Source organism: Callospermophilus lateralis, chromosome 5 (genome assembly GCF_048772815.1).
Source record: "Callospermophilus lateralis isolate mCalLat2 chromosome 5, mCalLat2.hap1, whole genome shotgun sequence".
Lineage (NCBI taxonomy): Eukaryota > Metazoa > Chordata > Mammalia > Rodentia > Sciuridae > Callospermophilus > Callospermophilus lateralis.
In genome coordinates this window covers 88,562,411-88,698,890 of record NC_135309.1, presented here as the reverse complement: position 1 = coordinate 88,698,890, position 136,480 = coordinate 88,562,411, and the positions used below count along the sequence as shown (strand labels likewise).

Sequence of the window (136,480 nt, the reverse complement as noted above, 5' to 3'; positions counted from 1 at the left end):
TGAAATGTGACTCTGAGGAATGCAAACAGGAAGTGGTGGGAAAGGTGCCTCCAAATACTGAAGTGTCTTTGAGACACATTAGTCTGACAAACATGCCCTTCAGGGTTCTCTTGCTGATGGGGCTTTGCTGACATTACACACAACCTCTCTTTGCCCCAAACGTTGAACTAATCAGGCCTGTTTTTTTCTTTTTTCTTTTTTTTTTTTTTGTGTGTGAATTTCAAAATCAAAGAAAAGAAATATAAAAAAGAAAATGAAAAAAGAAGAAGAAAAGCTGCTAGTATGTTATTTTTCTTTGTGTTTAATTTTTACCTCTCTTGCTATGTTTTTTTTTTTCAGTTGGGTGAATTGAGGATGCATAAAATTGCATACAACTATGTTAAAAAGCGAAAAACACATTTTTTTCCCCTTGAGAAAAACAGGCCAGACAGTGTGCCACTTGAATTCTAAAATAAGATCAATGTTTTAAAACAATGTTCAGAACTGTTTATTAATTTAAATAATAGATACATTACCAAGTCCTGGCTTCAACTGAGTATGGAGAACTAGTTTGAATGTGTCTTTTAATGAAAAACACTATTTTCAGGAATACCAAACACCTACTAAATTGTGCTAGTTAGCAAAAGATGACAGATGACTGGCATGGCAGTGACTATAATGATGTATGTTGGGGTTGGTAGGGCAGAAACGGAAATGATGGAGTTTCACTTACAATCCCACTTTGGACAGGAAAGGACCACCTTTAAGAAAAAAGAAAAGAAGAAAAGGGAGAATGTGTTTTTCATTTTTGTCAATGGCTTCTTTCAAGTTTTCCCCCATTAAATGTGTAAACCGTGGGGTACATTATACCATGGTTATTATTTATTTATCAAAACAGGACAGTTAATATTCTCTAAAGACACATTAAACATAAGTTAGGCTGTACCCTTTCCACGGTGACCTTATTTGGAATCAGACTCTTTGTTTTTCAGTGCTATGTGCTTTTCCTATACTCCCAGCCCATGGAACTTCAGAGAACATGAGCCAGGCATTTCCTCTATCTCAGGCACCCTTCTCCTGAACAAAACAGCACTTGAATCTTTTATTCTCTTAGATTTCCAGAATGAATTTTGAAGTAGAAGCAATGAAACATAACAGCCTTGAAAAATTTAGTTCATTTGCTCTAATTGTCCCTGACTGAAAGCAAGCAGACTAATTTCCTAACCTATGTTCCTTCTTTGAACTCATTAAATAATCTAATTTGAAAAGCCTTGAAAGCTGAACAGAATTCCCAGGTAACCATCCTTTCCTTTAAGCTTAGTAAATGCTTGCTTCCCCCCCCCCCCCCCCCCCGCTTCCCTTGGAGTGGTTTTTCAAGGGGCTAATGGTTTTAATTCTGTGTGCAATATATTTTATCCCATGTTTTGTTTTGTGGAATTATTTCTGTGGCAGAGAGAGGTGCATAATTAGAGAGGAATGGGCCTTACGGTAGACTGAGGGAGGATTGTAAAGTCAAAAAAAAAGAAACGATCAACCAACGGTGTTTCCTTGTACTGAGATCTGTACAGTCACATTTTTCTGGCTTTGTTCTCTGCTACTCAGAACAACCAAGACTCACGTGAAGGGACAAATGAATTAAAACGGAAAAGAAGCAGATATGTGAGTCTGACAGTTGGTTTTGACTCCCACCCACTGAGAGAGTGAAGGAGTTTATTGTTTCAGTTGATACCTGGTTTTTGGTGATATATTGTTTGTTGCTGTTATTTTTAAAGCTATTCAGTTACTTTATTTTGAAAGGTGGGTGTGAGAAAAGCCTTTCTTCTCCCTTGGAACCAGTCCACATTTTAGCCTACAAGCCACAGAAACTGTTCTGTGTCAGTCATTTTCCGGGCCCTGCTTGTGAATGAAATCTCAGGAGACTTTCCCAGTAACCCCTGGGTACGGGAACTCATTTACACACCAGACATGCCTGCTCCTTTCTTTACACGCCAGTGGGCTTGTCATTGAAATCCACAATGGGGAACCATATTCTGGGATTCTGAGGAGACAGTGTTGTTAAAATATGTGACAGACTTCTAGGAGTTATAGGTATAATTGGGATTTCTGAAAAGAGATAATCTCTTTGACCTTATTTTGAGTTAAAATTATTGAAAAAAAAAAGAATATTTTGCCAGGCACAGTGGTGCATGACTGTAATCCCAGTGGCTCAGGAGACTGAGGCAGAGGATCTTAAGTTCAAGGCCAGCCTCAGCAACTTAGTGAGGCTCTAAGCAACTTAGTGAAACCCTGTCTCAAAATAAAAAATAAATAAATAAATAAATAAATAAAAAGGGCTGGGGATGTGGCTCAGTGGTTAAGCACTGGGATTCAATCCCCAGCATATATATGTATATATATGCATGTATGTGTGTGTGTATGTTTCTTTATAGTCTCAGTTTAGGTAATCTTCAGGCTCCTTTTGATGTCACCATGTAGGACATACAGTTGTTATAACTGGGATGACAAGAAATAAAATGTGGCAGAAGATACCACTGGAAGACTCATGATCAAACACTGTAGGACCCATGCCCTATTTCCACTTATAATAACAACACAATCTCTTGGGATACTCTTTGGCCAGCAAGGTTTATGTAAGTTGACCTAGGATAGTGCTAGCATTGTTGTTAACCTTGACCCATTCTGACTAATCCAAACTCCACAAATGATTGTTTTCCTTATTCGGGTTCCCTGTTATCACCCACCTAAGGCCTTATCTCCAAACATATGATTATCATGTGGGGCACAGCAAAGTCTGTGTCTGAGTTATGTCAGGAATGGGGAGCTGTTGATATTTTTTAACTTCTTCTAAATTCCCCACCCGAACTTAGAGCTAAGGCTATGCCGATGGGAAAAGTGTGGTGACAACATTTTATAATGATTAAAGGCATTCTTTTTCTAGTACATGGAAACAATAAGACTTCATAGTCTTGATGTTAAATGAGTATATTCAGGGGATATCAACTTTCAGAAATCTCTCTTCAATGTAAGTGCAATATCAGACATAAAATATATTTTATTTTACTTGGATAACAGCTATTGACCTTAGAAATAACTAATTCTCTCTTCTGCTGTATCTGATTGTTTTATAAAATTATCTACAAAGTTCTTAGTTAAAATGTTGTATTTTTCAGTTCTAGAATTTCAACTCAACTCTTTTTATAGTCATAAATTTCAATTCTGGTTTAATTTAGCATCTTTCTCTCTGTTTTCTTGAACACAGTAATTAAAATCCTTACCTGCTAATGCCAATATTTGAGTCAATATGAAGTCTATTTATACAGATTTTTTTTTCTTAGTTTTAAATCTAAAAGTCCTGTCTTTTTTTTGGTGGGGGGGGGAAGGGAGGTGTACACTGAGGATTGACCTCAGGGGCACTCGACCACTAAGCCACATCCCCAACCCTATTTTGTATTATGTAGAGACAGAGTGTCACTGAGATGCTTAGCACCTTGCTTTTGCTGAGGCTGGCTTTGAACTCCTGCTTCAGCCTCCTGAGGTGCTGAGATTACATGTGTGCACCACTGTGCCCACTAAAAGCCCTGTCTTTTGAAATTCCTAGTGATTTTTATAGATTAAAATCAGTACACTGCATAAAAAGTCATAGATGCTTCAGCCAATCTTTTTCTAAAAGGATACTTGTCCCTCACTAAGTGGACAAAATGAGAGATAATCAGTCAGATCATACTTTATACCAATTAAATAAAAAGTTCTGGGGATGAGAGCTAGGTGTCAGTACTTTTTAAGATTCTTAGGTGATTTTTTTGAGGGGGGGAACCCAGGGACACTCTATCACTGAGCCACATTCCAAGCCCTTTATATATTTTATTTTGAAAGAAGGTCTGGCTAAGTTTCCCAGCCTGACCTTGCATTTGCCATCCCCCTGCCTCTTGTAATCCCTGAGTTGCTGGGATTACAGATAAGCACCACTACACCTGGCTTCAGATGATTCTAATATGCAACAAAATTCAGGAACTGCCATTATAACCTAGTGTGTGCATCAAGGGCTCTTCTTAGTCCGTGTGGCTCAGCACCCTGACCCTAATGGTTCCTCAGCCTAACAAGTCTACCAAAACTCCATTGAACTTTCTCAGACATTCTTCTCCATTTCTTAATCATATTTGATTCAAGTATTTTCAGAATTCAGCAAATGCTTTGGGGGGAAAGCAGGACAAGTTTCTGTCTCCATTCTAAACCCATTCTCTTTTACCAGGATTATGGCCTCCATGTCCCCTGTATTGCCTCATAAGCCCCATGAGCCTGGTAGAGTTCTGCTGGTTTCTTTAATTCCAGAAGCTTCCCCCTGCCTAAGTGAAGTCCATATTTTCAGCTTCTTATCTATTTCCCACATTAGCATGTGTCCCCAGGAGAAAAGCAATGGGATATCAGTTTATCTCTCCATGATCTTCCATCTCCCACCCCAGCCCCACTAAATCATGGCTTCTCTAGCATCAACAATTCTCCAATACCTCTAAAACACATGGGCACATATTTTTTAAAATCTGATTTTCCTGTTGTTTTCAATGAGCATTGTCTTCTCTTAATAACTCTATTATATCCAGAAGTAGAAGTTTAACAATAGACTTTAAAATATTTTAGCTAATTATGTTCAAGATTAACAGTAATAGCTTGCATCCCAAGCCTTATTCAGATAATTATTTATTTTTAATTTTTTTATCAAGCACCTACTATACATAGGGCATTAAGATAAGCAAACAAATAAATTTTTTGCTCTTGCGGACCTAACATTAAAGTGCAAGACACAATAATCAAACAATATGATGCCAAGGAGTAGTTCAAGGCTATGAGGAACATAAAATAGGGCAAAGGAACAGAGAGTTGGGAGGGATCTCTTGTTATAAAGGGTATAAGAGAAAGGCCACATTGTGGCCTTCTTTAAAAAGCCTGAATGAAGCCAGAGATCAGGCCATGTGAATGATCTGAGATCAGTTTATTCCACAAACTCAGAATAGCAACCGGGAAGGTCCAAGAAAGAGAACATTCCTGGTATGCTAAGCAGCCACCTGATCAGCAAAGCCAGCAACATGAGGGGAAAAGGGTAGAAAATACTAAGGTTTTTGTTTCTCTTATTATTTCTCATGTCCTGTCTTTTTTCTTGTTCAAGGATCTTAATGGGGAAGAGGACACCATTGTCTTTAAGATTCATTTTTCTGTGTATTGAAAGTCTTCACAGTCATTTCTTTGAGATCATGGCCTACTATGATGTCCTAGGGCCTGAGCCCTCCACAGGTGAGATTTATGTGTTTTTTCCAAAGAAAGGCTCTATAATGTCTGTTCACTCTTCCCATGTTTATGGAGGGCTGACACAATAATACACCGAGCCAGGCTTACAGAATCAGGCTTCCTATGGTTTGAAATGCTTGGTATTCTTGAGTCATGTTTTGTTTTTGTTTTTTTTTTTTCCACTTTAGTACATAAACACTACATATCCTTATATTGCCACTTTTCAATTTTAGAAGAATTAGGTATTAACCATTTGTCCAGTATAAGAGTAGAGAAAGGGTACAAAAGGAGTATGGACTTTGCCTTTCATCTCTGAACAGGCATCCCAGTATAAACCTAGATTAAGCCTGCTCCAGGATTCAGTCTCTGATTCAGGTGGGCAAATGAGACTTTTTTTTCTAATACAAAATAAATGCCAGGTGCAGTGGTAAATGCCTGTAGTCCCAATGACTTGGGAGGCTGAACCAGGAGGACTGCAAGTTCAAAACCAGACTCAGCAACTTAGCAAGGCCCTGTCTCCAAAATATATATATATATAAAGCCTAGGGATGGGGCTCAGTGGTTATGCACCCCTGGGTTCAATCCCTGGTAATCCTCCCCAAGCCCAAATAGAAAAGACAAGTTAGGTAAATAGTTTTATCTAAAGCCAACAGACCAGTGATGAAGAGAGAGGTGTTTAACACCTACCCCATGTGAACTACTGTTTCTCCGAGAGAAAGATTTCAAAATGTTGTTTAAAAAAAAGAGCTATTTCCTGTATGTCTTCTAAGACAACCAGAGCTCCAAGCAGGCCAGCTTTGCATCCTGAGGGTCAGAGAGAAGCTCCAGAGTTACTATGAGCAGGAAGGGGACCAAAAAGGCCAGAGAAGCCAGTGGACCAATCGTCTCCTTAACTGAGAAGATACAGGAGCAGGCCTCTTTCTTTATGGTCTTGGTTCTCTTGCACTGGCAGGAGCAGTAATGCCTTTGGGCATGACTGGCACCATTACCTTCTTGGGTGAGACCATTAGTGCTTTTGGTATCAGCAGTCACAGTACAAAATAGGAGAAGAGGATGATGGTAGATACTATGTGGTACAAAAAGAATTAGCCTGTAAGCATGTCCAAGATCCTCCCTGTGGGTGTCTTCACAAGGGGAAATTTGATTGAGTCAGAAGTCCTACCAGAAGTGGGATGTGATAAGGACAGAGCATAACATTCTTGGGTCCCCTGGCCACCATACTAAGGATTGACTCCAGGGGTGCTCTACCACTGAGCTGCATATACATTCCTCTTGAAATTCTGAGTCAGGGTCTTATAAGTTACCCAGTCTGTCTTGAAACTTGTGATCCTCCTGCCTCAGTCTCCCAGATCACTAGGATTACACCGTGGCTGGCAAGAATGATTTTCTTGATGATACTAGGAATTGAACCCAGGGGTGCTTTAACATTGAGCTAAACTGCTAGTCTCTCTTTTTTTTTTTAATTTTAAGAGTAAGTTGCTGAGGCTGACCTCAAACTTGCAATACTCCTTCCTCAACCTCCCAAACTGCTGGATTACAAGTGTGCACCACCATGCCTAGCTAAAAATGACCTTTTTTTTTTTTTTTAGTTATTGTGGATTAAAATTACACATTTTTAATTTTTTTAATTTATACATGACAGCAGAATGCATTACAATTCTATATTACACATATAGAGCACAATTTCTCAAATCTCTGGTTGTATAGAAAGTATATTCACACCATTCATGTCTTCATACATGTACTTTGGATAATAATGTTCATCACATTCCACCATAATTTCTAACCCCACACCCTCTCCCTTCCCCTCCAATCCTTTTGCCCTATGTAGAGTTTGTCTATTCCTTGCATGCTCCCCCTCCTTACCCCACTATGGATCAGCTTCCTTATATCAGAGATAACATTTGGCTTTTGGTTTTTTTGGGATTGGTTAACTTCACGGAACCACCATTTGACCCAGCTATCCCTCTCCTTGGTCTATACCTAAAGGACTTAAAAACAGCATATTACAGGGACACAGCCACATCAATGTTTATAGCAGCACAATTCACAATAGCTAAACTATGAAACCAACTTAGATGTCCTTCAGTAGATGAATGGATAAAAAGAAAATATGGCATATATACACAGTGGAACATTACTCGGCAATAAAAGAGAATAAAATCATGGCATTTGCAGGTAAATGGTTGGAGTTAGAGAAGATAAAAATGACATTCTTATGCTCATTGTGATATTATTTTTATCCCTAAATAGTAGTGGTATCTGGAGGTATTCCTAAGGGGGATAAAGTAAATCCACTTTACATAAGGAGATTAAGGCGCCTTATACTCTAAATTTTAGTATCCTCTCAAAATTTGTATGTAAAGCCCTAACTCCCGATGGTTGGTATAAGGAGGGCTTTTGGGTGATAATTAGATTTATCTGAGGTCATGAGGGTGGAGCTCCTTGATGGAATTTGTGTCTTTTTAAGAAGAGTCACCATAACCTCCTTACACCGCCACAAAAGGATACAATGAGAAGGCAGTCATTTACAAGCCAGGAAGAGAGTCCTCATTGGAAACCAAATCTGTTGACCTTCATCTTGGACTTCCCCACCTCCAGAACTTTGAGGATATAAATTTATGTTGCTTAGGCAACTTTGTGGGGTTTCTATAGCAGCTAGAGTAAAAGCCCAAATGAGTAAGTGATTTATATAATGTAAATGTAGTATGTTTTCTCTAGAGAACATGAGAGTTAAGTCTATGTTTCAGCCTCAGTTAATACATTTATATATTCTCTGTGGCAATGTGGTGGAACTGAAAATGCTTAGCAATTTGGTAACCAGCACATGATATCAGGTGTGTCAGAAAACTTCCTGCCCCACTATAACAAATACCTGAGATAGCCAACCTATAAACAGAAGAGATGTATTTTTTAGCTCATCATTTTGGAAGTTTAATTCCAAAGTTTGGTCCCTTTGGTTTAGGGCTGTGGTGCTACATAGCAAGAGCATGTGGCAATGCAAAACCACTCCCCTAGTGGCTGAAGGTGGTGGGAGAGAGGAAAGGAGTAGGGTTCTACTATCCCTTCAAGTGCATACCCTCAGTGACCTAAAGATCTCCCCCTAGTCCCATCTCTTAAAATTTCCACCACCTCCAAATAGCACCAAGCTTTTATGGGCCATTCAAGTCCCCCAGTATTATAGTACCAGGGATCTTCCCCCAGATTACAGCAGGTATTAAATATTTTTATTCATGCCCTTATTTCATTCACCCATTACTTCTAAAATACCTATTATTGCTATTAAGAACTTATAGTGGGTCAGGTCCTGAGCCAGGAGATGAAGATTTTTGTAAGCATGCTTTGGCTTTGCTCCCATTGTATTCTGAGCTTCTTGAGTATGTTTACCATTGTGTTTATCATGCATTATTTAAGGAATGTTTGTTGAATTAAGGGAATGAATAAATGTGACATTGAGTCTAGCCTTTCTTAGCCAGACTCCAGAGGAACATGGTGATGATACTGAAGTAGTTCTTCTACTTATTAGCATTGTTGCAGTGTGCACTGCTAATATGATTCTTTTCTCTTGGGCTCTAATTAAAAACACACATGTTATATGCCAACATGTTTGTGGAGTTCAAACATGAACAAGACATTGTGACTTTATGGTCTTGAGGAGAAAAAAGAGACAAATAGGGGAGCTCTGACATAAAATAGAATACGTGGAAAAATGTGGGCTCAGTCCAACCTGAGGTTTTAAGTCAGTCTTCTTGGCTATGATTTTGCCTTTACCTTGCTGAACCTACAAAATTTTTCCAGAAGTGCTATGATTTATCTGACCCCTATTATATTTCATACATTATTATCATTGTCCTAAAATTAGACTACTTAATCTGCACAACAAACTGAAATGATATTATCCCAGATTGAATATTTAAAAAACAAAAAACAAAAAACAGAACCTCAGAAAATTAAAGCAACTTGCCCGAGATGCTTACTAACTAGTAAGTTTGAGATCTGGGGATGCAAACCCAGGTTGGTCTGCTTTTCTCTTAGTGTAGACTCACATAAAATCAGAATTATACAGTGTGGAGAACACACTGGGCTTGAAGCCAATTCCCAGAACTATTTCCTATTATCTATGTGACCTTGGATAAGTCATGTAAAACTCTAAGCCTCAGTTTTTTTTCATCTGTAAAGCAGGAATGAGACAGTTACATGATAGGATAGTTATGATCATTCAAATAGAGAATTTAATTTGAAGTAGTAAAACAAAGTGCTTAGCTCCATGAATATTATTAAGAAAAGACATTTTAGTCTCCTAGATCTGACCAGAGATCCATGATGTCCCTGTGTTTGCACAAAATACTTTATTTCTCTTGTGTGCACACTTCAAAAGCACAACCGTTAGCCAAGAGCAATCCCTGAGTAATTGTCTTGAGAATTTGAGGTTTTATCAGTAGCTTTCGAGGTAAAAATGTCTCCCAGAGGAGAAGCCGAAGCATATTTTCACACTATCTTCTAAGTCTCCTAAATTCTTGGGAATAGTTCTGTGAAATAAATTGAAAAGGACTGAAAATACTATGTAAACTTGCTTCTTTCCACTGATGATGGGGATTGGATTTGACAGGAGACCAGCAACTCAGACAAGTCTTAGGATTCCAAGGAATTTTAATGGGCAAATAAAAGTTAATAATAACTGTCAGATCAAGACCCAGATGATCATGTCAAATCCTCACAAGCATCTCAATGGTATTCCTTCCACGTCTTATGTATGTGCCAGACTACTAATAGCATGGCCAGTGTGCCCCAATATAGCCCAGAGCCATGAAATTTGACAAGGACGTGGTTGACCATATTCATATTCCAAATATGATCCTCAGACCAGTAGTATCAGTTTCACTTAGAAACTTGGAACTTTTGGGGTTTTACCCAGACACTGGGTGAATCTCGGACTGCAATGCACAAGAGCTAGGTGATTTTTACATTCATGAAACTCAAAGAAATACTGAATTAATCCTGATGAGGAAGAGCTTGTACTCAGATCTATGTAGTGGTATTAGAGGCTTTTTAACTTCCTACCTGTGTATCTTTGGGCAAGTTACTTAATCTCACTGAATCAATTTCCTCATTTATAAACTATAAATACTAATAGTTCCTACATTACATAATTATTTGAGAGTAAATGTGCAGATTAATATAAAGCATTAGGTTAGTACTTGATGTATATTAAGGGAGCTAGGTGTTCTTATTTTACAAACCCATGTCAAACAGAATAGAAACAGAAAATTATAAACCTCCAAAATGTTGAAGTCAGAGGCCAGTGCTATGGTTTGGATATATCCCCCTGGCCAAAAAAAGTTCCTATATTAATTCAGGAATGTTCATAAGTGAAATGATTATATTATAAGAGCTGTAACCTCATGAGTGGATTAATCCATTTGATGGACTAATAATCTGAAAGGACTACAGAAATGGGTGGTAAACATGAGCAGGTAGAGTATGACTGGAGGAAGCAGCCACTGGGGCCATGTCCTTTGGGATTATATATCTTATCCCTGACTCCTTGTGTGCTCTCTTTCTGCGTCTGGGTTGCTATGCGTTGAGCAATATGCCTCCACCATGCCCTTCTGCCATGATGTTCTACTTGATCTTGGGCCTAAAGCAAGGGTGTCTGCCAACCATGGACTGAAACCTTTGTGAAACCCTGAGCCAAGAAGATTTACTCTTCTAAGTTGTTCTTGTCAGGTATTTTGGTCACAGTTATGCAAAGCTGACTAACTTAACCATCAACTTTGTTTCCTCTCAAAGAACTGTGAAGGAGGGGAAATGTTCACACAGTGGCTTTATGAGTATATTCATGCCTGGATCAGCCATGACATCTGATCAGACAGATTAAAAAAGTCAGCAAATATCTGAAACACCTATTGCATACAAAAATTTAAGTTACATTATGATATATTCTATTTTTTATAATCAAAGCTTTAGTTTCTGTTCAAGTCTCTTTCCTAAGAAAAGCTGAGAGCCTCCCAGTAAAATTGAAATGTCTGTTTTAATAGTTTTCATGACTGTTACCTAATGACTTGGGGTTAGAATGTTTGTTTTTTAGTAATATTTTTGAGAATAAAGTTTGCCATAGACAACTTTATGTGTTCACCTATGTTTATCATAGGAATTTGATTTTTCTCTCTAACCTATTGATAAAAATCTATTATTACATCCCTGATTTTATCCTAAACCACTGGATCAGTATAAAAGGACTGTGCAGACACTCCTCAAATTAATAGTGCAGCCAGGTGTGGTACTGCACACCTGTAATCCCAGCAATTCAGGAGACTGGGGCATCATAAGTTTGAGACCAGCCTCAATAACTTAGCAGAACCCTGTCTCAAAATAAATTTGAAAAATAAAAAGGACTGTGTATGTAGCTTAGTGGTAAAGCACCCCTGAGTTTAATCCCTAGTACCAAAAAAAAAAAAAAAAGAAAGAAAGAAAAAAAAGAATTGAGAGCACAGATAAAAGTTGTTTTATTGTTTTTGTTTTTTGGTAAGAGAGAGAGAGAGAGAGAGAGAGAGAGAGAGAGAGAGAGAGAGAAAGCACCCATGCTGGAGATTGGCAATAGTGTCTTGTGCATGATAAGCAAACTATCTACCACTAAGCTACATCCCCAACTGCTGTAAAAGATATTTTTAAAGTAAAATAAAGTAACTTTGCAATTAACTTTAAAATGCACATATGTACGGATTTTAAAGTTAATTTAATATATATTTAAATAATAAATACTGTCTTGCTATGTTGATCAGGCTAGCCTCAAACTCCTGAACTCAAAGAATCCTGCCCCAGGCTGCTGAGCAGCTGGGTCTAAAGACCATGCCACTAGGACCAACTGACTGGCTAACTTACATATTGTGGAATTTAAATTTGCCACAAGTGTTAGAGTCATTATGCCACTATTTAGTTGGGCAGAAGGATGTTACATAAAAAGGGTGTACAAAATAGATTCATATTAGAAGCTCAGATTGTGTGGAATTGGGAAAATTTAAATAGACTATGGATAAAGGATACTAAACATCTATATGTCAAACAGAGTTCTATCTGAGTTAATGATACTTTAGAGATTGTAATTTTAAGCCATATTTGCTTATTTCATCATATTAGCTATTTAATCTAGTTTTCCTCCCTTATTAGTTTATAACTGAAGTGGACTGTTTTCAATTTAACTTATTTTTTTGTGTGTGGTTATCTCTCTTTTTTTTTATTGGTTATTCAAAACATTACAAAGATTGCAGAATCACATCGGTTACACATCCACATTTTTACATAATACCATAATAGTAACTGTTGTATTCTGCTACCTTTTCAATTTAACTTAAGTATGTCTTTTAAAATCATTTTCATCTTTAAAAACATAATTTCTTCAAGTGTCCAGGTGGGAAAATCTCTTCAATAAATATACATACATACATATAAACTTATACACAGGCAAATAATAACAACTTAGATATTAAATGGGGAATTAGTAGATTCATGTGCAGAGAGCAAATTGCTATTTATTGTCTATGCTAAATGATATTTGCATAAAGTAATGCAATTTACTTCTGGAAAATAAACTTCTTTTGTCAGTGGGGAAAAAAAATTTCTCATGGGAGAAAATCTTTCTTATACCAGGGTTTGTTCAATTTGAAGTGCCCAGGCATTGTAGTACCAAAGCTTTCTCTATTAATTAGTTGGATAAACTAGAATAACTTTCCTGCATACAGAAAGACTATTGTGTTTTAAATGCTCAAAGCCTAATTAATCAAAATATCAGAGTTCATTTGTACCAGAAGAAAACCAGGAGAAGAGATGGGGGAGGAAATTCTCACAGTTGTCTTTGTTCCATAGTGTTAACAGATTTAAAACTTCACCTGTATCACAAACTGTACCTCTGTAACGACAGTGAGGAGACACAGCTGTTTGCCTTGGCCCTCTTGCCATACCAAGTGGATTTTGTCAAGGCATCTATTGTGAGGGTAAAGAAGCTCATTCGTTTAATGACACATTGGCTCAAGACATCATTTGCCAACCCTACCGAGGAAAATAAGTGTGTAACCAGCACATGGGCCCCATGTGAGCCTTTCTCTTTTCATGTCCCTTTTCTTTATTCTTTCAGGTCCCACCCCTTTCCTTGGAGGCTGAGGGGATGGGGGTAGGCATAAGGGCTGTTATAGAATATGGAACATCTGTAGGGTATTATTCCAAAACACAGAATAATGGTTTGGTAGGAACCGAAGAGTAGAAGCAAAAATATTCAGTGGTATAACTGAATAGATTGATGTGAGGAAGGAAGGCATAGAAAAGAAAAAGAGGAACTCCTAATATGATTTGAATGGGACCTTTGATGCTTGTGCTTCAAGGTTTCCTCCTGTGGCAGCCAGTTCCTCCAGGCTGAGCTGTTTTCCAGAGAGCAGGATCAGCAAAATTGACATGTGCATATTTCAGTGTCTTTCCTTTCCTTCATTTGCAACAAAATCTAAACTATGGTGAAGGGATACAAAAGAGACACAGTGATGGTTTGAATATTTTAAGTAAAACTTTTGAAAAACAGAGAACTGGAATAAATTTGTATAAATTCTCCACTTGGCAGAAATAGCAGAGATAGGGATTTCTTATAACATTTATACATAGCCACTTTCTACAGGGAATATGTCTTCTTCATCTTTGTATAAAGTTGCTAATAATCTTTATTGGTTAATCTGAATGACACATTCTCTGTTTATTCTTTGTATATGTTTGTGTTTAACATTGATGTTAACATTAGTCACTTTGTAAAAACATACATTACTTCTATGTAACTGCCCCCATCACTGAACATCTCTAAACATTGTCTATATATATTTTTTTTCTCATTTGGTGAAAATATAAAAATGGAAGAACAAAGAAATAAAACTTCTTGAATGTGTAGATTCTCCTTCAGATGACAGGTCTGGTTTTGAAATCCAACACTTCTTTTTCTCTTTTGTAGTGAAGAGCATTTACAGATCTTGGGAACCTTACCTATTACAGCAGCAATAACAATAATTCTAAGACTTTTAAAAGGTAGCTTTGTGGGGGAAATTGGACCACATATATTGCAATCTGTAATTGATTTTCTATTTTTGGAGAGTAATCTCATAATATGTGTATTTATTATGTGTTAAGAATCTTTAAATATTCAAACCATTTGTCAAGTTAATTCCACCCTAGAAAATATTTGCTTATTATTATGTGATTTTGAAAAAGGGATTGAGGCCACTTATATTAAAAAAAATTCATAAAAGAATACTCAAATAAATATTTTAAAAGAGAGTTCATAAACACCTAACAGAACTACCCTTAAAGAAAATAAATCAGACAAAAAATATAGTTTGAACAAGAATTTTCAGAATAGTGCTACTAAAGATATTGAAAACTAGAACAACAAAAATTCCTCTGAAGAGCCAATAAACTTACCAATGGCATACTATTTAAGAAAAGTGTGGGAAACAAGGTAACACATGTAACACTTTACATGAAATAATGTTAAACGACTAAAATAGGACAAAATAATGTGGATAAAAATCAGAGCTATATAAATATATGTAAACCTGCAATAAAAGTGAGATAGAATAGCTTAATATTTGTTAGGTCTTTATTTTTCCTTTTAACATAAAGGAAATCTCCTGCCTAAGGAATTTTTCACCACGGCTTCCTCCTACCATTGGGATGGTTGCATCAGATGGTAGGAGATTGATGGAATTTAAACCTTCAGTGCATTGTTATCAACCCTCGAGGGAGAATCACAAGAACCAAGTTATTTTCCGACTGAAGTTTGGTTTGTTGTTCACTGCCAAGACATTTTATCTACCCTTTAAAAAATTTTTTCCTTTGTTGAGGTTAAAAACAAAAGAATGATAGCAATAGGAAGAAAATTTTACCATTCTTTTAGGGGAAAACTGAATGATAAATCAATATATCATCCAAAAAAAAAAAAAAAAACTTCTAGAGCTAATGAATGCCAAGGCAGTAAAACTCACATTTGGATATTAATCAACATGAAATCCTGAAACTGTCATTGTTGGTTGTTTATTCTCCCCAACCCCCATGAGTTTACTTTCAATCTTCAGTTCTCATTAAAAAAAAAAAAAAATCCTGATGTACATAAACTGAAATTTATAATAGAGAATATAGTTTCCCTCTTTACCCATAATCCCTCCTTCCCCAAAATATTGGAGCATAGTGTTCCAAATTTATTTTTTACATGTTTAATTTATTTTTTTTTAAAAATCTATACTTTATGTATTGCTTTGAAAATTGTTTTTCAATCAATCTATATTGGATCTTTTTGTGTCTATACATGAAGATCTGTCTTGTTTTTTAAAATTAATTAATTTATTTTAATTAGGCATAAATGACACCAGAATGCATTTGATTCATTATAAAAATTGCAGCACAACTTTGCATTTCTATGGTTGTACAAGATGTAGCATCACACCATATGTGCAGTCATACATGTACCTAGGGTAATGGTGTTCATCTCATTCCACCATCTTTCCTGCCCCCATGCACTCTCCCTCCTCTCCCTCCTCTTTGCCCAAAGTTCCTCCATTCTCTGCCTGATTTTAATAACTGCATATTACAGCTAAATGCTAAGAGAAATACAATGCAAGTTTCAAATGTGAGTCACATATGCAATTATACATATACTAGTAAATATAAAAAGATAAAAATAAATAGATGAAATTAACTTTATTAATATAGCCCAATATACCCAGAACATTATCATTTCAGCATGCAGTGTAAAAATTATTAATTAGCTATTTTACTTTATGTTCAAAATGCAGTGTATCCTCAATTTAAACTAGCTATATTTCAAGTGCTTAGTAGGTATATGTGACTAATGACTACCATATTGGACAGCACAGGAAGTGATGTATCATGAATGTACTTAAGTAGTCTCTACTGAGGAACATTTCAATGTTTACTATTATGAACAATAAGATAAGGAATATCTTTTTGTATATATTTATGTAGAAGTGTTTCCACAGGGTGAATTTTGTAGAAGTGAAAATCTTTGGGTCAAAGGGCCAAATCATATCAAATTTAATAACACTGACTCCAAAAAAGACTGCATTGATTTACATTCTCACCCATATAGTGTATTTCCTCACAGACTCACCAATGTTGGATATTATAATTCATTACTTTTCCCAGTCTGACTGGTAGAAATTTTATTGTTCGATAAATAGTGAGGTAGAAAATAGGAATTTCTTCTCCTGGAAATTTCCTGTTGAGCTTGCATTTTTCTCATAATAGAATAAACCTGTCTTCATTTTCTAGGTTAATAGAACCAGATTCTAACTTTTAATTCTGTATGTCTAGATTCCGGAGACTTCCTTCCTCTTACACAGTGGAGCTCAATTCACATCTGGAAACTGACTGGAAAGCCCCTATTTTTCAGCCCAGTGCAGGGAATGAGGGCAGTCCTAGAACTTCTGGTTCAATACACAAAAATTAATGCTGTTTGGCACACTCACTGTCATTCCAAGTTCCCCATTTTTGTAAAGGTTAACCAGAAACATACAAGGTAACTATCTTTCTTTGCCCTTAGGATAGAAGAAACTTTATTGTTATCAAGAAAAATATGCTGGCAGTGCCTCTATAAGTTACATATTTAACATAAAGTACTCCAGGTTATCAGTGGTGTAGAAATGCATGGCACAAAGAAAAAAAAATAAAACAGTTTTCTAGCAAAACTTATTGCTATAAAATGACATATATAGCAGTATTTTATTATATATAATATACATTAATATAATAATGTTAATATGATATATACAATAATATGTTGTTATAAAGCAATGACAATAATAAAAAAGGAAAGAAGGAAGGAAAAAGAAAAAAGAAAGGAGGGAAGATGAGTAGCTTTATTGGGAGTAAATGTGAGAAGGCTTTAATTACCACAGTCAACCCCTTTGACTAGGGTCACAGAACTTGAATGCTCAAGTGTGAATAAAGAATAATTTGAATAAAATGAATGGAATGTGTAACAGATGACAACAGCATGAGAAGGAAATTGAAGATTGGATCAAGGGAAGGAATGGCCCTCAAGTTAAAAGGAAAAATGAGGGGTCAGAGTTAGAAGGACGAAAGTTTCTGCTTTGTACTAAGTACTGTAGGAAGAGAAAACTTCCTGCCCTCTGAAGATTCAGCACTGGAGTTTGTGAAGTAAACAGACAGTGCACAGATTAACAGGAGAAAAACAAGTTTTATTATGTTTCCTCTCTTTTTATTTTATTTTGCTTTGGTGGTCTTTTGGTGTCCAAAAATGTGTGGGGGTCTCATAAAATAAAACTTGGAAAAAAAAAAAAGAGAGAGAGAGAGAGACTTGAAGAAGGGCCACATGATTGAAGCTAATATTCAATGTCCTGATGAAGATAGGGGCTGAGAGTTTCTAGCTAAATGGAGGAAATGCAAAGGGTGGTAATAAAAAGGGTAGAGCAGCCAGTCAGAAGGAGCAAGTCTGGACAGAGCCTATCTGGGTTTGGTGTTTTCTTTCCTATGAACTAATCTTCCCTGGTTGGTGAGATTCCTGAGGAGGGGTTCCTGACAGCTGAGTTCCTTTTTAGAGGATTTATCTTTAGGTAGGCAAGGGGAATTTAGAGTCCCTCCTTGAGCACTGGGGGGGTTGGGGGGGGAGGAAGAGGTACTGGAGATAGGAGAGCAGGAGTTCAGAGAGACCATGCGTCTTTAGTTCACAGTGCTTGGCAGCTGGGCATTCTGGCTCATGCCTGTAATCCCAGTGGCTCCAGAGGCTGAGTCAGGGAGAGCCACAGGTTTCAAATCAGCCTCAGCAACTTAGTGAAAGCTGTCTCAAAATAAAAGAATAAAAAGGCCTGGTGATGTAGCCCAGTGGTTGAAGTGTCATCCCTGGGTTCATTCCCCAAAGCAACAAAGTGCTTGGCAGGCCTAAGCATCACACTTGGGGGTATCATTTTCTGAGCAGCAACAGTAAGATTAGCTCCCATCTTCCCCAGAGTCCTTTTCTCAACTGAGATACTCTTTTTAACTCTGATGCACTCTCTTCTAGTTGTATATATAGCTTTTGGGTTTATTTGTTTGCTTGTTTTGTTTTGTTTTCTTCAGGCCATTCATCTAAGACCCTGTAAATCCTTCAGTCAACGTGTGTGACACTTGCAACGCCTGCAATGAAGTTGATTATGTGGCAAGATGTAACCTGTCAAAGCCTCTCTTCACTGGAGTAATAGCTAAGCCCCACTGGCTTTTCATAGACAGCTGGTAAATCAGCCAAGGAGAGACTGTCCTTAGATTCTCATGGGAAAAAAATGAAAAAGGATGCATACATATTGCCAATAACAATGCTCTAAATGAAAGGTAGTAAGTTCTCTTAATTTACAGAATTTAATCTTTAACAAATATATTTACGTGAATCATCATTTGAGGTAAAAGGAGCTATGTTTTGATGTTTTGGCCTTTATGAGAATTGATGTTTCCTTCCTTTTTATTTTATTTTGCTTTGGTGGTCTTTTGGTGTCCAAAAATGTTTTCTTTTAATCCAAGAAGCCATCATATTGTAATGTTTTGAACAACCAATAAAAAAGAAAAAAAAGAAAAAGAAGCCATCATAAGTAAATAAATAAATGTATTTCCCAGATCATTTGCAAGATTAACTGAAAGGGTAAAATGTCTCCCACTTTTCAGTTTCAACTAATTATGGTAACAAGTTGACTTCTTGACTCTCATTGTCATCTAGAATCTCACTGGCTCACCTGAATTTTCAAAATTTCCATATGGAAAACTGTATGCACCCGGCAGTACCTATTGATTTCCAGACAGCATCTAACAAATCACTACATGAAAACTATCCAGGAGAGACACAATGGATTACCTCCAAGTAAATTGTTTTCAAAATCATTTTAGGATTCACCGAGTCTGCCTTGAATCAGAGGAGGGCCATACTGTAGGCTTGCGAGTCACTCAATATCAAGTAGGGATGTATAAACTATCTAGGTTTTTGAACTGCCCAGTTTTCCTACAACTGTTTTCATTTGCGGGGATAAACAGTTTTCCTTTCTATTAAGGAGCATTAGCAGCCACTGATAATGAAAGCCAGGGCCCACCAGAAATAGACCAGAAGAAATTCCCTGACTCACTTGCATAGCACCAATTCATCAGCTCTGAAGATATATGAAGTGTGACTGCAGAGTAATGTGAGTGATTAGGTTTCCCCACACATCAGAACACTTAAATATAAATGAGCACTCTCCCCTTGGGGAGTCCTTAGGGAACCTGTCTGCTTATTCCAGTGTGATTGGTCTGGAAGTATTTTTTGGATTTCCCCTCTGGGGAGAATGTTCTTTTGAACATCCTTAATAGTGACAGTTTGTCCTTTGAGGATGGATTTGATTTTTGGAAATGGTACAATGTATTCATAGTATACATCTGTTGTTTTTGTCTACCCAGAAAGCTTTTTCCCAATTTCTGGTTAGAGACTACATTTCTTCTATTGTTTATTCTGTCTTTGAAGGCTCTCAAAGAGGAAATGCTTTTTAAAATGTCTTGGGAAATGGCCAAGTTTCCCTCTGGTCACTGAACCCATTATTGTGTGTGGGTTTCTCCTCCTTTCTAGGTGTAAATTTAGGTATGCTGACTTGACCACTGGGGCTCAGAGGGACAGAAAGGTGACCTGGGCCTGACCACAGGCATTGATTCAGGAATGGCCGCCTGACAAAAGCACCACGATGGCCCTCAGATCCGGAACTGGCATTGTGGGGGAGTGTCTCACTCTCTATGACAGAGTGAGACATTTGTTGCTGCAAATGGAGAGAGACATTTGCTGATACCAGGAAAGAGCCTGCCTAAAAATGGAGCCAACACAAAAGAAAGCAGATCTGAGACATGAGCAGTGATACACATGTCTGTGCACGTCCGTACACAACTGTATATTAAGAGAGACTAAATTCTGGTTTGTGCTCCTGAATTCAGATATTTTTGGAGCCAAAATTGGCCTGGGATCTTGTGTGTGTGTTGTATGTGTGTGATGAAGCAGTAAAGTCCCTCTTTGCCAACAGGTTTGACTTAGACTTCTATCTTACCCCAGATTAGTCCTTACCACGCAGAGCCATGTTTGGTGAATGACTGAACTCACCAAGAAGAGTATGGAAGGCATCAAGACAATTATGACAAATTTCTACTCAAGAAACGTTTACTGAGCGCCTGTGAAGTGTTGGGCTTAGTGGTCAAGATGCTGAGAAGAGTTGGTCAGTTCAAGGTGCCAAGCACTTTCACTTACAAAAGTCTCTGCTTTTCTCCTTTTGCTTATGCACACTTGCAAGGTTCTTCTCAGGGAGGACTTAGTGGCAGGAAGGCTACCACTATTTAAAAAAAAAATAGAATTTTATTTTCCCTCTCTGGTTCTACCTATTGTGGAACATGAGGAAACAGAAATTTCTATGCAGGAGGAAAAGAACAGAGTAGTTAGCACATAATTCGCAAGTTTATTTCAAAGTAGAGAAGGACTCCTGATCTTGAGATACCTTGTGGAGTGGGAGGAGCAGTGAGTCGGTTAATGTCAACCTTGTCACTAAATCTAGTGCTGAATCTAATTTTCCCAGCAGTATTTCTGTCACTGAAGAAGATCCTCCTTGAGTCAGCTTTTTTGTTCTATTCCTAGTATGAAAAGTCCCAAATAGTCAAATGTTGTTTGCTCTTAAGTGAGTAAGATGAGATTTCTTTGTTTGTAGGGTGTATGATCTGCTCAGAAAAAAGAATAAGGAAGTCTACTGTAAGGTGTGTGGGCCCACAGTCCTTGTCATGCTCTCCTGGGCCTCGTGCTCTCACCATCTTGGATCTCTGCCTCTCTCTATATGTGTTCTCTGCACCAGCCAACTTCTCCACCTTCTGCTGACCAACTTCCTTTACTGATATGGTTTCTGGTTTCTTATCCCTTTAACAGGCAGAGCTTCTTTCAACTTCAGCTCCCATTTCAAAATGGCAAATTCCTTCTATGTTTCTTAGTAAATATCCCTGAGGAGGACACTAACCAGTCCAGGGTGTAGATTTGAGCAGATTTCCCAGAATCCTGCGCTAACTGATGGTGTTGTTAGTTGGGATCAGAGTTAGCCAATGTCACCTGGAGCCAAATAAGATCACTGAGGAAACAGGAAAGCTCAGAGGCAACCTGTCCACTGTAGTCCTGCTTCACATGCCTCTGCCTGTCTCCACAGACCCGGCAGAGAGGCTTATTGGCTGCTTTTTAAAGTCATCTAGACATTCCTATCTCTACTTATAACAATTCATAGAAATTTTCTAGGGGTTTGTGGGAAACTCAGGAAAAGTCATGTCTTTTTAGAAGTTGGTAGAAGAAGCAACTTCTTGATGGCAATGGTGAGGCACTGAAAAGTTGATCTATTGGGGAACAAAGGAAAGTAAAGTGACTGTCCAGAAAACTAATCTAAAACTGAGAATTGCACTTAGAAAGGCATTCAGTAGGATGCCCTAGACCCATGGATACTTCTTGTCCTACCTTCCCTGCCCCCACACAATCTGAATCCATATTAGGTCCTATAGATCCATATTTTAGGTAACCTATGGCTTATATAGGCTGGTCTAACAAACTTATGACCATTTATGACCTTATTTCTACAGAAAAATTCACCCTCAGGGTTGAATTAACTGATTTAAAAATGGACTTGTGGAATACAATTTCTGCCAAAATTGAAAACTGCCCATCAATAGCAATTTGGAACTTTCACTTGGGAACGATAACTAGAAAATCAACAGCTCTTAGAAAAAGGTTCTCCTTGCTTTCCCACCACTTATTCTGTTCCTAGAGGAAAGTATTACCAGGGTTTAGTAACATTTTAATAAGTGAATTTAACCATGAACAATAGAGATTGTCATGGTTTCTAGTAGAGCAGTGAAGAGTAAATTGAGTGTTGGAGCCAAAGTGATCCGAGAGTGGGAGTTGCACTTGTGGGAGAGAACCAGCACATCTCCTCTTCTGCTTCTCTCTGTCTTCCAGGAGAGGTATTCCTTTTTGTGTGCTCTCCTTCAAGGCCAGGACTCTGCTGCTCAGTAAAGGATGTGTTAGATAACTCTAGGCCAGGAGATCTCAAATTAAGTGTGCTCTGAAACACAGCAGAAGTGGTAAATAATCTAGACCCTCTGCCAGAAATTTTTTAATAAGTCTGGAGTACAGCACAGAAATTTGTGTTTTTAAACCAGGACCCCAGATGATTCTGGTGCAGATGGTTCATGTATCATTTTCGAGAAAGACCCTGTACGCTGGGGCAGAATCTGGCTCTCTGGCTCGAATGAGGGATGTGTGTAAGCACCAATGCATGTGGGCACTTGCCCTGTTTTAATTCTGGGCTCCAGGAGAGACATTTTGTCTAAACAAAAGGATTTGCCCCTATCTATGCCAGAAGACCTCCACATCTGAGTTTGGGGTCAAGTTCAAATGAAGTAATATCTCCCACTGATGAGGGCATTGATCTCTGATCATTGAATCCCTGGGCAGAGCAGAGATTCTCAGCCTTCTTTTACATTAGAATTACCTGGGGATCTTTAAATAATACTGATGCCTGGACTGCACTCTCAAAGAGTTGATTTCATTTGGATATAGTTTAGATACAGTCTGGATATCTAGATTTTTTTTAAAAAAACACTTTGGCTATTTCTAATGTGTAACCAAAATTGAAAACCAGTATGATAGGGAAAATGAGTTTTATTTTCCTGGAGTCCTACCTGAAAACAATTTTAATATTAATTCTCTCTTTCTTTTTCTTTTTTTGTTTTTGCAGAACTGGGTTGAACCTAGGGCTTTGTACTTGAGCTACATCCCCAGCCCTTAATATTAACTCTTTAAAAATTTTATTATACTTTTCACCATAAAAGAAATCTCAAATTTGCATTTCTACATGGCAAAAGAAACAAACAAAAATAACAGGAAAGAATACCTTGATTAGGGTTTCCCTGTGAATACAGTTAACAATAATGAAAACATTGCTAGTCTGCCTTCTTTTGTCAGTTAGCTATAAAAAATGTCATGACATGATAAAACCCAGAATTCCCTAATATCTCAGCTATAGATAAAGTCAACTACAATGATACCTTTGGCTTTAAGTGCTTTCCTTAAAGAAATAAGAAAGTTTTAAACCATTATAGTTTTTTACCTTTGCATTTGTCTAGAGACCTATATGATGAGATTCATGGTTGACAATAATTACATTTCATGAATTCTATTTCTGTGCTAGAAATAGGTAAATAATAGCAAAAGTAAAAGTGAACTTTTAAACAAATGGACAGCTGATTTTTAACATTAGAGGAACAATGATTTTATTAAGTCTGTAATAATCTGATATATTTACCCAAATTTTGTGGCTAGTTTGTCTAAGCTCTCTTTATAACAGCATGGTACATTTGGATTTTATGAAAATTAGACTGTCTTTTGTCAAACAGTGGAATTCTGTACTTCCGGATGATAATATTTATCTTAGAAATAGGGTGCATGGCCTGGCTATATCTAAGCTACATTGTATATCTGATGTGACACTAAAGAGACTGTGTGTATGTGTTCAAAATTATGAGTCCTGAACTGGGGGCCAATAATCCTCTAGGCAATCTGTGGACTTTCGAAGGTCAATGTACTCTTTGAAACTGTTCAGTTTTGAGTGTATCTGTCTTGTTCTATTTTCCTTGGTGATGAACCATAACCTTTTTGAGAGTCTCAAGAAGTTTATAACTAAATAAAGAACAAAAATATAATCCATTAGGATTCAGGGCTCAATATGTGGTCCCTTTTACTTCAATGTATTACTGTGAACAAGATATAGAAAAAGAAAAGAAAAAAATCTGCTTTATACCTCAACCATGGTCTTCCCTGTGCCAAGATTGCTCATGTTTATGTGATGTTCTGATAACCATTGTCTTAGCCAAAATTGATTTGCTATAAATGGAAATCAAAGGGACCAGTCAAGATATCAACTTTTGTTTCTTTTGCCTCTATTTGCAGTTTAAAGAATGGGTATAGTTTTCTAATTGTAGGACAGAATGTAAATTTGGCATTGTCCCATCTGATCCCTGTTTTCCTATACTTAATCAGATGGTGTCTCTTTGAGGTGGTCATTGTCAAAGGCTGCAAATCCTCATAGTAACTTAACTCTAGATATACCCAACATGGGAAAGTGTGGACTTTTTAAAATGACAATGTAAAGAGGAATGATTTATGAAAAAAATACTTTAAATAGTAAATTTCCTTAACTTTAAAATTTATTCCACATACAAAAGTTAATTGTAATTCCTTTTCAGGAATATAAGGGAATATTGTTCTCTTATAGGTGACATTTAACCCAATTATGGGAGAAATGTGACTTTTGGCAAAGTAATATTTCAAGGTAAAATTTACCATTGCCTTTTTGAGATATTAGAGTAAGACAATTGTGTAATTAAAATTTCCCCTGGTCTGAGAAATGGGATGTTTATAATTTTTTATTATCAAGACTGTTTACAAAGTATATGGTCAGATATAGTGGTTTTCATAAGGATTTAAAGATTGACACTAATCATTGTACATATTTAAATATGAGGGTGAAATATATTTTGTAAGCTTCAATGTAATTACAATGATTTAACTTTGAGAAAGATAGTCTGCATTTGCATAAGAAAAAGAGACTATTTAAACAATTTGTAATTGAAAAAAATCTTTCATTTGAATTTTGTCTAAATTCAGAATAATCTTTTTCATGTTACAGATATAGAAATATCAATGAACCTTTAAAATTACCGATGTCATTCTTAAATCTAAGTGGCCAGGAACTATCTGAAAATTAGTTTGTATTTTACTATGATTTTCTAATTGGTTGTTTGATTCATAGAGATGGGTCAGATAGAGATGGAAACATCTTATCCCGCTTGTAAAGAAGATTCCAGTGACTTAACTTAATAATAATGATACTATACATGAGCTCCTGGTTTCTTATGTTCTTAACAGCAAAGACAGCTAAAGATCTCTCTAGTCCTGTGAAAGGAATCAAAAGTGCTTTGTTACATGCTAATGATTTTTCAAAATGTCTCAATGTTTAAAATGTGATTAATTTTCTCAATTGTAGATATGTCTGCAGTAGCAAAAATAAAAGCAAATTATTTCAAGTAACCTCTTTGCAAATTAAAAACAAATATGATTAACTGCAAGACTCAGAAATTGAATAGTATTTCTTCTTGAGGAAGAAAAATATGAGTACCACTGTAGCTGACATTTACCCTCCCCTATGGAAGAATGGGGTTTCAAAAAATTATTACAGTGGTGTTTTAATCCACATTAAATTTATCTAAGATTTTCATACTGTTGCCACTTTAAGATCTTTGATAGTGAAATGTCCAGAAAACATTCCCATTGCTGCCTTGGATTATACTTAGTGGAGTAAAAACTGACATTTAGCTTTCAGAGATTGGAAAGAGACTCTGACCCTTTATATTTTTAAAAACAATCTGTATTGTTTATTTAATTCCAAGTATTTTTTTTTTAATTGCTATCCTACCACTTCCCCTGGTCCTGGCTGCTATATTGGTCCATTCTTTAAAACAACATATACAGTCTAGCAAGGCACATGTCAGCTAGGCTTTAGATTGGAGCTAACCCTGGAAAATGTTTGTTCAAACAACCCTGTCTTCAATCTTTCCTTCTGAGTTGAAGCTTTTGAGAAAGTAATGAGAAAATAAATCAAGTGGGAGATTGGGATCTGCCTGAGTCCTATCACTCCCACAGTCTATGAATGGCATGGATGGGAGTATTAGTACAGCCTTCAGGTAGTAGCTATTGATGCTCCTTCAAAGAGCTTCCTAAGGTTAGAGTCCTTGGGGGCACTGGGACCTGGCCTTGCTAGTGGTAGCCACAAAGGGCCGCAAGGCTCAGTTGGTCATCGCTGGGTGAGGAAGGGTCAGGGTCACTGTAGATCTGAGTCAGGGCTAAGCTTAGGATTTCTTTCTTCTCTTTATAAAACCGGAGTTCTTGTCCTGCTTTCCTGGCTTCCTCCAACTGCCTCAGGGCCATTCGCAGCTCTTGAGAGAGAATTCCTGGTGACTCCCGCTCCTTCATGATCCAGTCCAGTGCCATGTGGCTGCGCATCTTTTCATCTAGTGAATACTGGGAATAATAGGAGATGACTTCCTGGGAACCAAGAAACCAAAGTTCAGAGTGTCAGTAGAGAGCCACAGAAGCACGGTGCTCAAGGCCTCCCTCCCCCTCCACCCCAGTCTTGGGCTTCACCAACAACCAAATTTCTCTGATATCCAGAGATGAAAACCAAATCTCCTGGACATACTTTTAAAAAGGAAATGATGAGCTAATTTTGGTCCAGCTGAACAATTCACACAGGTCTGCCCCAAAATACTATTAGGAATAACAATAATGTTCACAAAATAAAGCCCTTACATCTCTAAAAAAAAAAAAAGCCTTCTTTTGAAAAACATATTCCTAGAAAAATTGATATGAATATTGCCTCATTCTTTCATTGGACACTTCTGCCCAGCATCATCTTCTTTGATAAGATAGAAAGAGTGAAACACCTTTTGCAGAAAACAGGAAGTGTTTATTCAAGGGCGCTTCAGAACAAGACTTGTTGGAAGTCAGGAGAGTCAGCCTCCTAGCTGCTGCTGTGCTATTCACATAAGGAAAATAACAGTCTAGATAGGTCATGGTAACTGCAGAGAGAATGTTAAAAATGTATTATGGAATGTAGACATTATCATTATTGACAGATAATGATAGCTTCGTGGTATATTGTCTCTTGCTTTGGAAATGATTAAAAATTATCAATCCTTTTTTGTTAATTTTTTTTTTTAGTTGTACACAATACCTTTATTTTGTTTATTTGTTTTTATGTGGTGCTGAGGATCAAACCCAGGGCCTCACACGTGCTAGGTGAGTGCTCTACTGCTGAGCCACAACTCCAGCCTCTACCTTCAATTCTTCTGTTAAAAAAATTGTTAATACATCCTACTGTCATGTATAGGTTTGATTGTATGGAGTGGATGTATTGCTTATTTTTATTTTCAAAAACATATGGTATTTATTTATGACCTTAACAAATTAAAAACAATCATGGAAAAGTGTTTAAAACCAACCCAGCATATTTCAAAGGCCTCTTAGAAAATCAAAGGAAAGAGGGAAAAAAAAATAGCCAAAGCCATTGTCAGCTACTCATTTCTTTTCCATTTTTGACATTTTGAAAACCAGGCTTTCTAAGCAAAGAACAACAGAAAACTCCTGGGGCTGCAGTGCGCAGGAAAACTTTCACATTCAGCCTCCACTTGCTGACTATAGAGGCTTTGTTCCTCATACAAATTCCTGTTAGGAAATACTCAAAAATAAACTGCCGTCTTTCAAATTCTGATGGTGGGTAAAGAAAGGATAAATCTCCCAGAGGCCAGCAGGTGAAGACCATTAATATACAGGAGAGGGTTTACATTTGCTTTTAACAAGGGGGAAAGGGTGCTTCTCTTAAGTAGTGAAGAAGGAGTAAGACCCTGTCTCTGAAAAAGGAAGAACTGCCAAAAAAACTGAGGTGATTGAATGCCAGCTTGTCCAACTTTACAATTCTTTCTGTAGTCCACTGGGAACTTTTAGTGGGTGGGGGTGGGGATACCCTAACCACAACCACCTTTGCCTATTGGCAGTGAGAATGTTCCAGACAGTGAGTCTCAACTCCCTTCTGCACTGGAGCTTGTGAAGGCACCAAGCCGGAGGAGATTCTGCATCTAACTTGGAGACCAAGTCTGTCAATGATGGCTGCATTTGGCATTCAGTACAGGTATTTATATCAGTCCTAAATCTAGCCACCATTCTTCATATATTCAGACTGTTTTTTTTTTAATTTTTTTTTAAAAGAGAGAGTGAGAGAGAGAGAGAATTCTAATATTTATTTTTTAGTTATCGGTGGACACAACATCTTTGTTTGTATGTGGTGCTGAGGATCGAACCTGGGCCGCACGCATGCCAGGTGAGCGCGCTACCGCTCGAGCCACATCCCCAGCCCCATTCAGACTGTTTTATATATTTCTTCATGTGCCCTCTACTCTTGATAAATAATTACAAAATTTAAGTAGACAAATAATCTACATCAAGGAAATCCCCTAAGAAGATGACAACCAGCCATCTGCTTTATCATACACAGTAAACCTACTGAACAGTCTCACCTGTCGAGAACACTTCGTTTCACGAAGGGCTTTTAGACTTCCATTCCAGTGCAGTAGTTGGAAAATGGTCATCAGCTCCTATGAAATGGAACAGCTGTCATTAGTTGTGAAGCAGAAGTGTCCATCTGCAAGAGAGGACCAGGGCATAATTCTGATCCCCCAAAGTATCAGGGAAACATACAATATTGTCATAATACTTTGGGACTTTTCAAAGAGTAGAGTCCCCAGGCTCCTGGAGAATTCATCCTTCATGCCCTTTCTATATCTGTGCTTTCATAACACAGTAACTAAATAATTGACATGTATTTTTCAACAATGAAAAGTCATATGTGTTAGGTCAGTGGCGGCGACTTGGTGGCGACTTAGTGACAACTTAGAACAAAGCAGCCTGCACTGGAAAAGAACATCAATCAGATGCCGGCAGAAATGCCTGTCAATCAGCCAGATCTCCTGACTAAGGCCTGTCAATCAACAGGACCCCTCTGGCCAATCCTGGAGTTCAGCCAACTCCCCTGACCAACTCCAAGGGGGCAAGGGACCCTAGAAACACCTTTTCCTGTCCCAAGCCCTTCCCTTCCTGTTGTAAGCCCCATAAAAGTCCAGTCCGGTCGAGCTTCCACGCGGTTTCTCCTCAGACCCTTCCCCTGTCCCCTCTATGGGTCTGATCGAGTTCCGCCCGGGAGTGACATCTCAATAAAGCCTGTTCAGCGGCCCTTTTAAATCTGCCTCCTTTGGCCATTGCCTGCCCCGACTGATCTGACAATATGCTCTAATAATCATATACCCAAAACGTTTTATAAATATACCAGCACATCTGAGAAATAATGTAAAGGCAAGGTTAGATGCTGTATTGTTTTTTTGAAATTGTCAGAGATTGGGAGCATTTAAAATGTTCTTTTTTTTTTTTCTTTTAAGAAATGTTTAAATGTTTAAATAAAGTATGACAAATCCACACTACTGGATACTTCACATACGAAAAGGATGAGAACATTCTCTAAGTTCTAATGTAAAGAATTCCATGGTATATCGTCAAAACAAAAGCAAAGTGCAAACAGGTGTAGTCTGTGCTACTATTTGTTAAAAAAGAGGGGCTGCAGTTGTGCCTCAGTGGCAGAGGCACTTACCTAGCACGTGTGAGGCACTGAGTTCGATCCTCAGCATCACATTAAAAAAATAAGTAAATAAAGGTTAAAAAAAAATGTACCTACTTAAAAAAAAAAAAAAAGAATAAAAGCTCCCTCTGTACCCATTGACATGTAACTGCCTGGAAGAGTTCTGTCAAAATACAAAAGAATCTGGTAATAAGTTTGGTGATGCAGTTCAGGTGGTAGAGGCTTATCATGTGTGTAAGGCCCTGAGATCATTCCTCAGAACCAAAATAATAATAGTAAAACAAACAAACAAATAGATAATCTGGTTGGGTGTGGTGGCAGATACCTGTTATACCAATGACTGGGGAGGCTGAGGCAGGAGGAAGGCAAGTTTGAGACCAGTCTTAACAACTTAGCAAGAAATTGTCTTGAAGGAGAAGAAGAAGGAGAGAGAGGAGAAGGAGGAAGAGGAGGAGAAGGTTAAGGGCTAGGAATATAGTGGTAAAGCATCCCTGGGTTCTATCCAGAGTACCAAAAACCAAATCGAAACAAAATTGGTAGTACTTGCTGTTTCTAGGGGTAAATGTATGCCTGAGAGGTGGGAGTGGGAGGGTTTCTTTCTTCTAATCTTTTAGAAAACCTTTTGAATTTTGAATCATGTAACCATGTTAACTTATTAAAGAAAAATAAATAAATTTTAAAAATTTAAGCCCCAACTAAATATGTAAATATCATGAAATAAAATTTACAGGAGGCCACTAGTTTTGACTGAGCTCCTGCAGTGGGTCTAACAGACCAAACCAAAATGTAGTCACTCATGCTAATGTTCCATGTCACAGAGCTGAAACTAAGTTGTTTTTCTGATCTTCCAAGAAACCAGAAGAAAGTGATAATAGCCAAGTTCCAGTTGTAGCTGGGATCCCAGCACGATAAAGAGGTCGTCCCTGCTTTAACCTTTAAGAGGAAATTAACTTTGAAACAACCAATCTATTTTTGGTTCTGTTTCTGCTTTCCTTAGCTGTTTTCTGCCTATAAATTCAAGCTTTACTACTTAGCTCATCAGAATACGTATTCTATTTTATGGAATTCTTGCCCGATTCTAGAATTGCAAATAAAAGCCAACTAAATCTTTAATTTTTTTTGTGACTTTATCTTATGACAATATAAAACATACAATGGACAAACTACAGGAAAACTGTAAACATCTCTAAATTTATAAATTCAGTCAAAAATGCCTCAAAATGCGGACAATAAAGTTGTATTGACATTAAAACATGTCAACACATACACACACACTAAAAAAAAAAGAAAGAAAGAAAAGAAAACACAAGTCAACACTGTCCACATCTGATGGCATTAAATTCTACAGGGCCTCCATTTTTCCTTTCACTGTCTGATATCAAGGGCAAGCTAAGATGTAACAACATACTGAAGACTATTATTTTCCTAATGTAGTTAGAGCTAGAAGTTTTCCACCAGAGTTATCTGTGTTTCACTTATAGAGGGATTTTTATTTTTCTTTGTTTTTGCCAGAGAGATATCTTTGAGGATGAATAGCACAAAACAAAACCACATAATTATTGGAAAATTACTCAACACAATTAAAAAATTTCCTGTTCTTGAAAGGTTATGAATAAGAACATTTAGACAGATGTCTTACTTATACAAAAAGTTGACTTTTTTTTTTTTTTTTGACTGTTTTTACCTCTGCCTACTCCAGAAAAAAATTTCATTAGGAAAACCAGGAGACACATACTTAGTCTTAGATTTCAGGCATCTTATAATTGTCTGGCAAATTTTAAAGCTATAAAACTATGGGAGGAGTAAGTAGCTCTATCTATTCTTACTTTAAATTTGCCATTACAATTTAGTGCTTCTCTTCTTTTCAGTCTGAGATCAAGTTTGGCTCTCTTTTCTGTTTTCCACTGAACAATAAGTATCTTGGGAGCCCAAAGAGCCATAGTAAAAGAAAAAAAAACTTTAGTTTCTATTAATAAAAATGCAATATGAATATCAAGCAAGTTTCTTGTTTCACTCCAGAGATCCCATTATCTTCCTGGGGTCCTAGGTCTAATATCCAGGGAAGCCACCCTTTCATGGCCTCCTCTCTCCTGGACACCATCTAGGTTTTCACACCATTGCATCAGTACACTAATATGGAAAAGTGGAAATGCTTCATTCCAGAACCCAAATCTTGCCTAATGAGGCTCTCACTGCTATGCTTCTCCTTTTTCCATCAAAGTAGCCTCAGTGACTCTGGCTGGTAAATATGTGCTGCCCTTCCCACCAAATCTACTCATAAATACTTTGTAACCATAAAAGTGAATGTAAACTGTGCATACTGTAATATGGAACAGGATCTATGATGCAATAGGAGGGCCAATATTTGTAAATAGAAAAACCCTTTTGGTTTCAAGTTTTATAAAGAATCTACTTGAGCATTGTGAATTTCCATTTTTTAAGAAGACAAATACCACCCCACTCTTCCACTTGACCCCCACACACTCCAAATCTTTATGTAAAGTTTTTTTTTTTTTTTTTTTGGTGTGTGTGTGTGTGTGTGTGTGTGTGTGTGTACGTATGCACGCGCTACCAGAGATTGAGCCCAGAGTCTTAAGCATGCTAGGCAAGATCTCTACACAGTTACACCCCAGCCCCTATCTAAAGTTGACAACTAAGAGATATACTAGATTTATTTTATGGTTTCCAGTATCATCTTGGTATTGTCCTATCATCCCTATAGTCCAGTTGAGAAACAGACTGTTGCTAATAGGCATTTTGATTCATCCTCTGACAGTTGTTGCCTAAAAATATGTACTCTTCTTCCTCCAAGATCTTTTGGGCTCTCATACTTATCTAACCACTAAGGACTGCCTCTTCCAGATGAGTTGAGGTCATTCCAATCTGCAAATCCCCAAAGATTCTAAAATCCACAACGACACTGTGAACAGAACTGGAAACCTTTCTCATGCCCCTTGACAACCTTCATCTCTCACAAACTTTCCCAAAGATGATTATACCATTTTGCCTCCAGATTCCTTCTCTGGTTTGTCTGAATCATGATCCCATCACCAAGCAGCTCTTTTTCACTTCAGTAACACAGCTGCCTCTTCAATGTTGCTCTGGTTGCTAAAATTCTCTAGGGAAAATGACCTCCTTTCACCCTCTTACACTATATCCTGACCTCAGAATTGTCCTCCTTTGTAGAGAGAGTAATCTCATCATCATTATTCTTCCTGTCATATTTCCTCTCATGAGTTGAAATTTACTATCTTCCTGATGCTGAGTGATATCATGTTCAGCCCCAAAAGATTCTTGTATGATTGCAGACTGAGAGGGAGAGGGCTGCTGTGGACTCCTAAGGAATCTCTTCCTAGTCCCACCATGCTTCCTTGCTGCCTGATGCTTGCCATCTTGCTTTCTACCTGGAGAAGTCCTGTGACCCTAAAGGAAATTAGTATTGTCCATTCCACCAGATCCTGTCCTGCTCTTCCCTGAAGTCTTTTTTTTTTTTTTTTTTTTTTTAGTTATACATGGACACAATCTTTGGTTTGTTTATTTATATGGTGCTAAGGATTGAACCCAGTGTGCCTCACATGTGTGGGGCAAGCCACAACAGCAGCCCTTCCCTGAAGTCTTTTATGTCCTGGTGTTTGTTATATGGGATAATCTAGAAGCCTGGCAGCCTGGCTAGACTGACAGGACAATGAGAAGCTGACCTCTTAGGGTGAGATAGGCGAAGAAATGTGTAAGCTGAGTGAGATGATTCATGCACACTTAGAGTCTTTTGTTTAAAATTTTAATCTTTTACTTATTAGGAGTTTTTTTTTTTTTTTACATTCCTTTTGAGTTTTTAAAAGATTACACTATAACATTATCTACCTTGATCATTTTTAGTGTCTGTTACAATTTTGTGCTACAGACAAATGCCTCACTCACCTAACCCTAGTCAGGGCCCTTCTCATATGTCTGTCAGAAGGAAGCCCTGCTTCATGAGTGTGAGGTCTATGCAGTCACAGCGTTCAGCACATATTACAGTCTCAATCTTAACAAACTTTAACATGCTACAGTCTCAAACTTCTTAATAATTTTAGAACAAAGACCCTTGCATTTTTTATTTTGTATTGGGCCCTGCAAATTACATAGCTGGGGTCATCGTTAGCAAAGAGAATTAAAGTTGAATGGAGAATAAATCCTGTGTTTTCTTTCCTCTTCAGGGAAAATTGCAGTTGCAGCTCTCAATAACAGCTTTCCTGGTTTATTTTTCATTCATTCCCTTTAAACTGGCAACAAGCGGGCTCTGTGCTCACAGTTTTGCCTGGTGTTGCCTCCTATTAGACATGATGTTTGATTTTTCGGCTACTTTGTCGGGGAGAAAATGCTCACCCTTTCCCTCTGGAACTTTGTCTGAAAGACTGGCTCGGTTCTGTGATTCATCAGAAATAAGAAAAACAAACACTGTAAATGGAGAACTTGAAAAACAGGTGGGCACCATCTCCCCACCCAAGAGAATGGATTTAAGAGGAAATTTGTTTATGGGATGAGGTTTTAAAAGGCGACCTGGAGAATTTAGCAAAGATGTAAATAAACAACTCTTCCATGGATTGCATTAGGCTTCAGAATAAATATATTAACCAGCTTCAGTCAATGTCTGCCTAGAATCTGACCCTGACAAGACCCAGCGACTATTGCTGCCCCATGCCCTCCCCACCCCCAACAGCAGGCAGTTTTCTCTGTGGCAAGGTTACCTTAAAACAAGCAGCCCTGACTTCCCTTGCTTCCCTCCCACGAAGTGAAGGTAAGCAGAGGCCTATCATGTTTCCTCTGAGTGCTGGCTGCAGCATGGGCCCCCTGAAAGCCCGAGGGCAGTCAGGAGACACCAACCTTGTTTTTCTATGGCATAGCCATCCATAGCTAGATAAAAACACATGTCTATGACCCACCAGGGGACTGAATTGCTGCGTCTCTGCAGAAACAGCCCAGGTCTAGAGTCAGTTCCCATTATGTGCAGACCCATGCTGATACATTTAGCCTAGGCCACTAAGGAACATTCTGGTCCCCAGCAGGTAGGCGGAAGGAAAAGGGATGTGCTCCACAGGTCCTCCTCCAGGGTTGCCAGACTCTCTCCTGTGGAGAGGGAGCTTGGATTTTTCCCTGTTCTCACATCTTCCTCTCCCTTTGTCCCCATCCTGTACCCAGTCTTTTTTATGGGAATTTATGAAGCATTTCCACAGTATGATTCAAATTATTATTTCACATATTAAAATGCCCTATTACATAGACCACACAGAAAACACAGCCCAAAGCAAGGCAATAAAAATATTACTAAAAGGAGGCTGAGTAAAGCCTTTCATAGCACTTGGAAGGAATTTTCAGATTTTTAAAAATTCTCACTTCCCCATCTTTGGCAAACTGACCCAATCACATTAAAAATAATTCTTGATTTTTCTGAAAATAGAGCCAGTAAATCACATGGAAGGTATTGTGTAGTGGGGCAGGAAATGTTCATTTTATAATAAAAGAAGTGCAATATTCTTTGATGGGGTGTAAAGGGAGGAATTTTTTTAAAAAAACTTGTTTTCTTCCATGTGGGCAGTTCTATATTATGTGCTTTATAAATGTCACATTATTTAATCTATAGTAGGCATTAATGTTTCTCTTTTATAGATAAGAAAACTGAGTCTCGGAATGGGCAAGCTTCCAGATAGTAAGTGATAGGCTTCCCACACAGGACTATGTGATTTTAAAAAATGTGAATTCCTTCTCTTGAGCCATTCTTTTCCCTTTTAATTTTTTGTTTAGTTTTATGTTGTTATAAAAAAATGGACCTTCTGATGTTGCACCTTTTTATCCTGCAGCAGGGGCTCACAGTCATCTTGGCCATTCCACATCTGAAGCTTTAGGTTAGGCAGAGCTATCAAGGGAATCCATCTAGCCACTCCTGGCATTTCAGTAAAGCAGTCCTCCAGAAAGACATAGAGTAACGTTGTTGACCCCCAGGAAAGCACTTGCCACGTGCTAGGCACTGTGCTGAACTCTTCCCCTAATGTCCCATTTGATTCTCACTTGGGCAGTGTGAGGTGGTGCTATTATTGTCCCTGACTTACACCCAGATGAAGGAACAGGTTGAGCAGCAAGGAACAGAGCAAGACTAAAACCAGTCAGCACACTCCAGAGTCTAGGCTAGAACCAGAGCTAACACATGCCCTTGCCTGCTCCACAGGGTAGACTTCAAGGCTCCCTAGTCAGCAACACCATGTCCCCTAAAGGAGAAAATTAGATGACCAAGATCAAGGACAAAAGGAAGAAAGAGTATTTTTACTTCAGTCACAGGGGCAACTCATAAAGAAAATTATTGATTTAAAAAAAAAAACAGCAGGAGGGATGTGTACACACGAGACATGGCTATGCCATTGGTTGGAGAAAGATTTGAAATGTATGAAGAAGGTATTAGAAAGTTGATTGTTTCAGGCCTCAGCTGTAACATCCTGGTAAATTTTACCATGATGAAATTTTTTTTTTTTTTTATTTTTCACACTTTGTCCATGAAATTTTGTATTTCTGGTTGCTTCTTGGATCTAATTTTGTAATCTCTGGTTACTTTTTGGAATCTAACCTAAGAAAATAGAATTACTGGGGATAAAGTCTCCTGTTTGTAATATTATATATTGATTTCTAGCATCATTGCATGTTTTGAAATGTTCGACTACATTCAAGTTTCATTTTCTAGGGGGGTACATATTTCCTACCTGATCCCCACTGAATTTTCATTTGTCTATCCCAGTACCGTATAAGAGTCAGGCATGTGAGCTCAGAGATCAGACATCCTGGGTCTGAACCCTAGCTCTACCATTTGCTAAGCTATGACAAACTTCTTTTCAGCAATAACATGAAGATAATAATAATAGCTACTTCATATAGTTGTTGCGAGAGTTGAATTATGATAACATTAGTTAAGTGCTAATCATCACAGCAAATGAAGAAAGAATCTAATAAGCATTATTTATTAATACTGTTTTCATTGTTGTTAATATAAGTGTTTATTTTGCAAATACAGATGCACCTTGACTTCCCACAGGGGTAACATCCCGAGAAGTGCATTGTAAGTTGAAAGTGCCATTGAATCAAAAATGCAGTTAACCAACTGAACGTTATAGCTTACCTTAAACGTGCCTACCCTACTTTAAACATGCTCAAAACACAACCTACAGTTGTGCAAAATCATCTAATGCAAAGCCTATTTTATAATGAAGTATTGGATATGCAGTGTATTTTATTGAGTACTATACTGAAAGGAAAAAATAAAATGGTTGTTCAGGTATGCTTTTATACCATGGTAAAGCTGCAATGTCATAAAGAGGGAACCATCTGCAATAGGTAATGTAGCAAGCTCCTCAGCTCTGTTGTTGCTGGTCAGCAGTGGTCGTGGTCGGAAAACGGTAACAGATTGTTAACTTTTTTGATTTGGTTGATGATAGGAAGAGGCAGTTCTTATATAACAGAGATACTATAATTGAAGTGGTATCATTCAGTGTACACTGTGGGAAACTTCCTCTATGGTGTCTGAAAATTATAAACTAGATGGGTACAACCAGAATTTTAAATTTGATTTGGTTTAAGGGAAATTTTGTACTGAGAAGCTGGTGGGGTGTTACAGGGAAGTAAGACTGCCATGTTCCTCACCTACATATTAGACTTAAGTCTTTTACTTCCCTCGATAAAAGTGAAAATTTTGCCTTGTTTGCTTGTTTGCTTTAGTTCACTGAAGTGTGGCTAAAATGGGGCCATGGTGCTGGACTCGAGAAAGTCAGTACTAGGGATCAAACTCAGGGGTACTTCAACACTGAGCTATATTCCCAGCCCTTCGTTATATTATTTTGAGTCAGGATCTCACTAACTTTCCAAGGCTGACCTTGAATTTGAGATCCTCCGGCCTCAGCATCATGAGTTGTTGTGATTACAGGCATGTACCACTGCCCCCAGCTGAGAACTAGGTTATTAGAATAGGAGATGTTAATGATGAGAGTTGCATCTCTCCCAGGCTTCTGGATAGAATAATCAGGAAGTCAGGTACCTGAAACTCCAGCATGGTCTTCCCCATGTTGGACTCCAGCATATAGTGATAGGCTCCAATGCTTGTGCTCGGGTCATCTGCATCATCTAAAGTTCCCTTGGGAAGGAAAGGAGAAAAAGAAAATGTTACTGATTTCTCCTCCCCTTATTTGAGTGACCGGAGATCGATCCTGTGGCCACACAGCAAGTTTACAATCAACTGTCACAGTTGATTTTGGATAAAATCCTTAATCTTACCCTAATTCAGAATAAAGAAGATTTTATAATCAACTTGAATCTAGCTTTTGATTAGAATGTTAACTAATTATACACTTGACAGAATAGTAATTCCAAAGCAGAATTTCCCATATCATTGCATAGGGTTTTAGTTGGTGGTGGTGTTAATGCTGGTGTGACTGCCCTTTGAGGTGACTTCATTGCTTTCTGAACTCTCAAAGCACTGACCTTGCTCTGATTTCACTGACAGCCAGGGCAAGATTATGTAACTGACATTGAAGAATTCTCCAACTGCATGGACCATTCACATTTTATTGCCATGATTTTAGGGGGAGCTTTTATATTATGCTGGCATTTGGACTGGAGACATGGATCTTGGTTGATATTTTTCACTCTCGGACCACTTAATCTTTAGGAAACAAGGTGGGTGAGTGATGGGTAGAAATAAAATCCCCTTTCAGTGTGGTTGTGGGAGTGATGCTAAGAAGCTAACATAAGCTCTGGAATGGCATGCAGGCCTCCTTCAATATCCCATAGCCTGAACCCAAGGAAGGTGGGCAATGGCGACCTTGTGAGGCTGAGCAAACAGCGACCAGCATCAGATAGCAGCAGATTTATAGCTTTTGAATGCAATAACATTAACACACTGCTGCTGAAATATTTATGTTGGCTTTTTAAATATCCCAGAGGAAATCCATGCAGAAGCCTGCAAGCCATATATATTCTTTTTCTTTAGAAATTTCCATGAAAAAAATGATAAATTACATTTACACTGAGGGCCCTCCCTGCTCCTGAGTAAATTCCACACTTATATAAATCAGGCATCATTTTCCTAGCTTCTCTTCCTCAAAGGCACTTGAAATTTACAGAGCCGGAAAATAAAGGCTTCCTTTCATCCTTAGACCAGATATAGTGCAGAGCTCCCTGCCTTCTCCCTGGCAGGTCAATTGCTCTTCTTCCCTTTCCCCTTTCAAATATCTCATTTGTGAGGGGGAAAGGACCATGATAGTCAGATGATGTCTCCTTCATTATCAGCAGCTTTTACAGAAGGAGAGCTTTCTAGTCACATTGAGGCAAACAAAAGGAAAACCTTAGATAGGGTTTATGCATGCTAATGCAAACCAAAGTTGGCTACTCCTCTGGTAATGCCAAATTCCTGCCTTCAAGCACACTCAAGAGAAACACCTGTCATAGGTGGGGGCCCACGGCTTCCTCTGTGGCTTATAGTTTGGAGGTAATGGGGGTGAGGACCTCCAAATCATTCATGGGGCAATTAATAATTCAGTGCTGAATTGCTAAGAGAATGCCTTATTTAAATTTCTAAGGGTTTTTGCTCTTAAAGTACTTCATATTTAATTGTGTCCATCACAGAAATTTTCTAAGCTCTCTGAAAGAAATAAATTGATATTAAATATGATAATTATAATAGTTAATATGTATCAGGTTGACTCTTTAAATAGTGTTTTCTTAAAAATACAGATTATAGAGCCCCACATTGGCTGACTTTGACATAAATAAATAAATAAAGGCAGATGAAATTATCTACCTTAATGTAAAGTTTGATTAATTGTGATCCAGGTAATTTAAGAATATTACAGAGCCATGTGGTGGTAATCTCAGTGACTCGGAGGACTGAGGCAGCAGGATCACAAGTTCAAGGCCAGCTTCAGCAATTAGCAAGACCCTGTCTCAAAATAAAAAGAGTTGCTAATATAGTTCATTTGTAAAGCAGTACTGGGCTCAATCTCCAGTACAAAAAAAAAAAGAATATTACTTGGGTGTGGAGTGGAAAGCCAGCTCCAATTTCACAATTTCTAATCCAAGTATTCTTTTTTCTGAAAAGTAATGATTCAATGGGTAAAAATTTAACCCGTGCAATTTTTAAACTAAGAATCTGCTCACTTTACCATCTCCCAAGATTCAAATGCCTCCTTGGTATTCTCGGTGAGGCCAGCTCATCCGTCCCCTGATGGTACTCACACTGGTGGAGGCCACCGCTTCCTGAACACTTTCCATAATGAATTCCTTGGTGATCCTGCGAGATGGCAGTTCATTGAAGAGGGAGTTGATTAGGGCCACTTTTGCTGCATCCCGCCTGGCCTCAGCTCTACTTAAGCAGCACTTGAGAAGGGAAGGAGAAAAACAGTCATTAAAGGATTCAGCAACTCACCATTTTATCCTTGCATCAGTGAATCTCTGGACATTTCTATTCATACACTCAATGTCTGCACCTGTTCTTCCATACCCATTGCTACTCCCTGAAGATCATGCAGATTTTCCTTTAGTTGTAGAGCCCATGCAAATGTCTTGATTGTCTTTGATGGCTTTTGGTCGAATTGCAGAGTTATGCAATGTCTACTATGGATCTGAGGCTTTGCCTACTTTGTTAATAAGTCCTAATAAGAGAGTAACGACTGCTATTGTGGGTTAGGTTATTTAAATTCATTACTAGGACCTTCCTTGAATCTCTATTTCAATGAAAAGAAGTAAGGAAAGAAGATTAACATGGAAACTGGAGTTTCTTGAACAATGATCAAAAACACAGGGTTCAGAGTCAGACTGCAGGGGTTGGAGTTCAAGCTCTAGCACATACTAGTTGTAAGACTTTGAACAAATTGACTAGTTTCTCTGTGTCTCCATTTCCTCCTTTGTAAAATGGAAACAATAGCAGGATTGAAGTAAAAAAAATAAATTAAATAATATAGTTCAAATATTGAGACTACCTGGCACATGACGGCACTCTCCAAGAACAGGCCAGTCATATAGTCTTTTACATCTAGGCTCATGCAAAGGTGCTGCTGCCAACATCTACTGTTTTTGCTTTTCCAGCATTTATCCCTCTTTTGTTCTAGAATCAGTTCTCTAATTTTCTTGAGGAATGCCTTTTTCCCTTTGCTCTTAGTTCATGCAGTTTGGGTTTGTAGTATTTTGGCTTTCCCAAGGATAGATAACATAGACAGCCTATGATTAGTAACTCATTAAGACAATTGAGTTACTAATTCTAACCCGTGTGCCCAAATGTACTATTGCTTTCCATCCTCCTAGACCAGCTTCCACATTGTTCACGTCGATCTGCCTAATATATCCTGCTTTTTTTTTTTTTTTTTTTTTTTTATGTCCTCTTGTCTCTTTTTCTAACAGATAAAAATTCCTATTCTTCAAGTTCTGGCTTGATGTGTATCTGAGGTATCCAGAGATGGGTAAAGGCCTATAAAAACATGGACTCTGGATCCCATGGACCTGGGCCCCAGAGTGTGATGGCCTGCACCCAGGATTGTAGATTCTACAACTACTAGTACACAACAAGTCCCAGGAGGGGAAGCCAGACCTCGGCGTGGGGTGGTCAGGTAGCCCTGCTCCTCTCAGTGACTATGAGCTCTGGACCCTCTGAACTTTGGGGGCTAATTTTCTCATCCAAGTCTCCTACTTCCTAAAATGTATGATTCTCAGAATTTGCTTGATAACTGGTATGGAAGAAGAAGGAAGATGCCAATAATCACATTCTTCCACAGTTTCACAGCCTAAAGGACCTGTACCACTCACAGAATTAAGCCAAAAACCTCTAGTTTTTAAGCCCTTCTTCAATTCTGCCCCATGCGCCCTATGTTATCCATCTCTGGCCTACCCAGGAACACTCAAAACATGTTCTCCAGAGGACTGCTTCTCCTCCCCCTCTCCACAAACCCAGTTAGGGGCTTCTGAAATCAGGTTCCAGGTCCTCTGTGATTTCCCCTCAAACGTCATAGAATAGTAGAAATGATGTAGCGATCATGTAATTGACGACTGATCACTCTTCTCATCCTCTCTCCTAACCTCCAGACATTGGCAGGGCCTAACCCAGGGTCAGTGTTTAGAGATGTTTGTTGTATGGTCAATGCATGGATGAAGTAAGTATAAAACCTGGAAAATGACAGGACAAGACACTGAGGAGAATTAAAAAAAAAAAAATCTGAATGGGCCTAATAAAGTAGAATATTTAAGGGCGGGAGGAGCTACTTTAAATCACAATACAGAGTAATTTTCCATATAATCTTGCTACATTTTGGCTCTTAAATGCTGCCCAAACCCCACATATTGAAGGCTTGGTCCCCAGCCATGTGGACTGGAAGGTTGTGGAACCTTTAGGAAGTGGGTCCTAGTGAAATAAAGTTAAGTCACTGGAGATATGCCCTGTGCGGGGACACTGGGACTCAAGCTACTCTTCTCTCTCTTTCACTTCCTGGCTGCAATGTGGTGAGCAACTTTCTTGTACCACAAACTCCTGTCATGATTTGCTGCCTCATCATAGGCCTAAAAGTCACAGAATCAACTGTCCATGGACGAAAACCTCTGAAACCAGACCAAAATAATCTTTTTTTTCTTTTCAGTTGGTTCTCTCAGGTATTTTGTCACAGTGATGGAAAATTAATACAATCATTTAAGGGAAAGAATAGAGTTGGAGTTCTAAAATATATGTGGAAAATAGTTTGGGTTTTCTCCTTGGTTTGAATGATGAGAAAAAAGACTTTGGATGTAGCTATAGGCAGCAAAGTAATTCAAAGTTTAGACCTCTTCCAAGGTTTAGGTCACCTATATAAAACCAGAGGGTTCCTGGTTTTACTTTGTCTTACAGACTTTGCTGGAAATTTACAGAATGTTGGGTCCTGAGTTCTCAGTCCTTTACTGAACTCTGATGCCACCTTCCCTAGAAGTGTTTCCTGAGCACGTTCAAGGCCAGGCTAAGAGGACCACTGACCATGGCTATACTGCAGGGTGATTGTTTGCTAGTGCTGTGCCTTCCTGCTTCACCTCCAGGTTGAGTTCCCTCAGGGCAGAATCCATGACTTAGCTGACTTTATGTCCCCTGCCCCACTAACACAGTGTTTTTGTGAATAACTGAATACAGCATAGGAAAAGTTTTTTTAAAAGTCACTAGACCACCAAATATAACGTTCAAGAAATTCTTAAAGAAAAAATTATTTGAGAAAAGGGTCCCATTTCAATATATGTTGTGTGGTATATGTAACCCAGTAATATAAAAATACATTAATACCTGGATTTCAGAGGGATAATTGGGTATTATGTTTAGACAGACTGATAGGACCATTTTTGCCTAAGTGCAGGATATGTTTATTATTCTTTGGAAAATCAGTTCCCCATTAAAAAGCAAACAAAGTTTTTGCAAGTATTACCTGACATCTGTAGCAGCAGCACATTTTAATAGCAATTTAGCTTTACAAAATCTACACTAGAGCTGTTGGGTTTTAGAATTTAGAGAATTAGATTCAGATTGGAGCACTCTTAGGAAACGAGTTTCTATCTAAATAATAGCAATTTAAGCCATTTTTCATAAAGAGAGAGCCCTAGTAAACACTACTTAGTTTAAAAAAAAAAAAAAAAGCTATCTATTTTAAATAAGACCAGCTAAGTACTAGATCAAAGGCACCACATTTACAACCAAATGGCACTGCTTCAGAGATCAAAGTGCAGCCAGGATGAGAGAACAGAAAGAGTCTTTACCCAGGATGCATGGGAAAAGAGACTCAGCCAGTATCAGGATGTTAAGATGGACACTGTCTTTACTTATTTTCTTGTTTCAGTGTACAAAATCCTTCCTTAAAAAAGGATAGAAAGTGTACCAATTGATAAGTGCATAAAATAAATTCTGAGCATCTCGAGGGTTTTCTTACTACTGTATTATACATTTCTGAAAGACAAGTTCTTCAAAATGGCTATAATGTTAACCAGTCACTTTCTCCTACAAATCTAAGCCAGTAATTGTTGCATATTTTTCTTTAGGGTTTTTTTTAAGGGGAACTTTATACCCATAAGAACCTGTACTTGGGAAAGAAATTCAGCAAAATAGAAATCTACTGAGTCTATCTAAACCAGAGTGTGGATTCTGCTAGAAGAATTCTGTTAGAGTTACCATCAAAGAGTGGGAAATGCTGTAAGAAAATAAAATATGGTAAGTGACAGGACGTTTTATTGGTGTTCAAACTGGCCCTCAAAGACATCAGTTGGGGAGTGAGTGAAGTATGGTGTTATTTCAATGTAACTGCCTGCTAGAATTAGACTTCCCAGGTTGCATAGTTTATTCTTGCTATTTTAAATCCAGACCACATCATAAATACAGATTAGTACACTGTGCCATTCTTACTTACATCCACTAGCCATTCTTACTTGTTAGTATAGACAGACAATGCCTTTCCCTTGCACTCTGTGAACGTGCAGAGCTAGAATATTTAACAGTGTAGATTTTACTGAAGTCAGCTGTGGATTTCTTAGGCATACGGAGCCACATGCTTTCCAAGTGGCCAGCAGACCTCACTCAGACATTATATGTCTTGATGCTCAGATGCCTTTCATTTGCTGGTAGATTATAAACCATTAAAATCATTTCAAAGTCTTCTGACTAATCTAAAATTAAAGAAAAAAAAAGAATGACTTTAAATAACCCAGGAAGCTATTTGAAGGCAGTAGTAGCCTGCCTGCAACATGCCCTCATGATCATACCTCCTAGGGTTCACATGCTAGTTTATTCCTTCTCACACTGCACTGGGGGTGGTGTCTGTGACGCCAATGGAACACGGCAGAAGTGATGGGCTATCTCTTCCAATATTGGATTGCAAAAGACCGTGAGCTTCCATCTTGGTTCTGCTTGTTTTCTCTTTGATCACTGCTTTAGAAAAAAATTAGCTTCCCAGTTATGAGCAGGGACACATGACCCAGAATAAAAGCCTTCTGCCAATAGCACCTGAGAGAGATTGGAAGCTGGTCCTCCTGTCCCAATCAAGGCTTCAGATGAGTGCAGCTTCAGCTGACAAATGGACTGAAACCTTCCAAGACCCTGAGCCAGAATTGCCTAACTAAGCTGCCTTCAGATTCCTGGTCATCAGGGACTATATGAGACAGTTAATGTTTATAACTTTTGAGACAATTTGTTATGCAGCAATAGATAACTATGACAAAGGTTTTGCTGACTGCCAGTAATTAGAAATTCTCTTAGCACACCCTTGAGGGAGAGCTCAATAACAGTAATCCTCATTGCTGACACTATGTGCTTGGAACTGTGCTAAGCACTTTGTTTAGTATTACATTCCATTATTACAGCAATCCTGTGAGGCTGATTTTGTCATCCTGATTTTGCAGTTGTGGAAATGTAATTTGAGGACAGGTAATTTGGCTAAGGTCACACAGTATTCCCTAATCCAGTAGAGTACTCTAGACAAGACTCCAACTTTGACATTCCATGGGTCATTTTGACATCAGATTCCAATGGTGTTTTCCCCATCCCTACATGGCAAACTTGATTTCACTTAAAAGGCCAAGTAGGACAGAGGACACTATGGTAGTAAATCACCAAGGAGGGAAATGTGTTGATGATTATCTTAATATCCTTTCTCCTATTCCACATTTGATGGTTTCCTGAACTATAGGAAGATAGAAATAGAAAAGCCAATATGACCAGACAAGAGATCAAATGTTATCTCTTGTAGGAAATATCTCCTTTGGATTGAATATATCCTCTTGATGAAATATGGGGCCAAGAGCTTTGGAAAGTCTGCTTCTTAGAGTTGCTTAACAATTTTAAGAAATGTTTGGGAACTTCAAAAGTAAAAATCATTCATATTAAATTTTCTCAGTTGTATGGGTTAAGAAATTCCACCCCCCTCTCCAGCCCAGCTCCTTCTGGCTTTGTGTTTTATTTTGGAGCTTAGATCATCAAAAACCACCAAGCCTAATCCAGGAGTAGAGAACAACGTTCAAAAACTTCAGTGTTCATGGCATAGTCTCCTGGGAACTTGTTAAACATATGTAACCCCAGGTTCCAACCTGACCTATTGAACCAGAATCTCTGCGGATGGATCACAGTGGGTGATCGACATTTTAATAAGATTTCCAGGTGATTATGAAGTTCCTTTTCGAGGAACATCACTCCATGCTTTCCCTGACTCTCATATTTAACTGGCAGGGACAGATCCAGGTTTTATGTGGCGGAGGCCTACACAATTTGGGGACCTTATTTAAGAAAAACCGTATAAAGTTACAAGTGAAAAAATTTGGCATTGTGACTTGCAAGGGGCCTTTGTGGAAGCTTCTTGGTCTTCATGGTAAATTCACCTTTGCTAACATTGAAAAGTGCTAATTTCTCACCAGAGAAATTGCCTCTACCCAAAGTCAAAAAAAGCAGTATTCAGGTTAACAAAAAAAAAAAAAAAAAAATTCTTCATTACAGTTCTTCTAAAATTTGCTGACTTATCTAAGTGATATCTCAATTTTACTTTTCTACTCATCAAGTTTTATTTCTTCCATAATAATTTTTCATAATGTAATGTTAAGATCCATCCAAGATGATGAGGATGATGACAATGACGATTATTTTGTACCAGAGATTGGGCATTTACCGAGCTACATCCCCAGGCCTTTCTAAGTTTTTAAATTTTGAGATAGTGTCTCACTCAATTACTGAGAGCCTCGCTAAGTTACTGAGGGTGGCTTTGAACTTGAGATCCTCCAACTGCCTTCTTAGCTGCTGGGATTAGAGGCATGCACCACCATACCTGGTCCATCCAAGATTTATTTTTAAACTGTCCTCAAATAAAATAATGGTTAGTCAATTTTTTTTAGGATGGATAGAAGTTGTTAAATTAATTTAAATAAAATTTTGATAGTCATGAATGTTTTAAATGGAAATGCTTCCTAAGAAATTAGTTTTATTGCTATTTGTGAAATATTTTAGAACTAGTTATAGGTGTATTACTGTTTATAGAAACACCTTCTAATCAAACTGACACAATGCATACTCTGAACAATGTTACCCTCATTTGATCAATTTTCCTCCATGCTTTTGTTTCAGAAAATGAGGCAGGATGCATGTGTTCAGTAGACATTTCTATGTCCCAAGATTTTACTGAACATACACCATAAACACAGTGCATCATAAACAAGAGGCTTTCTAGAATTACTCATGCTTGTGTTTTAAAGACAGGAAGAAAGGTCTTCAGATTCAAAATGTATACAACCAAATTAGGTTCACTCGTACTCGCTGCCTATCAGTGGTAACCAAGGGGTTGAAATGTGACCTGTAAGGAGCAAAGTTTTTTTTTTTTTTTTTGAATAATAGTAATGTAATAGCAAATGCTGCAAATTGTATCCAGAGTTAACGATGCCATCCTCCCTAGGGTTAAGGACAAGTCAGTGATATTTAGGTGGCATTCCCTCAGCAGTACACAGTACTGAGAGGTTCTCCCAAGCTGGGATTGTGCAGGTGGCAAAACCTAATAAACTGACTGTGAGAGGTGAGAATTCTTGCCCAAATCCTGTGGACTGTTATGTCTAACATTCAGGTGGTTGGGAACATTTTGCTTTTGCAACTTACAACTCTGTGACTTGCAAGAGTTTGTGTGTATGGCCTGCCAGCTCTGGTCAGTGTCACCGACACCTCGGTTTCATCCTGACAGCAAGCCTTCAGCAAAAAAAGAATGCCACAAGCCAGGCCCCAGTGCTTTCTGTTCTTTAAGACCTTGACTGCCCTGGCCGAAGCATGAACATTTACATGTGTTCCAATTTATCTAATTGTGGGTATATTAGCATTTCACCCCCTTCCAGATGGTGATATGAAAAGAGGGCAATGATTGAAACTCAGTCACCCAATATTGTGTCTCTCTGTAGGTCATGCTGCCAGCAAATATGTTGGGAACAATTTAGAGCTCTGTGTGTGCTGGGAATGTGGGTCTTTGCTAGGTATGGGGGAGGGGACTGGTCTGGGAGTCCAATTTTCAGAGAAAACTCACCAGTTCCTGTCAACTGAAAGAAATGTTTCAGGCACATGGTGGGTCAGAATGTTATTTTTATAATATAAACCACCTGGCCTTCCCCTAATTTACCTCTGTGGAAAATGCTATTCTACACACATACCTGGAGCAAGTCCCTGGTAACTATTACAAACCCACGTGGTACTGTGCTCCTTGAAGCCTTTTTCTTTCTCTCTTCTTCTGTTTTTTTAATTTAATTGATTTTTTTTTCAAATTAAGGTGAAAACAAGATGAATTGATCAGGTCTCAATATTTCAGCTTATTTTTATAGTAATTTTGATGCTTTAAAAGGATCACATGAATGGGTTGGGAGGGGATTAGAAGGAGAGGGAGTCAGATTTTCTTCCCTACTCAGCAAGGAGAGATGAGAGAGGCAGACAGTGACCATCCTCCTGGAGTTCACAGACCAGGGTCTGGGAGACTCTTGTGGAGATAGTCTGAAATTTATTATGGGGCCTTTTCTAAACTTTCCTTTCTCTACAGTCTACTGTCTTCTTTGAAGGTCAAGAATCTCAATCCACTCTGCTTAATAAAAGAAACAGATTAAAGTGAGGCAAGGAAGCTGGGGAATAAATACAGGGTCTCATTAAAACAATATGCACTTCCACATTTCATGGGCAAGTCATTAACGTCTGATAATTAGCTGACAAGTCTTTTAAATGGGATGGGGTTTTAACTGACTTTCCTATCTTTGGGTCTCATTAGTAATAAACCAGAATGCTTTCCTATGGAGATTTCCACCAGGAAGTGTGCCTTTAGAAGTTTGTTATGCTGCATCTGAGTCTAGGTATTCAACTCTAGAGACAGAGAAGACATCATGGATGATTTCAAATAGAAATACTTAACATTAAAACAGCATTAGTGCTGGGCAATAGTTTTGATTTTATGGCAGGAACCTAGCCACCATTTGGAGTGTGGAATGTTAAGGTCAGGCCTTATTAAATTATCAGCAAAGAGAGCATTACAATTCCATTTAGTCCAGTAAATAAATTGATCAAATTTTCTCTTAGTCATTCTCTCCTGGGAAAAACTTAATTTTATAAACTGAATTTATTGTGATTTAAATGTACCTTTAGTTCCCTGGACTTCAAGAAGATTCACTTAATGCATGAAGGTATAAAACACCTACTATTATGTTTGATCATATAGGTGAAGTATGCCTTTTTTTGCCTTAAGTAACAAAAATAAAACAATCTTAAGAACTCCTATCTTTCTTTTAGGAGATATGATCGTTGGGGAAGTAGTTCTTTTAGGTGTTTTCATAGGAAATGACTTTGGTTTGAATACTACAATGACAAAATAAACAAAGGCCATTGAATGAATTCAATACCTTTTAGAGAGAAATATTTGTAAGGAGCACATTTGCTCTCAGTGTCCCTCTCAGTGTCCCTGTGGAGCAGCCCTGCTCCACAAAACCAAACATAAATGGAAAAAAAAGACCCACAACAAATCAACAGCTTGCCAGTGGAAATATTAAATGTGTCAACTTTTTGTGGTTTCTGGTGTTATACAACTAGCCTAAGAACCACTCCTCAGCTTTTAACACCTGTTTATTTTCTATGAAGCAATTTTAACAACAAAATATTTACTTGAAAAAGATATGATACCCTGGTGAATAAGTGTCTCAAACTTCAAATAAATCAAGCTATTCCATTAATGTTTTAGCCAGGGGGCACATTTTTCATTTAATCATAATGCATGCACATAAATAATTGCATGTTGTAGTACTATAGCCAAGGGAATTTTTGCTCTTACTCAAAGTAAGAATGGAATTCATTAATCCAAGTCATTCTAGCAAACTCTATATGGAAGAACACGTCACTGGCTTGAAAACAAAACTTGAATCACAAACCTTTAAATCAAAATATAAAATAAAATAAAATGTTCAAGTTCTCTTTTGGATTTGGAAACAAAAGCAGCTGCTGAAGCATGAATGACTTTCCTTCTGAGTTCCTCAAGAGGGGGACCAGAAGACCATCTGATGGCCCTTCTGTTCCTCGTACTGTGAAACATGGAAAGTTTATGGTGAAACCACAAGTTTTCATGGTCATGATGTGTGGCTAGGAAAGGATTAACTGCCTAGATAAAAATTGCATAAAGAAATTGTACTCACAGTGAATGAATTTCTACTTAATGTCTGTAATAATAGAAAATGGTTTCTTTCATAAAAGATACAAAATTAATACATTTCAATATAACTTCCTGAAAAATATTTTGGATCCATCAATCAATCAAATTATTTATTGTTTGGGAATTCAAAAATAAAATCATGTTTTCACTCCTCTTTTTGTAGTAGTTTCTGAAGCCCTAGTTTAAAGGCAGGGGTTACATATGCTGGGTTTTTTTCTCCTCTTTCTCTTTTGTGGGTTGTGGTGTCAAGACCAACAACAACAACAAAAAAATTCTTTAATTAGTCTTGGTGGACACAAGCTTTCCATTTACTTCAATGGGAAGTTTCTTTACATAAAAACCAGTGGTTTGTGTCCATTGGAGCCTTTAACTGGACTGCTTTCTTTGATTAATCAGAAAACTAAGGTTGAGTCTGAATACCACTTTTATAAAGAATGAATGAGCATAATCTCTTACAGCTTTCATGAAAGGGCCTGAAACCAGAGGGATTAGTCGTGCAATCCAGGCCCATACTCCACTTCAAGTATTTTCAATTACTTGGCACCATTGGAAGTGACGTCCACGGCTCAGTAAGAAGGCTACTGCTGGCATAATGGTTTCTCCATGTCTCAGCACATAGTCTTGGCATTAATAATCCGTCGTGAAATGATTTGCAATGCACAGGGGTGACATTTGGTTATGTGAAAGGCATTGCAGGAATGAGCATGCAGGCTCTCCTAGGCCAAATGCTGGCAAAAGCACGATGAAGTGTTATATGGTGAAAAAAGCAATGTAAGAAGGTTTCTGAACTGACAATGAAAACTGCGGGGACATTGCTTTAAGAAAAATTTTCTTTTCTTTTTTTTCTCCTCCTGATTTTCCTTTCTCAAATTATATTTCGGAGAGCCAAATGGGTAAAGGGGCCACGTTTGGCAGCCAACCACCCAAACACATTTTCAAAACATTTGATTCAGGAAATTCTGGATCTTTTAAAGCAAAGATGTTAACAATCCTCCTGAGAACCTTAAAATATGATGATTTAAACATAAGGAAAAGGAGACCCTAAAATGACCAGAGAGATCAACCAGAGGCCCTCCAGCTGAAGGGTTCAAATTTTCATTTTGTTTTCTATGTTTTTAAAGACCACAAAGAGGATGTTGGATCTACCTCCTAAGGGAAGTCCTATCATTTGAGGACAAAATTTATGAGACAATTGGGAAGTTTATAATTCTCAGGATAGCAAAAATAAGAACAATAGAACTAGCATTTCTTAGATTCATATTCCCTCAATCTACTCAATGATATGCCAAATGCATTATATTCCAGATAGATTATAATGAGTGCATTTGTTTATTTTTGGTTTTTTATAATTTATTATTATTTTTTGTGGTCTTGGAGATTGAACTCAGAGCCTTAACTCTGAGCCGTCTACTGACTTTACTACGTATGTTCTATCACTGAAATTTATTAAATTTTAACAAATGTATTGGTGCCCGAGTGTGAGTGCAGCCAAAGTTGGTTGGTTGTAGTCATGAGTCAAATGGGGAAAATCATCATGCTTAAATTAAATCCAGAATTATAAGTTCTTTTTTAATCAATACTTTAATTTTCATCCATTTCCAATATTTTAGCTACAGATATGAACAAAATAATATCAGTTGATTTCAATGTCACTGGCTTTTCCTTCCTAGCCCTCTACCTTGCAGAATTAAGTGGAATATCTTTACTGACTATTGATTATGTACAAAAATGACATTAACTTCATTTATTCTTCAGATTTGTTATTCATTTCCATATTCATTCAACAAAATCTATTAGGCACTTATTATATGACAAATGTGCTGAAAATCATGAGGGGCATACTATAGATGCTGTCCCGGAGGCACTTACATTTTATTTCAGTGATAGAACATACATAGTAAAGTCAGTAGAAGGTAGCAAACATGAAACATCAGAAGAGAAAGAGAAATAATGACCTTGGGAAATCAGAGGCAGAGATTTCTAGTAGAAAGATTCAGAGAATATTTGTCGAGAATATAACATGGCATGGAGTCCTCAGATAGGGCAGGGTTTAGACCCGAAGAGAAGGTAGAAACAGCCCTCATGTGTAGGTTACTGTGTGAGTATGGAAATGGTTAATGTTAGGATTTGGATCTCAAATGTTTTCCCCAAAGCTCATGTGTTGAAGGCTTGGTTCCCAGCGGGTGACGCGATTGGGAGGTGGTAGAAACTTTAGGGGGGGGGATAGTTGGAGAGTGTAGATCACTGGGGGCATGCTCTTGAAGGGTATGTTGGGACCTTCGTGCCTTCCTCTCTCTCTTTGCTTCCTGCCTCTCATGAGTCGAGCAGTTGTCCTCCACCAGCTGCTCCCTGCCATGATGCATGGCCTCACCACAGGCCCAAAGGCAGCAGGGTCAAGTGACCATGGACAGAAACATCCAAAACTGAGCCAAAATAAGCTTCTCCTCTTTACCAGTTGTTTATCTCAGGTATTTTGTTTATCTCAGGTTTTCTGTCACAGTAACTGAAAACTCACTAACACGTTTTTTAATAAGATTCATGAAATATTCTTGTTTAACACTCCTATGGTTGAATCCCTTCTCTTACACTTAGTGAGGTAGATGCCTTGCTTTTTTCCTTAATCAGAAATGCCAAAGATGTATCTTTTTTTGTTTGTTTGTTTGATTTTGAAGACACAGATTTTGGGTTTGTTAACCTAGTTTCCCTATTTTTGTCCCTTTCATCAGTTTTCCTAATTCCCTCATCATTTAATGTAATACCTAAACATTTAATGTAATTTAAAAACCAGAATAATGTACAGATGCTATATCAAAAAAAAAAAAAAAAAGTTGCTTGGTCACTTTTAAGCAGAACCTGTCTTTAAGTGCTACCTAGTCACAGAGCTGTGTGATTCTTTTATCATTATCCGACTGGAAATTCACTGGGCCATTTCAATCTGAAACTTGTGAATTGATTTAACTCAAAGAAAGTTGCTTCTGTTATTTATTTCCTCCCCTCTATTTCTCATGCCTCTTTCTGGAGCTCTTATGTGGATTTGCCTCCACATCTCCTATACTTTCATCCTCCAATGCTCTTTTTGCTTTAAGTTCTTGAAGACTTATTGTATTATTATTTTTTAATTTGCTACCTATTACTAATTTGGCTGTCATCTATGTCTACTCAACTCTTCACACCTCTTTTATTTGTTCTTTCTATTATTCTAAATTAGAAATAATATATTTTATCTCTTGTATCCTGCTTGTTCATTTTATCATAGCTGTTTTAGGGGGCAAATTCCTTTCAACATTTTCCCAGGGTGTCTACTATAATATTCTCTTACGTTCTGTATTGCTTGAATTACTTTGTGCTTTTGTTTGCTCGCCTTGGCCTTTTCTCTTATGCTTTTGGTTTTCCTCAGATGTTTAGTTCACTAACATTCATGGACAAAGATACCTATTCCTTGAGGTGGCCAGCAAGACCTTTCCCTGGTCTGAGTGTGTTTCCTAGGGGGTCTCCCCACTGGAACTGCTGACAGGCCCTTTGGATGAGCCCGAAGGGTATGTTCACTGGCAGCCATCCTTTCAGGATGCTCAGTTGTGGACCTGTAGGTACACATGAGTTAAGAGAACCTCTTTCTCAATTGCTGCCTTTCTTCCTCCTTCCATGCCTTTATTCTGGTCAAGCTCTGTCTGTTCTGAAACCCACATGCAAACTGCTTTCGTTAGGTGATTTGCTTCCATTCATCAGATGTCAAAATCCACTGCTGACTCCTGCTTGGGGAAGGGGACAGCAATACCTCATTGGCTCTGTGGGCCAGAAGTTTTGGAAGCCGTTCTTTAATTAGTTTTCAAATTATTCTAGAACACCTTCCTGCTCTCTGCATTTGTTCTTCTGTTCCTGGAGTTTCTCTAGCACCTCTTTACCTTTACAGTACATTCCTCCTGAGTGTGTTTAGACTGTAGTATTTTCGCGCCTGATAATCTGATTCCACTTTCATCTCCTAGAACTGTCCCAAGGTTCAGCTCTTCCAGTGCCACCCTTTCTTGTTGCCCATCACTATTGTGAATTAGCATATTTTTAAATACTTCTTTAACATTTCAAGGCATTTTAGACTAGAAAAGAGGTTGAGGTATGTGCTAAGTCCATCATCTTGATTCAATCTGGAGACATCTTGACATTTTATATTCTATGAGCAGTTCATCTTGTTGATTCTGTAGGCTATTTGATGACTGTCTAAATATTGGGGCTCAATCTTAGTTGTCCTTTCCAGTTTTAATTAAGATTAGATGTCCAGAAGTCACTGGTGGCAATTAGATGGGAGCATGCTTTCTCACCAACTCCCCACTGGACACGGAGCAAGGTGGTTCTATTTTCTCCAAGTAAAGTTAACCATAGGAGTAGGAGGGAGTCCTCCAAATCCTTACTGAGGGATGCAGCCTGCATCCTAAGTCTCTCTTGACCCTCTAACCTTCTGTAGTCTGAGTTGTGTCCCATTCCTTCAATGAAATCACTCTTCTGAAGGTTATCAAGGACTTTACACTCATCACTACCTGTGGCCATGGTGGCTTCAGCTCAGGAATGTATATACACACAAGTCATCTCTCTCTGGAGGGCTGTTGGCAGTTCTTTCCCTAGGGGCTTCCAGTTACTTCACATGAACTTTGTCTTCATCTTCCACAAACCTGCTCTTCCTTCTCTTGTGTTTTTTTGTCCAGATATTAAATTCAAAGCTGAGGTGTCACCCTAACACCTGTCCTACTATAGTCCTTTCACCTTTACCTTATAACTACATTATGTATGCAGCTTACCTCCAGGGAGACTCATTGCTCATTTCCTGTTGGTCTCTCAGTTTTTAGCTTCATTTAGATCTAAAACATTTCCCCCCAGTACTTGGGAGTAAACTCAGGGCCTCACATAGCTAATTAGCTCCTCTAACACTGAGCTACATCCCCAGTTCTTATTTTTTATAAGGGTCTCCCTAAGTTGCCCTGGCCAGTTTTGAACTTGCGATCCTCCTGCTTCAGTCTTCTGAGTAGCTGGGATTATAGGTGTGCATCACCACACCTAGTTAGAGCTGAAGAATTTTCATACTACTGCCAGAATAATCTTTCTGTAATATGTCTAAATATATTTGTTCACCTTCAGAGGTTGGTTTTATATAGAATAAAACCTGTGCTCTTTTGAGAGTGTGATGGTCTCTCATTGTTCAATGGGAATGCCTAGCTGTCATTTCGCATGGGTCCTTACCACACAGAATGATGCTCATGTCCCACAATTCTGCAAGTGTTTGTGGTCTCCTCTTGCTGTGTGCCTTTGCTCACAGTATTCCTTATGCTGCAACTGTGTTCTTCCCTTTTTGACTGGCCAAAATACTCTTGAATGCACATCTCCACTTGGCTTTATGCCCCCTAGGAGTCCTTTGACTTCTGTAAGGCAGCACAGGTTTGTGGGTCTCTTTATTAATTCATACTCATCCCTCATTCCACCAAGGACTTGAGGCAATGTAAAACAGACACAACAGGTAACAGGATAACATGAATGAAGGAGGTATTAAATTTGAAGGGAAAGTAAAGGTAGAAACACAAATAATACCAGGCATGATGTTAGTCTTAAAACTGATATAACATTAAGTTCTGTAAACTTACACTACAAAGGGACACAATGAAAATCTGCCTCTGGAATTCTCAGCTGTCGAAGTTAAGAGAGATACTTGATTGCTTATGAATTTCATAGTGTATACTATAATGAAAGCATCTTTGCCAGTTACTAAAAATTGAGAGATCATTGCATTAAAAATTATTTATAAAGAGGTATGGTAAATTTAGAAGTTTCCTTCCTTGAGACCTCATTGACTCTTAAATATAACTCCATAATTTCTATAACATTTTTTTTAATGTTGATTTCTTCAGGGTAGGGACCACAAACTCAGCCCACTGCTTGATACTTCCTGTTACTCAATTAGTTTTTGTTATACAATGTTGAGGTAATGTAGGTAAATATTTTTGTGTGAACAAGTATACAACTAGAAGTCTATCATTATAGACACAGACATAAAAATTTAACCAACTGGAAGAGTTTTTATAATAAAAACAGTTCTTGGGATACCTATGATGTAGCAGATACCATGCTGAACACATAACATGCACATTTCATAAGACTTCCAACCAATCCTGTGGATGCTGTTCTACATCTTAAAGATGGGAAATGAAAAACTTAAATAGGTTTCCCACGGGTATGCAGGTAGGCAGTGGCAGACTTAGGCTTAGCACTGATGCTTGATAGCAGCCCTGTGACTCTCAACACTTTGCTGTTGGTTCATGCTTTGGTGTGCAGGTTGATTAAATTGATTAATATTAAATTTATAAAAGTGGAGACTTTCTTCTGATGGGAAGCCCTGATGGAAAGGCTTTGCTGCCATTTGCTAGTTCTTTAAGTTTTATTCCAGAAGTTTTTGAAGGAAAGGGCAGCAGCTATCTGGCAAATAAAATGCTGTGCTATAAAATTTATTTTCCATAAAGAAATATCAGGGTATACTCTCACATAAAGCTAAATTTAAAATGTTTTAAAAATTGGAACATCTGACCAGTTTTCCAGTATATATGATAGGATATGGCACAAATTTGTTCACTGTATCCAAGGAAACACATAACTTCACTATTTTACAAAAGGATTTGTTCTATTTTAACCAAGTAACTTTCACTGATGAATTGGTAGTTGCCTCTCACCTGAAAGTTGCCAAAACAGCTTCCCCCTGGGAGCGTCACATAACTCACAAAGGGAGGCCCAGAGGACGGCAGAGACTCATAGACGACCACACCTTCACTTGGGAATGCAGCCCGCTGCTGCTGCTTGCTTTCCCAAAATTCCTGTAACATTGACACAACGTTCACTGAAAAAAGATAAGAAACAGCATCTGTTATTAAGGATGAACATACCCTGGCTAAAACAAATTTTATTTGAAGCTATATTCTTTAACATGGCCGTTCCAGTTTAAACAGAGTTGTAGGGTTGGGGCTGATTTCAGCTTTGAAAAAATATATTTTATTTAAATGAATTTAAATAAATAAAACACATCATTTTAACATATGTGTGTGTGTGTATATATATATGTGTGTGTGTGTGTGTGTGTGTGTGTGTGTGTGTATTTTTTTTAAAGAGAGAAAGAGAGAATTTTTTAATATTTATTTTTAGTTTTCGGCGGACACAACATCTTTGTTTGTATGTGGTGCTGAGGATCGAACCCCGGCCGTACCATGCCAGGTGAGCGCGCTACCGCTTGAGCCACATCTCCAGCCACTGTATATGTTTCTTAATGAGTAAAACAAGTGGTTTTCCGACTTATCCTAATTTTGAAATTTTTCCTTAATAAACTTTCCCAGAGTTATGTTTATCTGTGGCCTTATTTCCCATTTCTCATCAACTCCCTGCAAAATGAAAGTCCAGTTGTGAAGTAAAGATGAAATTGATGTCATTTTAATTTGGATTCGTCGTTTATAAGATTTAAGAGAAGAAATTCAGAAAGAAGGTAACTCTTATATCCTCCCTCTCCCCCAATCTAAAGGAGAATGAAAGGCAACTGTGGAATAAGCAGGGGGCTGGGAAAGGCCATGAGTGAAACTAATAACATGGAGACCTTGTTAAGGATAAGCTCTGTTAGATGACTTCAGAAAACATGGTAATGGCTAGGCCATGTGTTTTAGATTAAATGACCCGTGATAGCCTGCAGAAGTTCCAGATCAAATTAGGTTGGTTTGTTTATCCTGTACTCCAAATTGAATTGTGGAAATTAACAAGGATAATAGAATTGTAGAGTCAAAAGTGACCTTATGGGTCATGTAGGCAAAGCTCTGACTAATGCAGGAATTCCTAACCAGTACTCCTGACAGTTGCCCATCTGGCCTGTACCTGAACATGTGGAAGGACCTGGTACGTGACATATCTAAAGCTGGGTGTTTCAACAGCTAATGGTGTGCCAAAGTAAGCTGAAATCTGCTTTACTGTCAGGTTGATGCTGGGGGTCTGCTTCTCACCTCTGGGGCTTCTCATATTAGTTTATTTCTTAACCCACATGAGAGACCACCACATATATGAAGGCAGTGTAAGATATCTGCTGTCTGGCATTTGTTTGCCTTCTTGTGTGAAAAGAAGGAAGGTTTTCCTTGAAGAATCACACAATTTCCAGGGGGTAGATCTGGGGATTTGACCAAACCCAAATCATTTACAGGCAATGAGTCCAGAACTTTTGTTGGAAATTCCGTTTTTCCTGGGGTTGCAGTAGGTTTAGGAAGTAAGTATGGCACTGCTTAAGCCAAAAAGGAAAGCTGCCTTGAGACTCAACACAGAGAAGGGTACAACAAAGAGAGAGAAAGAAGGTGAAGTTCTAATGACCTAGTGTGAGCCCATTGTTCCAGATTTGCACAGATCCAGAATCCTTAGTTGAGTTACCTAAACAAATGATCTGCTTTTCCCCTTGAGTCATTTTGAACTGGCATTTTTTACTTGCATATAAACATACACCAATACAGACAAGTCTCACGTTTCCTGAGGTTCTAGATTAAATGGTTTTTGTCCTTTCAAATATTTTTTACCAACATGGTGTCTATGCCCTTAGCTATTATTCTGAACACGCTGCTGGATGTGCTCCAAAATGCTGTGCATTGATATTTTTCTGGGAGCCACAAGTGCCAGAAACTTTGATCTAGAGGAAAAACATTGCACAGCTACTTTCTATCTAAGCTGTTGACTAGAGTACAGGCCCCTCATTGCAGCTCCTCCCTACATCACTGATCAACTTCATGGTGTATAATTTAAGAAAGTTCTGGAGATTTCTGAGGAATTGAATGCTTAGGGAGATGGAAAAAAAAAAAACTTCAGTGTTTAATATTTAAGAAGTATTTTGGGAAATGAATTGAGAAAAGGTATGACTATCAGTGGGGAAGTTGAGTTAGTAAAATACATACTGAAGGGGGTCAAGCTTATAATTGATCATTACAGAGCTTTTAAATTCACTTAAAAATTAAAATAGCGGCGTCGCTCACGCCTGCAGCGTCGCTCACGCCTGGAGCGCGATGCCTTGAACTTGGAAACTATGTGAAGCAACACTTTCTGGATTCTAAGACATCATTTCATCATGGGACAGCAAATTTCGGATCAGACACAGTTGGTTATTAACAAGTTACCAGAAAAAGTGGCAAAACACGTCATATTGGTTCGAGAAAGTAGCTCCTTAACTTATGAAGAATTTCTTGGGAGAGTAGCTGAACTAAATGATGTAACTGCTAAAGTGGCTTCTGGCCAGGAAAAACATCTTCTCTTTGAGGTACAACCTGGGTCTGATTCTTCTGCCTTTTGGAAAGTGGTTGTACGTGTGGTCTGTACCAAGATTAACAAAAGCACTGGCATTGTGGAAGCATCACGGATCATGAATTTATACCAGTTTATTCAGCTTTATAAGGACATCACAAGTCAAGCAGCAGGAGTGTTGGCTCAGAGCTCCACCTCTGAAGAAGCTGATGAGAACTCATCTTCTGTAACATCATGTCAGGCTAGTCTTTGGATGGGAAGGGTGAAGCAGCTGACCGATGAGGAGGAGTGTTGTATCTGTATGGATGGGCGGGCTGACCTCATCCTGCCTTGTGCTCACAGCTTTTGTCAGAAGTGTATTGATAAATGGAGTGATCGACACAGGAATTGCCCTATTTGTCGCCTGCAGATGACTGGAGCAAACGAATCTTGGGTGGTGTCAGATGCACCTACTGAAGATGATATGGCTAACTATATTCTTAACCAAATTCATTCTATGAGGCCAACATCACCCTGATTCCTAAACCAGACAAAGACACTACAAAGAAAGAAAACTACAGACCAATATCTCTAATGAACCTAGATGCAAAAATCCTCAATAAACTTCTGGCGAACCGGATACAAAAACATATCAAAAAAATTGTGCACCATGATCAGGTAGGATTTATCCCTGGGATGCAAGGCTGGTTCAATATACGGAAATCAATAAATGTTATTCACCACATCAATAGGCTTAAAAATAAGAACCATATGATCATCTCGATAGATGCGGAAAAAGCATTCGACAAAGTACAGCATCCCTTTATGTTCAAAACTCTAGAAAAAATAGGGATAACAGGAACATACCTCAATATTGTAAAAGCAATCTATGCCAAGCCTCAGGCTAGCATCATTCTGAATGGAGAAAAACTGAAGGCATTCCCTCTAAAATCTGGAACAAGACAGGGATGCCCTCTCTCACCACTTCTGTTCAACATAGTTCTTGAATCACTGGCCAGAGCAATTAGACAGACAAAAGAAATTAAAGGCATAAAAATAGGAAAAGAAGAACTCAAATTATCACTATTTGCAGATGACATGATTCTATACCTAGCAGACCCAAAAGGGTCTACAAAGAAACTATTAGAGCTAATAAATGAATTCAGCAAAGTGGCAGGCTATAAAATCAACACGCATAAATCAAAGGCATTCCTGTATATCAGCGACAAATCCTCTGAAATGGAAATGAGGACAACCACCCCATTCACAATATCCTCAAAAAAAATAAAATACTTGGGAATCAACCTAACAAAAGAGGTGAAAGACTTATACAATGAAAACTACAGAACCCTAAAGAGAGAAATAGAAGAAGATCTTAGAAGATGGAAAAATATACCCTGTTCATGGATAGGTAGAAGTAACATCATCAAAATGGCGATATTACCAAAAGTTCTCTATAGGTTTAATGCAATGCCAATCAAAATCCCAACGGCATTTCTTGTAGAAATAGAGAAAGCAATCATGAAATTCATATGGAAAAATAAAAGACCCAGAATAGCAAAAACAATGCTAAGCAGGAAGTGTGAATCAGGCAGTATAGCTATACCAGACTTCAAACTATACTACAGAGCAATAGTAACAAAAACAGCATGGTACTGGTACCAAAACAGGCGGGTGGACCAATGGTACAGAATAGAGGACACAGAAACCAATCCACAAAACTACAACTATCTTATATTCGATAAAGGGGCTAAAAGCATGCAATGGAAGAAGGATAGCATCTTCAACAAATGGTGTTGGGAAAACTGGAAATCCATTTGCAACAAAATGAAACTGAATCCCTTTCTCTCGCCATGCACAAAAGTTAACTCAAAGTGGATCAAGGAACTTGATATCAAATCAGAGACATGGCGTCTGATAGAAGAAAAAGTTGGCTATGATCTACATACTGTGGGGTCGGGCTCCAAATTCCTCAATAGGACACCCATAGCACAACAGTTAATAACTAGAATCAACAAATGGGACTTACTCAAACTAAAAAGTTTTTTCTCAGCAAAAGAAACAATAAGAGAGGTAAATAGGGAGCCTACGTCCTGGGAACAAATCTTTACTCCTCACACTTCAGACAGAGCCCTAATATCCAGAATATACAAAGAACTAAAAAAATTAGACAATGAGATAACGAATAACCCAATCAACAAATGGGCCAAGGACCTGAACAGAAATTTCTCAGAGGAGGACATACAATCAATCAACAAGTATATGAAAAAATGCTCACCATCTCTAGCAGTCAGAGAAATGCAAATCAAAACCACCCTAAGATACCATCTCACTCCAGTAAGATTGGCAGGCATTAGGAAGTCAAACAGCAACAAGTGCTGGTGAGGATGTGGGGAAAAGGGTACTCTTGTACATTGCTGGTGGGACTGCAAATTGGTGCGGCCAATTTGGAAAGCAGTATGGAGATTTCTTGGAAAGCTCGGAATGGAACCACCATTTGATCCAGCTATTCCCCTACTCGGTCTATTCCCTAAAGACCTAAAAAGAGCACACTATAGGGACACTGCTACATCCATGTTCATAGCAGCACAATTCACAATAGCAAGACTGTGGAACCAACCTAGATGCCCTTCAATAGACGAATGGATAAAAAAAATGTGGCATTTATACACAATGGAGTATTACTCTGCATTAAGAAATGACAAAATCATAGAATTTGGAGGGAAATGGATGGCATTAGAGCAGATTATGCTAAGTGAAGCCAGCCAATCCCTTAAAAACAAATGCCAAATGTCTTCTTTGATATAAGGAGAGTAGCTAAGAACAGAGTAGGGACAAAGAGCATGAGAAGAAGATTAACATTAAACAGGGATGAGAGGTGGGAGGGAAAGGGAGAGAGAAGGGAAATTGCATGTAAATGGAAGGAGACCCTCAGGGGTATACAAAATTACATACAAGAGGAAGTGAGGGGAAAGGAGGAAAAATATAAGGGGGAGAAATGAATTACAGTAGAGGGGGTAGAGAGAGAAGAGGGGAGGGGAGGGGGGAGGGGGGATAGTAGAGGATAGGAAAGGCAGCAGAATACAACAGACACCAGAATGGCAATATGTAAATCAATTGTTGTGCAAATGATGTGATTCTGCAATCTGTATATGGGGTAAAAATGGGAGCGCATATCCCACTTGAATCAAAGTGTGAAATATGATATATCAAGAACTATGTAATGTTTTGAACAACCTACAATAAAAATTAATTAAAAAAAAAAATAGAAAAAAAAATAAGTTCAAAAAAAAAATTAAAATAGTATTTTCTACAAGTAGATGTAACTCAAAAAAGAATAATAATGTTTATATTCTAAACTTTATTTCTGCTCCCTATCCTCTTTTCCTCCTCTTCTTTCCATTTCTAAGAAAACAAGGATTTATGAGTCAACTGGTTTGTGTCTGTACTTGCAGTTGACCTTCAGAACTCAGCAGAGGCGTCCAGAAGATTGAAGCCTAAAACTACTGGAGTAGGCTGTTGCTCTGCTACTCAGCAAGGGCCATTAGCTTCCTATTTTAAGTTAATAAACTGTAGAATGAGATTTAGCTGAGAACTGGAGTAGGAAGTTGAGGATTCATGATTATCAAGGAAAAATGAACACAAGAATTTTGGCATATAAAACTATTTGGGTTAAAGAGTTTTAAGTTATGTAATAAGTAAGAAGAAAAGCAGCAGTTTTCAACATTTTCATTCTACAACCTTGGAAGATTTCTTTGATGGTCCTACAGATGTCATCACCCCTATAGAGTACAACATATGTACGTACACACACACCATCCATCTTTCTATCTCTATCTCCTCTTGTCAACTGGAAAACCAGATGAATAGAGTGCAAAGGAAAGAAGGCCAGCTTGCTGTTTGGAATTTCAGAGATTGGTATACCAGAGGAGGCTCTATTTATGAAACACATGCTCCTTTCTTTTTGTGAGGTAGCATCAGCAACTTTTATGGGCAATTTCAAAGAAAATGTGAGCAGAGGGTCACATTTGAAAACAACCATCCAAGATTGAAGTTAAATCTCATTACACAGTTTAATCTCTAGGTGCACCCAGTCAATTATCCTGCTTTCCATGTTACAGAATAAACCTGAGCTACCAAGTGTGCAATATCCATCCCTACATCTTGTGACCCATTTGCACAAATGTCCAACTCCACCTTATTTCCTATAGTCTCAAATGAATTGTGCTGCTTCTCCTGAGCATTGTTTTCTTAGTCTTTCTTTTGACCTATTTTTCAATGCTTCCTCTTTATTTACTGCTTCCCAGAAGCCATAATGTGCTTGGGGCAACAAATGAATGAATAAGTGAATTAATCAATCAATTAAGTGGAACACTCAACTTTGGAACTATTTCTGGCCACTGGTTATGAACTTTTCCTAATATAGCCAAACTGCTAGAAAGAATATTTTACATTGTCTATTTCTACTTTCTTATCTTACATTCATTTTTTAGCCTGCTGCAATCTGGCTTCCCTCTACATTATTTCACTGAAAATACTTTGATGAATATTACCAATTCCTAGCTTTTAGTTCTAATTTATTTGATTTCAGCTGCATTTGATATAGCTATCAGTTTCTTCTGGAAATTCTAGAAATCTGCCTGACAATATTTTCTGCTTTTCTGATAGTATTTCTCCCTGATTATGAGTCTCTTTTCCTAATAATCTCTCCAAGGTTGCTTTTGTAGGTTTCTCTCCCTTTGCTAATTCCTCATGTTGGTTTCCAAATAGAATCCTATCTTGTTTTTTCTTGCTTCTCTCTCTGTTATTCTCCTTGAATGATGAAACCTATCTCCACAACACTATCTGCCATTTTATAAAGAACAGTTCCCAAACTGTTCTCCGGTAACTCCAACTTTGCTAGGTAGACACTTCCATTTGGATGTTGCACAAATAGAACATATTCCCAAATTCAACTCGTTTTCTTTTCTATAAACTCCTTTCTTCCTCCTGAATCACTTTTTATCCTTCTGAATTACTTGGAAAGTGGTGTTATCACCTACACAGTAACCTAAGTCAGAAGGCTGGCAGGAACCTTAAACTTTATTTCCTCTTTTCATATTTAATGAATGCCCAAGTTCCATCAATTCCATATCCTGGATGTCCCCCACAGGCATCTCTGCCTCAGTCCACATTACCATTGCCAAGTGGCTCCTACTCCTTCCATCTCGCACATATAGCACAGGACCCTTCTGATGCCAGTCATCCTCTCATCCTCCCAGTGTTCTCGGGGCAATAATTTTAGGTCTCATAGCTGATCACATCCTCCACATTTTAAAATCCTTTTGTGGTTCCTCATTACCTGTAAAATAAATAGCTCCTGGCAAGGCATGAAAGATCCTCTGTTTTGCCTTGGTCTTTCATCCTGAACTCCTCTCTCCAAGTTCTCCTCCTGTCTCCTCGTTCTCCTGTATTTCATTTAGCACTGGCAAGCCCCATACTTCCTTCTGTCCTCCTGGAATGCCCTCATTTCTACTGCCTACTGTCTTCTTGAATGGCATCTATTCACTTTTAAGACTCACCTCCAGCATCAGCTTCTCAAAAATAAAAACAAAATATAATCTCTAGTCATTTGCTAATGAAAGTGCAGTGTCTGGGAAATATCATGAATATCTCTTGGGGATTTGTTAGAAATGCAGAACCTCAGCTCCCACCCCAGTCCTACCAAACTAGATCTTCACTTAAAAAATTCTCAGGCAATTGGATGCAATTAAAGTTTAAGAAGTCCTGTTGTAAGAAGGACTACTCCCATCTCTCTTATGTAATTATTATAAGTCAAACACTGCTTGATCCTTCAACAACCTCTTTTTTTTTTTTTTTTTAATTGTATCAAGGATCGAACTCAGGGGCACTCGACCCCTGAGCTACATCCCCAGCCCTATTTTGTATTTTCTTTAGAGACACAGTCTCACTGAGTTGCTTAGCACCTCACTTTTGCTGAGGCTGACCTTAAACACATGATCCTCCTGCCTCAGCCTCCCTAGCTTATGAAATTACAGATGTGTGTCTCCTCACCCAGAAACATCCCCTTGAAATAGGTATTTTCATACACAGCTTATAAATGAGAAATAAAATAAGTTCAAGGTACAATCACCCACTTACAAAGTCTTGAATTTTAAATCCAGTCAGTCTGTGTTTCTAGTCTGTATTCTTTTTATCCCAAGTTACTCCCTAATATAATGGAATTTAAGTTGTTTTCGTGTCTGTCTACGTCTACTAGAGACCTTACTCTTTGGAGGACCAATGACATCATTTTTCCACAATGCTTTGAATATAGTAGAAACATAATAAATATTAGTTGAGTGTTTGAATGTCATCAGAGGTGTAGGAGATGTGCTGCATTTGTGAGGCTGCTGGCATGGTGGGTATAAGGAATACACCACAAGAATTAATTTACTTACCTTTTCCTGTGAACCATTTTTCTGACATTTTGTTCTTGACAAAGTCAAGTAAAGCACATGCTAATATCTGTACTTTTTCATATAAGTGAGATGATATGGTTCCAGCACTGAGCTGTCTTACTAAATGAGTAGTCTGTGATCATGTGAATAGACATCTTCTGAATCAATTTTTAGCAACACTTTGCACTCTCGGCAATGGTATAAATACCCACTGACTATGGCTTAGAGTGGGCTGTGGCTAAACCTCCTGTTCCAGTCCCTTCTTTCAATATGTAAATGAAGGAAGGGTCTCAAGAGGAAATGGCCAAGATGGCAGTTGAGGCTTGTGGCAGCAGCAGTCTTGGTCATTTCCTCTATTCCTCTTTTGGGAGCAAAAGGTCTCCGCTCTATCTCAGGGAAGGAAGCTACATTCTAGAACACATCATTTTTAGCAATGCATTATTTATTTCAAAGATTAGTAAAGATCCTTTGAAATTTCTCTCCTCTGTTAATGGACATGAAAGGAGAAGAAGGACTTTATCCAGAACCAGGTCAAGATAAATGGGTCATCTGGTGAATCTGTACACTGGACATGAGGGTAGCCATGATCCTTAGCTGGAGAATGGAAGAAAAGAGACAATTTGGCTGGCACAGGAGTCAGAACAGGTCACGCAGCGCATCTGGAGCAGGGCTTAATAGAACTCATATTTTGGTTTTGCTGTGCTCAAGGTCTAACTAATAAAACTGCTTTTAAGAAATAGAGCATCATGGCTGGACCTGTGGCTCAGTGGTACAGTGCTTGCCTCACAGGTGTGAGGCCCTGGGTTTGATCCTCAGCCCCACATGAAAATAAATAAAAATATTGTGTCCATCTACAACTAAAGAAATATGAGAGAGAGAGAGAGAGAGAGAGAGAGAGAGAGAGAGAGAGAGAGAGAATATCAAATGGATGAGGCTGGGGGCGTGGAAGGAAGGAGAAGGTGAGAATTGTTGGAGAAATCTTGGAACAATAGCATGATATCCAGTTTGTTTTTGTGACTTCAATCATCTTTTTAATGTCTGAGAATATAGAAAGCAATTTTTCTCTCTGTTGACACTGCACATCAAATTTATCGATTCTTCCCCCTGAACTACTTTTCTGGACAGAATAATAGACCTCTTCAGCAGTTTTGAATATTTTGTGTGTCAACAAGACAATGTGGCATGTAGTTTATCCATGGTAGCATGACCATTTTCTTCTTCAATGTGTTTTGAAATTTGAAAATGACTGAGATTTCGGAGCAGTAACTAGATCCCCCCCTCGACCCCCCCTCCCCCGCAAGTCAAGTTCAACACTGAGGCTTTCTCAACTAACTAATGAAGACCCTGTGGAATACCTTGGCTATCTAACCTTTGACCTTCTTTAGCAGAAATCCTCCACTGGTGTGTCCTTGAAGACAGGGTGCTTATTTATCATCTCTATCTTTTTTTCTCCTGTTTTTAATTTAATTCTTTAAAATTTTTATCTCTGTCTTGGTTCAAGTGCTTCTTTCTACCTTGAGTGTTATTTCTGCCCCTCCCCTCTCCTCCCACTTCAGAGGAAACACTACCTCCTTCATCATGCCATGCTCTCTGATTCCAGCCCACATGCATCCCCTCTTCTGAGCTCTTATTCCATTAGTGGCCCTGTGTCTTAGCACTTAATCGCCTATAAACCATGCTAATAAAATGGATATGGTGCTCCTGGCTAAATTTATCAAGTAAGGCTTGGCTGAACTTCCTTCTGGCCAGAGGAATGAAACCCCTTGTGGTAACAATTCATCTAATAGTGCAGTTTTCCGTTACTTAACTCGCAGCAGACTATGGGATTCTAGAGGGCAGATATTCATTCTTTTCTATAGCCTTCTTGGTATCCAGCACAGGGCTGTCTACCTAGAAGCAGCTGTGGAGTTTAGTTGGAATCTAAGAAGACTCTGCATAGTCTGAGCAGCTGTAGTACAATGAATGTGTAGAAGGTGAGTGAAATTCACTGTGATTCATGGAGAGGTCAGGATTTCCTTCTAAATGAACCTCTGCAGTTGCCACATAGCATGGCTGTAATGGTGGCCATGTCCCAGGTGGAGATGGCAGAGCTCATGCAGAAAGATGCAGCCTGGTCAGAGTAGACACAAGATTGCTGTCCACTCGCTCTCTTTGGTTTGTCCCTTTACAATAAACGTGGCTTAGAAAATCTCTGAATGGGGATGGTAGCTCCATTAGCTTTGGATGCCAAGTGTAATCAATTTATGTCAACTGCCTAGAGTGCTGTGTTGAAAGGAGTTAAATATAGTTTCTGGGATCAGTTGAACAGAACCCCATAATTTACCAACAATGTGACACTGGCATAGTTGATGTGTCAACCCTGACTTTGATATATGAAACAATAAAGAAATTCAAGTCTCTGCACAGAGATCCCCAAAGAACTTTACAATCTGACTGGAGAAACAATGCATTCATCACATAATTAGTGAACAAACTATTAAGAGTGCTAAACTGTAGAACACAGATGGTGTTAAAATAATATTTAAAGCTTAAGAATTTGTAGCACAATAATTATGTAAATACAAGGGAGAAAGTAAATGACTATGTCAGGAAAATGTCAGGAAACGTGTACACAGGAGGAGAGCCAAAGCCGCACTCTCCCTAGGGAATAAAGTGTAGACAGGTGGGGAGGACGGAAGAGAAATCCTGCTTTCAAAAGAGTGAGGGTGGCATCAAACAAAAGAGTAAGAGGGGTAAGTGTGCCTCCACGGAAGAATTGTATAAGAAGTGAAATATTCAGAAGCTGCCACCCCAAATATTACACTTTAGTATGCTCGTTACTTTCAGCTTAAGATACTTGGGGACCAATGGATACAAGCAGAAGCTTTCTCTGAGCTCCTCCTAATTTTCCTAAAGATGGATCCTACAAAAGGAAATCAATAGTCATGACTCCGCTACCCAGGAATCTTATGAATCAAAGTCTATCACAGGAGACGGAAGCTTGACACCACATCCATCCAGACCCTCACCTATTATTTTGAGGGATGTTCTTGGAAAAATTTTTTATTCCTGTAATTTTTGTTTGCCTAAAACAACCTTTATTTGCTATACATTTCCTTACTCACCATCTCATAATTTGTGTTTCCACCATCTTCCAGAAGCCCCAAGCCCCTGCTCCTTTCCATAACTCAGGATGCTAAATTTATCTGACTCTCCTTTGAGTTTCATATTTTGTGGGAATCTCTTGCATGCACATATACTTAAATAAGGATTTTCTCCTATTGATCTGTTGTATGTCAATTTGGCCTATACCCAACCAAGAAACCCAAAAGGGCAGTGAGAAGTCAATTTTTATTTTCCTCTAGGAGCAATAAGAAAGGGTGCCATTAGGAAAAGGGTATGATTAAATAAAGGAACAGGGTAAGGGGGAGCTTAGCTCTTTGCAATGCTTGGAAAGGATCCCATTTTGATGCCCCAGCTTTACCCAAGTGGGAGATAACACTGAAAACGCAGAATCCATTGCCCTTTGCTCTTGCCTAAAGTACTATGCTTGCTGCCTATAGGTGGCGGCTCCATCCATGAAACTGTGGAGCCACAAGGAAGGGCCCAGACACTCAGAATGTGTGGTTGCTCTTGTGCATCTGAGGAGCTCAGGACAGAACATTTCTCTAAGAGGAGCCTATGTAGAAAAAGACATGAGATGTGGGCAGGAGATGAAGCAAGCAAGAGAATGCTTCTGGGCTGGGGATGTAGATCAGTGGTGGAGAGTGCTTGCCTAGCATGTGTGAGGGAAAAGAGAAAAAGTGTTCCTTCCATATCCTGGAAGGAGCCTGAAACACCTTCAGAAAAGGACATCAATAAGTGGACACCCGGAGAGCTTACCCTAAAAATTCACAGCTTGTCATATATACACATTATTGTATTTTCATTTTCATAGTTTGGACATAATGGAGATACCATAGGGACACATGATATATGTTTTCATATGGAAAGTGTGAGAGGTAGAGAATTTAAATTCCCAGTGGATTTCAGAGTATGTTATAGAAGAATCCTAAAATATAGGCACTACTTCATACACAATAAAATGTGTACTGCATCTTGTCTCTCCATCTTTTATCAACAGGCAGGCCATTAACTGAGTAGTTAAAAACCTGCTCTCCAGAGTCAGACTGCCTGGGTTTGAATCCTCTCTGTACCACTCCACGCATCAGTTCCTCAGCTGGGAAATGCACTACCTATATCACAGAGTTGCTATGGAAAATGCGCACAATAGGTTTCGCACATGGTGCTAGGGTGTTAGCCATTATTTGTGATTATAGAAGGTGACAGGAAAGAAAAAGGAAAAGGCATGATTATATGTTTGCATATTGCATCTTTGAAACTGACTGTTCCTGAACTGGAAACCGTATGATTAAATATTCTAAAAATAGTCTACAAATCTGAAAAGTCTCCAGTTGAACACATCTTGCTATTGATTCCAAGATATGTGAAGAGTCCAGAGATTGAAAAGAGAAAGCTCTTTTGCTAACACTCATTGGCGATGTCAAAGCTCCATGATAGCATATAAATGTGTCCAGTGCTACATGTCTCAGAATCTGAAAGAATGGATTTTTGTCCCAATTTTTTACTTTCAAATGAATGCTAAAGGCAACAAACCTTCTCTTAGGAAAACCTACAGAAAGGAGTTAACTTTTATTTTAAATTAATGTTTAATGACTAAATATGCCTCAGGAAAATAGAAACAATATACTTCATTGCTCAGTTCAATTAATTAATATAAGTCCTGCATAGAAGATAGTCATTTGTGTGCAAAAAGGGAACTTAAAAGTCTATTATAAATCTATCAGAAAAGAAGGATCAATTTCTTTTAGCCCTACATGAGGAAAAATTCTAGTTGGGTAAAATTTCCATTGCCCAAAACAATTGAAGACAAACTGGAAAGGCTGCCATTTAAGAGGCTTTCAAGATGATTAACCTATTTTCAAATTGATTCTCTACCTCTAAACAGATGGATTTATGTTATAAAATATTTTAATACAATCTTCAATTAAATCACTCTTAGCAGGTGATATTTTAAAACAGACTTAATTGGTATTTTCTATTCTAGTAATTCAATCCTGAACAACTTGTTCTTACCAATGTCATATCCTAATTTTATTGAGGAAAGATAGGAAGAGTCCCCCCAAATTGAAGAGACAAACTCAAGATATGATGCTATATTTTGTCATTTATGCAATTGGGTTGAAAAATGGAGTGTGCTTGGGTTTTGTGCTGGGTCTGTGTGGATGCCAGGATACTGTCTATCCGTGTAACCATCCTCAGCCCCTGCTTTGATCAGGCAAATGGAATGTTGGAGATACAGCCTGTGTGTCTGGGCCCTTTTTTCTTTCGTGTAGACACTGAGATGTAGCCACAGTGGCAGGGTGGGACACAGGCAGCTTGGAGTTCTGCTTTGTTTCCAGCAGAGGGGCTCTTCTTTACTTGTGCTCCCCAGAGTCAACTCCTTCAGCAGCTGGAAAGCTAGCAGAGTTTCTTCTTTTGTTTGCTTTTTCTTTTCTCATTTCACCTCCACCCCCTACCCCAAATATTTTCCTGAGGGAATTATGATCTTTTGGGGTTGTTTTACGAAGTCAGCCTCTCAGGAGATTCTATGAAATATGCAAAAGAAATATTCATAATTTTTGGTTTCCCTTTAGAATGGGAAGTTGCTGAACTATAAATCTTTTTTGGGGGGAAATTTAAATACCACTTGCTTTCTATGTTTGCAAGCACAGGGGGTGAGGATAGAGACTAGAAAAGAGCAGGAGAGTCACAAACACAAATTAAAATAAGAATTCATAAGCATAAAACATTTAAATTAGCATGTCTGAATTCACATGTGCACTTTATATATGCACTATGGGTCAGATGATGTCATCCAATCTCCAAAGATGCATAAAATAAAAATCTGATGTAACCTATTTAACCAATCAGGAAGTATATATCTTTCCCATATTCTATCAGGCATTGACATTATACTGTATTTAAAAGAGACTTTATAGGACCTTTGATTTTAGATTACCAAACAAGGATCTGTCACACAGGTTGCTTAACTGACCAATTCTACTTTGTTTTAAAATAGTCAAATCTGTACAAATGTTGCTTTAAGTTTATTATATATCTTCCTTCCCTGGAAATAGTCATTTTAAGAATACTCCTCAATACTGGACGCAGCCGTCTAAGCAGTGTGTATTTACGAGGCACAGATAGAATTTGATCCTGAAGAGCATGTGCATGGCCCTTGGTGACCCACAGTTGTTGGTACATGCCAAGGATGAACATAGGATGAGTTAGGTAAAGCTCTGTGCTCCGGTGGGGATGATGCTGAGCTACTCTAAGGCCAACTGGAAGCATCTCTCTGGCTGAGCTGCCTGATGTGACTATGTTTACCTGTATGGCCCCTTTGTGCTCCAGGCTTGCTCCTGTGTATTTGTCAACTTATCCCTGCATGAGGTTAGCCTGTGATAATGGGTGCCAGTGGATGAATGGATTAGAAAGGTCCTTTCATCACAAAGGAGAGCACCTGCCAGAGGCAAAAATCTGCCCCTCCTATGGTGAGGAAGAAAGATCACCAATCAGCAATCAAAAACCATCTGTTGTGCACCTGTTCAGATGTCTGTCTCTGTGGGAGGCAATTTGGGGTTTCAAAAAAGTACAAGGTCCAGCTCTGCTCTGGGACTTACAACTTAGGCGTGGACAAAAACACCCCAGTGAAGTGATAATAGGCTGTGCAGTGCCACACAGGAGACAATGTAAACTAAATAGGATGGGCCATGAGTGCCAATGGAGTGGTGACTAAATGATGGGTTCCACAGCTGATTAACAAGAGGAGCTCAAACTAGGGATCAACTGATTATCATCGCACCAGGAAAAAAGGACAAAACCGTAAGTCAAACAACATTCTGTGGATACTAGAGAGAAAATGTAAAAAATTACATAATAATAAACTTACAATAAAATTCTTTTTTTTCTTTTAGAATATAAGTACTTTAACTACTTCTACAGACTAAACTTAAATGGGCATTTGAACATGGAAGAAAAGAAATAAAGAGCCTTTGGGGTTAAAACTTCAATATGAAATGTATTAAAAAAGAGAAGATTCTTTTATGAAGGGCTTCTAAAGTTGTCTTACATTTCTTAAATCAATCTGTAGCACATAATCAGTAAAACCGTATCATTTAAACAGAAAGATCGTAACTTAGAAACTCACCCTTAGGCAGCTGTATCTTATTATGGGCTGTAACTTAACACATGAGTTTCAGAAGTTGTTAAAATTGAGTTCAGGCTAACAAATCTTAACTGTTTTTTCTTATAAAAAAAAAAAAAACCCTCTGGTGAGATGAGATAGCTTGGCCTCATAGGATGGGTTTCTATCATATTTTATTTTGATCTGTTAAGTCTTTTGTATACATAAGAAATAAAAGTATCAGGACAGATAGGGCACTGTGATCAAGAAGCCACTCCTCCCCCTCATTTTGACAAATTTTTCTCTGGTGCTGAGACTTTCAGTATTTAAACTCTGTCAAATGTCAAACAGCTCTTCTGTCACTGATGGCTGAATTGAAATCTACATTTTTCTTAGTATAAATTCAAATAAAAATAGCAACATCCATAATAAAGTAAAACTACTATTTGAATAGGCTTCTATAAAACACATATCTCCAGTTTAATGCTAAAATTATCAGAGCTTAAATTATTATAATTAAGATGTAGTCATTATTCTAAAATGAGAGAGCAAACAGTGAAGTTTTTGTTTATTTCTGAGTTGTATATTCTTTCAGGCACGATTTCTATTGTGGAATGCAGTGCAATGTGTGTAGGGATTTTACCCCATAAGGACCTCCATCCCTTCCCTCCTACTCCATTCCTTTTTGTGAAATGTGAAAACTATAAATGTATCATCAAATTTATAGATCTCAAGTAACTACACTAAAAAACATGGGATGGAAAAAATACTTGACTCTTGAGGTTTGCTCTCCTCTGCTGCATATAGCCAGAGTCATGATTACTAAGATGTTTTTAATAGCTCTATCGTCTGGTTCAATTTTTCCAAAGGGTAAAAATATACTCTTTGAAGTAAAGTATTCACCTATCTGATATAAATAAAACCTTTCATGCAGAAAAATGTTTTTTCTAAATAAAAGAGTTAATGCACCTCAAATATGTGAGAAATTTTCTTCCATTTGAGCAACGTTTAGTACAAGTTTCATCTTACTTTTTAATTGTGAGATAGAGGGAAATATACCTGTCACTTTATAAAGTCAGGGCTAGGGAAAAAACCCTAATTTTTGTATTGATAATTATGCCAGCTTTTAAACATTTTTTTTTAAGGAAAGTGTGTCTTGATTTTGGCCTTCAGTCAATGAAAGTGGTTTCCCATAAGCACATTTGACATTCACAAATCTTACATCTTGCCTGAGCTGGTGAATTGTTTCTTGCTGAGAAAAAGCTGTGATTCCCCCTAACTTAGGTATTAGAAAGGGTACCTCCAACAGATGTCCATATAAGCTTTTCCCCAATGTACTATAAAGCCATAAACTCCCTGAATTTATCTAGGATCATGGTTAACTCCAATGGCTCCCTTTTGCCTGAATGTCAGTCAGACCCAACTTGCATCCTCCCAGGGCATGCTTCTTGCATTTCTGTTGGACAAGATATTTCTCTCCTCAAAAATGCCCTTCCTGCTGGGTGCAGTGGTGCACACCTGTAAATCCAGGAGTTTGGAAGTCTGAGGCAGGAGGTTTACGAGTTCAAAGCCAGACTCAGCAAAAAATGAGGTGCTACGCAACTCAGTGAGATTTTTTTTTTTAATAAAAAAATATAAAATAGGGCTGAGGATGTGGCTCAGTTGTCAAGTACCCTGAGTTCAATCCCTGGTACCCCCACCCCCAAAATATATGCCCTTTCTTCTCACTTTCTCAACATACTCTTGCTCAGATGTAACCAATAGGCTCTCTTCAAACTTCTAGAGAAGCCTATTTCTTTCCCCTCCATGTTTTCCTAATAGATACTGCTATTACAATGCAAGGACATGGTAACCAACACCTGAATCTTTTAATTACTAAAGGTGAGGAGTTGGAAGACTAGAGAACAAAGGTGAGTAGTTTGTATCCTGTGCCTCCATCCCTTATTAGCTACATTATCTTAACCTCCATGAAACTCAGTTCCCTTACGTATACATAACAATGATATGTATTGTGGGATTGCAGTGGACAATGTTTCCAGCACAGAGCCTGTCACATGACCAGGACTTGCTATCCTTGTGTTACTATTAAATGGATGAAGAAAGAGCTCCAAAATGGCTGGTAAGCATATTACACTCCTGCAATTTGAAGAATTAACACTCAGATCAGGATCTGCAAGTGCAGTCCTCTTAAAGTCATGTGATGATATCTTTTGAGAAAGCAACTGAGGACATGTCAGACAGTGGCAAACAAACAGTAAGCACATATACTCCCCCGAAAGAGTACCAGGGCCACCTTCATGAGAGCTCATCTTTGGTTGTGATGCATGATGCATGAAGAGAACCTGGATATTGCACAAAGCTGGGAATAGATATTGCAGCATGGACATATTCCATAATTTCTCTGCAAAGACATCCTGTCTGGTAGTATGGAACTATCCAGTGCTACTTGTTACAAAGAAGAGAAATTGATGTAGTGAAGAACAGTCCAGTGTCAGCCTAGACAAGCAAACTTCAAATTGAGAGCCTGCCTTGTTTAAAACCTCTTTCCATTATTTTTTATTTGAAATGTGAAATAGGGAATAAAGAACAAAAAACGTGTTATGGAATTAATTTCCTTTCAGTAGAGAAAATAAAAAACAAATCACAAATACTCCCAGATGAACACCTCCTCTAAAATAAAATGACAGATTTAACATATTGTAAAATTTGAAGGACCTCCTTGCCTGAGCAAAAAACTTGAGAAGTTCATTTCCTTCAATGAATATAACTGTTCCCATGTGCATCTGTCTCAGACCAGAAAACGTACTGGGTGCTTTTTCTGACCAATTGCTTGTTTTTAAGCAAATCCAAAGCCAACGGAGGGCAATGAATGAATAGAGTGACCATTTACACTCTCCGCCTTCTGTGTGTCCAAATAGTGAAGACAGCAAATGCTGCCTTTGCATTCACAGAAGAAAAAAATTAGAAAAACTGAAAGTCTTTTTTTTTTTTTTTTTTTTTTAATGCTTCTTTGTTCAACTGAGCTGGGTGTTAAAAATTCTTGGATCAGCCTTTCAGCTTGCAGAAAAGCAAGGTGACCATTTTTCTTAATTGGCAGTAATGTGCTCAAGTATTCAGCCCTTCCCTTCTGGCAGAAAGAGGTTGGAAGGGGTGGCTGAGGAGGAGGAGCCAGGAGTGAACAGGAGGAGAGGGAGCTTCTCAGAACCTGCCATTCAAGGCTAGTGGCAGTTTTTTTACAGGCTGCCAGCAAAAGTGTGGTGGCAGCAACTTATGAGTGTGCCAAAGAAAGGAGGTCCACGTGCCAAACTCTGGCATGTGTAGCACCTACAGGTTGCCAAGGCATGGTTTAGACCTCATCCAGGCTTGAGGTTCTGCACCAGAAAGCAAGTTAACCCATTCCCACTATTTCACAGGATGGTGAGTGATAAGATGTTTCAATGCTATGGAAACTCCTGGTCCAGAAATGTACTATTTGACTCCCTTTCACAGAGTCATTTTTCACATTATAAAAACCAGAAGGAAGAGGGTCAGTAGCTTAATATTCACACCCATTAAGCCAGGCAAGCAGCTGCAGAGTGGCAGCCCAGGCTAGGGTAAGCAGGCAATGCTACGGGATCAAATCTAGGTTCTGTATCCATGAATGAAACATAAAATGGGATGCTTTTGTTTTTGGATATAAAAGACTTCCTGAAAAAGTCTGGATGATAGAACTTAATATAAGCTTCATTATTACTCCCTCTAAAGAATTCTATTCTCTCTTCTAAACTGTAAGCAATTTCTGGAATTTAGATCAGCTTAAAAAGTGGGCCATACAATCTCAGATTTAAACTTCTTAAATTTACAGTGAGCTTAGGGAAAAATCTTCTATTTCTTTTTACTGCCTCCACTCTCAGCATAAGTCCCATGGTCCTATATAATTTATCCAAAGCTTTGGGCAGCCGAAAAGCCCTTTTATCCTTCACTAGTAATTCAGAGCCTTTGTAGGAGAGAGACATTCTTTCCTTCTCTTTTCACTTAAAGAAACATACCACGCCTGAATAGACTCCAGGCTAGGCTAGGGGATGGAGTGATTTTTATTAGCTCTAACATAGCTATTGACAAATGCTTTCAGACAATATTAAAAAAGAAAAAGAAGAAGAAGAAAAGGCTTTCACTTTATGCCTTAGAGGGTAGATTGGTTACAATTTAATTTCTAAGAGGAAAATTTTATAGAATAAAATGGCCCAACATTTCTCTTTTTTCATCACACATATGAGAAATATAAACTAAAAGGACATCTGGAAAGGAACGTTATTCAGTAATCAGAAAGCAAAAATCCAAACCATTGATGTTTTGATGGAGACAAACATAACTAGATTCACAAGGAGGAAAGCTGTAACCGATTGAAGTTAAAAAAAAAAAAATCCATATGCATTTTACCTTTTGGGTAGTTCCAAAGCAAAGTTCTATTTCAGAAGCCCTTTGTAATATGAAACCCACTGTAGATAAGATACAACGTGAAGATAGTCTGTTTTGCAGCAGCAGGAAATCAAATTGGTTCCAGAAACGAAGTTATATGACAAATAGTTTAATAGTATTGCTACAATTGGAAAGCTTGATTTAATTATTTTTCATAATTATTTTTTAAAAAGATTTTGAAATAACACCTATACCAAAGGATGGGGTTTTGCTGAGATGGGGGGGGTTGATTCTCATTTTATTTTTACCTGAAGTGTTATAATTTGTTATCAAAATTAAAGAGCTCAGTGGTGATTCATTATTAAACTTTGCAACAAAATTTTATAGAAACACAATACTTGGTCTAACAAAACTAATATATGCTATGGAGAATGAAACAGGTTAACAAATACAGGTACATTTTATTATCATTTCCAACTTATTTTTAGTTTTAATCTCGGTTCCAGTCAGTCCTGCTTTATTTAAAGAGCATCTGGAAAAGTTCATTAAGATTTGGCGGGTTTTAGATTTTTAGAAGAAAGGACTTCTAAACAGTCCTGCAAGATGTGTCACTGCAAAATAACCCAGCGCCTCTTGCCAGTAGATGAAATGAAATCATTCTTCTGAATGGAGTCAGGAACAAGTTAGACATCATTTAGGACACAGAACACGACTACAGAGATTTAGAAGAATTCATACTTAAATGGGATGTGACTAGACGTTTAGAACTATTTTCTAAAGTCAAAAAAAAAAAAAAAAAAACAAAAAAAACAACTTCTTTCCCGTTCAATACTTACGGTCTTTGAAGACTAGAGCTGGGTCTCTGTGAGGCAAGACTTGGGCAATGATGTGTCTCAGAGATTCCAAGGTTCTGTCCATCTCGGGTCTGTCTGTGTGAGCCTGCTGCACAGTGTCCTCATGCCTGAATTCTTGCAGTCCTGGACTGAATTTGTGCAGCTCATTGATGCACTGGATTACCAAAGAATCCCTTTTAACATCTGCCAATCAGACATTTCCCAGAATCTAAAGACCCCTCAGGGGGCCCTCCTCTCAGGCTCACTTATCTTTGTTGTATGCTGAGCTAATTAGCTCGAAAGGCTGGCTGACAGGCGGTCCCCATTGCTTCCTTCTGTTAAACACACCCACCTACAGGCTAGCTGGGGAAGCTCGCTCACTAATCATGGGAACAGATTTCCTCTCCAACCAAGTTTTGCCTGAATGCTGTGCAGCTTTCTTGCTTGATTTTTTTTTCCTTCAACCGCCCTGCGCCCAGGAATATGAAATCAAGAAACTTATTTCTCAAGAAAATTTCCTAAATAACAAAGGAGCAGCTCAGGACTGCTTGACGTATATAATCAGTATAATCAACACGATCTAAATTCTCCTTTGGTGAAAGAGTGCTATAGAGACAGTGACTGCAGCCAGATTGTGCTTTGTGCTGAATTCAGGAACATCTCTTTGGAAACCACAGTTTAGTACCCACATAATCCCCAAATATAGCCACTTCTGATGGGCCAAACCTGGTGAGCTGTTGTATAGCTTGCCTGGGAATATTTATTTTTCTATTTATCCTCAAGGAAAATCATTCCCAAGGTAGACTTCAATTTGTTCTGATAACAGTCACTTCTTTTCATTTCATGAGCATTCTGTTAAAAAAAATCTCAGAAATTAAAATATGCTTTTCAAAGAATATAGGTAGTTATTAAGAAGATCTTAAGAAAATCAAGACTTTTTAAAAATCTGTGATATATATCACCAGTAAATAATCTAAATAATCTTTTGACAGCAGACATAAATATGTTATGTGATCCCATTACAAAAACAAGGAATTATAAAAGTAATAAGATAACTGATTTTAATGGTTATGAGCTATGCTAGCTAGCTATCGAAGAGCTGTGGATGATTTCTTTGCTTTTTTTAAAATATTTTTTCACAGTAGACATAAGAGGTTGTTTTCCAATGTTCCTTTCAATTTTCAGATTCCATAATTATGTTGTATTTTATGATGAACTGAAACCAGTCCTTTAAAGACTATATAAAAATAAAATGTCTTCCATGTGATCAGCTTCTTCAGCTATTTTGTAGAAGTGTGTGAGGCCTTAATAAAAGGAAAAGGAAGGAATAGGACTGTAACAATAATGCTTATTATAATGACCATCACCTGGCAAATGCCCATAGGGCATGTAGGCCACACGAAACACAAACGTCGAACTGCCCCAGGGCACAAAGATATTGATTCAGATTTTACACAGACACACACACAGACACACAAACACACAAACATGAACTTGAAAGAAATCCCTCGCACTTCATGTTAAGATACTTATTTAGGGTATCAAAGTGCACTTTATGGGGCTGGGGATATGGCTCAAGTGGTAGCACGCTCTCCTGGCATGCGTGAGGCCTGTGTTCGATTCTCAGCACCACATACAAACAAAGATGTTGTGTCCGCCAAAAACTAAAAAATAAATATTAAAATTCTCTCTCTCTCTCTCTCAAAAATAAATATTAAAATTCTCTCTCTCTCTCTCTCTCAAAAATAAATATTAAAATTCTCTCTCTCTTAAAAAAAAGTGCACTTTATGCAGCCTGTACATAATAGGAAAGTGTGTGTGTGTGTGTGTGTGTGTGTATGTGTGTGTTGTTGTTGTTGTTGTTGAGTAATAAACCCACGGCCTTTTGCATGCTAGGTGAGAATCTACCACTAAGCAACACTTCCAGCCTAGGAAAATTATTAATGTCCTTGCAGTCCAGGAATTTATAATCGTAAAAAAAAAAAAAAAAAAAAAAAAAAAAAAAATTGGATGCAGGAGTTTATGCTTTAAAACAAATGGTTTGTGGACCAAAAAGCTATTATACAGTGATTATACACAAACTGTAAATGAATGCAAGCACTTGCAGTGTGATCCTGCATTGGAAGCCAAGATAATTAATGTTGCCATTAGAGAACTAGAAAAATAACATGGATTTCTTAATATAATATAATATATAAATATATACTGATAATATAAAACCAGAGAACAATTAGAAATTATTGGTGCGTGGATTTCAGTTAGTAAATGGGCATTTCTGTGGGCTTAAATAGAATTCTAGCAAGACTTAAAAAACATTTTGATAGTATAACACGGTGGAAGAAATGATGAATTTGGGATCAAAGAGACTTAAGATTTGGTATTTGCTATCTATTTAACTTTGAAAAGCCACTCATCTCTGAGCTCCTAGTTCTAATCCATAAAATTAAGCTGGATGCTCTCTTTCAGTTCTAACATCTTTGATTCTATGACTATATTATAAATGAGCACAAGTATTATCACAGATTTTCTAACTCTCTGAAAAGTCATGTATTTATTTCCTAAATTTGGACTGATCTTCAAACAAATCACTGCTATTCCCACAGTTGACATCATATCCATTTATCAATCTGAGAGATATAAATCAATATGATGAATACAAAGATGCTTACTGCTAATGCTAAATAGAATGAAAGGTTAAGAATTTTTAAGAAAAATAATCTCCAATCTCCATAAGGTTTTTATAAAGAAAGCAAAACTATGAACATCTTCATAGAGAACACCAAAGCAGCTTTGCGTAGACTAATTCATATAAACATTTTGATCTTTAATGAGTTACATTTTATGAAATGAAAACAGGAATTCTAATGTAGATTATACAACATTCCAGTTAGCATAGTTTCTTCAGTAAGTCCGATCTTTCAATAAAAGTTTTCTTAAAACTTTGCTTATGCATTTCTTCCTTGAATGCTTATATAGTCCTGACTTTAAAGTGCTATTGTAAAACAGTCAGAAAACCAACTATGTGGTTTCTTACTATTCTCTCCCTTTGATGTAAAAAGCAACTGGTGGAGATGGAAGAGCCTGAAAAACCCTTTGAGTAATGTGCCCCTTTTAGTATAGCCCCATGTTCACACATTGGATTTCACTGTGACACTAACCTGAACACACATGCCAACAGCACAACTAAATTTCAGAAACAAGGGTAGATGACTGCAGTAAAACCAAAATGATGTTCTTAAAATTCTTGGTAGAGCACTAATCTGAAGGATGAGTATTGGCACCTGACACAGTCCAGTGATCAGAACTCACTACTCCATGATGACAGAGGGCAGCTGTGTGCAACAATATGCGTACCAAGCTTCAGGGAGTTCAGAGCTCTTTGAGAAAAGGAGAAATCAAGGTGGCATTTTTTGCACAGTTCATGGACTATGCAACAAAAAAAAAAAGTCTATAGAAACAATAGTTTTACTGGTAAGGAGAATTGATGCCTCTCATTCCATAAACATTTTTGGTAGATAGCTGATTGCAGTTATAAAAATCATAAGGGGAGCACCAATTAAAATAGTCTCAAGAATGTAGATGTATCTGAGAATCATCTTTAGTTAAAAACAGGAAGGACCTAACAGACCACCACCATCACCACTACTACCACCACCATCACTACCACCAGTGTTATAATGCGCTCTACTCTGGAGGAAGAGACTAGGGTTGGCCAGGCAGAAAGCAGGCCTATTGGTGAGCCTGCAGGTGAAGCTGGTGAGACTCCAGGTTCAGAAAGATTTCATTCCAAGGCATGCAGGCTCCAGTGACTACACCTGTGGTAACAGCCTGTCCTGACTCTAGGAAGTCAGGTGACTGAGGGAGAGGATTTTGATTTTGATTTAGGAAGATGATCTTGCCTGAGATAATTTTTTCAATTATTTGTTTATGCCTTGATTCTTTTTAAAATTACTTTTTAATTAAATGGTGTGTGTGTGTGTGTGTGTGTGTGTGTGTGTGTGTGTTTGGGCATTCGGGATTGAACTCAGGGGCACTTGACCACTGAGCCACATCCCCAGCTCTATTTTATATTTTTTATTTAAAGATAGGATCTCACTGAATTGTGTAGTGCCTTGCTTTTTTTGCTGAGGCTGACTTTGAACTCAAGATCCCCCTAAATCAGTCTCTAGAGCCTCTGGGATTACAGGTGTGTGCCACTTCGTATGGCTTATCTTTTATCATAGCAATAGATATACATGGTTTTCAAAGCCAAAACAATACCACAAAGTTTATAACATGGGTGTTTCCCTGGCTTAGCCAGACAAGTGGCTAGTTCCTACTCTCCAATGCCAGCAATGTTAAACATTTTTTGCTATTCTTTAGGAAGATTCTACTGATAATTTTTAGATATTGTTAGTTACTATTTTCTTCTGCTCCAAGGAAAATGAGTTTGATTCTCCTGACTATCCCACACTCACACACACAATTTTCTTCCCATTCTTCTAATGTAGTTTTCATATACTTTTGTTTATTTTTGTAGTTGGATTTTAAAATTACAGCTAGATAAGTACTGTGTCAAGCTAAGTGTCATATTCTCATTGTATTTTGTTTCTTGTGCAACTTTTTGTTTTTCCAGAAATTAATTGCCTTCTTTCTAATTTGAGTATATTATTTTTTATTACTTTTCAAATATGATTTACCTTCGTTCTTAAAAATTTACAACTTAAGATAAAATAGATAAAATGAAAAAGAATCAAAGTCTTGCAGTTAGAAATACTTAATATTGAGAGAAAATTGTTTATAGAAACAATGGGAAATCACTGACAGGAATTTCTTCCAGATTCCAGTGGGGGAAAGGACTGAAAGGGATAGATGCAGAATTTAGCCAAAGGGGGTCAAAGCTGTGTTCCAGAGTGTTTCTGAGGGTATTTGGGAGGCTGAAGAAAGGGAAGGGCCAGAAAGAAGCTGACTCCGCAGAGGCAATGACTAATGACTGTTTAGCTTCAGCTTTGTTTGGCCTCCACTAGAAGAGAGTAGTAGAAGGAATGAATGGCTGGTTAGCATCAATGCTGCTATCAACTGGGAAGGAACAAGTTAAAGGCATGAATTGCTGCTCAGTGTTCATTTATTTACTCTCTCCTGGGAAGGGACCAATGAGATGTTTGAATCAAAGTATTTATGAGAGGGTCAGTTGGAAAGGCAACTACGGATGGTTTCTAGACGAAAGTTTAAAAACACAAGTAACATAAAAGAACTTTATCCCAGGCATTTGTTCATTGATATTTCACTAAATTTAGGAAATCATCATTAAAATCAATCTGTTAAATTACATGAAAAAAATTAGAAAAATGATTAATATTCAATTTATAGATTAAGAAAATGTACATTTCTTTCTTTTTATAGAAAATTATTAAAAGAACACTAGTAAATTGCCCTTTATCTTTGCCAGAACAGTCAGGATCAACCCTTATAACCAAAAAATACCATGAAAGTAAGCCGAGCCTTCTGATTGGTGTATATATTTGGAACTCTTGCATGAGTCTATACAGATGGGCTTACACAACCAATTGCCTAGTCCTGTCTTGGTATTTGGTCTTCAAGAGAAGCAAAATTGATTCTTCAAGAAATACATTTAAAGGCCAAAGATATCCCTGAGGGAGGTTTTGCTAGTTCACAGAATAATACATTTAGGATAAACTTGGAATTAATTAAAACTGTGATAATTTAGATGCTCAAATGTATAAGATTGGTGATAATAATGTCAAGCCCTTGGAACATCAGAAGTATGTCCATGAAAACTGAACTGATTACTTTACCTATAGGTGGCTGACTTCCAAAGTAATATATATATTTTTTTGATTTTTTTTTGGGGGGGTGGATTTTGTCAGTGTCTTTCCTAACAATATCTTCTCTTTCATAAAAGTTGATTTAATGGGCTGGGGATGTGGCTCAAGCGGTAGCGTGTTCGCCTGGCATGCGTGCGGCCCGGGTTCGATCCTCAGCACCACATACAAACAAAGATGTTGTGTTCGCCGAGAACTAAAAAATAAATACTAAAAAATTCTCTCTCTCACTCTTTCTTTAAAAAAAAAAAAAAAAAGTTGATTTAATTATTGGTTCCTCTCCTCTCCTTCCATTTTCTTAGACACCCCTTCCAGAACAGGAATTTATATTGTTGGCTGCTCGGGGAAAAACTTGATAGAAGATTTGTCTATCATGTATTCAGACTGATCCTAAAAGAGGCGTCTGAACTTCAGCAACGTCTAGGAACCACTTCTCAAATGAAGAGGATGAGGTCTTCTATAAAAGAGTGCTGGGGGGTGGGGGTGAGCACCTCACTTACGAATTAACTGGACCTTCCTTTTTCTTTCTTCTGTAAAGTTATGTTTCTGGAGGTATAAGTTGTTTAGAGTGTTTAAATCTTTTAAAAAATAATGAGTAAATTAAAATGAAAATAATGAGTAAATTAAAATACTAAGAAAGAAGTATTAGATTTAAACAAGCTGAGTGAGAATGTTTATTGGATATAAACAAATGACTTAAGTCTGAGATTAGTTGATGGTGTTGGGTTCTAGCAACCAGTAATTTCACAGCTCCATGTATTTTAGATGAAGCTTCCTGTAAAGACTGCGTCATCAGTATATTCTTAATTCAATCTCAACTACACTTATGGATATACTTACATTAACATAAAAGCCTAGTGCCCATCCATTTCACACTGTGAACTACAATTTCCACTTCACTTCCTATGCATTTACGACCAGAGCACTGCACTTAGCATGCATCCTGCTGACAAAGATAAAACATTATTTCTTTGCAAAATTTTTTTTAAAGAAGGAGGAATAGGAAAATTAATAGAAAGGATAAATGGTTTCCACATATTGAAAACTGGTGAAATACCAAGTTATAGAATAATGAATTCTTCTGATTCTCTCTAGGTACCTCAGTAGCCTGGAGCTCAAGGAGAAGGTATTCCCTCCCTTCAGCATGAATTCCCCCCACCAATAAAAATATTAGGAATTTCTACTGTGTGCTTCTGTCTAGTGAGATGGGTTTTCTTGGACATGTGATAAGAACTTATAAGTTCTTAGTTTATAAGTGATAAGGCTTATAGAAAAACAAAAACAAAACAATTCCACTTTTTTTTTTTTTTTTTAAAGGTGAGGAAACTTTGTGGAGGATAGAACTTAAAACCTGGTTGTGAAATCTGTCTACAGTGACAAGAAGACAAGTCACTGTGGATCTCAGTGACTTTGATGAGTATAAGCTCTAAACCACCTGAGTATGCTGGCTTTGTCACCACTCACCTTTCATTATTTATCAATTCCATCCTTCCCTCCTACTCCTTCTCAAGCTTACTCACTTTGTGAGTTGGGCAAGAAATTTTAGATCTAAAAATGTTTTCTTATCTCTACAGTAGAAACAAGGTCATAGAGATCTCTGTTTCTATAGTAAAATAGAATAGAATATATTCAGGAGTGTTCAACTTCAAGACTTAGGTGAACTGGGCAACCTTTAAGATTCTATTCCAGGTTCCCTCCAATCAATTCTAACATTGACAAATTTTCCTTAACCCTTTCCCCATCTTTTAAAATCAAGTTGCTGCACTACTCACAACCTGGTAGCCCTTTTCCCCCCTAATATATTAACTTTCTTCTTTTTCTTTTAATTTCAAATCATCTTTGACTTGGTTCTTTACTGTATAACAACCTTTCCCTAACCATAGCAGAGCAAGCATACTATTTTCACTTCTGTCATTTGGATTTTCTGCATGATTTCCTCCTTTGTAAGTTCTTTTTCAGTCTACATACTCTACCAAATCCCTCTTCTACAAAACCACTCCCCAACTTCTTTCACTCAGACTGTCCTTGGAACTTCCTCAGCAGCAAGAGTGATACCAGACTCTTAGAATCTGCTTTATACTGTCATGTAGTTATTCTGTGTGCTTATTCCTGCCTCTCCACACATATTGGAGGCTGTCAACCAGCAAAAATTATATCTCAGAAATTTGTGTACCTTCCCCTTGATAACACTGTACACATATAAACATTTGGAAAACCAATATGGGAAAAACACATTTTTCTCCCTAATCTAGTCACATCTCTTCTGTCAATGGCAGGATGTAAGCAGTTCTTTAAAAATTCATTTATTTCAAGTGGTTACTTTTTCTTTTTCATAAAAGTGAAAAGAAAAGAACATAATATTGTGATAAATGGCTCAAATAATATATTTTATTTGTATTATGAGGCATTAAGAAACTAAACCAATATTAATGTGATTCTAAATGTTCTATTAAGAGAAAAATTTAGTTTTAAAGATATAAGAAATATGTCTTTGTGAATGGTAGGCTTTCTATAAAAGTGATGTAGATTTTGGAGTCATCCCCATGTTCCTGAAAATCATATCATTGTGTAACCCAGGGATGTTCTGAACTTTATAACCTCCAGAGTCCTACACAGTTTTATATATAAGATGGCTCTAGTACTTCATAAAGCAAACAGAGTACAAACCAAGATGTGACCTGATGCTCTCTAGGGAGATGGTCTGAAGGTGAGCCTTTGCCACCCAAAGTATTGCATATGTGGCAACAAAATAAACCTACACATGAGGAAGTGCTCTGAGAAACTAATGAACTCCTCACTGTATCCTCTGCTGTGGTCTCACATTTATTTTGTAGGAAATGCTTATTTAATGGGAACAGTAAGTAGACTATGCAAGACAAGGACAAGTAAAGCATCTTATTTTTAGGGAGAGAGGACAGCAGGGGATTAAATGAGGCCTTGCACATACGAAGTATGTACTGTTCCATTGGGCTATGCCTCCAGTCGTGTCTTCATAAATACACAACAAAGATTCATAGAATTTAAATATCAGTGACTTTGAAAACAGAAAAGATGGTTAGTCTGTGGATTCTTTTTGATAACCTCAAGAAGACATTTTAATTTACTATATAATTATGTATCACACACTGATACTCTAACAAGTGTTATTAGTCTGTAATAGGCATTAACAACTCTATGATAGGCATTATGAAATGTCCCCATTTTGAAAATTGAAAAACTAAGGTTAGAGAAGCTATAGAAGGTACTTGAGATTTGTGGTAGAACCAAAGTTCAAATTTGGAATACACAGATGCAAGTTTTGCTTTTCTTCAGTGTGGTGCTGCAAATCAGACCCCCAGGATCACATGCTTGCCTTACCCATGCTAGGTAACATTACCACAGAACTAAACTCCTAGTCCCTACAAAAGTGTTTTAAAATTTGAGGATTACAGCTTCTCTGAGAGGACAAATTCTCTAATTGATGGCTATCCTCCAAAATTTTAAACTATTATGATTGAACTAGTTTTCAACAAATACAGCCCACAAGAAACAAAGCCCTTATCATACCACTTATTGCTGAATCTTTAGTAGCTAACACTAATCTTTGTTCAAATGAGATGAGGCTTCCATTTCTGAATTAATTTGTCCTGTTGCCCCATGAAATCCTAGACTCTGAAGGTTCAGAACCATGTACATTTGTCTTCTGTTTCTAAAATAGTAATTAACATTTTATGTAGATCAACTCAGTCAGCTGAGTATAGCCAAGAAAGATGAGGTCATATAATTTTGTTCCTAATTTGCTTTCTACACTCTGAAAGAAAATGTATTCCAAAATAAATATTCTGTGGCTCTATTGAGCTGCCTTCAACACTGGTATAAAAATGCTTTAGACAGAATACAAAAAAATGAATATTTGAACTTAAGACATACCTCAAATTTAAAGTAGGGCTATGTAAACACATCCAAATTTTAATTTTGAAGAAATGGAATTTGACATTTTCTTGTGCCTGTATATTGAACAAATTTATTAAATAATAAAGGATGTTGAACATAGGCAACATTAATTTTACAAAGGTAAAAGGGAATGTGATGTCTATCAATACTGAAAAGCAATTTACTACTATATTCCCTCCAGTAGATCATAATCAAGATGCATGGAAACATCCTGTTGGCGACTGTGGGGTGACACTGCCATCTAGCGGCCATTTCCACTGCAGGTGCTCTTCCTCTCCCAGACTACTTGGGGCTGCAGGAGACTTGAGCACAGTAGGAACACATTCCCACCTTATGCACTGCACCCCACCTTCATATCTCACTGAATTATGAAGTTCTTGAGGAAGGAACTAGGGATTATATATTTATTTCCTGAGATAACTACTTGTTAACATTGAAGTAAGAATATGTTCTGGACTCACCTATGTAAGAAAATGAAAAATTAAAAAAAAAAAAAAAAAAAAATCGCTCATTCTTTCTGCCTCCTCTCATCCCCTACTTTTCCACTCGTTTGATCCTTCATAAAAGTTGCCAACTGTAAAAATCTTTGTAGAACTTGTCTCAAGGTTTTGTTCCCATGATCACATGCCAATGTAAATAACACCAATAATGAGTTAAGTTTTTAACAAATTAATATGTATTACTAGCTTATCCAAAAGAGTAAAAGGCAGTGAAGTCTCCCAATGGCTAAATAAAAGGCAACCAGTTTGTCAGCAAAATTTAAGATGAACGTCAGTAAAATTCTAATTCTAACAGCTATGCTTTATTAAATGTTTATAATGTGTCAGGCATTATTCTAAATGCCTTATGCACATTGTCTCATGTTTTCCTCAAAACAACTGTACAAAATAGGTATAAATCCAATTTTAAAAGTAAGAAAAGTCAGGACAAGAGAAAGAAATATGACTTGCTTTAAATTGTTTGTTATTAAGTGAAAAGGCTAGGATTTGTAACCAAGTAATCTAACTGTTCTTGGTAGAGACCAAACAAAATAAAACAAAAATGATATTGAGACTTTTAAAAATATGCAAATGCCTCTAACAGTTATTTTGAAAACTTTATTTTAGTATACCAAAGTCGAAAAACGGTTGTTTTAGCAGAATTACTTTTTCTTTGGAAGACATATTGAGAATGAGTCAACTGATAGATGAAAGAGGGTTTATTTATCTATTTATTTATTGGCTTTGGTCCAATAAAGAGTACAAGTAGCTGTAAATAGGGTTATGATAACTTAAAAATATACGTTAAAAATATCCATCGTTTTTATTATTCTCCCCAAAAGCCAGCTGCTTCCAAACTTGATTTAATATTTTGCATGTTTTCTCTCCGCTGCTTGGTAAAAATATTTGCTTCTCCTTTCTGTAATCGACGTCTGACAGCTGATTTTTGCTGTTTTGTCAACTGACGTTTAACCTTCTGTTTCACCAATTCCTGGAAAGATTTCACATATTAGTATTATTGATAACCATTTTGATAAGGAGCACAAACTCACTAATATAAAGATGTACATTGCTAATACCTTATAAATTATATCTTTTAAGAGCATGAGTTTTTAAAATTCCACAGTACTATATAACCAGCAATAAAATAGTAGAAACTGTTACAAAGATTAAAATAAAGATTTAAATGACTGTAGCTCAGTAGTAAAGAGTCCCTGGGTTCAATTCCCAGTGCCAAAAACAAAAATGAAAAATCAAATTCCTAACAGAAATATAGATTATATACCTAAAACTTATTATTATATATACCAGTAGCAACAATTATTTAAATACAAATCACTACGGTACCACCAACAAACTATCTTGCTTTCTACGTAAAAGTAGACATGGTTTTATTTTGTTTTTCTGGTATTAGAGATTGAACCCACAGGTGCTTACTACTGATCCACATTCCTAGCCCCCTCTTTTTTTGTTTTATTGAGACAGGGTTTTGCTAAGTTGCTAAGGCTGGCTTTGAATTGGTGATCCTCCTGCTTCAGTCTCCTGAGTTGCTGGGATTACAGGCGAGTGCCAACACACCCGGCTAGAAATGGTTGGGAAATTATTTTTGAAAGCATTAACTGTTGACAATATATCCAAGAATGCCTTCACAATTTCAGTTGTTGGAATGACATATGGCAGCAGCTACTCATAGAAAAGTTTCTCTATAGTTGTTAGAATGTTTTCTCATAGTAAAAGATTAAAAATCCAAAACTGCTTGTTAAGATAGGCTGCATGTTCCATGACGTAAAAAATGAAAAAGAAATCTGAAATACTTAGTCCACAATGACTTTTTCTTTTTCTGCAGCAGCAGACCCTGCTGTTTACTAGTATATAACCTTGCACCATTCAACTTGTCTCCTAAAACAGAAGAAAAAATTGCAAAGATAGAAGCAAGGGTCATATGCCTTACCAAGTAGCATTTATTAAAAAGAAAAAAAAAATCTGCTAAGTTAAAAAGTTAAATAACAATGGATTAGACAGGTAAAATGAGGCTAGACGAACTAGTTGGCTTACTGGACTGTTTCTTCAGTCATATAGATATAATAAACTGTAAACCAGATAAGTTAAATGCAGTTTAGTTACAATCAATTAACAAGCTTTAAAGCTATCCTTTTGTTGTTGTTTAATGATTCTTCATAGAAGGAAAGGTATGAGACAAGAAAGAGAAAAAAGATAGGAAGAATCAGAGCCTAAAAAAAAAAAAAAAGAGAATTTTCTACAGAGTCTGATGGCTCCTAATGATGCAGCCTCTTAAACCCAGGAGACAAAATAACCTGCCATTCCAGAAGTTTCAAGACTAAAAGCAGAATTAGCTAAGTTTCAGGAGTATTCCCTTACCCCAGAAACTATGAAAACCACTCTTTCCCAACTGGAGAACAGAATCTGAAGCTCTTCTGCATATTCTTAACTACAATACTAATACTGTAAGCTTGAAGACAGAAACAATAATTTCAGAATTCTGAAGGAAAATTATTTCCTAATCACAGGCTAACAGGTAACCAAATTTCCAATCATGTGTGATAGCAAAATAAAAATAGTCTTAGTAATAAAAGACCCAGAAAATATCATTCAAAAAATCACTGGTACCTATATTGCCAAATAGAAACTAAAGAAAAAAATGGGACTAGAAAAGAAAGCATCCAGCAGAGAGAAGATGAAAAGTCACAGGAAGTCAGTAGATTATGTGCCGTGTTTAAATTCGAAAACAGACGGAGGCCTACATAATATTTCCAAGTGGGAGAAAAAAACACCTTTATTCCTAATTATTCTGTTTGAATTTTCCCTTATTTATTTTGAAGAGATTTCCATGTGTCTTCTCTCAACTTCAGAATAACTTACAGATGACACAAGTTATTTTTTCTTGATGTTAAGAAAACTCCACTTAAAAACTGTGTAAAAATACTTGTGTGTTATATTAGGGAGTATAAAAAAACTAATGAAAAATCATGTCCCTTTATTGTTGTTAAAGCAAAAATATTGTTCTACTCGGTGGTAGCTATACATGTATTTATTACAAAGCAATTTCCCTTACTGTTTAATTATAATTTAATTTTGCTATATATTATTAAGAATAGGGTTTATAAATGGCCAAGAAATAGAAATCATAAAACTATTTTAAGGAAGAAAACAGATTTTATAATTAAATTTTAAGTCACACACACACACAAAATCTTTTACCTTTGTGCAGGTAACAAAACAACAAATATCAAGTTAATGGAGGTAACAAAGTTTGTTTTCTCCTGGTCCTTTAACAAAATGAAATGTTACCCCCAAAGAAAAGTATGTGACAAAAATTTTAAGAAAATGTAGAATTAAGATAAGTTTGTTTCAAATGATCAGAAGAAACCCTTATTGATCAAGCTAGGTAGAAGAGATATTTTATCCCAAAGCAAATTTGTTTTTCATAATGTAACTCATAAAACTCAAGATGTAACAGTTATAGGCCTGACTCCACTCTAAACTCCATTCTAAATGTTCACGATGCTGGCTAGTAAGAGAGATGGTATAAGAATATCAGAGCAGTAAAAATAACGCTTAAAACACGCAAACACAATTTTAACCTGGCTTCTGACAATGTCAGTGCCATCATCTTTCCATATGGAAGAAAGCATAAGTTAGAATTTAAAGATGTAGTATAAATTAAGAATCTTTTTTTTTCATATTCAATAACTAATTAAAAATTATGCTTTAATTCTGAGAAATCAAAGAAAGAAGGGTAAATAAATCTCAATAATTATAGAAAATACTAAAGCCAAGAGTGGACTGGCAGAATAATTATGAGAAATATCTGATAAAGTAGGTTGATGATATTTAAAAGGAAAACTTTTGAATATAATAGATGCTTCATAGATTTCAATTTTATGTTCAGAAAATAGATAAGTTGCCAGACCATCAAAAAGAGAATAGGGAACCAATAAGATTACTAGGACTTTACATTTTTAATGATAAGATGTTTCTAATATCAAGTAAAGGTTCCAGGGCTAAAAGTGTGCTATATTATAAATAGTAGTGTTATTTTTACCTTGTTTTTAATGGCTCTAATTGACTTTTGCAAATAACCCATATTATTCCTCACAGGACATGTATTTTAATTTATTGACAATATTTCTGAACTTGGAATAAGTTCAGAAAAAAGAAGTTATTTTCTTTTTTAATAAATTTACTTTCCAACTGCTCATTTTATTTGCTCCTTTCTTAGTTTCTAAACTAATTTTATTCTTTTGCTCATTTAAAAAGTTATCATTTAAAACTGGCTTTGATAGTACTTAACGTAAATGGGAAAAAGCCAATAAATCAATTATGTACTTTTCATATATGAAAAAAAAACCTGACAAATTAGTATGTTGCTTTACTTTCTAATGTTACAAAAGAATCTTAGAATATTCAAACTACAATTTTCAAAACACTGCATAGTCTTTAAAGAAGGCTAGAAAATAACATAGTATGCTATAGACTTAAACACTAGTTTTTGTTGACTACCAAAGGATTCAGACTTGGTTTTGATAGAAAACCAGGAGTAAGTATATCTCTGTTATCAGAAGAATTATAATACTTATAAATTCATATAATTCCTAAATGGCAAGTAAGAGTCACATACAGCTTTATAATATTGATGTCAGAGTGTAGGACAGACACTATCTCCACAGACAATGAAAATGGCTTTGTTCTGTGGGATATAATTAGTTCTAAACTGACTCTTCCTTCTGATCAGCTCTGAAAAAGCTGGCAAGCAAAAGAATTCCTCAGTAGGAGCTAGAATATTTTTGTTCATTGTCCTGTCCAGTGCCCTTTTTGTAATTTCTTTGGATAATTGCTGCTAAACATTCAAAGGATGTAATAAAAATCTGAGATTTCAAATTTTTTAAATTAACCTATTTTTCTCTTTGAAAATTCAAAAATAAACTAGCTAGTAAAGGAGATGCATCTTTATGCTTTATTCTCACTGCTATTAGTTGTTTCTCTAGATAACTGAACAAAGTTACATAACCTATCTTGGCCTCAATCTTACTCATTGTTAAAATGAAGTAACTAAACCACATGTGAATATTGGACCTAAAATATTTATGATTTTATCCTTCAAGTTCAAGCTAATTTATATCACTTTTTTTCTGGAAAGCTTTGCACATTCCACTTAAAGTGAACACTATATCTTATATTACTATATTTATACCTGCTATAATTTTATAAAATGTGTGAAGTCCAAATGTCCAAAGGTGTCTTGAAATCCTCACAGTAACTGAGCTCATTAATCTGTCCATAGTAGTGATCAAATCAACATTTGGTAAATGCTATGTGAATGCTTACCGGAGGAATTGTTGAACAGCTAACAATACTGCCTGCAGAAGTAACACTCAGAGTTCTTGTTCTTTTCTGATTAATATTTGTCATATTTTCTTCATCTCTAAAATAAAAAAACCCACACAATTTCTTCAGTTAATTCTTATAATGTAACTAGTCATACTTGGTTAATTTATATTACTTCTTACCTAAAAATAAAGCTTAGACATAAAATACCTCAAGATCAATTATAATTAGAATTTCTATGAAGGTAAAACTACCTAAAATTCAGCCCAACATATTAACAATTTTTCAACATTCTCATAGTCACTATTGAAAATCCAAAATGGAAGATTGTCAGTTATCAAAATTCATTGCTTCTCTTCATGTCTCTTTTCCTCCTCTTTCACTGCACTATACAAATCTTCCTCTCACAATCTAAATCTCTGCTTTACTTTTTTTCCTTCCTTGTAGCAAACAATAGTAGATAGAATGGGAACAGAGATAGTAGTGCATGATTCTGCTCTGCTAAGGCAGAAAAAACTATAAGCATGGAGCTGGGCATGGTGATGCATGCTTAAAACCCAAGCAAATTGGGAAGCTGAAACAGGAAGATTACAAGTTCAAAGCCAGCGTCAGCAACTTATGGAGGCCCTAAGAAATGCAGCAAGACCCTGTCTCAACATAAAAATAAACAATGGCTGGGGATGTAGCTCAGTGGTTAAGCACTCCTGGGTTCAATTCCCAATACCAAAAAAACAAACAATGCCCCCCCCAAACAAAACAAAACAAAACAAAAACCCTATAAGCATGGGAACTGTCTAACTTGTTTTTCACTTTGCATAAAAAACTCAAGACAATATTAATGGGTGATATTTTTCAGCAACACCTATTTGGCTTCTATTGCAAATAATAAGTTTTGCCCACCACGTGTTCAGAGTGAAAACAATTACTTCCAACAATTACTTCCATTCCCTGCTTAGAAGACTACTTAAAGCTATGTAGGTTTTTTTTTTTTTTTTTTTTTTTTTTTTACTATCACTGTGATAGTTAATTTTATGTACAACTTCACTGCACCATGGGGTGCCAGATATTTGTTTGAACATTATGCAGGGTGTATCTAGTGAGTCTGTTTTTGAATTGGTAGACAAAGTAAAGGAGATGGACCTCCCCCATGTGGCTAGGCCTCATACAATCCATTGAAGGTTTGGTTAGAACAAAAAGGCAGAATAAAGAGAAATTGTTTTCTTTGCCTGTCTCAGAGCTGGGACATTAGTCTTCTGCTTTTGACTTCAGACTGGAACCTACATTATTGACTCTCCTGGTTGTTAGGTCTTCAGATTTGGGTTAGTATTATATCACTAGATCTCCTGGGTCTCCAGCAGATCCTGGGACTTCTCAGCCTATATTACCACATGAGTCAGTCAATTCCTTATACAGACTGTTTTCAATTATGATTTTACTTGTTTTTTCTTTCTTTTTTTTGACTTCATAATGAGCAAAAGAGGTATGTATTTACTAAAAACAAAATTTTTAATTTTAACCTTTCCTCAGGCTAGTGATATAATATTTTACTTTCTCAAGGTACTGGACAATGACAGTGAAGTTGCAGCTACTAGTTAACCAAGGAATCATGAGGGTAAATAATACATACTCTACAGTGTACTGTGTTACGAAGCAATGATGTTCAACAGGTTAAGTGTATTAAATGCATTTTGACTTACAATATAATCTACTTATGAGTTTTATCAGAATGTAGCCCCATAGTAAGTTGAAGAGCATCTATAATAAATCTATTAGTTTTTTCTCTGGAGAACCCAGACCAACACATTCACTCAAAATTCTGAACCACTGATAAGCTGGACTTTTTTCCTTAAATGCTTTAAATTTTAAGTTTATTATTTAAATGGCAATAGCCATGAGACTGAAGACACAGAGCTATGTGGAAAAGGAACAAAATTCTCAAGTTGTGCTTCATAAATAAAAGTATAAAGATAAACGCAGCCTTGAGATGCAAGCCCAATCATTTAGTAAGTGTAGAGCTGATTTAATTTTGCTCTATTATTATTTTTAGATAAACAAAACCAGTATTTATTGAACTATAGTTTGATTCTGAATATGCTTCCCAAATCTAGAGGAAAACAATACTATCATATAATTTTAACTAATATGAATAAAAAAGAAAGGGTTCAAAGTCCAAAAAAATTCACTGTAGTCATTTTATATAGAAAGCACATTTACTATACACTGCATATACTTACATGCTTTTATCTAGCTCAAACATACACATTATACTTGTAACTATGAAAATAAAAGAACTCATCCATCTAAAATGCAATCAATTTATCAAGATACCTATATTAATTTGTTGAGTCACCAATTTGTACTTTAAGCCAGAATTATTTGAAATTTAGTGAACAGATTGCCTCAAATCAGGCTAAATGAAAAGGAAGGTATTTTGAAGTTTTACAACAAAAAGGTTATTTGGCTTTCATTTTACACATAATGATGGCAGACTACAACTGTCATACTACTTGGTTTCTCTTCAAAAACATTCATTTACAAGAAGAAAAAGCATTGGTCTCAAGATTAAAGCAAAAAAAAAAAAAAAAAAAAAAAAAAAGCAATCAACAAAAATATATATACCTGAAAGGCATGAAATCTTTGTTTGATGATGACAAAGCAATCAGATGAGGGCATTCATCTTCATACTCTTCAGAGCCAGCAGGAATTTCTTCTTGACCTGTCTGACCATCTTGCTTGATATCATTTCGGTTCTTCTCCTCAGAAAATTCAGTTACTGACTTGTGTTCACATTCCCATCCATTTATTTCTTCCAAAGCTTGACTGAATTCAGTCATTTCAAGTGTGTGTGCCTCAGCACTCTCCTCTGACAAACTGTCTTTTTTTGTTTGTTCAGATTCTCCAGATAAGCTGCAACAGCAGCCACCTGATTCATCTTCAAAATTCTGTTCCCTTTCAATTTCTGACCTACAATCCTCTGCTTTTTCTGATACTTCTTCATCAGAAAATGAGAAATCAGATCCCTCCCCAGTTTCAGTATTTTCATCATTTGGACCTACTGGATGTAGCAGTTCATCATCTGCCTGCATTTCCTTTGTGTAACCACTGGCAGAAACCTCAACATCAAGAGAATCCTCTCTCCTACAAAGAAAAAAAAAAGTGTCAAACACTGAAAGAGGGGGAAAAAAATGAGATGGATAAATATCAACTCCTCTAATAAGCTATGATTCAAGTCAGTTCAACAGTCTACAATATTTTTCCTTGCCTAAAATATAATACTTAAATTACTTAAGTACACAAAAAAGATACATAGTGTCATTTTAAGAATAAAATATAATAAGAGAAAAACAACACATATTAATAACAAAGTTGTAAAAACTTCAGTTGGGGGACTGCTGTTGTAGCTCAGTGATAGAGTGCTTGCCTAGCACAGGTGAGGCACTGGATTTGACCCTTTGCACCATAATAAATAAGTAAATAAATAGATCTATCTGATAGATGGATGGATAGATAGTTCAATTCTTTAAAAAACACAAAACCAAAAACTTCAACTGGTATTTAACTTAGTAAATTAGCTTTCAAAAATAGCTAAAGATTTCTTTTAACTTAGGTAAGGTATCCCAAATCAAGAATATCTTAAGTACACAAAACAAATGAGGAAACTTAGTGTACATGATTATGTTTCAAGAGTGAATTAAAGACAGTTTGTACTCTGAATAAAGGAAAAAACAAAAATTTAAGAAAGTATTTTGTTAGATTTCTTATGAACAGGTTATTCACACAGCCTTCAAAATAGAATAAAAGTTCTTGAATTTGTAAGAAACTATATATCTATTCCATTTCAAAATTTAAGCAGTGCCTTAATAGATCAAAGGCAGGTATTTTCAAATTTTTAAGTTCCATTGTTATACTGTAGGGCAATGAAATTCAAAAGCAAATACAAAGTGTCAAACATTACTATTTGACATCTTTTAAAGTATTAACCTTTAGAATTAAATAAATCAGATATTTAGTGAGCCCTAGCATTGCATTTTAAGCCATGTTGAGGACAAACCTGATATCACTAAAGGCAGGGTAAAGTTCACTTTCATAGCCAAAACGTTTCATGAAGAAATCTCTAATGCATTTAACATCTCTGTCGAAATACCTGCAAAAGCAAAAAATCACTTTTTTATATTGCCTCATCACTTGCCATTTTCCTAATTAACCAATGTCAATAACATTAGTTATATTTGTGCTCCAAGCATAAAGGAGAAAAATGTTACATGAAAGAAATATAAATCAGTGACATTACATTTGAAAAAATGAAAATAGGAGGAACTCTTCAGAGATATAAGCTTGTCAATACAGTCCCTATGATTAGAAAAAGCAGGGTTTTCTCACATTGTTACTTAGTATGCAGTAAGATACATTGTGGGGTGGGGGATTGAGCATGAACTAATGAGTGAAGAAGACCATGGGTCTACAGGTTGGGAGGTTTCCACTTATCCTCTTTAGTCCCTGATCTGTCTGGTAATGTACCCATTAGCAATACCCACTAGAATCCCTTGCCAACTGGGAAAGCTAAAGATAAAAAAAGAGATTAATGATTCAAGGAAAAGTTTAGAGACTACTGAATTAAGTTTATATATCTTTGCTATCCATTAGCTAAACTATAATAATACCCAAAGGGATAAATCACGCTGTAGCTTATAAATAATGATCTGAAGACATGTTAATCTGAACTGAGAGCAGTTTAGGTTGTTTTTTGGTCACCAGTATGCTGCAAAAATTGATTCACTTCTCTAGACAATTTCCAGATAATGCAGAATTAAGGACAGGATGACATGGAATTGACCATCTTCTTGGATCTTAACTATTTTTTAATTGATTTTATTTTTAAATGCATGACAGTGGAATGCATTACATTCTTATTACACATATAAAGCATAATTTTTCATATCTCTGTAATATAAGATATGTTCATACCAATTCATGTCTTCATACATGTACTTTGGATAATGATGTCTATCACATTCCACCATCATTGCTAACCTCCTGTCCCTTCCTTTTCCCTCCCACCCCTCTGCCTATTCTTCTATTCCATGCTCCCCCTCTGTACCCATTATGGGTCAGTCGCCTTATATCAGAGAAAACATTTGGCATTTGTTTGGGATTGGCTAATTTCACTTAGCATTATATTCTCCAACTCCATCCATTTACTTGCAAATGCTATGATTTTATTCTCTTTTATTACTGAGTAGTATTCCATTGTGTATATATGCCACATTTTTTTTTTTTTTTTTTATCCATTCATCTACTAAGGGGCATCTAGGTTGGTTCCACAGTTGAGCTATTGTGAATTGTGCTGCTATAAACAATGATGTGGCTGTGTCCCTATAGTATGCTGTTTTTAAGTCCTTTGGGTATAGACCCAGGAGAGGTCAAATGGTGGTTCCATTCCCAATTTTCCAAGGATTTTCCATACTGCTTTCCATTTTGGTTGCACCAATTTTCAGTCCCACCAGCAGAGTATGAGTGTGCCTTTTCCCCCATATCCTCGCCAACATTTATTGTTGTTTGTCTTCATAATAGCTGCCATTCTGACTGGACTGACATAATATCTTAGAGTAGTTTTGATTTGCATTTCTCTAATTGTGAGAGATGATGAACATTTTTTCATATATTTGTTAACTGATTGTATATCTCCTTCTGAGAAGTGTCTGTTCATGTCCTTGGCTCATTTACTGACTGGGTTATTTGGTTTTTTAGTGCTTAGCTTTTTGAGTTCTTTACATACCCTAGAGATTAGTGCTCTATTTGATGTGTGGGCGGTAAAAATTGGCTCCCAAGATGTAGGCTCTCAATTCACCTCATAGATTGTTTCTTTTGCTGAGAAGAAACTTTTCAGTTTGAGTCCATCCCATTTATTGATTCTTGGTTTTAATTCTTGTGCTATAGAAGCCTTATTAAGGAAAATGGAACCTAATCCCACATGATGAAGATTAGGGCCTACTCGTTCTTCTATTAGACACCAGGGATGCCCTCTTTTACCACTTCTGTTGAACATAGTTCTTGAAACACTGGCCAGAAGAATTAGATGAAAAAAATCAAAGGGCTACACATAAGAAAAGAATAACTTCAATTAGCACTATTTGCTGACGAAATGATTCTATACCTAGAAGACCCAAAAAGCTCCACCAGAAAACTTCTAGAACTAGTAAATGAATTCAGCAAAGTAACAGGATATAAAGTCAACACCCATAAGTCAAAGGCATTTCTGTATATCAGTGACAAATCCTCCGAAAGGGAAACGAGGAAAACTACCCAATTTACAATAGACTCAAAAAACAAACAAATAAACAAACAAACCAAAACAACAATAACAAAAAACTTGGGAATCAATGAAAGAGGTGAAAGATCTATATAATGAAAACTACAGAACCCTAAAGAAATCAAAGACCTCAGAAGATGGAAAGATCTACCTTGCTCTTGGATAGGCAGAATTAATATTATCAAAATGACCATACTACCAAAAGCACTATCATATTTAATGCCATTCTGATCAAAATCCCAATGGCATTCCTCATAGAAAGAGAGAAAGCAATCATGAAATTCATCTGGAAAAATAAAAGATCCAGAATAGCTAAAGCAATCCTTAGCAGGAAGCACAAAGCAGGTGGCATCACTATACCAGACATTTAAACTATACTATACTACAGAGCAATAGTAACAAAAACAGCATGGTACTCGCACCAAAACAGACTGGTAGACCAAAGATACAGAATAGAGGACACAGAGACTAACCCACAACATTACAATTATCTTCTGTTAGACAAAGGAGCCAAAAACATGCATTGGAGAAAAGATAGCCTCTCCAACAAATGGTGCTGGGAAAACTGGAAATCCATATGCAACAAAATGAAATTAAACCCCTTTCTCTCACCATGCACTAAACTCAAAGTGGATCAAGGACCTAGGAATTAACTAAGTTATTTTGAGAACAATGAAGTCTTGGAGTAGGAAGACAATGCCACCATTACTTGCTGTCAGGGTATCCTAGGTAAAACCTTAATAAATTTTTAAGTTATCATTTTATACATGTTCACATTTCACCCAATAGACAATAACTTTTTCAAAAGTAGAAACTGGACTTATTTATACTGAAATCTCTAGTACTTAGCACAAGTCCTTTGCCTCAGTATTCTTCCATAAAAATTTGAATTAAATCAAAATGTCTCCCTAAAAAATAATGCAGCTTAAACTTAGAACATAGTCATCAATTCCTTCTCTAAATGGTGGTTCCCACATGTTCCTTTATTGTATGACTATATGCTATTCCATATAATAAAAATGATTTAGTTAATAACCAAAGAGTACTGACCATCCAAATGTAAGCCATTAATCTTCTAGTATTGTTTTCTTGGAAATATTTTTTAAATGGTACTTCTTTTTCTATCATATGTATAGACATTTTCTAATGGAAACCAGGAGGAAGATAAGCTTCACTTAACGTAAACTGCTTCAAGCTCAAACTTTGCAAAAAATGAATATACCCTACTACATAAGTGGTACCAGCAATTACTTTATGAAAAAGATGTTTCTCATAAAACTTGAAACAGAAGAGAAAAAACACACTTAACCTTAATTAGATTACACTGAACTGCATCATGAAATACATGTAAATAAAGGAAAAGGTCATATTTCACAACTTGGCTGGCTTTAGATGGTTAGGTAATATAAAGAATATGATTATTGCAGCATTTAAATTGATTCTGCCTTGTGCCAGGGAAGAAATATTATATGAATTCCAATAAAAGCTAAAAATGACATAAGAGATAATTATTATTGGTCTGGTAATTGAGTCCAGTTCAAAACTACTTAGGGCTGTCCAACATTATTGAGTTATGTTTGGTGAAGTTCTCTTGAAGCTAACCACAGAAGAGAGAAAGGGGAAAGTTAAAAAAGTTATGTGGTGGTTCTAGGGTTCCCCTCTTCATGTATGTCTCTATTTCTTTTGAGTAGTCTTTTATGTTTAAAAAACTGCTCCTAAAAAGTCTGTTTGAACAAAAGTTTTCATGGCTAAGAAAATCTAACTTGAATATCCGTCAAATTACAATTACTTCATTGTAGTTTATATTCATAAAAGCCTCAATTTCTTCAGCTTTCCAAAATGTACATAAGTTTTAAGAATAGGATTTAAAAACTGGATCAAAGCACATTTTTCCCCTTCAAAATACTAAGAAATAAAAAGAGATTATCTTATGGGGAAAATTCTAGTAGTTGAATAACCTTCAATAAATAGGAATCTATTTATCTTTCTAATGTTTGTTGTCTTTTTTGTATCAATATAACCAGCCATTTCAAACAAGTTATTGACCTAAATGACAGTGTTCTAAAATTGGAAAATTATACATAAAAAATAATTTCATTCATGCACAAACACATCCCTCTGTATAATCAATTTCAGAATATACCATTCAGCATTGGGATGAGAAGTTGATACCATTTGTGGAAAATCAATCATGGTAATATGGTCATCTTTATCCAATATGAGATTGAATTCATTGAAATCTCCATGAATCAGCCCATGATTTGCAAGTTTCACAATTAATTCCATAGCTTCATCATATACTGATGCAGGATCTTCAACATGGTGTATCTGACATCTGAAGTAACAATAACAGGTTATTTGTATACATTCATGATTTTAATGAAATTAATTATTAAATTGTGTGTACATATATATTATTTCCATTCCCTATCTTTCTAGTTTTTAAGATTATCTGATCATTCCAAGATCAGGTATAACACGTTCCAGCTATTAAAACAAAAAGCCACAGCCTACTTCAATTCCATATGCTCTTTTCATGACAACCTCCTTTCTTTGGACATTCCTTAGAGCCAAATTCTTTTTACATGAGACTTTTTCAATTCCTTTTTTCCCCCTTCCTTTTTGGTGTCCAGGGCCACTTACCACTGAGCCATATCATCAGCCCTTCTTTTACATTTTTATTTAGAGACAGGGTCTGACCAAGTTGCTTAGGGCCTTGCTAAGTTGCTGAGGCTGGCTTTGAACTTGAGATTCTCCTGTCTCAACCTCCTAGCTGCTGGGATTACAGGTGTCCACCACTGTCCCCGGCTTTCCTCCCACTTTCTAATGAATCCACTTCAAACAAACTAGCATCTACTTCATTCCAATAAATAGCTCTTATCAAAATTTCAGTGTCCAAATTCTTAGTTCAAGTTCTTAGTTGTCATCATTTCTAATCAGTCAACTTCTTTCTCCTCCTTGAAATACTTTTTTTTTTTTTTTTTACTTGGGGCACCATGTTATTCAGGTTTTTCTCATTAATCAGTACTCAGGCCAAAAAAACTTGCTGTAATCATTGACTCCTTGCTTCCTTCACATCCAAATTCAACCTGAAACAAGTCATGTTGGTTCTCCCTGCAAAACATATACAGAATCTGACCACTTTTAATCACTTTCATGATTATCACTAAGCAGAGCTACTATCACTTCTTGCCTAGATTATAAGTCTTTTAATTTATTTTTCTAATATGTTTTTGTGTTTTGTTAAGTATACTTTTAATACAGAGTAGCCAGAGTGATCACATTTCTTCTCTGCTCAAAACACTGCAATGGCATCCTATCTAAATAAAAATTAAAAATCCCTTACAAGGGTCTACAAATCCTAAGTTAACTAGCCGCTTGCTCACCTATCTGATGTTACTCCTTAAAATGCTCCCAACTCTCTTAGTTACTTGCCTCTGCTGCACTGCCCTGTTCTCACTCCAGGCATGGCTGCAAATATGTCTATAACATCCTTAAATAACTGCATGATATCCTCTTCAAGTTTCTGCATCCAAGTTTCACCTTATTAATGAGACTCTTCCTGATGGCCCTATGTAAGATAGCAATCCTTTATTCCCACCTTAGTATTTCTATTCCTTTTATCCTTCTTATTTTTATCCACAGTTTACTGATATGCCCCATATATATTTCCTTGTTTAGTTACTTATTGTATGTCTTCTTCCATCAGAATATAAGTTCCACAAAGGCAGGAATTTTATTTTGTTCATGGCTGAGTTATAAGTACCTGTCACATAACAGACTCAAAAAATACTGAATGAATCAGAGATTACAAAACCAAAATATCAGAATGAAATTGAGTTTTCAACTTGTCTTAGAGTCTACTCCTTCAAGTCAATTTCTAATTTCCCAAAAGCAATATTTCACTAATTAAAAAAATAACTGAACTTTGAACTCATTTATTAGGACCTATGATTTCAAGAATGATGAATACTTACAGAGGATAACCATTTATGAGCTCCATGACCACTGCATGGCGATTATAATCAATTGGTTTTGGAACCGGAAATTTCCTCTCATATAATGCCTAAAACATAGCAAACAAATAAATTAATGAAGAGGTCTTTTTGTATTAGCTTTTCCTCTAAAAATCAATGTTTACTAAATATCATGCACTGTGCTAGGGTTATAAAAATGATAGTAAAAACTTGGCTCTCAAGAAGCTCATGGTCTATTAAGACATTTCCCTATTTTGTCTCTACTATTTGTTGACATGTGCTTAAAATATTTCAATGAAAACAAATTGTGATATAAGACATGCTCTGTCATCTAGCTTATTAGGAAATAATGCATTCTAAAGGTCAGGCATCTTGGTTTACAGATCACTAAACTTTTTTTTTCCAGAGCACAATATGCAATAAAAATCTATTTATTTATGTAACAAACATGTAGACTGTAGTCATCTGAATCAAATGTTACTCCAAATCATTCACACATCTATTTTCCCCTATGCATAATTTCTTCTATCAAAGTCCTGTTACTTCTTTCAAAATACATCTGTGCTCTCTGACATTTAAAAGGGAACATTTCTAAGCAAATCTTTGTCATTTATGCCAGATTATTCTGCTAGAATTCTCTCTCTTGCCACTGAACCTAACTCATTCTATGAATTAACACCAAACCAAGATGCTTACACCAATGCTCCATTTTAAAAAATCTTTAAATGGACATATAAATATTGACTTCAGTTTGAACACCTTTTTCTGGTTTTCAAATACTCTTTAATCCATTGTCTTCTGCTCATAGTCAAATCATATCTAAGTTTTATGAATCTAACTCCTAATCACTTCATGAGAACACTTTCATCAATTATTCTATTCTATCAAATTTTCTCTAAATTCATCATATGATTTGTTTTTAAAAATGTGTTCTTCATTTTCTGTGTGTGTTACAGTACCAACTTTAACACACCACAGACTATACTAGTTATTCCCTTTAGTATCCATTCTGTTACCCCACCCCGACACCAGTACTTAATTTTGAAAGATTGTCTATTCTACCTCCCACCTTTGATAGACAGGATTTAAATTACTTCCAACTCACTAGAGACTTCTGTTTGTTTTTAAAGTTACTTTCCAAATGCAGATCATTTTGAACACGCTTTGGCAGTTTAACAGAAATGATAACCTTAAGGATTATCAACATTTGCACAGAACTTGTAATTTAGTGTAACTTTCAACCTATAGCTTAATCTTTATGTCTTACTGTTTCCCTTTTAGGAAAATACTAGTGCATTTAAGGAGTGTTATTTATATTATGTGCAAACAGGTTCCACTTCTGTACCTTTAATAAAATAAATAAATAAATAAATACTCTTAAAAAACACTAATACAGTTTTGGGAAAATGGCTCAATTCCTACCAAACTGCTTACTTACAGAATGAATATCATAGCATACAAATTATCATGTATATCAGTCACTTATTTACACTATCTTAAAAACTCTCCCATGATTGCTAGAAACTTAAGCACATAAATTAAAACAACCTACTCAAAGAACAACAAACTGAATCTCCAAATAACTGCACACTAAAGCAATTTTCAATAATTCAATTTTTTTGTATTGTTGGAGATCAAACTCAACAATAATTCAATATTTTTTAAAACAGAAAGATAAATCATAACAAACTCTATTAAAAAATAATAAAACCCATCTCATTTTCTGTTTAGTTATTGAAGATATTTGAGTATTATTAAGGATATTTAATGAATATGCTGAGCTTTAGAAAGTGAAAGATTAAAAATTAAAGATTTTGTAAACATCCTTTTTTATGTTAAAAAAATACTAGTTAACTTGGTTTTGGTTTCAATGGTAATTATCTAATGTTTTCAATTAAAAATAGATAAATATATAGATAGCTATATGTTGAACAGATATATTAAACACATACAAATTTGCATTAACAACAATTAAAAGTACCTTTACTAGGAGGAAATCACTAGAAAAATAACAAGCAACAAAGTTAGAAGTGACTTTCTATAGAAATGGAGTTTGAGGTTAATGAAATGCTTACCATTAAGGTCTTCATATTATTTGGTTAAAAAATATAAAATCATTTAGAAATTACCTTCATGTAGGCAAATTCTTTCATGGCAGAGAGACGAGATAAATACAGCCAAGAAACATTATGCCTGTGTTTATGGTAATCCCGCTTGTTTTTCAGATTTCGAAAAGAGGTCCTTCCTAGTCTGTGAAGCTTTAATGCAAACTGCTGTCCTTCTTCATTTGCAACAATGTAAATATCTAGACCCAGATTTAAAAATAATATCTTATTACTTTTATTGCAATAAGATAAAATAATTCTAACTTTACCTGACTTTATTTGCATGTCATCTTTCCCCTTAGTAGTAACTTATCTATTTACACCTATCACTTGTCACTAAGTAGTAACTTATTTGACAAAACTTTTCATGACCATGCATTCACCATTTCACTATATAATACAAAATGACAAGCCAACATATATTCATATCTACTACAAAAGAAAGCAGAGATGCAATGTATTAAAGGTGATTGTTTTCAAAGATGCTCAATGCCCATATCTACCCTATGTCAGAATAATCAATGTAGTGGGGAAACATTTAATTGTTCCTTAAATGTCCCCTTGTAGAAGTTACTTAATATCTTCCCTTTCAAAAATATAAACTTCAATTCTTCAATTGTGTGAGAATACAATCCTATAATAAGTAAAGACCTAATAAATAGTTTTATCAACTATCAAACAACTTGCTATTTGCAATGTTGACATTTAGAGCATGTTCTAATTATTCATGAGGTAATTTAACTTATTTCTGTTAAGAAATAGGCTCTGTTATACACTGTTGAATAGAGTATAAATTGGTACAAGCTTTTTGGAGGAAAATTTGATAATACACAAAATTTAAATGCCTATTAATTTTCAATGCCTTTTGCCCTGTTATGGACTGAGTTGTGTACTCTCCAAAATTCCTTTGTTGAAATCATAACCTCCAATGTAACTATCTGGGCATAGGGCATTTAAAGAGATAATTAAAATTAAATGAAGTCATAAGAGTGAGGTCCTCATCTATTAGAACTGGTGACCGTATCAGAAGAGGAAGAGATGTAAAAGACAGAAAAAAAGCAATGAGAAGACACAGCAAGAAGGCTGGTATCTGCAAGCTACCGTGAGGTTTTAGGAGAAACCAAACACTGATCTTAGACTTCTAGCCTTCAAAACTGTGAGAAAATAAATTCCCATTTAAGCTACCTATTGTATTTAGCTATAGCAGAAGCCCTAGCATGCTAATACATGCCCTGATAATTCAATTTCAAGAATATATTTACAAATTTATTTGTATATACATATAGAGGCATCTATATAAGGGTGTTAATTATATTACTACTCACAAAAATGAAAGTAGCATAAATCAATATGTGAAATAATACCGTTTGCTGTCACTTGTGATTAAAATTGGTATGTGAACGTATATACATATTATTTTTAATACACATAATATACTAGTATTTATACAGAACATTTCTAGAGGGTTATGTAATAAACTAAGAGTGTTAGCTTCAGGTTGTAATAATAGGAGACAAAGACTTGAGTTAGGAGTAAGATTAGTTTTTATTGTATTCTCTTTTGTACATTCATTATTTTGCCAAGCAATAAATTTCTTAAAAATCAAAAATGAACACTTTTTAAGAGTTAATGGGAAGCCTGCCCCAAAGTTTATCTATCAATTTATTTATTTATTTTTTTGCAGTGCTGGGGATTGAACCCAGGGCCTTGTGCATGCTAGGTAAGTGTTCTAACACTGAGCCACATTCCCCAGCCTCCAAAGTACATTACTTCTGTTTATATATTACACACACAGACTGTATTTAGTAATCTTGTATCACTTTTAAATATATACCATAATCTAGATATAGACAGGACATACAAATCATATGAACCTTCTTTGGTGGAGATTTCCTTTATTATTATTATTTCCTAATAATTCCTTTACTCCTTTTTTTTAAATTTTTTTTTTTAATATTTATTTTTTAGTTTTCGGCGGACACAACATCTTTGTTTGTATGTGGTGCTGAGGATCGAACCCGGGCCACACGCATGCCAGGCAAGCGCACTACCGCTTGAGCCACATCCCCAGCCCTCCTTTACTTCTAATTTTTGTTTTCTTTAAATTTTGGTACCAGGGATTGAATCCAGAGGTGTGTAACCACTAACCAACATCTCCAGCCTTTTTTTACATTTTATTTAGAGAGAGGGTCTTGCTGAGTTGTTTAAGGCCTCATTATGTTGCTGAGTCTGGCTCTGAACTCATGATCCTCCTGCCTCAGCCTCCCAAGTAGCTGGGATTACAAACGTGTGCCACTGCATCTGGCTCGCTCCAAGTTTAATTCTGCTCCCACAATTTAGACAAATAATGGAACGAGAATAAACTACATAGGGTAAAATAATGGTAATAAGAGGGTATGCTATAAAAAAATCATCTTTTTATTCCCGTCTTCCAGGGGAATAAAATAAATAAAATAAACACACAAGTATTTGTTCAATGCTATCTTAGAATGCTTTTTTTTGCCTGCATTTTACACATACTCATCGTTCCTTTAATGGTCAGAATTCTGCGATGGAAAAATAAGTTTATGGTTTCAGATGTTAACTGTCTTCTACTAAATCTATGTGGTACATATTTTTAACTGATGTAAATGTACAATTTATCAAATACAAAATAAGAGCAAATAAAATATGTGCCAAAGATTTGAGTCATTAGAGAAAAATTAATTCTTCAAATGACTTTTCAGAGAAAGATCTATGGAAATAACAATAACTAAACCAAACTAAGGATGTTTCTAATCTGCACTGCTCCTAACCAACTTTACAATTTACTATTTTGTTGGAAAATATGAAAACATGAAAAAGAAATGTTTCTCAAGGGAAAATATAGACTAAAGAAAAAAAAAAAGCTGTTATGAGTACAATTAGCACTTACCTGATTCTTTGCCAACACCCATCTGGTTTCCAACAGACTCAACTACCTGTCTGGAGGAAAGTGTTTTCAAAGCTAGATAATCATAGCCTGCATTTGTCAATCGATAGCCCTGGACAGCTAGACAAAAATCAAATGAGAAAGATTATCTTTTAGTTGTATTGTATTAATAAGTCACATCAGTTCAAGTCTTAAGAAGAAACTTAAAGTTAGGAAGCTTTAGTTGGAATAAGATAAACTACCTAGATTAATAAGTTTAAATTTTTTTCTGTAATTTTCATTTTTTCTCTACTGTGCAGTTACTCAAAGTGTGCCCCTTATACAGACAACAGTCTGTAAGCATCTATAGAAAGATAAATGTTTTAAGCTCAGAAATTTTTATGTTGATTTGACCAATAATTTGTACTTTTGTATACACCTTATTACAGGTTTAAAAAAAAAAAAAACATCCCCCACCAAAAAGTTTGAGAACTAATGCTCTGGAGTCCTGTGGCAGAATGAATTTACAAAAATGGTAACAATAATATCTCTATTCTACTTGCTCTTCTGCAGTATAATTTTGCTACTCCTTTGTCTACTTCCTTTGATCTGCACAGTTCTGTGACTATTTCTGACCAACAGAATATGTCACAAAAGAATGATCAGTTCTTGGTCTAGTGCTTTACTTGTCTGGCAATTCTCATTTCTTGCCTTTCAAACACCTGCTCTGGGGGAACCAATTATTGGAAAATTCACAAATATTGCCTCAAAATACTTACTTTTGGTACGCTCCCAAGCTATGAGTTTATGTTTCACTAATTCTCTTAAAACTTTATTACAGCCACCATGTTTCAGGCTGGCTATAGAAGCAATCAAACTGCAGGGAACTATTTCATGGTTCTTCATACCCATTTCAACCTGAAATTAAAGGAAATGTTATGAACTCATAATCATCACCAAGTCTTGAATATCAAAACCTTGCTAAGAAATTAACTTTTTGAAATTCTCCTGACCACACAGTTCTCCAGCTACAGTTAGGTGTCACATAGTTTAATAATAAGCATACATTCTGAGAAATGTCTAATTAGGCAATTTTCTCCTTGTACAAACATGATAGAACATACTTTCACAAAGATAGTTTTGATGTCAATAGTTATGGGATAGCATACAAGTGGTCTATGGTTGATTGAATGTTGTCATGTATCACATAACTGTAATTCTACATTATTCTTCTCTTTTCTTAATTTTTCAATTACAACTTGACATACACAGTAATCACTGATATTCACTGTTTCTGTACTTTGCTTTATGGACAGGAATTGTGAGTGCTGGACAAAGTTAATGACACATGGCAAATACCAAAATACTTGTAGTAGTATAGTATAAGATGTAGGCATTGTATTAGGCAACATAGAGAATAAAAGGAATATAAAAGTACTATTTACCCCTGGAGACTCAAAAGAAGTAGCTTGGGGCAGGACTGAGAATAGTTCTAGCTGAGGGATCACTTTTAAGGAAGGAATACTTGAAATTGACTTTGAGGGCATAAGAGAAAGCAGACAACAGAATAGCAGAAATAAACAAACCTGTACAATGAATTGTGGAGTTCATGCAAATAAGGCTAGAAAATGCTAAAATACAGAGGGCCCTGAAATGTAGACCAAGAAAAGAGAGGAAGAGGAGGAGGAGAAGGAGGTGGGGGGAGGGGAGGAGGAGGAGAAAAGAACAGAACCTATATACACATACACACAAACATATATGTAATATGTGCATTATAATTACACATAATAGTGGGGTTCATTTTGACATATTCATAAAAGCATATAATAGTTTTCTCCATTCAATTACCAGTAATTCTATTTCCCTCCCCCACTTGCTTTCCTCTATTGGTCTTCTATTAATTCTTCAGAGCACTATAGTTACATAAACAACTGGGATGCATTGTGATATACTCATACATGCATATAGCATAATATAATTAACTTTCCTTTTCTCTCCCCTCCTCCCTCTTCCTGTCCCCACTTTCTACTCTACTATCTCCCTTCTATTTTCACAAATTCCCCACCCCTCCCCCCGGCTTTTTTTCATTCCTTCTTTTGTCTCTAGCTTCCTCATATGAGAGAAAACATTTTACTCTAGAGTTTTATATTTTATACTGAGGAAGAGGAGGAGGAGCAGGAAATACATGAACAGTTATTTTGAGGACCTTAATTAGCAGGAATATGCAAGTGGTTTAGAGGGCAAAAACCGGAGGAGATAGACTGGAGAATTAAGATAGCTTTCCAGCTCAGAGGAAACAGCAACCAGAACAGGACAAATAGCAGTGATAATGAAAGGAAGAAATGGAAGACCTTTAGGAAATAGTATGGCATTATGGCATAGCTTGGCAAATGGATGAGAGGGTAAAAGGAATGAAGAATCGAAGTTGGAGATGCAGACAGAGAAAGCTTTAAAATTAGATATATTTTTGGTGGAGTTAAAGAAAGGAGGAAGACAGTTGATGAAACTGCCTTGAACAGTCAAATGAAGATGTTTAAAGGAAATCTAAGGGTCTATTCTTAGGAATGAAGTCTTAAATTGAGGGAAATATTACTTAAATTCGCCAGAGATGAAAAATGAACCTGTGAGGTGGATGCAATCATCAGCAAGAGATAAATGGATAAAAAAGGAGGACTATGGGACAGAATTTGGGGGAAAATTTATACTGAAAGTTAAGGTGAGTTAAACAATCATAATTGATACAGAAGGAACCAAAGACATTAAGGGGAAGGGGAGGTCAAGGAAAGGTAACAACACTCATAAGATTCAACTGAGATTGAGATGTTACCTTAATGACTAGGTCTCTTTGGTGAGATTAAAAAAATAATTTAAATACTGCAGACCTAAATAAATCTGGCATAATTTCAGTAACCCACAAAAAGTCATACTTAAACTTTACTCTTTTCCCATGCTTTGTCCCTGCTGCTGCTAGCATCCAACACTCTTTCTTTTGACTCCCTTATTTCTGTCAGAGGCACTGAGAAATGAGTATGTGTTCTGAAGAAGCAGAAACGAAGGTATCTTTCAGAGGTGACAGTAGGTATTTAAAGAAAGCCCAGAGGAATTGAAGAATCTGCATGAGAAAGGAAGGTGCCTCCCAACTTTCATACTGATCTTGCATTGGATAGTCTAATCCTTAAGTATTGCTTATTTAAGACTAATTTCAAAAACCCAAAACATGAAGCCTTAAAATAATACAAGAATCAGTGAGTCACATCACATTCTAAATTACAACAATATAGAACCCTTATCACGGTGCTTATTCCTTACCAAAAGATAATGGATCCTAAATAAATACACTAATTTATTCTGCAAATGCCTAGATCTATGTATTGATCTTTGTGTCATAAGACTAATAATAAAATCACATTTTATCACACTGATTAAAAAACATTCAGTGGCTCTTGCCACACTACTCACCAAATCTGCAAGCCTCTAAAATACATGATCTCTCTCACCTGTTCCAGTTACATCTCCAACCATTAGTATCTGCCTCATTATGCTCCAGCCACACTGGCCTTTCCTTTTTTTCAAAAACTTTCCTGTCTCAGGGTTTTTGCACTTACCACTGTTATTTTCCTCTGCCTCCATTTTTTTCCTAGGATATTACTGGATCGGCTCCTTCTAACTGTTTCATTTAGTGAGTATCTGTTCAATGCCTACCAAAGGCCGAATTTGAACAAAAACCCTTATAGACGTCGGTTACAGATTCTTGTATTCAAGTTGTCTTTCCTGAAAACAATTCAGATTGTACTTGCCCCCAGCTTCCACCAGCTGCATTTTGTTATCCTTTGTCATATTCATAGTATTTATTATCTGATGTTATCTTGCTTATTTATTCATTTACTTGATGATGAAGAGTATATCCTTCCGTTCTTGTCTGTTTTGTACCCTAAAATTGCTACTAAAAACTTGACAAATGTTTTCTGAATTAACTATAAGGAACGCTTTGCGACTGAGTCTGTGAGTGGGAAAGACAATGCTCTAAGTCTAACGAATCCTTTCAGGAGAGGACTTTAACCCTTCTCAGCTGGGTCCGATGCCAACAATCAGAAAAGTTTCCCAAGCCAGAGATGCAAGTGTCTCGAGCTCAAGAAGGGGAACAGGAAAGAAAAAATTAGAAGAGGGGGGCTTCTGCTCTATTTAGCGAAAGATAAGCACCTTAAGAAAAGCAGGCGAGTGCGTTACCGCTTTAGCCACATCTCCTGGCCAAGAAGAGCTTTTTTAAAAGTCAGACTCCATGGTACTCTGTTCCCCCTAACCAGTCTCTGCTAAGTCCCAGGGACCAGAGGGCGCCCGCTCATTTCCCAACAAACCTAAAGGAACAGCAAGAAGGACGCATGTTGTGGAGAGACAAGGGAGAAGGTGAAACGCGTTTCTTACCGCGGTCAAGACCCTAAAGTCATCCCGGCTCATGTAACGCAACTTAGCCACATTCACCTTCCCCATGGCGGCAAGCCCCAGAAACCTCTCCCAAGACAGCCGGACGGCGCAAAGCTGCTGGGTAATCTCGCGTGCGTTGTAGCCACCGCCGTGCGCATGCGCTGCGTCACTACAGGTCCTGTTACTAGATAAAAATGATATTTTCACTTGCATGGGAAAACGAACCATCTTCTATGTCTTATGAAGCCCAAAATATGGAACATAGAAAGTTCTATCTTTAAGTGACTCTGTCATGTGACTCAGTTGTCAGACTATAAATGTTCTCTAAAATATACCGTTTTTTATATTTTTTATATCTGTCAAGACTTGACGCGCAGGCTCAGAGAGTAAGTCTGGTAAGGGAGGCGCAATTTTTGTCCCCAAATTGCAACTTCTACTTTTTGTAAAATGACTTTCGACAGTGGATGCCGGGGAAAAGACTCTGATCTAGATTCTGGGCATCCAAGGTACATAAAGATGAAAACAACAGTAGTTACGCAGTCCCTCCATTCCTAACCACGCCTGCTCTAGGCACGTGAAGATAAGGTTAAAGAGAATTCGGTGGCACTTGATCAGTACCTGGCTTTGGTTGAAGAAAGAGGCTTCGGAGTCCCTGAGCCTGTTTGGGCGGGGTTAAGTGACATGTGAAGGCGTGGCTCCTCTGCGTTACTCTGCATCCATTTATAGAAAAAGTGGTAAGCATTTAGTCGTTTCCAGGTGGACCTATGCTGGTAGCACTTTCAAGGTCCGGGAGCGATTTAAGGTCTTTAGGAGAGCTACCCACCCTGGGTCTGCACCTCCTCTGCATACCAACAAAAACCGTTACCGGTTTAGGACTGTAAACATCTTGCACCCTTGCGAATGTTTACTCTATCATAACTTCGCCACAACAGCAGCAACTGGATAACAATAAAGCTTGTATGATACTATTTGCATTTGTGTTTTATTTCACGAACTACACTTTAAACATTTAACAAGCACATATTTTGGAACCTAAAGTGTGAGTACTATATATTGTCATACAGGATTGTGGTCCACTTCAGCCTTTACCTCATTTCTAATTACTGATGTTTCACCTCTTTATGGGTCCTTACTCAAAACTTTCAGTGTAAACGTTGGAATTTAGTTATTTCGAAAGTTCCATTTTTCCCCTCTAGGTTTTCACAGATCAATGTGTTGATTTTCCTTTCAGACCCATTTCGAGTATGTTGCTCCATACAAAGAGTTGGTCCATTCGTAAAACAGGGGCTGGATTTTGGAGACAGGTACAGACTACAATCTGTCCTGCCTTTCCAGCTAAGATAGTTGGTACTATGAAATCATAGAATGGAAAAATAAGATCAGCCTTCTGTCTTCTCTGCCCCAACCTTTGACTTCTTTTTACTTGAATGCAGCATTCTTTGATTAACTATGCTCAACTAATGGACTTCTCCATTGAAATGGAAATGCTCTTTCTGTACTTCACATAAGAATATGTAAAAATTAAAACTTTTTAAAGAAACCAAGTAACTAATTTCTGGAGCAAGAATGGAATAGCAAGCACAAATCATTTGGGTGAACTCTTCAATACAGCCCTTTAGCAAACATTGCTAGTCTGTTATGGCACAATCCTTACAGACAGCTACCACTAATTGAATAGATTTGGCTAGAATTGCGATCTAGTTCTTGAATATACCCTATGGATAATCACATTGGATCCCAAATTAAACTTTCAATAATTTTTTATAGTAAAATTACTTTAATAATCAGGGCATTTAGGAATAAAGGGGATTCAAGTTCAGTCTGGTATTCTTTTCTGCTCCAAAATACGATGCTTAGTAAGACTAAAACAATAAATGCACAGTGTTCTTCATTCACTTTTTTTTTTTTTTTTTACCATTTATCAAAGATGTATGTCAGATATTTTGCTAGGTTCTGGGGAACTATCATTTCCACCTATGGTAGAAGGAGATAAATAAATACAGAGTATGTGATAGAAGCCCAGAGGACTTACGTTATTTCCTCCAGATCTCTCCATTGTAATCACACACATACACACCCAGACCTTACAGGCAACAGAGGACTGTCTACATAGTAAAGTTCAAACTTCTTAGGCTGCCACTCAAGATCTTTAGCAAGTTGTATCCTTACCTTTGAAGTAGTGCATATTCTTATCTAAGTGAACTGTTTTTTTCCCCATGTGTAACTTCCTTAAAATTTTTTTCCTGCTACCTTTATTCTTCTGTAATACTCATCTTCTCTACCCTTCTTTCTTTTTACAATCACCATATAGGTAAGTTTATGTACTAGTTTTCAACTCTACACACCCCATAACACTTTTCTTTATTGTTTCTATTTCTGTTTATTTCCTGTAACAAATTACTACAACATTGGTGGCTGAAAACAATAGAAGTTTATTCTGTTGTAGCTCTAAAGGCTAGAAATATGAAATAATTTTTACTAGGTTAAAATCCAGGTGTTAGTGGGACCATGTTCTCTGCAGAAGCTCAGGGGAGAATCTATTGCTTATCTCTTTCAGCTTCTGCCAGCATTTGGAGACTGCTGATATTCCTTTAGCTTGTGGTGTATCACTTCTGTCTCTGTCTCTATAGTCACATTATTGCCTTTTCTACTTTTGGGTATGTGTAGTTTTTCTTCTATCTCTATCCTATAAAAACACATATAACTGCACTTACTGCTCATCTAAACCCTTAATTACATCTGCAAAATATTCTTTTTTTAAAATTGGTGTTTCTTTCTTTATTTATTTTTATGAGGTGTTGAGGATCGAACCCAGGGCCTTGCATGTGCTAGGCAAGCCCTCTACCACTGAGCCACAACCCAGCCCCAAAATATTTTTTTTGTTTGTTTAATATATGGTAAATTCATCAGCTTAAGGATTAGAATGTGAATACCTTTTGGGGGGGTCATTATTTACTTTATAACATCCTCAGAAGTAAGTAAATATTCCCTCTAATCTGTAGTCTATTATCTTTAATGATTCTGTTTGCTTTTAACTTCCTCTACTTTCCCATAAATCAGGTTAATTATGGAAAAGTTTGAATAAGGAGATTAAAAAGGAAAATAAAAATTGCACATTTATTTTTAAGATACTATAATAACATAAACTCAGAAAAATTACAGTTGATTTTTCTATATATGAGTGGTAGTGCCATAATATATCAATAATGAGAAATAACACAATATGTAATCTACGAATGTGTGGAGTTTATGGGAAGTTCCAAGGAGAGAGTCACAATGCAGACTTGTAAAGTTTTGGGAAAATGACAGACAATGCAACAGAAAATTACATACCTTTTTAAAACAGCTCCTAGCCTTGCTACAAAGTCTTGGGACAGATGGTGTGCTTAGCATTGGAGGTATCAAATAACACTGACTACAATTATCCTTCAGACACTGGATTTTGTCAAATGAACCATTGTTATAAAGGCAGGCAAGTCCAGCAACTATCCTTCATAAGGTGAAGATAGTACATTTAAGATTGAGCTCAAGCAAACTGCATGGCAGCCACTACTGGTCTCTCCCTCAGCTCATGTCTACATGGGTTGAAAGCACATCAAAGAAAATACCAAAAGAAAATGAAAATGGAGGGAGACCTCATGGACCAGCAATGCTTTACTCAGCACATCTTTGTGGGTGGGGGAATGGCAGGAGGTCATCATGAAGGTCGGGTTTTATAGAGTTTAACAGAGCCAGGTCATGGGAAGAGTTACTTTTGGTAGGCATAGAATATCTTTCTAATGGGAAGGTCTTTCAGAGGTGTTCCTGGTCATCCACTTGTGTAGCAAGAGAAATAGCTCAAGTTTAAAATATACGTGATCTCTGGGTCAAAGGTGAATAGCTTTGGTAGCTGGCCAGAGACATTAAAGAGAAAAAAATAATAGATTGGGGACAAGGAAGTCCAAGATAGAGATGTATAATAGGTATATGGGAGTGAACAAGAAATAGGAAGATCTTTGGATAACACACATCAGAAAGTATCTAACAGAGAAAAGACACTAAATAACCAGATAGATCAAAATCTTGTCTAGTTAACAACAGTTAGCCTCTGTCACTGTGGTCTTCCCTCACAATGAAGGTACAAGGGGTACACAAGTGAATTAGCAATTATAGCCAGGATGGAGGTTGGTAGGCACAGTCCTGACTACATGGGCTCCAACTTACCATGGCTAAAGTACCAACTGCTGTTCCTGAACACTCAGTCTGCCTTTAGTAGACACCAATGCTGAGTTTCCAATATGATGCCATCTCTTGAGTCATCAATCCTCACCAGCATTGACTTTGTGTGTGTATAAATAATATTGCCATGGGTTTACTATTCCAATCTATAGGGGCTTAGTTGTGTCAGTACCCTAAGTCTTATAAAATGTTTGCTTTAACAGCATGTAATAGCATGTGTCTATATATCAAAATAGGTACAGAAGAATACACGTTACTACAGGATTCGCTGCTTATATCCCACACTACACTACTAGAAGCAGAATGATGGAAGATGCCACAGGCTGTTGAAGGAAAAACCTGTTGAAGGCACTACTAAAGTGTCAGCTCAGAGGTAATACTTTTGAGTTTTATGTGGTCCCCTACAGGCTGACTATATGAGTAAGATCAAGAGTAGACATAGTATTGGCTTCAGCTGCTATCATTCTCAATGATCCACTGGGGGAATTTTGATCTCAGCAACTCTAAGCTCAGGGGTTTTAGAGTGTTGTCTTTCAAATGAGAATATTTCTACCAAGGGACATAGCCAGAATTCAGTTGAACAATAAGCTATGGCTGCCATCTTGTTTCAAGATGAGAAGGCAAGAAGATTTTTGGAATAAAGACTGAGATTATATTGCAAGACAAATCATAGGGATTGGCAGCATACCAGCTTAATGTGAGAGGAATTTAGAATGGAGAGCAGCTAAGAGTTATGATTAGTATCAATTTTAGGTTAAGCCTGCTGTAGTGATGGGGGATATGGTTCATTTAATTTTACTTACTTTTTTAAGATTCCCCTCAGGAAGAGATAGATACTCACTGGAATTCTTAAGGAGTTGCATACAGAATTTAAATAAAGCATGGATCCAAGAAGCACAGGGTTTGACTGTGGTACACACTGTGACATAAAACCCAGAAAACCCTTTTCAGGAATGAAAGATTTAGCTCCCCACACTTCTGGGAGTTCTGCCAACAGAAAGTGCTTAGCTGGCAGCCTGTGTTATAAGTTGTTAAAACTTCATATTTTCCTACTACCTCAAAATCCCCCAAAACAGCTTGTAAGTACCTCACCCAGTAACTAGATGCACCAGTGTGTTCAACGCTAGCCCTGCTATAAGTTCTCTGTCTTGTCCTCCCCTGGCTCTGATCTACTGATATCCAAACACCCTTTTGCAAGTGTATTCCTTGACTCTGAATAAATGTGTTTACCTGAGGCTCCTCACTTTTTCTCTCAGTTCCTCACCAGAATGTTTGAGGACACTCCTTGGCACTCCTGTCTTATGGCTTCCTGCATGCTGTTCTGTGCCCTTCTATTCTAGAAAGTGTGAGTGTAATAAACCACTGTCATAGTTGTACACCTCTCTGTGGTGGTATTCCATGTCTGCACCAGACTAATCATAAAAAAGACCCATTTTAAAATATAGTCAGGTGTTGCTTCATGATGGGGCTATGTTCCAAGGAATGTATCATTAGGCAATTTCATCTTTCTGTGAACAGCATAGAATGTACTGGCACAAACTGAGATCTTATTACACACTTAGGCTATATTGTATAGCTCTCAGACTACAAAACCATATAACCTATTACTGTAGGCAATTGTAACACAATAGCATTTATGTATCTAAACATAGAAAAGTTACTGTAAAGATACAGTAAAACAAAGATAAAAAATAGTACATATGTACAGGGTATTTACCATGAATGGAGATTTTAGGGATGGAAATTGTACTGGGTGCTTCAGTGAGTGAATGAAGGCAAAGGCCCAGAATGTTACTACACACTGCTATAGACTTTATAAACATGATACACTAAGCTACACTAAATTTACTTTAAAATTTTCTTATTTCTTCAATAACTACTCTTAGTTTAAAGTTTTACTTTGTAAGCTTTTTAATTTTTAAAAATTTTGACTCTGATAATAATATATTTTACAACATACATTGTACAGTTGTGCAAAAATACTTTGTTTGTATTCTTATTCTATAAGATTTTTTCTATTTTTTTGAAACTTTTTAAACTTATTAAAAATTAAGACAAGGTCAGGAGTACTTTGTGTTTCTCTCCTTTGCTAGCAAAACAGTAAACGTTCTTTTTCCTTTTTCTCAAAACAATGTCCTCATTATTGGATTGGCATCGGGGACAAGGACTGAGATTTCAGCAACAAATCTGACAACCCAACTGACAACTTACCTGAAAGTAGCTCCTGCTCTTTTTTTTCCTGGGCAGGCCTGGCTCTCTAAGGAACCACACTTCCATGCTGAGGATTCATGGTGTTGTCAAACTTGTTGAGAGCCAACTGTAGGGGAGTTAGGAAATGGATGAGTTTGCTGCCAGTTGAACCAGAGGAACTTTTCCTGTGAGTAAAGGGAGGGACTGAGGGAACATCCCAGCAGCTGCTGAAACTCCTTTTGCTTCAGGGAACTCCAGCTTTCTCTCCCTGAACAGTACAGACTGCTCCATTGTGGTCTATTTTGAGAAAAAGAGAAAGAAAACTGAATTCAGTAAAGTCGAGACATCCTTGGTCATTTTGTAAGTCCTCTGGGTGCATAACAAGACCCCTGATTCCACACACCTGATTCCTTTTTGGGGAACATCTGGTCCCTTTTTCTGGGGACATACGTGGTGCCACTGCTGTAGGAGTCACAGTTAAGCAGGACTTGAGAACCTAGCGATATGTACTCCCTTTCTGATCTGTTCTAGGTTCTCATATTGGCCTTGGGCTTGGGAATTCCCTCTGGTTGTCTGTCCTATTTATATCTGCTACTAACCCTTTTAAGACATTGTCAGTACTGCATTGATTCTATAGGTAGTCTCTTGGGAAACATCTTTGCTAGTCAATTTAAAAGTACTCATCTGTTGGCCATGGGCTCCTCTCTGATTGTCTATCTGTGTTTCTTTTTTGTACAATCTTGCAATTGGAGTTGGTCTGTCAGAGGTGAAGTGAGTTGAAGAAAGGACCACCTATAAGTCTAAGATAATGTTTTACTGTGATGATCTAGCTTTTAAATAATTTTCTGGATTATTGTATCAAAATTGGATTTGGTCTGGTCTGTCAAAGGTAAAGTAAGTCAAAGAAATTTGTACGTGCAGGTCTCTGTGTTTTAAAGGTGCCTGTCCGTCAGGCCTCGTTTTGGTGATCCTTTTCTAGTATTTGTTTGGTCTGTTACTGGTCCTTTAATTCATGGACCATGCTACATTGATGTTACTGGTAGTTTCTTGAACAGAGAGATTTTGATTACATGGGCCACCTATAGGGATATGCCTAAGAGAAATAGAGTTTACTGTAACACAATCTGGTCTTTAAATGGCTTTTCTGAATTATTATACAATCTTTATGTTGAAGTTGGTCTGTCAGGAGTAAAGTATATGAAAGAGATTCTGTATATACAGGCATTTATGCAGTTGATTGATAAGGAGTCTGAACCATCAGGAACTCATATGAAGGTGCCAAAAGGCACTGCCTCTGGTGTGCAAGGTAGCAGAAGGTTTGTGAAAGGTAAATCTCAAAAAGTTTGTGTTTGTGATTACATTGGCTGTCATTAGCACAGTTAGTTAAAGTTATTGGACTTTAATGTATTGATATGAAGCAAAATCTGAAACATTGATCTGGTCTTATCTACCAAGAGAATTTTCTGGTATTTGTTAGATTCTATTACTTGTGGAAGCCAAATCTTAAAGGAATTAGGGACTTTATGTCTAGTTAAACAAACAACTTTCACTTAGTTTATAACAATATAGTTGACATCCTAAATATATGGGACTAAGTATATATATATTCATCTGAGAACTTAAGCTTGTCTGAGTATTATGTAAAAGATTATAAAATGAAAGTTTATGTAAGTTTACTGGCAAGATAACCAATAAGTGCTTTCTTTTATACATTGTATCTGCCATAGAAGGGCCACACTATCATTTGAAGACCTGTCTTGTATGTTTGCTTTGACTAACTCAATTTCTGATAATTAACACTTTTTCTTTAATTTTTAAGAGGTTTAAGTCTATCTTTTGATTTTTGTTAACCCATGCAGAACCGTGATTATTGTTACCATACACTCTAAATTCTAAATTGTACTTTAAATGTTAAATATAAAGCTTAGGAGAATACTTTGCCAAGTTGGTGTTCTCAAAAACTAAAATTATGTGTAGCAAAAGTCTTGGATTTGTATAGAAATAACAAACTTGGTTGGTATTTATTCATGTTGTTTGATTGTTTTATAGCTGGATAAAGTGACCTGTTGTCAAAAAAAAAAAATATATATATATATACCTTGACCCATCCTGGCAAGTGGCACCCTGGTAGATGAAAGTAAAAGGAGCCAGGAGGCTTCCCACATGTCCCCAAGAAGGATCTCCGAGGTATCTTAGCTGACTCTTAAGAGTAGATAGGTTTTGACCAACTTGGTCTTAACACCTGGCAATAGAGTGTTGGGAGCTGCCACATAGGAGATGAGCATTTACTTTGAACGACAGAGGTTGGAACTGGCTTCCACAGTACCCCCAAAGCAGGTGGCTGGGGATATAGCTCAGTTGGTAGAGTACTTTCCTCACATGCACAAGGCCCTGGGTTCAATCCCTAGCACCACCACCACCAAAAAAAAAAAAAAAAAAAAAGGCAGGTGGGCCTCACCCCACCCTCAGGAGGGGAATGAAGCTCTGGGGTCTCATCTAATCTGATGAGACTGGGCTATACCTCCCCCACCACCGAAATCTAATCCCTTGCTTCATTTGGGAGGAACTTTCTTGAGTGTCTTCCCCTCAATATATAGGGCTTCAGGTGTGTCTGTCTGTCTCTCTCTCCTCTCTCTCTCTCTCTCTCTCTCTCTCTCTCTCTCTCTCTCTTTTGTCTGCCTCTCTTGATTCCCTGCAGGAGCTGGGGATGAGGAGCCATTTCCGAACCCCAAGGAAAAGGTATTTTCTTTGTCTCTGTGTGATTATTTAATGCCAACCTAGTTCACCTGGAGTGACCCTGACTGATTTAGTGGCATGTTGTGGCAGTAGAGTGTAGGGTAAAAGCACACTCCTATGTGGACATTTAAAAGGAAAAACAAAGGTTTTTTAAAAATGTAACTTAAGATGTATACTTGTGTCATCCCTATCACAAGTAAGTAAAGCTGGAGGCTATAAAAGAAGGGTTTTTGTGTGAAAGTGCCTAATAATAATGATCACAAGAGTCACAAATTTGTCCTGAGTTAATTTGAGTCTGATTTCATAGACCTACAAATTTTCTAACCTCCTACATTGATGAACGTGATCTGCTTTTCACTGATAAGATTATGAATTACCATCCTCATGGTTTTCAGAGACTGCAAGACATACTAATTGTTTTTGTGCTAATTATTTACAAAAAATAAGGTTTTGCTGTCTTTATTGTTGTCTTAGAATGCCTTATCCAGTCACCTGCCATCTGCCACTGTGGACCTCTGAACTGTTCTGATGCTGAATGCCCTTAGCTGTCCATGCCCCACATAATATAGAATAAGAACTTTGGGTTACTTTCTCCAACTTTGCCCTCTTTCATCAGGAAGCAGTTTGGCAAAGTTGTCACCCATTTTTCCATAGAAAAGGAATGTAGAATTGACAGTGGGGAAATGTTACCAGTGGTTCACTTTATGCTTTAAAGTAATCCAGACTTTGGTGATGGTACCAGAAGATCTCAGAAATGACTAACTCCATTTGTTTGTTTGTTTGTTTATCATTGCAGATTTACTTGTAAGCAGATAACATACCTTGAATATTGGTCTCATAGAAAGTATTGATGTTGCTGTCTAAGTTTTCAAATTATTAGGAGCTTGGGGAGGTCTATAAAAGCTCCTTCTATACCCTTTACTGGGAATTTTCTTTGGGTTCTTTATATTCATCTTCAGTTTTCGTTTGCATCTTCTTTAGCTATGTGTTCACTAGGTGAAAGGATTTTTCAGCTTCATTTAAATCCTGTGGGACAACTGTCATTTATGCAGTTCATCATTGCCTGAAATGTCATACAGTACCCGATTATAGTGATTGTTCCTTGTACCACACAGTTTTTACTTTGATTGCCTATGCTGAAAGGAGCCAACTCACCTAAGATCACACTTCCATTTGGGGCTTACTCAGATGCATGAAATGACTGATTGATGTGGTCATCTCAAGGACACATTTGTCCCAATGCAGCATAATTTCAAAGGATCCTGATGTCTTCACAATTCCCTGTAGAATCAACTGAGGCCTCCTTTGATAGTGCATCACATTTCAACCTCTTTTTTTTTTCCTCAATCCTACTTATTTCCCTGCTCTCCTCCAAGGATTGGTAATAAGAGCACTCCATCTTGTACATCAATCTTGTACATTAATCTCCAGGACAAAGTCTGTTTTCTGGGGAAATCAACAGTCTCCAGTGTTTTTTTCTGAACTCTTAGCCTAGTGTTAATGGGACCCTACCAAGGAAGTGAGATGAACAGGATAAGACCTCTACCTGAAAGATAGGTAGTTGACTTAAATCCTGTCATTAACAAACATTTTGACTGTGGGAAAATTCAACTTACCTCATTCATAAAAATTTTCATTTTTAATGTTTACTAAATAATGCTTTTTGTTAAGAAAAAATATCAATTAATTTTATCAGGGAGCTTATAGATCTAATGGATATTAGTTTCTTTATTTCTATTGTGAAGGAATTGAACCTGAATTGATGTTTCTAAACCTCTTGTTAAATCCCCATTTCAAGTCACCTGCATTCCTATCTGGTTATGATCATTTTCTTCTGTGTTTCTTTCTTTGGTTAACTGAGTAGCTCAAACAATTTGAGCAAAAAGAACAAATTTGGAGGTATCACACACCCTGATCTCAAAAATGCAAAGTGACTGTAATAAAGGCATCATAGTACTGGCAAAAAAATTATCAACCAATGGAACAGGATAGAAAATCTAGAAATAAATACATGCATTTATGATCAGTTGATTTTTGATAAAAATATCAAGAAATTTTATCAGGGAAAAGATAGTATCTTCAATAAATTATGTTGGGTAACTTGTTATCCATAGGCACAGGATTGAAATTGGTTCTGATCTCACACTGTATCAATCTTCAACTCAAAATGGATTAAGGACTTCTATATAAGGTCAATAGAAGAAAACATGGAACGCTTCATGACATTGGTCTGGACAGCAATTGTTTTTGGATATGACTCCAAAAGCACAGGCAACAAAGCCAAAAATAGACAAATTGAATTTCATTAAACTAAATATTTCTTTACAACAAAAGAAATGCTTAACAGAATGGGAAAAAAATATTTTCAAACCACATATTTGATGAGGATCTAAAATCCAAACTCTTTAAAAAGCTTAACTCAGTAGCAAGGAAAAAAAATAACCTGATTAAAATAAAATGAACAAAGAACATGAACAGACATTTCTCAAAAGAAGACAAAACAGATGGCCACTAGGTATATGAGCAAGCACTTAACATATCTAATCATTAGGAAAATGCAAATTAACAATGTTATTACCTCACATCTTTTGGAAACCTTTTATAAAAGTGATGAAAGGTAACAAGTTTTCAAGAGGATGCAGAGAAAAGGGAATTCTTGTGTATTGTTCATGGTAATGTAAATTAGTAAGGCCATTATGGAAAACTGAATGAGTATTACTCAAAATATAAAAAAGAGAATGTTGTTATGATCCATCCAACTACTTCTAGGTCTATAATCAGAAAAATTGCAATCCATTTGTCCAAGAAATATCTACACTCCCATGCTTATTGAAACATTGTTAACAATAGTCAAATTATGCAATCAATCTAAGTTTCCATCAATGGATGAATGAGTAAAGAATACGTGGGATTTAAACATGTTTTATATAATTTTCCCATTGCTGTAACAGAATACTTGAGTCTGAATACTCTGTGAAGTAAAGTGATTGATTTGGCACACAGTTCTGGAGGCTTAAGAATATGACATTGGCTTCTGCTCTGCTTTGATGAGGACCTCATGGTAGATGACATTACAATGGTACAGTCATATCAGGCAGAGGTCATATGGAGAAATAAGAAGCTAGAGACAATCAGGGGTCATGCTTACTATTTTTCAATAATCCGTTCTTGTGGAACTAGCATGGATTCCATGAGAACAACCATAATCTCTTCTGAGAGCAGGACCCCCAATGACCTGTGTGGCCAACACCCTTAAACAACACCCTCAGCACCATCATGCTGAGAACCAAGCTTCCTGGTATTTGCTGGGTATTTTTAGCATCATTCAACACCTTTTCTCCCAGCAGAAACAGAGTCTTTCCATAGCATCAAATGAATCTAGTTGACAATTTTTCCAAATGGGTTGAAAAACGCTTATCCTATCCTCCTGCTCCAGCAATATTTGCACCAGTGTGGCAGTGCCCCCTTCTCAAAGGTCTGGGTTTCAGGTCTATGAGGACTCTATGTTAAGCATCTAACTTTAAATAATTTCAATTTCTTATTGTTTGTTCCTCTCATCTGAGTAGTGGTAGCTGTCCTTTACCCTTTCAGTTATCTAGTTAATTTTATGCCTAATTACAATTCTTAATATTAAATTATCTATCTAAATAACCAATATATTTTCTAACTTAATTAGACCCAGACAGATCACCTGTCCTGTGATTGTTTAGGTGAGTGATGCTCTTGAAATCGACCAAGGGTTTGAGGCAAACTTTTTGAAAATGAATAATTTTCAAATAATAGAAATTTAAAATGTTTCACAACATATAACTTAACAAATAAAGAATATTTGGTTAAGTTATATGTTGTGAAAACATTTTTAATTTTCTATTATTTGAAAATTATTCATTTTCAAAAAGTTTGCCTCAAACCCTTGGTGATTTCAAGAGCATCACTCACCTAAACAATCACAGGACAGGTGATCTGTCTGGGTCTAATTAAGTTAGAAAATATATTGGTTATTTAGATAGATAATTTAATATTAAGAATTGTAATTAGGCATAAAATTAACTAGATAACTGAAAAGGGTAAAGGACAGCTACCACTACTCAGATGAGAGGAACAAACAATAAGAAATTGAAATTATTTAAAGTTAGATGCTTAACATAGAGTCCTCATAGACCTGAAACCCAGACCTTTGAGAAGGGGGCACTGCCACACTGGTGCAAATATTGCTGGAGCAGGAGGATAGGATAAGCGTTTTTCAACCATTTGGAAAAATTGTCAACTAGATTCATTTGATGCTATGGAAAGACTCTGTTTCTGCTGGGAGAAAAGGTGTTGAATGATGCTAAAAATACCCAGCAAATACACAGGAAGCTTGGTGGAAACAACCCAAGGACCAAGTTGATGCTTCCTTGTAGGACTCCTTTTTGGCAGAGTCTGACATGAAGCTAGTGGGCAAAGAAATGTAGTTTACTGGATCCTAGCCCTTGTATCAGTGAGTGGAGTGTAGAAGTCTGAGTTTGAAGGTAAGAGGCAGGAGCTGGATATTGGCACAAACTCTGAGGCATTTTTGAGCTTTAAGATTCTATTTGTCTATCTGTGAGTTCTGCGTTGGGTGATAAGTAAGCTTCTTAATGTTTTCCCTCTTTTTAGGTGTTTTCTTTTTGTGTGGCTTCATTTAGAAATTAAATGACTTGTTTCAGATTTTTTTTGTTTGCTACTTTATTTCCTCACTTGAATGAGTTTGCCTGTTTTAGTCCTGAGTTTGTTATTGTTGTTGTTATAGCTTCATTTATAAGAATTGAAAAATAATTCCATATCTCTTTAAGAGATTCTTTTGTAACAGAACTTTTGACTCTCAACATATTCTTAGCATATTATTCCAGGTACTCTGTCAAATGCTAGAATTTTAAATGCATACACACATTAAATTTTACAAAATTTTATGATTTTTTTTTGGATAATGAATCTTGGCTTTAATAATAGTCTCTAAACTATGAGATTTTTAACTTCTCACCATTAGGACAGCATTTTTAATCTAAGCTACTGCCTGACTTCCAAACTTGGTTAAACATTTGTACTATGTCCCTTTTACGTGGCTTAATGTGCTCTTTAACATAAAAACATTACTTGTTCAAAAGGAGTTCTCATGAAAGTAGTCTTTCTGTAAAATGTGGTATTAAACTTTCAGTAGGAAATGGTCAAATAAATAGAGAATATTAAAAATGAGGTGTTCAAAAGGTGGAATGGTGGTTTAATTAGCTGAAGAGTACTTAAAAATGTCTGTTGACTTAAAACTAACAAACATGAAAATGTAGTCACTTAGTCACTTGTGTTTATCAGTGGAAACCTTATTATAAATAATAATCTATGGAAAAACTTTCATTTTGTATGTAACTGTATATGATGGTCCAAAAATATATTCTTCTTTAAGTTCCAAATTGCAAAAATGGGTTCTAGTTAAGTTTAATGAAAGGCAGTAACCATGCCAGGTCTCCAAATACTATAAATTCTTGTCCATAGGTAAATTTATAAATATCTCAGAATGCCTGCTGAAAGCCTAACATTCCCTGGGAATTTTATATACAAGCTTCTTTCATGCTAGTTTTGGGACCCCCACCCCTTCTCAAGACGTGTTCAAATGGCTCTCCTTTTATTAATACAGGTGTCCCTTTTCAAACAAGTCTCTCAAGGATAAAATTATTTGTTTTCTTTGAATTCTCAATTTTATTAAGCTGCCATCCACAGTCAGAAGACATTGGAAAATATTGAAGTTATTCTTGAAAGCAGTGACTGTGGTTACCATAGTCACAATTACCCGATATTCCAAACTTATTTATTAACCTAGGGTGTTCTTGTCAAGGAAGTCAGAGGTTGGCATTAATTGATCTGTAGTTGCCATCCAAATACCAATTTATGTTGAGATGATTTTGTTCTGAAGCATATCTAACATATATTAAGCCTGTATGGAATAAAGCTTGCACAGTGTAGTTTAGCCAAAAATAACCTGTTGACTGGCAATTTTGGGAACTTTCACTACTTCTATAAATATTAGTGGTAGTATGTTCTAGTACTTAACACATGGTATTTTATAGTCACTGGAGCAACTGATTATTCAGTTTGTGAATAAATTGAATCTGCATTTTGGATTTTTCCTTTTTAGTTCCTGCTCTGAGCGTTTCACTATCTCTGTCACTCAAAGTAGTGGTTAAAAGGAAGTGAGATGAAATGAAAATTCTGCTGTTTTTATTGCTTTTATTTCTAAGAAAAATACAAATCCTTTCCATAATTCCCATTTCTTTTCACTCAAAATCTGAGTTCTAAATGATTATATAAAATCTTACAAAGCTTTCTTTCTTCCTTTCTTTTAATAAAGGTTGTTTTTATAAGTGCTAGAAGAAGAGGGAATACTTCCCAAATTATTCTAAGACCCTAGTGTTACTCTGATGCCAAAATCAGATAAAAATGTCACAAAAGAGAAAACTAAAGACCAATATCCTTTATGAACATAAAACTAAAATATCTCATCAGAGTATTAGCAAACTGAACTCAGTGATATATGAAAAGGATTATATACTATAATCAACTGGGGCTTATCCTAGAAAAGCAAAATTGGCTTAATATAAAAGAAATTGGTAAACTAGAGCATACTAATCGAGTAAAGGATAAAAATCACATGATCATCTGAAAAGATGTAGAAAAAGTTCAATACTTTTTCATGATTGAAAGCATTTGAGGGGCTGGGATTATGGCTCAGTGGTAGAGTACCTGTTTAGCATGTGTGAGGCACTAGTTTCGATTCTTAGCACCACATGCAAATAAATAAATAAAATAAAAAATTTCATCAACAACTAATATAAATATTTAAAAAATAAAACAAAACAAAACAAAAACACAAGCTCCAGTAATTAAACAAGTAAAAGAAATATAAGGCACCTAGACTAGAAAGGAGGAAGTAAAATTATCTTTATTCACAGGTGACATTTGATATTGTATAAAGAAAATTCTGAAGAATGTACAGCGAAAAAAAACTGTCAAAATTAATAAATGAATTCAACAAGATTTTAGAACACATAAGCAACATGAAGTCTTAGAGACTGCAGAAGATTAAGGAGATAGTGTCCAGTTCAAGTGTAAAATGGTATCTTGATTTGGATCCTGGAGACAAAAAAAAGTCATCACTGGAAAAACTGGTAAAATCTAATCTGAACTTTGATTAACAGTGTTGTATGACTTTTAATTTCTTAATTTTAAATAAGTCTACTATCATTATGCAAAATGTTAAGATTGAGAGATTAAGGGAAGCTTCATATAACACTCTTACAAATATAAAATTATTTAAAAAACCAAAAATTTTAAACTTAATATAATTTCTCTGTTCTGTTATTTATTATTTTATGTCTTTTGGGTGAATGTTGATCTTCTCTCAAAAAGAATTCATGTAAAATAATGCTAATTGCCTTGTGGGCTATTTATTTGCTTTTCCTATTTAAAAGGAGCAGTCTACAATCCTTATCAATCCAACCATTATGTTTTAAAACCTATAACAACATGCTTCTGTTCTCATGATTGCAGAAATCATATTATTTGATTGAACAATCTGAATGTCACAGAGCTTTTGATCCAATAAAAAATCTGAACATATATTTAAATTCAAGACACTATTTCAATTTATTTTAATCTATAATGTAGATTATTTTGCCTTTTTATAATGATAAAAATAAGGTTAAACTGATGTCAGGGTAATAGTGTTAATATATATTTTATATCCTACCAGTGTTCTAAAAACTTTTGAGTTAGGTAACAACTCAAACACACAGTTATTTAAAAGCCATATTCTAGAAAAATATTTGAGCACTTGAAAAAGGCAATTTCTACATTAAAAAAGTGCATAAGACCTTCTAAAATATAAAGTTTTTAGTTTTTTGAAAGAAAAACTAAATATACCAATTTTCACAGGGGTAATTATCTTTCATTTGTAGGGTTAAAGGTTTTTTGTTGTCCCTTTCTATGTTTTCAAAAGTTTGCAAAGTGTATGTTCATTACTTTTACAATTAGAAAAACAGTAAATATTAAAAACATATATATAATAGAATTATTAAAAATAAAGAAAAAATAGAAACAGCACGAAGTAAAGAAAGTCAATTAATTTTGTTCTGAATAAATGAATCTATAATTTCCAAGATTTGTTCACTTTCTGAGACTTATAAAACTGCTAATTCCTCATGCTTAGTGTTTTACTTTACACTTACTCATTTAAACAGATGCAAACCTCATATCTGTCTCCATTAAGAGATTAGACTTATGCCCATATTTATAGGGTGTCAACTTCCCATATAAATGATTCTTTGTCTATTTTTTAGATTGCTGACCAACGTATTGTACAACACCACTCACCTAACTCAGATTATAGAAATAATATATAATTAAAGAACGAGCTTAAATATTTATTAAAATTTTGATTTTTATAGAGATTATATAGCATTTAGAAATAACAAAAACAAATCTGTATCAAAATTTGGGTTATCATTCCATCACAAATTGAATGATTTCAGATTATACAGAAGTAACGAGAAAGAGGAAGAGGAGAAGAAGAAGAAAAGGAGGAGAAAAAGAGAAGAGGAAGGAGAAGAAAGAAGGAGGAGAAGGAATAGGAGTAGAAAGAAAAAGAAACAAAAGAGAGGAGAAGGAGAAAGAGAAAAGCTCTGATCTTTCTAAGTTGCCTACCAGCCCTTGTTTCTCACTGGTTCTTTTGTCCACATAGAATCATGATGACATGGCCCATCTGTTTGTTGGAAATTCTACTTGACATATCATATAATTTCATGATAGGATTTATAGGGCTTTCAGACCTTCTTTTTTTAACCAGCTTTTAGTTCAAGGCTATAGATTGTCAGAAGTTTGACCAAGATTAAGTGGAAGCATTATTATATTCTTATAACTAAGTTAATTAAAAGGATATTACCCAATGATTTGAGACTAGTGCTTGCTTGTGATCTAAAAACAACTTTCTTACATTTTTGGCTAATCTCAATTGCAGAAGGCTGTAATTAAAGTACCTGTAGTAAATCCTTTTACTAAACATCATATTTGGCTCTTCCATGGCAAGGTGTTTGCTTCTCTTGTGTAAACAATAGCTGGATCAATTCCACAATGTTTTGAAGGGATTGAATAGAACGTTTATGTAAAGGGCTTATAATGTACTTGGAGCATAAAGTGCACAGTAATTCTTATCTAGGAAAGGAAGAGAGAACCAGTGTGTTGAAGAAGTGCATTCTATGCTATTAGAAGCTATAGATACTCAGAAGTTTGACCAAGATTAAGTGGAAGCATTATTGTATTCTTATGACTAAGTTAATTGTATTTTTATGACTAAGTTATCTTCTAGATACTCAGATAGACAAGGGGCAGATCAGTCTATTAGCATTTTTACTCTATTCCAGATTAGAATATAAATCATTGAAGGGTTTTCAGCAAGATATGATGTAATCAAATTTGTATTTTGAAAAGAATATGTAGCTATTTGAGGATTGGATATCAGAAAAGTGAGGGTATATGTTCTTTCCTCTGGGTTATGTATTTGAATTGAGCATTTTTTAAATTTAAACCAATGGTTTACGTTTTTCCCATGAGTACATGTGGAGTTTCAGCTTCCTATTTTTATTTTGACATAGTCATAGCACATGTGTAACAAGGCATGCAGCCCCAGTTTCTTGGTATTATTTGAAAACACTTGTGCTAATAGGGCTACCACATTCAACAGAGAACAGGTAGGATGCTAAGGAGGAGACCATCTTTTAATGTGGCTTTGCATTTCAATGATGTTGACTTCCTTGATTTTGCCTCCTAGATTCTCATGACTTTTACATAGAAGCTTTGTTTCTACACCAGTTTTTATTACTTCAGCTTTCAGGTTAGAAATTACAATGCTGTGGTATAGATGCTACTATTTCTTTCCCTATTCTCCCTTCATCTTGTATACCACCCTCACCCTCATTCTATCTCCTCACTTCATCTAATTAATATGTCTCTATTACTGCCCATATCCCAGGCTGATTTTACCCATTTTTTTTCCTGATTGTCTTTCTTCAAGGGTAAATAAAGTAAAACTGAACTATTAATTGGTGAAATACTATGTTGTTTGGAATTTGCTTGTAGAACTCAGCAAAACCAATAAATTGATAGAAGCACAGATAAAAAATTTAAAAAGACACAAATTAATACTTGTTAAAGCCGAATGATGGCTATTTCATTCTGTTTTGTGTATATATGCATACTGCAATAATAGAAAGCAAGAAAGACACATATAAAATTGGAACATATTAATTTCCAGTAAAGTAGAGGTCCTGGGGAAGTGGGACAGAAATATGAAAGCAATTGGTTAATGGTCAAAAAGAGGGTGCTCTTTGTCATCTTGGCATATTATACAGGCCAATCATGTTATATTATACATACACATTATACATTATATTATACATGATATATTATACATGACATATTATACAGTCTCTCTCCATTCCACCCCAAATTGTGAGAACCCAAACTTTCTCTGGATATTTTCAAATGCTCTCTGGGGAAGACAAGTTGCAAACCACTGAAGTATGGTGATAATATATGTATTTTTCTATCTTGGTTCTGCTTTGTAGATGGGGATAGACTTGATATGAGCATTTGGATGCCATTGTTTCTCCATGCTAAATTAAAAGCTGATTGTACTATAAATAAATAATTTAAAAATAAAAAATTTCAAGTACTATATGTTTGTTAAAACAACATTAACTAATGTCCTGCTTTTTCAGGTCTATCATATGAAGCCTTGGTATATATATATCACATAAGATGTTCTTAGGATCATTATTTTTCCAGTATCTTCATAAAATACTGATTTCATAATATCTTCTGTACATTGTTCCTTTTATCAATTTTTGAATATTATTTCTTCATTTTTTTTCTTTGTGTCTTTAGATACAATTATGTAGTTGCAATTTTTTATTTTTAAGTTAACCTAAATTTTGCTGTGTCTTTGGAAATGTAAGCTCTACTTGGATGGGAGAGTCTGGAAATTTATTTGATAAATTTTGTGGTTCTGGGCATAGGGTAAATGAGACATTTTCAGGTGCTACAGTATATAAATAAATGAATGTTTTTCCTGGCTCCGTTTTGTACCATAACTAGCCAACAAGTCTTGTATTAACTTCTTCAACTGAATGGAAGCACACTAATACATACTTCTGATTTAATAAAATTCTCAAAATAGGTTTTTGTGCTAATATATTTATAACATGCAGGTGTTTGACATAGGAAAATAAATTACATATACAGAAAATTAGTTCAGGGAAATACTGAAATGTGCTGGGGAGGATATTAAAATATATATTTTTACACTTATTTTACAATTCAGCGTGAACATTTTTCAGAAGTGGTAGAGAGTTCATTGCTCTGTTATATAATTCATTTTTCTGTTGAACATTTCTAATCTTGTATGTTTTTTTGTTTTTCTGTTGTCTTGAATTTTTAAAATTATTTACTTAATCTGGTTGTATAATTCTTTTTGGAACACACACAGAGATATGAGTTCTTAAAAATCTGTTTAATTATACCCAAGAATATTTGTCAGTTCTTTTTTACTCTTATTTTCCCCCTTGGTACTGGGGATTGAACCCAGGGATGCTTTACCATTGAGCTACATCCTCAGCCCTCTTTCAGTTTTTATTTTTAGGTGGGCAGGATGTCACTAAGTTGCCAAGGCTGGCCTTGAACTTTTGATCCTCCTGCTTCAGCCTCCTGAGTACCTAGGATTACAAGCATGTGCCACTATGTCCAGTTTCTTTTTATTCTTTAGAAACATGCATAGTATATGCTTATCTTGCTCCACAAGAGCCACAAGTCTGCTAGTTTATCAAGAAAGATAATCATATTTGTACGTTATGTTAAAAAATATCCGTTACATATTTAAGTGATTTTAGAGACACACCACTAATGAATTTTTTAAAAAAGACATTTAAGTTGGTGAAGGGTGATCTCTGAAATTCAAGCATGCTAATTTAATTTGCCTCATAAAAGATATTTATTAAAAATGCATTGAAATATTTATTGAGTGCCACTAATTGACAGTGTTTTTCATTTGATTTTTTAAAGAGATGTAGATGTAGTGGGAGGGAAGAGAGGAAAGCAAAGGGAAATACTGGGGAATTATATGGGCCAAATGATATTATATCGTGTGCATATGTGAGTATGTTATATCTCACCATTATGTACAACTGTAATGTACCAGTTAAAATATGGGGAAAAATAAAAATTAAAAAAAAATGATCTGAACTTGCTATGTTATTTAGGTTGGCCTTAAATGATCCCTCTATTTGAGTCTCCTGGGTAGCTAGGACTATAGGCACAGACCATCATAACTGGCTTGAATTTTTTTGATCATTGTTTTTCGTCTGTTACTGCAAAGATTTTTTCATGATTAAAAATAGTATAAATAATTAGAGAATTAATTCTCAAAAAAAATATGCATGTTTTTAGAGTGATATCCACATGGCCAAGTTCCTTTGTTCCTTTAAATCTTTTCCTAAAAATCCTTTTCTTAATGAGACTTACTATGATTACCCAATTTGAAATTATACTCTCCCTCCCAACCTCCCTGTATGCTCAATCTTCACAGTCTATGCTCTATCTTTTGGTAACACTTGCTCTTTGATGGCATACCATATATTACATATTTATGTTTTTTTGTTAATTGTCTGCCCCCATCAAACAATAAAATCTTTAAGGAGTTTTTGTTGTTTCATAGGATTGTCATGCAGATGTCTTGTATACAGTAGTTCATGCATTAGAAGGGCCTTGAATTTTAGCTGTTAGTTCTTTACTAATTGCCTTTCTGTTATTATTTTGTTGTTTTCAGGAATTCAAACTAAGAATTCTGAAAGATCTTGAAGTTTGACCTAGTGAGCAAACAAACAAATAAACAAACAAACCCCAAACACTGGTATGGATTTTTATGGTTTAGTTATTTTTAAAAATATTGTTTATTTGGAATGATAATAGCTACCCTTTTTTTAATCATGCTATACCACATACTTACCTATTTTCTGTAAGTCTTCCCACTATCTTTATTGAGATTGGCAGGCTTCTTAGTTCATTTTGTATTGCTATAAAAAAAATACTAGATTCTGGGTATTTGTGAAGAAAAGTGGTCTATTTAGCTCATTGTTTTTGAGGTCCAAGAACATGGTGCTGGCATCTAGTTGGCCTCTGGCAAGGGCCTCATCCTGTATCTCAACATGATGGAGAAGTAGAAGGAGAAAGGACGCATATGAGAGAAATATATACGTAAGAGAAGAAATGAGAGTGACATGGCCCTGCTTTAACATAACTTGGCCTTGTAGTAAGTAATCCAGTCCTGCAAGAGTAAGAACTCATCCTTCCTGGCAAGACAGCATGAATTCATTCATGAGGATTTGCTCTATGACCTAATTAACTTTCAAATGTTCTATCACCTCTCAACACCATTATTTTAATTGGGAACTGCAAGCAAAAATAACAAAAACGGGAACAGACATCAACAGATCAGCAAGCTTTCTTTATTAAGCTGCGGTGGAATGGCACAGTTTCAGGGGAGAAAATGGCAATTGATTTTATAATCAGTTTATAATTTTATAAACCTAGAACCTGATCTAAAATGATTTTGAGAACCTGGTGGAATCAAAAGTCTGGGAAAAGTGAATCTGATGAATAAAAACAGGCTCTCACAGATGTATATTACAAGTTAGGGTGCTATCAACAGTAGCAGAGGGATTAGAATAGTAGAGAGACTATGTACTAAGTGTACATAAGTTCATCTCCATGATCTCCATCTGGACCAGCAAACTGGTGTGGACTTGATGTACTATCAACACTCTCAGGATTAATCCATCAGTTTCTATTTCCATTTGCCCCAGGATCCTGAAATCCCTTCACTCTTGGCCAACTGGGAGACAAATTTGAGCTGCCTCTTGTCTTCTTGTCCATCACTGTTTCTTTTGCAAAAATTGATGTCACAGTATTGTCTTCTATGCAACTCTATGCAATGTCTATGACACTTCTATGCAACTATGCAGCAAGTCCTTGCTTGGTTTCAATATTCTTAACTATTTACCTTGGCCTGAAGTTTCTCTACTCATTTCTTTTATTTAA

The 136,480-nt window shown here is 36.5% G+C and overlaps 2 protein-coding genes and 1 pseudogene across 2 annotated transcripts; 1 reads left to right on the top strand and 2 right to left on the bottom strand.

Annotated features, from left to right (window-relative positions):
- Positions 1-25,013: 25,013 nt before the first annotated feature.
- Positions 25,014-78,154, bottom strand: Lix1 (limb and CNS expressed 1). Its single transcript, XM_076856016.2, has 6 exons — positions 77,899-78,154; positions 56,464-56,627; positions 39,813-39,953; positions 37,618-37,713; positions 28,453-28,530; positions 25,014-26,425 (listed from the first exon to the last, which is right to left on the bottom strand). Exons 1-6 carry the CDS (start codon positions 77,978-77,980, stop codon positions 26,138-26,140), a joined length of 849 nt encoding a protein of 282 aa, XP_076712131.1. The 5' UTR covers positions 77,981-78,154; the 3' UTR covers positions 25,014-26,137.
- Positions 58,787-59,558, top strand: LOC143400010 (RING finger protein 141 pseudogene; annotated as a pseudogene).
- Positions 78,155-88,842: 10,688 nt separating the features above from the next.
- Riok2 (RIO kinase 2) lies at positions 88,843-113,288 on the bottom strand. Its single transcript, XM_076856015.2, has 10 exons — positions 113,180-113,288; positions 109,537-109,675; positions 108,782-108,898; positions 105,892-106,067; positions 103,763-103,851; positions 101,929-102,120; positions 97,527-97,619; positions 96,095-96,613; positions 93,476-93,572; positions 88,843-89,120 (listed from the first exon to the last, which is right to left on the bottom strand). The coding sequence occupies exons 1-10, from the start codon at positions 113,243-113,245 to the stop codon at positions 88,956-88,958; spliced, it is 1,653 nt and encodes a 550-aa protein (XP_076712130.2). The 5' UTR covers positions 113,246-113,288; the 3' UTR covers positions 88,843-88,955.
- Positions 113,289-136,480: the final 23,192 nt, after the last annotated feature.

Excerpts from the sequence above, each read along its gene's own strand:
- Lix1 (XM_076856016.2), bottom strand. The coding sequence starts at position 77,980 with ATGGACAGAACCTTGGAATCTCTGAGACACATCATTGCCCAAGTCTTG. Across the intron at positions 39,954-56,463 it reads GCTGTTTTGGCAACTTTCAG|TGCTGCTTAAGTAGAGCTGA; the intron begins GTGAGAGGCAAC and ends TCCCTTCTCAAG. Across the intron at positions 28,531-37,617 it reads AGACCATGCTGGAGTTTCAG|GAGCTGATGACCATTTTCCA; the intron begins GTACCTGACTTC and ends TCCATTTCATAG.
- Riok2 (XM_076856015.2), bottom strand. The coding sequence starts at position 113,245 with ATGGGGAAGGTGAATGTGGCTAAGTTGCGTTACATGAGCCGGGATGAC. Across the intron at positions 97,620-101,928 it reads TCTCATCCCAATGCTGAATG|GTATTTCGACAGAGATGTTA; the intron begins GTATATTCTGAA and ends TTGCTTTTGCAG. Across the intron at positions 89,121-93,475 it reads GCTGTTCAACAATTCCTCCG|GAATTGGTGAAACAGAAGGT; the intron begins GTAAGCATTCAC and ends AAATCTTTCCAG.